This window comes from Miscanthus floridulus, chromosome 3, assembly GCF_019320115.1.
Source record: "Miscanthus floridulus cultivar M001 chromosome 3, ASM1932011v1, whole genome shotgun sequence".
NCBI classification, from domain to species: Eukaryota; Viridiplantae; Streptophyta; class Magnoliopsida; order Poales; family Poaceae; genus Miscanthus; species Miscanthus floridulus.
The window spans coordinates 103,068,376-103,211,329 of NC_089582.1; the positions used below are offsets into that span (position 1 = coordinate 103,068,376).

The following is a 142,954-nucleotide window of genomic DNA, read 5'->3' on the forward strand; positions in this document are numbered from 1 at the left end:
ATATATGTGTGTGTGTGTGTGTGTGTGTTTATGCAGCAATCACTGGATATTGATGGTCATCGATATGGCCAATAGTAGATTGAAAATCTTAGACTCGTTGAGAAAATCACAAACGGAGTATCAAGACATGATAGATACTATACAAGGGTAATTAATTTAGTTTCTCTATAACAACATATATATATATATATATATATATATATATAATGGCGCCGATCTCTCAACAATTATTAAAGGTTAAATTATTTTTTTATTTTATTGGGAGCAGGGTTTGGAAAAGGTTAATTGAGGAACAAAAAATGAAACATTGCAAAGAGCAACTGGATGTAATCGCACACAAAGTAAGTACTATAACTACACATTTATATTCAATTAACACCATATGATGATTTCAATTCACCCTAATTGATTTTTTTTCGTAAAAGTGGGTTCTAAGGCAGGAGCAGGGTAACAACTACTGCGGATACTATGTTTGCGAGTTCATCATGGCGTACTCAAAGAGAACTCCTGAAGAGCGTCTCAAAGTACGTATATAAATACTTTTTCCTTCATATTATTTCGATCGTATATTTACAATTTCTTTATTGCTCTCATTTGTATAAGTAATTACATGAGCAACACACACACACACACACACACATATATATATATATATATTAATACTTTTTCCTTTAACTTTTATTGAAGACTGAATGGTTGAGGAAAAGAGTCATACGACTTGACCAACTTAAAGCAATTCGAGAGACTATAGCAGGATTTCTCAATGACCAGGTCATCAACCCCAACGGCGAGTTCTACAATGACCCGAACGAAACGTGGAATCCAAATCTGGAGGAGTGAATTCCTAAGGACCTAAACAATTTATATATCAAACATTTGTAATATATATAGAGTATGGTGTACAAAGTAAGGACGCGTATATTCGTTTGTTATTTATGTACAAAGTTCGAACGAAAACTTACGCGTGCTAAGTACACATATATATTACTATTATATATTACTATTAGCAGCATATTCGAAAATATATTTTAATATCAAAACTAACTAATCATTAAATTAAAAAAGAAACCAAAAATAGAAACTAGAAAAAGGAAAAAAAAAAGAGGGACCTTTAGTCCCGGTTGGTAACACCAACCGGGACTAAAAGTCCTGCCGCGTGGCGTTGAACGCCAACCCTGAAGACCCCCCTTTAGTCCCGGTTGGTGTTTTCAACCGGGACTAAAGGTCCCCCTTTAGTCTCGGGCGCCAAGCCGGGACTAAAGGAGGGTACCTTTAGTCCCGGATTGGTGCTCCGGGTTGGGAAACCGGGACTAAAGGGGTTTCCCAACCAGGAGCAAAAACCCTTGCTGCACCAGTGTATGTCATGAAATTCTTCACCGGCACTGACCTAACTATTTCTCGTCATTTCAAAATAAGTATATTTCTAGCATTTAAAATTAGTCCCAAAATAAGTATACATATAGATATGGTATCTTTCGTTTTACTTTCTGTACTTCTAAAGTACGATCATCACATGCTGAAATAGGTTATTCGTAAATATGTAGTAATTTCTATGTAGCATTCACCTTTAAGGATTTTAAAGGTACACTTATTTCAAGACAGAGGGATACTCGTAAACCCTGATCGACCGTTCTCATGTCTTGTTCTGTAGCAAACAGTCCTAGCTAATCTGTAACACTGTATTAAACAATACTAACCAAGTAATCCACCCTGTAGGCGTTACTCTGAATGCGGCTAACTTTTGTGCTTGATAAATTACTCCGCAAATCACCTACGTGTTGGTCGATCGCGCTAGATCTTCTCCAGATAAGGCCAGAGGCATCCGGGCATCCCTTGGAAAGCTGGCCGCGGCAACGTGCGAGCACATGATCGTCGACGGACGGACTCGTTACCCCTACACGGCCGGCCGGGGAAGCGTACAAAGCGTACTACGCGAGGCCCGGCCACCTCCTCCCAGCAGGTATCACATGAGGCGTCGACGCGTCGTCCATCGGCATGCTGCCTCGTACGCCGGCCGCATGCGTGCCACCGGATCGGAGGAGACGCGACCAAGATCCATCGACCTGCCACCTGCGCTGCGCTGCGGCGTGCCAAAAGCCCCATCAGGCGAAAAGGTACAGCCATGCCCATGCGACGGAGCTGCCAAGCTACCAACCTAGGCATGCATGCCTGCAGATCATTGTCAAAAGCTGAGGTCGGTGTGTGGTGAACTGGTGATTGGTACGGGCTCCTTCCTTTCGGTGTTGATTATTCGAAGCTTTTTCTAGTTAACCGTCTCTGAAGCTTATTAAGTTATTATTACTATTAGCTTTATTATTTACTTCTTTCAAGCAGTTCTGGGAGCTAGCCGAGCTACAAGCTGCCTTTTTTTTGTAGTCTGACATCTTCTGTCGAGTGTCGATCTGTGTTGATGCCGGATTCCTAAAGGGAAACCTGCATACCTGGAGTGTGCAAAAGGTGACCACCGACTCTATACCAGCCGTTGAAATGTTTTATGCCTTTCGTTCCCATCATGATGATCGAGTTCGTGTGGCTTTGGAGGAAAGGAATATGCATTGCGTTCGGACAGTCGTGAAGCGACGCCGCCGGTCCGTACCTTACCTACAGCTGTGCCTATTACGCAGCGAAGGGGAATAAAGGATGAATGGCCATGCCCGGGCGTGAGCGGGATAAGCTAAATTAGTAACCATCCATACAATGCTGCCAGCTGCGAGTGATCCAGACGTTCGGCCTGTTCGCTGGTTGGTTTCTGGGCTGGTTTAGGTTGGCTGGTGTTGGTTTGTTGTGAGAGGAAAACACTGTTGGCTGGCTGGTTTGGGCTGGCTGAAACCAACAAGCGAACAGGCTGGTTGTTAGATGGGGGAAACTGAAATTCACCTTCGTTTGGTTCACCAATTGAGCTGCATCTGTTATGTATTGTTATTACTTGGGCCTTAGACCGACCCAAAGAGAAAACCTTAGCCCATGGATAGTGCCATCACGGGTCAGGTCCACAGGAAACGCGGCCACGCGGAGCACGCAAAGGGATTACTCGTGGCTTTCTGCTGCATCGCTGAACTGGATTCCCTTTATCCAGCATCCACCTCCATAATAATCTGACGAAACAGGCAAACGGCGAGCCTGACGAGCATCCAATCTGCAGGAGGCACAAACACGAAAGCGCCTAAAGATCTCTCCATCGCACATGTCGCTGTAGACCTGTAGGCACTGATGTGGCACACGAAGCGACGGCATGCGTTTCGGAAGAATTTAGAACATAGGCCTTATTTAGTCGGGTGAAATTTAGAAATTTGGCTACTGTAGCACTTTCGTTTTTATTTGACAATTAGTATTTAATTATGGACTAATTAGGGTCAAAACGTTCGTCTCGCGATTTCCAACCAAACTGTGCAATTAGTTTTTTTTTCGTCTACATTTAATGCTCCATACATGTATCGCAAGATTTGATGTGATGGCTACTGTAACACTTTTTTGGGAAAACTTTTTAGAACTAAACAAGGCCATACTCATTGATAGTTTGTAGTTACCGGCTCACTGCCTCAGATCAGTTCCTCTCTCTATCCTTGCTTTGAAAGCCAAACTAGTTTATTTTAATTAATATGCACTGGGTTGATCTTGTATCATTTTAGCTGTATATATCCTTCGTGGATATAGAGGCCGGATTAATAAAAATCCATTATCTACAAAATGTACTAGGTTGATCCATGACAAAATTAAAATAAGTAATTGTAAGTTGTTAAAGATAAGAAAAAAAAACTATGACAAAATAGGATAAAGATAAGAACATATCTATGATCATTGAAAAAAAACAAGTTAAATGCACCAGTCTATTAACTTACGTGGAGTTTCAGTTAGATCCATCAACTCCAAAAGTTATTTTTTGGATCATAAACTTTTTAAGTGGTTCACCACATATCCATACCACTTCTTTTAACCATTAGATTGAACTTCTGAGTCCATAAACTTTTTAAGTGATTCACCGCAAATCCTGAAAGGATCAAGATGCCTAAGAGGGGGGTTGAATTGGGCTAATTCTAAATTTTCTTGCAATAATTAAATCCTACGGTTAGCCCAATTAACCCCTTGTGCCTAGAAAAGTGTTTCTATTAATCTAACGCACAAATCTATTAATCTAACGCACAAAGGACTTGCAACCTATGTTCCAAACTTACTCTAGCATGGCAATTCTATGAATGTAAAAAACAAGTATTGAATTGCTCAAAGTAAATACTCAAAGTAAATGCTTAAAGTAATTAGAGAGAGAGGAACGCGGTGATGTTTTGCCGAGGTATCGGAGAGTCGCCACTCCCTACTAGTCCTCGTTGGAGCACCCGCGCAAGGGTGTAGCTCCCCCTTGATCCACGCAAGGATCAAGTGCTCTCTACGGGTTGATTCTTCGACACTCCGTCGCGGTGAATCACCCAAAACCGCTCACAACTTGAGTTGGGTCACCAACAAGCTCCGCCGGGTGATCACCAAGCTCTCAATCACCACCAAGCCGTCTAGGTGATGGCGATCACCAAGAGTAACAACCACGAACTCTCACCTGACCTCTCGAAGCCTAATGAAAATGGTGGATGCACACTTTGCTACTCTTGATTCGCTAATGAGGCTACTCTCTTGGATTCTCAAATCTCAATCACCTCACTAGGACCTTGCTCTTCTTGGCACTCACAAACGTATTTCTCAGCTGTTGAAATGAGCAAAAGTAACTCCACACACGAGTGGAGCTTCTATTTATAAGGCAGCCTGAAAAACGAACCGTTATGTGCTTCTGCGGAGTGACCGGACGCTCTGGTCATGTTGACCGGACGCTTCGGTCAGTTCAACCCGCACACCAGTGTTTAAGTGTTGACCGGACGCTAGCAGGGTCCGATCAACACTGACCGGACGCGTCTGGTCGCATGAAACCCTCACTGGATGCTTACTGTACTCGACCGGACGTTGAACCCTTAGGGTCCGGTTAGTACTGACCGGACGCGTCCGGTCGCAGATTTCCTTCTCTAGAACCTTACTGGAGTCGACCAAACGCTGCCTCTCAGCGTCCGGTCACTTGACCACTCCAGCGTCCGGTCACACCGAACGCAATCACCTTGGTCAAATGAACTGACCGGACCCTGCGGCTAGCGTCCGGTCGCACCGGAGCCAGTGTCCGGTTAGCATTTGGCCCTCCATTCACTTCCAACTCTCGAACATATGTGAATGAAGTTTGCTCCATTGGATCTTAGGCATATGTAGGAGCTACCTAGTGCTAGTTTTAACAAGTGTGCACCACAACTAACTTACTAGACTCATCTAGGTCAAGCTACCCGTCCATACCCCCCTTAATAGTATGGCCAAAGGAAAAATAAAGTCCTAAACTACTCTAAGTGTCTCTCTAACTCCAATCGACACTTAGAACTAGTCATCCTTAACCTTGTCGTCCATCCTTTGAAAACCGAAATGATTTCCATCGTAGGGGCATGACCACCTTGATTGCCTAATCTATCCCCATTACCATGACCTAACTTAATTGCCTCTGCAAAATACACGTTAGTCATAGTAATCTTGTATTGTCATTAATCACCGAAACCCAACTAGGGGCCTAGATGCTTTCAATCTCCCCCTTTTTGGTGATTGATGACAATACCACCTCGAGTATGTGAAAGAGTGAGGTTTTTGACATGCTTGGTGAAAGGATCAAGATGCCCGAGAGGGGGATGAATTGGGCTAATTCTAAATTCTCTTGCAATAATCAAATCCTACGGATAGCCCAATTAACCCCTTGTGCCTAAAAAAGTGTTTATATCAAACTAATGCACAACAACCTCGCAACCTATGTTCCAAACTTACTTTAGTAAGCAATTCTATGGATGTAAAACAAGTATTGAATTGCTCAACGTAAATACTCAAAGTAAGTGCTGAAAGTAAATAGAGAGAGAAAAGAACGCAGCGATATTTTGCCGAGGTACCGGAGAGTCGCCACTCCCCACTTGTCCTCATTGGAGCACCCGCGCAAGGGTGTAGCTCCCCCTTGATCCGCGCAAGGATCAAGTGCTCTCTACAGGTTGATTCTTCGACACTCCGTCATGGCGAATCACCCAAAGCCGCTCACAACTTGAGTTGGGTCACCCACAAGCTCCGCCGGGTGAACACCGAACTCCCGATCACCACCAAGCCATCTAGGTGATGGCGATCACCAAGAGTAACAAGCACGAACTCTCACTTGACCACGCGAAGCCTAATGAGAAGATGGATGCACACTTTGCTACTCTTGATTTGCTAGTGAGGCTACTCTCTTGGATTCTCAAATCACAAACACCTCACTAGGTCCTTGCTCTTCTTGGCACTCACAAACGTGTTTCTCAGCTGTTGGAATGAGTAAAAGTTGCTCCACTCATGAGTGGAGCTTCTATTTATAAGACAGCCTGAAAAATAAACTGTTATGAGCTTCTACGGGATGACCGGACGCTCCGATCGTTTTGACTGGACGCTCCGGTCAGTTCAACCCGCGAATAATTTTCAAGTGATGACCGGACGCTGTCAGGGTCCGGTCAGTACCGACCGGACGCGTCCGGTCGCTCTTGGATGCTTACTGTAAACGATCGGACGCTGGATACTCAAGGTCCGGTCACCACTGACCGGACGCGTTCGGTCACTCTTTTCTAAGTCTGGACCCTTACTGGAGTCGACCGGACGCTAGCCCTCAGCATCCGGTCACACGACCTTCCAGCGTCCGGTCACACCAGACTTGTTCTTCACGGTCAAATGAACTGACCAGACCCTGCGGCCAGCGTCCGGTCGCACCGGAGCCAGCGTCCGGTCAGTGTTTGACCCTCCATTCACTTCCAACTTTTGAACATATGTGAATGAAGTTTGCTCCAAAGGATCTTAGGCATTCATAGGAGCTACCTAGAGCTAGTTTTAACAAGTGTGCACTACACCTAACTCACTAGACTCAACTAGGTCAAGCTACCCATTCATACCCCCCTTAATAGTATGGCCAAAGGAAAAACAAAGTCCTAAACTACTCTAAGTGTCTCTCCAACTCCAATCGACACTTAGAACTAGTTATCCTTAACCTTGTCGTCCATCCTTTAAAAACCGAAACAATTTCTATCGTAGGGGCATGACAACCTTGATTGCCCAATCGATCTCCATTACCATGACCTAACTTAATTGCCTTTGCAAAACACACGTTAGTCATAGTAATCTTGTATTGACATTAATCACTGAAATCCAACTAGGGGCCTAGATGCTTTCAATCTCCCCCTTTTTGGTGATTGATGACAATACCACCTCGAATATGTTATGGAGTGAGGTTTTTAGACGGGCTTGATTCATATAAGCTTTTGTCAATAAGAACACAAGAGTTAAGCAAGCTTATATGATCCAAGCCATCACAATGTACTCAAAGGATATGAATTAAGCATGAGTACAAATAACAAAGCTCATTTGCTTTGAAGTATAAACGTGGAAGCAAAAAAAGCAAAAGAGCATTACACAAGTGATATGACATATAGATAAAGCAAAGTAGAAATCACACATGTCAAATATCACAATCACGTAGATAGCACTATCACATATATATAATAGTATGCATAAAAATAAACTCACGAATGCATAAGTAATAGTGTATCACACAAATAAAACTCCAAATGTATATAATAAGCTAATACTAGATAACTAGCTCCCCCTAAAACTCGCTCCCCCTAAGTCTACATACTCAAACCCTCTCCCCCTTTGGCATCAAACACCAAAACCTAAGGGTCAGACGGCGGGGCAGTAGCGGACGAGTCGGGCGCTGAAGTATGTGGAGCAAGATGGAACTGGGCGCCATCATCATCTGACCCTGAGCTCTGAACTGACTGACCCTCTAAGGCAGGAAGTGTCGCTGAAGCGGTCTGGGTCTAAGCTGGGGCTAGTGCTGCCTGTGAAGCTGCAATAGAGATTTCCTCCCAAACTCTTGTATGTTGTTGGTCCAAATAAATCCATGTGTAGGAGTTTTAGCACTCTTGTGGTTGACATGAAAGCTTTGGTTGGGTGAGTGTTTGCAACTTGCTTGCCGGCTTGACATGCACTACAAAGCTTGTCCTTCTCAAACTTTACATCCTTCAATCCTCTCACCAAATCATTCTTCATAAGCTTCTTGAGTGAGCTCATCCCAACATGAGCAAGTCTTCTATGCCATAGCCAGCCAAGTGTTGTTTTGGTGAATAGGCAAGTCTTCAAGTTTGCATCTTCAGAGGTAAAGTCAACTAGATATAAGTTGTTGTATCTAAATCCATTGAATATCACTTGATTGTCATCTACCTTAGATACAACCACCTCCTTCTCGGTGAACAAGCATTGGAAGCCAAGATCACACAATTGTCCAACGGATAGCAAGTTAAAACTCAATGAAGCAACATAGAGCACATTGGAGATGGAATGATCATTTGATATTGCCACTTTGCCCAATCCTTTGACCTTGCCCTTTGAATTATCTCCAAATGTTATTTTCTCTTGTCCATCTACCTCTTCATCTAGTGAGGTGAACATACGAGGATCACCGGTCATATGTTGAGTGCAACCACTATCAATAACCCAATGACTTCCACCGGTCTTGTAGTTCACCTACACACAAGAGATTCAAGCTTTAGGGATCCAAACTTGTTGAGGGCCCTTCACCTTCTCAACAAGTGACTTAGCCACCCAAATTTTCTTAGGCCTACTCTTGTTGGGGGGACCTAAGAACATGACTTTCATCTTTCCACTCGAATCTTTTCTAAGCATGTAGTGAGCATTGAAAGCAAAAGGTCTAGCATGCTTGGGCAAGGGTTGTGGTGGTGGAGTTTGACACTCATGAGCAAAGTGGCCTTCTTGTCCACACTCAAAACATCTCTTTGGCTTTGGCTTTGGCTTTGATTGTTGGTGTTGAGCTTGAGCCTTCTTCTTCTCTACACTTGCCATATATCCAATGCCACTTCTATCTATCTTCATGACGGTATTCATGAGTAGCTCACTTTGGAGATGCTTGCCTCTAGCAAACTTGCTCAATCCCACCTTGAGATGCTCTTTCTCCATTTTGAGCTTCTTGTTCTCTTCCTTGAGAATATCATTGTTCTTCTCTTCCTTGAGTTTCTTGTTTTCTTCTTTGAGCTTCTCATTCTCAAGGATCAACTCTTTGTCATGATCAAGAGTTTCTAGCACAATGGTGTTGTGACTTTTCATCTCTTCAAGATCTTTCATGAGCTTCTCATTGTCACTCTTGAGCTTGACATACTCATCATAGTCATTGCACTCAACCACTTGCTTGCCTTTGCTACTAGATCCATGCTCAATGCTTTCATCAATTAAATCATCACATGAGGTAGCTATATCAATCTTAACAACATGGTTAGTAGCATCATGTGGCTTATTTGGTAAGAATTCTTGTGCAATAATAAGGGTATCATAATTGATCTTTAGAGTTATATATTTATCTTTTAGCTTGTTGTGACTAGTGACAAGCTCATTGTGCACCCACTCAAGTTTATCATTTTTATCTTTAAGCTCTTTCTTAGAAGATTTGAGCTCCTTGAGTTTGGATGATAGAGAATCATTTGTTTCTTTGAGCTCATCATTAGCCTTTTCTAATGTATCACACTTAGCTAAGAGTGAATCATTTTTAGCATCAAGTTTTTCATTTGTAGCTCTACTCTTTCTAATGATCTTAGTATATTTTCTTAGTATTTTGACAAGATCATCATATGTAGGTGAGTCATCATCATCGCTATCGCTATCATTATCGCTAGCATGTTCATCATCACTACTATCATCACTCTTAGTTACCTTGCGTTCACCTTTGGCCATAAGGCATAGGTGTGTAGAGGATGATGGCGATGATGGCGGTGAAGATGTAAGATCAATTGCAATGGCGGCCACCTTTTCATCGTCACTATCATCATCAGATGATCCACTTGATGAATCAATGTCCGTGAGCCAATCACCGACAATATAGGCCTTGCCACTCTTCTTCTTCTTGTAGAACTCCCTCTTTTTGCCATCTCTCTTCTTGTAGGGCTTGTTCTCTTTCTTTTCATCTTCATCACTTGAATCATCTTTCTTGCCCTTGTTCTTGAACTTGTCTTTCTTGGGCTTTGTGCATTAATGAGCTAGGTGGCCAAGTTCGCCACAATTGTAGCAATCCATCTTAGAGATTGGCTTTCTTCTTGAGCTAGTGAAGAACTTCTTCTTCTTGCCATCAAACTTGATGCCACTCTTGTTTAGCCTTTTTAGCATCTTGGTGGTCTTCTTCACCATGAGGGCAAGGCTTTCTTCATCATCTTCATTACTTGAGCTCTCATACTCAAGTCTTGCTTTGCCCTTGTCTTGGCTAGCTTTGAATGCTAAGTCCTTCTCTTTCTTCTTTGTAGAGGATGAGCCATGTTGTGGTGTGATGTGCATGTACATCTCATGAGCATTGATCTTTCCCAAGATTTGTGTCGGTGTAGCGGTGGAAATATCACCTTGATGTAGCACGGTCAAAATGTGCCCATATTTGTCAATGGGGAGGACACTCAAGATTTTTCTCACAACGTCGGATGGTGACATTTGAGTAAGTCCAAGCCCATTGACTTCCTCTACAAGAACATTTAATCGAGAATACATCTCATTAGCACTTTCTTTGGGAAACATCTTAAAAGAATTTAGCTTTTTAATTACAAGATGATAGCATTCCTCACGCTCACTCTTGGTTCCCTCATGGAGCGCACAAACGTCCGACCATAGTGCATGGGCGTCTTTGTGGTTCCTTACATGATTGAGCACATCTTTGCAAAGGCCTCTAAAGATTGTGTTGCGAGCCTTTGCATTCCATTTTTCATAGTTCACTTCATCGCCTTGAAGTTGTGCGGCATTCTTAGGTGTTGGGAACCCTTGAGAGGCGGCTCTAAGTATTCCAACGTCTAGAGCTTCTAAGTATGCTTCCATGCGGATTTTCCAATATGGAAAATCATCTCCCTCAAAGATAGAAGGAGGTCCATCCCTGTGAGACATCTTGCTCTAAGCGATTAAGCTTAAAAACATGAGCACGAGGCTCTGATACTAATTGAAAGGATCAAGATGCCCAAGAGGGGGGTGAATTGGGCTAATTCTAAATTCTCTTGCAATAATCAAATCCTACGGATAGCCCAATTAACCCCTTGTGCCTAGAAAAGTGTTTATATCAAACTAATGCACAACAACCTCGCAACCTATGTTCCAAACTTACTTTAGCAAGCAATTCTATGGATGTAAAACAAGTATTGAATTGCTCAACGTAAATACTCAAAGTAAGTGCTCAAAGTAAATAGAGAGAGAAAGGAACGCGGCGATGTTTTGCCGAGGTATCGGAGAGTCACCACTCCCCACTAGTCCTCGTTGGAGCACCCGCGCAAGGGTGTAGCTCCCCCTTGATCCGCACAAGGATCAAGTGCTCTCTACGGGTTGATTCTTCGACACTCTGTCACGGCGAATCACCCAAAGCCGCTCACAACTTGAGTTGGGTCACCCACAAGCTCCGCCGGGTGAACACCGAACTCCCAATCACCACCAAGCCGTCTAGGTGATGGTGATCACCAAGAGTAACAAGCACGAACTCTCACTTGACCACGCGAAGCCTAATGAGAAGATGGATGCACACTTTGCTACTCTTGATTTGCTAGTGAGGCTACTCTCTTGGATTCTCAAATCACAAACACCTCACTAGGACCTTGCTCTTCTTGGCACTCACAAACATGTTTCTCAGCTGTTGGAATGAGCAAAAGTTGCTCCACTCACGAGTGGAGCTTCTATTTATAAGGCAGCCTGAAAAATGAACCGTTATGAGCTTCTGCGGGATGACCGGACGCTCCGATCGTTTTGACCGGACGCTCCGGTCAGTTCAACCCGCGAAAAATTTTCAAGTGATGACCAGACGCTGTCAGGGTCTGGTCAGTACCGACCGGACGCGTCCGATCGCTCTTGGATGCTTACTGTAAATGACCAGACGTTGGATACTTAGGGTCCGGTCACCACTGACCGGACGCATCCGGTCACTCTTTTCCAAGTCTGGACCCTTACTGGAGTCGACCGGACGCTAGCCCTCAGCGTCCGATCACACGACCTTCCAGCGTCCGGTCACACTAGACTTGTTCTTCACGGTCAAATGAACTGACCGGACCCTGTGGCCAGCGTCCGGTCGCACCGGAGCCAGCGTCCGGTCAGGGTTTGACCCTCCATTCACTTCCAACTTTTGAACATATGTGAATGAAGTTTGCTCCAAAGGATCTTAGGCATTCATAGGAGCTACCTAGAGCTAGTTTTAACAAGTGTGCACTACACCTAACTCACTAGACTCAACTAGGTCAAGCTACCCATTCATACCCCCCTTAATAGTATGGCCAAAGGAAAAACAAAGTCCTAAACTACTCTAAGTGTCTCTCCAACTCCAATCGACACTTAGAACTAGTTATCCTTAACCTTGTCGTCCATCCTTTAAAAACCGAAATGATTTCCATCGTAGGGGCATGACAACCTTGATTGCCCAATCGATCTCCATTACCATGACCTAACTTAATTGCCTCTACAAAACACACGTTAGTCATAGTAATCTTGTATTGACATTAATCACCGAAATCCAACTAGGGGCCTAGATGCTTTCACTTGGTTCATATAAGCTTTTGCCAATAAGAACAAAAGAGTTAGGCAAGCTTATATGACCCAAGCCAACACGATGTACTCAAAGGATATGAAATAAGCATGAGTACAAGTAATAAAGCTCATTTGCATCGGAGTATAAATGCGGAAGCAAAGGCAAATGAGCATAACACAAGTGATATGACATATAAAGGATTTCAAAGTAGAGAGCACACATGTCATATATCATAATCATGTAGATATCACTATCACATAGATATAATAGTAAACATGGATGCATAATGTATCACACACATAGAAACTCCAAATGTAATAGATAATAAGCTAACAATAGATAACTAGCTCCCCCTAAATGTCGCTCCCCCTGAGTCTACATACTTGAACCCTCTCCCCCTTTGGCGTCAAACACCAAAACCTAAGGGTCGGTCGGTGGGGCTACAGCGGACGAGCCGGGTGCTGAGGTACGCGGAGCAAGCTGAAACTGGGCACCATCATCATCTGACCCTGAGCTCTGTACTGACTGACCCTCTATGGCTGGAAGCATCTCTGAAGCGGTCTAGGTCTAAGCTGGGGCAGGTGTTGCCTATGATGCTGCTAGTATATTTGTCGTAGGATCAGAAGATGTGACAAAAGAAGGGAGCCTCTAAGTAGTCACGGCGATAGGAGCTGCTATAGAAGGACATGGGGCATACATATGTGGCAGTGTAGGCATCCCTGTCAACTTGCTGAAAGATGCTCCAAGACTCCTGGAGACTGACGTGTTAGGCACAAATAGCGAGGGTGACTGATCCGGTGTGAAGCCCGTATGATATGGTGTGAACTATGGGGCTACCACTGGCTAGGATAACCACTGGGACACCTGTACTATGGGGGAAGCAAACGGAGCTAGAGGTTGTCCTTGACTCTAAAGCCCACTGGGCTGTACAGCTGGAGTCGTCGTAGTGGTGGCAGTCTGAGCAAGCTAGGGTGAAGCCTATGACTGTGGAGCCCCAAGTGCTTTTACTACATGCTGCATAAATCCCATAAGCTGCTGCTACATGAGTAACTGCTACTGATGCATCTGCTACTGCTGCTGCTGGAGGACCTACTGCTGTCGCTGGAACTCGTCCTTACGAGCCTAAAACTATGCAAAGTTGGCAGCTATCTCCAGAGCCTATCGTGCCTGATCCTGCTGCATTCGCTCAAGAATAGCAATTAAGGCGGGGTCCGCCTATGGTGTAGGTGGAGCTGAGCTAGAACTACCAGCCTCTGCATCATGTCTGCGTGGAGGCATCTAAGGAATAGGCCGGTAGTCGTCATCCAAACTATCACTAGACTCGGTCCTCTCCTCCTAAGCCTCAAGCTGCTCCTCCTCAGTAGCGACTATACCTCTAATAATCTCATCCTACTGAGCTACGGACTCTGGTACATCTGGATGACGGCGAGGCTGAGTGGGAGACTGTGGTGTGCTATGCCTGATCCTCTGTGCCATGTTATAAGCTAGAAACTCTGTGGTGGCACCTTTGTACTCGGCAACCATCTCTGGGGTCCTAACCTACATAGCCTTGAGCATTAGGAAAGTGATCCAATGTGCATATGGAAGCTACCTATGACCCTTGAAGCCCTCAGCTATAGTGTCCTCCATCTCAGATAGAAGATCCCAAATATCGAACACTGTTTGCTGCATCAGGGCATTGAGGAGCCAAAGCTAGAGGCGAGTCAAGCCCTCTCTGTATCCCAACCTAGGAAGTAGTGTCCTCCTAATGATAGCCTCTAGCACTCTAGCTATAGGAGTAAGGTCACTGGGGTTCCTCCTTGACCCCTCACCAAAGGGCTCCTTGAAGCAATGGCGCACAAGATCTGTAGGGGGCACCAAACCTCCATGAGGACGCCTGGGAGGCTTTTGCTATCCATAACATACCTCATGTAACCTAACAGGCTGCTCCTGTAGCCTCAGTATCTCCCTAGCCCTCAAACTCATCACCCTGTAGTCTCTGCCTCTAAATGCAAAGTGTATGAAGTTATGCTGTGGGTCAACGTAGAGCGAAGCATAGAACTACCGAACCCAAGATGGTACATACAATCCTGTCTGACCAATCAGATCTGTCAGCCCTAGCAAATATGATAAGTAGGGGCGGATATGCTCTCCGGCTGCTGCCACAATAGCCTCAATACTGCAGACTCTCTAAGATCGGAAGACTGCCCCACTGTTCAGATATGCATTGTAGAAGTCTTCCTGGAGCGGTGTATAGAAACCCTCTACTGCTCTCTCATCCCTCCTCGGAGGAAACCACACCTCAAACTCTACAAACCTCAGCTATCGGACCTGCTTGGCCGTGGTGGCCCTCAAGTCAAGGTGGGTCACTAGAGGTGGACCTTGTGGTCTAGGCAGTGGACAAGATCCCCTCCATTGAGTCAGCGGCCTCAGTGAGACTAGAACACGGGAACAACCAGAGTGGCGTAGCAGTGGCTAGGGTGCCTACTCGGTCTCCTCAGCCTGCTGGCCCTCCTCACCCTCCTGAGGCTGCTATGACTGCTATCCCTCCTGTGTCTCCTGAGCTAGCTGAGGCTCTGCTAGTGGGGGCTGCTGCTATGACTCCCTCTGAGGCTGAGGATCCATAATGGGAAGACATCATCCTGCCATCATGATAGTCTCAGGTGGACTACCATGAAGACGCTCAACGCGCTCAAGTCTGCCCTACGCATCTGGTGCTAGATGATCAGCAATGACAACTCCACTGTGGGCACCTCCTCTCTCGGCACGCTCTGCGGCCTCAGCGACTGCTGCTGCTCTTGCTATGTCTGCATCAGGGTACTTGCGCTTCTTTGATACAACCTGCTTCGTAGCCTTGCCTTTAGTTCCTGCAGGCAAGTGAGGCGAAGGCCTCCGATCATCATCTCCTGGACCACCACCAATGTTCTTGGTGCGAGCCATCTGATCTGACAAGAGAAAAACTATTGCTGACAGGATCAACTATCCACTGACACTTTTGAGGCTTGGCCTTGATCTATACTCATGAGCTTGGCTCCAAGTTGACTATCAACTGTCACAGACACCTCAACGGCACTGACTCGCTGCATGATGGAATAGAAGGATATACAAGTAAATACAATATATCTAATAGATGCGAAATCCTATGAGAGCAAGCAATGTAGATGCGAAATAGAAACAACTGGCTTGCTACCTGATGAACCGACGATCCAAGAAGAGACGTCATGCGGGGAACCCATGAATCGGTACGGCGAATTTAGGGTTAAGCGAAGCACTGGATCGATAGTAGAGATGCGATTAGGGTTGCTGTGCTGAAGCTAGGCAATGCGAGGAACCAACAGTAGGGCCTTACCATCGCTAGATGGACGACGCTATAGAGGAGGCATGGTGGCGCGGTGGCTGTGCAGGTGAAGCGGGCGGCGCGTGGAGTTCCACGAGAGGCAGGGTGCGGTGATGTGCAAGAGCGGTGGCTGCGGTGGTGATGCTGAACGACGGCTAGGGCTTGGGACTTGGCGGTGGCAGAATAGGTCAGCATAGGTATGGCTCACGCGATTAAATAGGTCCCCCGACGCAACCGAGAAGGAAAGGAGAAAAGAGATTGAAAGCCGCACGAGATCTAATGACTGGACGCTCCGGTGGTAGCGACCGGATGCTACCACCCAGCGTCCGGTCAATTCCAGAGAGGTCCAATTCCTCTGGAATCACGACCGAACGCGTCCGGTGGTCCATGATCGGACGCAGCCAGAGTCCGGTTAGATGCCTTTAACGCCATGTTGATCGACCGGACGCTGGAACCCTTCCTGACCAGACGCCCAAATGCAGAGTCTGGTCACTTCTCTAGCTTCTGTTCACCTCCTGTGAACTGACCGGACGCTGGACTATAGAGTCTGGTGCAGCATCCGGTCACTCTTTTCCAGCAAATCTTCAAAGTTCCTTCGCGCTGCCTGTTCCCAATCAAGTCCCAACTTGAATATGATTCAAATAAACACCAATTAGGACTGATGTGAGTGACCTCTCTCAAGCCCTCATATTTTTCAAAATATTTTGTCTTAGGCTATAATTCTTTTTAAGAAAATAGGCAATAAGGGGGCAAATGGAACAAAACGACAAAACAACATCCATGCATATGCAATACTTTGTAAGTAAATCTAGTTGCTTGTCAAGTTTGATCCAAGGTTAAGCTTCTTCACACGCTTTTTCGGCGGTTATCTTAACCATGTTAGACAAGCCCTATATGCATTACCAAAAATTAAACATGTTATATATTACAATGAATGCAAGGGACAACACAAGCTCATCTTTTAGTGAAGTTACTAAAATCAAGTACATTGAGCTCATTCCGCAATCTACAAAATGTAGCCTCATCTAGCGGTTTAGTGAAGATATCCGCTAATTGATCTTTGGTTCTCACACCTTCTAGTGATATATTATTTTTAGCAACATGATCTCTTAGAAAGTGATGGCGGATATCTATGTGCTTGGTGTGAGAGTGTTGAACCAGATTGTTTGCAAGTTTTACCGCACTTTCATTGTCGCACAAAAGAGGTACTTTTTCTAGAACTACACCATAGTCTAGCAAAGTTTGTTTCATATAAAGTATTTGTGCACAACAAGCACCCACGGCAATGTATTCCGCTTCGGCGGTGGATAAAGCCACACTATTTTGCTTCTTGGAGGACCAAGACACAAGTGATCTACCAAGCAAATGGCACCCTCCGAATGTGCTTTTTCTATCAACTTTGCAACCGTCATAATCCGAGTCGGAATAGCCAACTAATTCAAATATAGCTCCTTTGGGATACCAAAGGCCAATGCTTGGTGTGTGCTTAAGATACCTAAGGATTTTTTTTACGGCAATTAAATGTGTTTCCTTAGGATTAGCTTGAAATCTAGCACACATACACACACTAAACATGATGTCGGGCCTAGATGTGGTTAAATATAACAAGCTACCAATCATGGAACGGTAGAGAGTATGATCAACCGAGTTACCTTCCTCATCTAGGTCGAGATGTCCATTGATAGGCAATGGTGTCTTCATTGGCTTACATTCATCCATCTTGAATCTCTTGAGAAGATCTTTTGTGTATTTCTCTTGAGAGATGAAGATGCCTTCTTTTATTTGCTTGACTTGAAAACCAAGAAATAATGTAAGCTCACCAATCATGGACATCTCGAACTCCTTTAACATCAATTCACCAAATTCTTTGCATGAGTTTTCATTTGATGATCCAAAGATGATATCATCAACATATACTTGACAAATGAAGATATACCCATCAAGCTTCTTGGTGAATAGTATAGAGTCGACCTTCCTAATGGTGAAGCCCTTCTCAATGAGGAAGTCCCAAAGGCGCTCATACCAAGCTCTTGGGGTTTGCTTAAGCCCATATAGTGCCTTGGACAACCTATAAACATGATTAGGATATCTAGGGTCTTCAAACCCGGGAGGTTGATCAATATAGACTAGTTCATTAATAAAGCCATTTAAAAATACACTTTTCACATCCATTTAATATAATTTCATGATGTGATGCATATGCAAGTAGGATACAAATGGCTTCTAATCTTGCAACCGGTGCAAAGGTCTCCCCAAAATCCAAACCTTCAACTTGGGAGAACCCCTTTGCAACTAGTCTTGCCTTGTTCCTCACAACAATACCTTGATCATCTTGCTTGTTGCGGAACACCCACTTTGTTCCAATGACTCTTGCACCTTTTGGTCGCTCTTCAAGAGTCCAAACTTCATTGCGAGTGAAGTTGTTTAACTCTTCATGCATGGCATTGATCCAATCCGGATCTTTAAGAGCTTCTTCTACCTTGGTAGGCTCATAGCAAGAGACAAAAGAGTGATGAGCAATAAATGAAACAAGTTTTTGAGATCAAGTCATTACACCCTTTGATGGACTCCCTATGATGAGATCTTGTGGATGATCTTGTAGGAGAGGTGTATTTCTTCTATTGACCACTTGAGGAGGTGGTTGTGGAGCATCAACATCTTGTGCTTGTACCACCATTTGCTCATGGGAGATATGAGTATCTTTATTTTCTACTCTCCCATCTTTTTCACCATCTTGTGGTACACTTGATGAAGAGGGTTAATCAATGACTTGTACATCATCTTCATTATCTTTTGGCTTGATGTCTCCCACCAGAATATTCTTCATAGCCTCCCTCAATGGTTCATCACCTACATCATCAAGATTCTCATATACTCCTTGGGAGCCGTTAGATTCATTAAATTCCACATCATATGTTTCTTCAACCAAGCCGGTGGCATGATTAAATACTCTATATGCTTTAGACTTTGATGAGTAACCAATGAGAAAACCAATATCACAATGTCTTTAGAACTTCCCTAGGTGTTGCCGCTTCTTGTAGATGTAGCATTTGCAACCAAACACCCTAAAGAAGGAGACGTCTGGCTTCTTCCCATTGAGCAACTCATAAGGTATCTTGCTAAGGAACTTTTAAAGGAATAGGCGGTTTGATGCATAGCATGCGGTGTTGATTGCTTCTGCCCATAGAGCTTCGGGGGTGTTGTACTCATCTAGCATTGTCCTTGCAAGAGTGATCAAAGTCTGGTTCTTCCTCTCAACTACACCATTTTGTTGAGGAGTGTAAGTTGCGGAAACTTCATGCTTGATCCTAACTTCATCACAATAAGCTTCAATGTTTGTGTTGTTAAATTCTTTTCCATTGTCACTTCTTATCTTCTTGAGCTTCACTTCAAATTCATTTTGAGCTCTCTTGGCAAACTTCTTGAAGCAAGATGCAACTTTGGATTTGTCATGAAGGAAGAATACCCATGTATACCTTGAATAGTCATCAACAATCATAAGACAATAGAGATTCCCTCCCAAACTCTTGTATGTTGTTGGTCCAAATAAATCCATGTGTATGAGTTCTAGCACTCTTGTGGTTGACATGAAAGCTTTTGTTGGATGGGTATTTGCAACTTGCTTGCCGGCTTGACATGCACTACAAAGCTTGTCATTTTCAAACTTCACATCCTTCAATCCTCTCACCAAGTCATTCTTCATAAGCTTCTTGAGTGAGCTCATCCCAACATGAGCAAGTCTTCTATGCCATTGCCACCCAAGTGTTGTTTTGGTGAATAGACAAGTCTTTAAGTTTGCATCTTTGGAGGTGAAGTCCACTAGGTATAAGTTGTATCTAAATCCATTGAATATCACTTGATTGTCATCTACCTTGGATACAACAACCTCCTTCTCGGTGAACAAGCATTGGAAGCCAAGATCACACAATTGTCCAACGGATAGCAAGTTGAAGCTCAATGAAGCAACATATAGCACATTGGAGATGGAATGATCATTTGATATTGCCACTTTGCCCAATCCTTTAACCTTGCCCTTTGAGTTATCTTCAAATGTTATTTTCTCTTGTTCATCTACCTCTTCATCTAGTGAGGTGAACATACGAGGATCACCGGTCATATGTTGAGTGCAACCACTATCAATAACCTAATAACTTCCACTGGTCTTGTAGTTCACCTACACACAAGAAATTCAAGCTTTAGGAACCCAAACTTGTTGAGGGCCCTTCACCTTCTCAACAAGTGACTTAGCCACCCAAATCTTCTTAGGCCTATTCTTGTTAGGGGGTCCTAAGAACATGACTTTCATCTTTCCACTAGAATCCTTTCTAAGCATGTAGTGAGCATTGAAGGCAAAGGGTCTAGCATGCTTGGGTAAGGGTTGTGGCGGTGGAGTTTGGCACTCATGAGCAAAGTGGCCTTCTTGTCCATACTCAAAACATCTCTTTGGCTTTGGCTTTGGCTTTGATTGTTGTTGTTGAGCTTGAGCCTTCTTCTTCTCTACACTTGCCACATATCCAATACCACTTCTATCTATCTTCATAACGGTGTTCATGAGTAGCTCACTTTGGAGATGCTTGCCTCTTGCAAACTTGCTCAATCCCATCTTGAGATGCTCTTTCTCCATCTTGAGCTTTTTGTTCTCTTCCTTGAGAATATCATTGTTCTTCTCTTCCTTGAGCTTTTTATTCTCTTCTTTGAGCTTCTCATTCTCAAGGATCAACTCTTCATCATGATCAAGATTTTCTAGCACAATGGTGTTGTGGCTTTTCATCTCTTCAAGATCTTTCATGAGCTTTTCATTTGCATTCTTGAGCTTGACATATTCATCATAGTCATTGCACTCAACCACTTTCTTGCCTTTGCCACTAGATCCTTGCTCAATGCTCTCATTAATTAAATCATCACATGATGTAGCTATATCAATCTTAACAACATGGTTAGTAGCATCATGTGGCTCATTTGGTAAATATTCTTGAGCAATAACAAGGGTATCATGATTGATCTTAAGAGTAGTGTATTCATCTTTTAGCTTGTTGTGGCTAGTGATGAGCTCATTGTGCACCCACTCAAGTTTATCATGTTTATATCTAAGCTCTTTCTTAGAAGATTTGAGCTCCTTGAGTTTGGATGATATAGCACCATTTGTTTCTTTAAGCTCAACATTAGCCTTTTCCAATGTATCACATTTTGCTAAAAGTGAATCATTTTTAGCATCAAGCTTTTCATTTTTAGCTCTACTCTTTCTAATGATCATAGTGTATTTTCTTAGTATTTTGACAAGATCATCATATGAGGGTGAATCATCATCATCACTATCGCTATCATCATCACTAGCTTGCTCATCATCACTACTATCATCATTATTAGTTACCTTGTGTTCACCCTTGGCCATAAGGCATAGGTGTGTAGAGGATGATGGCGATGGTGGCGGTGAGGATGAAAGATCAATAGCAATGGTGGCCACCTTCTCATTGTCACTATCATCATCAGATGATCCACTAGATGAATCAATGTCTGTGAGCCAATCACCGACGATGTAGACCTTTCCACTCTTCTTCTTCTTGTGGAAGTCCCTCTTTTTGCCATCTCTCTTCTTGTATGGCTTGTTCCTTTTCTTCTCATCTTCATCTTCATTGCTTGAGTCATCTTTCTTGCCCTTGCTCTTGTTCTTGAACTTGTCTTTCTTGGTCTTTGTGCATTGATGAGCTAGATGGCCAAGTTCTCCACAATTATAGCAATCCATCATGAAGATTGGCTTTCTTCTTGAGCTTGTGAAGAACTTCTTCTTCTTGCCATCGAACTTGATGCCACTCTTGTTGAGCTTCTTTAGCATCTTGGCGGTCTTCTTCACCATGAGAGCAAGGCTTTCATCATCAACTTCATCTTCACTTGAGCTTTCATACTCAAGTCTTGCCTTGCCCTTATCTTGGCTAGCTTTGAATGCTAAGTCCTTCTCTTTCTTCTTGGTAGAGGATGAGCCATCTTGTGGTGTGATGTGCATGTACATCTCATGAGCATTGATCTTTCCCAAGATTTGTGTCGGTGTAGCAGCAGAAAGATCACCTTGATGTAGCACGGTCACAATATGCCCATATTTATCAATGGGGAGGACACTCAAGATTTTTCTCACAATGTCGGATGGTGACATTTGAGTAAGTCCAAGCCCATTGACTTTCTCTATAAGAACATTCAAACGTGAATACATCTCATTAGCACTTTCTTTGGGAAATATCTCAAATGAATTTAGCTTTTTAATCATAAGATGATAGTGTTCGCTCACTCTTGGTTCCCTCATGGAGCGCACAAACGTTCGACCATAGTGCATGGGAATCTTTGTGGTTCCTTACGTGGTTGAACACATCTTTGCAAAGGCCTCTAAAGATGGTGTTTCGAGCCTTTGCATTCCACTTTTCATAATTAACCTCATCGCCTTGTAAGTTAGTAGCATCCCAAGGTTTTGGGAAGCCTTGTGAGGCAACTCTAAGTATACCAATGTCTAGAGCTTCTAAGTACGCCTCCAAGCGAATTTTCTAATATGGAAAGTCATCTCCCTCGAAGATAGGAGGAGGTCCATCCTCATGAGATATCTTGCTCTAAGCGATTAAGCTTAAAAACGTGAGCATAAGGCTCTGATACCAATTGAAAGGATCAAGATGCCCAAGAGGGGGGGTGTGAATTGGGTTAATTCTAAATTTTCTTGCAATAATTAAATCCTACGATTAGCCCAATTAACCCCTTGTGCTTAGAAAAGTGTTTCTATTAATCTAACGCACAAAGGACTTGCAACCTATGTTCCAAACTTACTCTAGCATGACAATTCTATGAATGTAAAAAACAAGTATTGAATTGCTCAAAGTAATTAGAGAGAGAGGAACGCGGTGATGTTTTGCCAAGGTATCGAAGAGTCACCACTCCCCACTAGTCCTCGTTGGAGCACCTGCGCAAGGGTGTAGCTCCCCCTTGATCCGTGCAAGGATCAAGTGCTCTCTACGGGTTGATTCTTTGACACTCCATCGCGGCGAATCACCCAAAACCGCTCACAACTTGAGTTGGGTCACCCACAAGCTCCGCTGGGTGATCACCATGCTCCCAATCACCACCAAGCCATCTAGGTGATAGCAATCACCAAGAGTAACAAGCACAAACTCTCACTTGACCTCTCAAAGCCTAATGAGAATGGTGGATGCACACTTTGCTACTCTTGATTCACTAATGAGGCTACTCTCTTGGATTCTCAAATCTCAATCACCTCACTAGGACCTTGCTCTTCTTGGCACTCACAAACATGTTTCTCAGTTGTTGGAATGAGCAAAAGTAACTCCACACATGAGTGGAGCTTCGATTTATAAGGCAGCCTAAAAAATGAACCGTTATGTGCCTCTACGGGGTGACTGGACGCTCCGATCATGTTGACTGGATGTCCGATCAGTTCAACCTACACACTAGTGTTTAAGTGTTGACCGGACGCTGGCAGGGTCCGATCACCACTGACTGGACACGTCTGATCGCATTAAACCCTCACTAGATGCTTACTGTACTCGACCGGACGCTGAACCCTCAAGGTCCGGTCAATACTGATCGGATGCGTCCGGTCACAGATTTCCTTCTCTAGAACCTTACTAGAGTTGATCGGATGCTACCTCTTAGCGTCTGGTCACTTGACCGCTCCAGCATCCGGTTGCACCAAACGCAATCACCTTGGTCAAATGAACTGACCGAACCCTGCGGCCAGCGTCCGGTCGCACCGGAGCCAGCGTCCGGTCAGCATTTGACCCTCCATTCACTTCCAACTCTCGAACATATGTGAATGAAGTTTGCTCTATTGGATCTTAGGCATATGTAGAAGCTACCTAGTGCTAGTTTTAATAAGTGTGCACCACACCTAACTCACTAGACTCATCTAGGTCAAGCTACCCGTCCATACCCCCCTTAATAGTATGGCCAAAGGAAAAACAAAGTCCCAAACTACTCTAAGTGTCTCTCCAACTCCAATTGACACTTAGAACTAGTCATCCTTAACTTGTCGTCCATCCTTTGAAAACCAAAATGATTTTCATCGTAGGGGCATGACCACCTCGATTGCCCAATCGATCCCCATTACCATGACCTAACTTAATTGCCTCTACAAAACACACGTTAGTCATAGTAATCTTATATTGTCATTAATCACTGAAACCCAACTAGGGGCCTAGATGCTTTCAAATCCATACCCCTTCGTTTGGCCCTTAGATCTAATGTGGCAAGTGGAGTTAGCATGGCATGAAATTTGTCAAGCTCATGCTCATGCCCCGACCATGTTGCCCACCTTTCCATTCCCTCAAACATGGCATCCATGCCTTTGCTCTATCTCTACTCCGGTGCTCACCACCATCATCACCGATCACCGAGCTTCTACTATCACTGTTGTTCCTCGCCTTATGTTGCACCTCTATCCAAATGAGCTCTATGGAGTCCATCAATGCCTCCTCTACCCTTTGCACTCGTCAGAGACACATCAACTGTGTGGAAGGTCCTAATAGGTCATACTACAGCTGCCATGGTCGAGCTTTGAGCTCGTGTGCGCCGATGTTCCCATCAATATGGTGTAGGCCATCACTGCTTCAACGAGTGCGCGGTTTGAGTCCTCTACAGTCTCCTCATCCTCGTGCACACACATTTTTGGAAAGTCTGTGCAGGACCAACCATTTTTGCCACTATCTTCTATCTTCTGCCCGTCGTCCCCGTCGGATGAGCACGCTCGTGGCTGACCCGCTGCTAGCCTCAACCGGACAGATTAAAACCGCCCTAATGTGTATGGGTGAGTAGTGAAGCTAGAGTTCCTATCCATTGTAACCGGCAAGTGCTCCATGTTCGAATTAGCCCCTCCCCACCATACCCATGCCTATGTAGATTTGGGAAAGAAAAAAGATGAGTGAGATAACTCATGGGAAGGGTATGGTCCCCACCGCTACGTCTCCATAGTGTGCCCCTACAACCCTATGCCTCGTGAGACCAGGCCTTCATCACTTGCTACCATCCCCTATGCTCATGTCGCTTGCTAGTGCTTGCTCTCACCACCTTGCACGCTCAGGGAATGAAGGAAGGAACGAGAAGGGAGGGAGGGAGGAGGGGATAATTGCAAATTTCATGTCATGAAGGTTGTTGACTTCACATGCCATGTTAGATCGAAGGGTCAAACAAAGAGGTATGGTCCCACAGTGAATCACACAAAAAGTTTATGGACTCTGAGTTGAATCTATGGACTAGAGGAAGAGGTATAGACGTATGGTGAATCACTTAAAAAAATTAAGGACATGAAAAACAACTTTTAGAGTTGATGGACCTAACTAAAACCTCTGCATAAGTTAATAGACCTTTAGTGCATTTAACTCAAAAAACAATATGCAGATAGTTTCAACAACATGCATGGAAATACAATGCTAAGGGACTATTATATATTACTCCCTTCATTCTAAATTGTAGGTTGTTTTAGCTGTATCTAGAAAAGCCAAAACCATTTATGATTTGTAACTGAGGGATGGAAAGTATACAAAATAATTTGTAAGTGAAGTTTACTACAAAATTGGGTAAAAAAATTATTTACATAAGTGTTGTGTTACAATATGAGCTACTGTGAGAGATATAAAAATTTAAATCATGGCCGTATTTTTTTATGCATGGCCTTTGAAAGTGCATTTGCCCCCTGTCGCGGGGTCCAAACCGCGGCAAGCATGTTGTTTGAGTCAATGTTAGAGTATGGGTCTATGGTGGCTTGGGTGGACTCAAGAACACAAGAATCATAGAGAGGACACAACGGTTTATCCTGGTTTGGGCCAATCGATGCCCTATGTCCAGCAGCTAATGATCCTTATACTCAAAAGCACCCAAAATTGGGGGGTTACAATAGGGTTGTAGAGAGATTTGGTAAGGGGTTAGCCCGGTGCTAATCCTAAGGTTGCCTCGCCGTCGGTGGAGCCTTCCCCTCATCGGAGAGGAGGAAGACAACGGGATACAATGGAGGAGCTCTCAGTGCCCCTCCGTGGGTTGCCTTGCTCTCTGTGCTGAATAGAGGCCCGGGAGTGGACTGGAATGATCTGTCTGTTCATCCTCTTTTCGCCCTAGGTGCGACCTTATCCCTTATATAATGAGATAGGTTAGGTACATGGTGGTTTGGGGGAACTAATCTATGGTCTATGTGCGCCAAAGTCCATGAGGGCCTTGCAGCGATGCGCTATGGACTGTGGTGGTGTGGTGGAGCCGAAGAAGCCTTGGGCATTGTTTGGCTGCTTTGTTCTGACACCCTACGTGTCAGACTACGTCAGTTTGGACCGGCCTCCCCAGGTGAACCGTCTGGAGTCTTCTTAGCGATGAAGGAGGTTGGTTCCAGGGGCTGACATGTAGGCCCAGAAGCCCCTGAGCCCCTAGAGGCCACTAGGAAGCTTTGTCTTCTTATGTCACACCCCGTGCGTGACCTTGTCAGGAAAGTGGCCAGCAATGCTATGCCTAAGGGGCAGCGGCGGGGAGCCCCCGATCCTTGGTAGCTTAGGGCTTGTCTTGTGCTCGGGCCTTGCCTGTCGTCATTGGTGGGGCAGGAACCAAGTGCCGGACTAGAGCATTAGTGTAGATTGGGTGCCTCAGGGCTCAGGCGAGCCCCGAGCCCTAGGCGGGGGTCGCGGCGAAGTTAGGCTTGATCAGGTTTTTCTAAGAGGGTGCACACGAGCGTACTCGATGAGTATAGCCTCTGAGCCCTCAGACGATCCTAAAGGGGTCGATCGGGGGGTCTTCTTCATTTGGGAACTATTGGACCCGAGGCATAACATACCCACATGTTAGGTTCTCGTCAGGAGCCCTTGAGTCCTTTGTGGGCTCACTTAGCATGATGGCGGCGAAGGGCTGAATTCAATCTTCTAGTGACCGAAGCCTCCTTGCCGGGGATGGCTTCCACTGACAAGGGTGTTGTGCCCTAATTGGGGCCTTCTTGTCCAATATGATGGGTGTTGCTTGGCTGTCGAGGCTGAGCGATGATGGTGCTAATCCCTTTGTGAGCCTATGTCGCACAGGTCTTCGACTTGAGCGAGGGCTCAGTGAACTTGTCTAGGAGTTATCATCCTTAGGCCTAGGACGCCCCCTTTTTGACTAGGGCTTGCCATGGGTCAGGTGATTGAGAGCATCTGGGATCTAGCTCGGGGCCAACCGATCATTCAGAGTGCCATGCCCTTCTAAGGGCTACGGTAGTAGGTCCTGATCTTCTCGAACCGGCCTTCTAGGGCTGACCTTCTACGGCCATGGATCGAGGTACGGGGAGCGTGCCAAGCCTTGAACAGGGGCCCTCATTGGGCCCACTACTCAGCAGCTCCCAGCCCAACTCCAAGGAGTTGGTTGGTTTTGGGGGATGCTCCACCCGAGTGCCCATCAATCAGGGGGTCGGGTTGCTCCATCTGGGGAGCTGGCATAGCCCTCGAGGCCGTTGTGGCCTTAAAGTCTTCAGGGGCTTCAGATGAGCCTTCAACTCAGGGCTATTATTCCCTCGATGGGCTAGGCTACCACGATAATAGCCTTGGTGGCCAAGATTGCTGCGCCCATGCTACTAGCGGGTAAGTCCATGAGAACCCCAAGTTTACGGTCGTTCCATGCCTTGGTCATGCCCTAGGGGGGAGATTGTCTGCTTCTCGGCCGAGCCACTCTTATATTTCCTGAGATCGTCTATTGGTACTTGGGGCTCACTGCCTCCCTCGATGGGTCACCATGAGTGGCTCGAGTCCAATACTTGGACATCGCTCGTCTAGACGATCGGGATGCTTCTGGGCGTCTCGACTATAGCCACGTGGGCTCATCTCCCGAGCATCCCTCACACTTTGGTTTTGTCCTAGGGTGACCTTGAAGCTCGGAGGAGCTGGCCTTGAACCTCGGGTGGCGCCCCCTTCTGGGGGGACGTCGCTTCCACCCTACGCTTGATAACTGTCTTAGAAAAGCATCGATTTGCTTTTGGCTACTCGCTCCAAGACCTTAAGAGAATTTGCCCTACTCTTTACACCAATCACATCCCTATAGATCCTGATTCTACACCTTCTAGGGAGCCACAACGTAGGCTTAACAATGCGATGAGAGAGGTTGTCAAGAAAGAGGTTTTAAAACTCCTACACACCGGGATCATCTATCTCGTTTCATACAGCGAGTAGGTAAGCCCTGTTTAGGTTGTGCCTAAAAAGGGAGGCATGACTATTGTTAAAAATAAAAACAATAAATTAATCCCCCAAAGAACCGTCACTAGATGGTGGATGTACATTAATTACCGAAAACTTAACAAGGCAACAAAGAAAGATCATTTTCCGTTGCCCTTCATTGATGAAATGTTGGAGCGACTGACAAATCACTCTTTCTTCTATTTCCTTGATGGGTATTCAGGTTATCACCAGATTTCGATCTATCTAGATGACCAAAGCAAAACCACCTTTACATGTCCATATGGAACTTATGCTTAACATAGAATGTCTTTTGGACTATGTAATGTTCCAGCTTCTTTTCAAAGATGCATGATGTCTATATTTTCTGATATGATTGAAGAAATCATGGAAGTTTTCATGGATGATTTTTCTATTTATGGAAAAACTTTTGATGATTGTCTTGAAAATTTAGACAAGATTTTGCAAAGATGTGAAGAAAAAGCACTTAGTCCTTAATTGGGAAAAATGCCATTTCATGGTAGAGAAGGCATAGTGCTTGGACACTTGGTGTCCGAACGAGGGATTGAGGTAATTGAACAATTACCTCCTCTCATAAATATCAGAGGGATCCATAGTTTTCTTGGTCATGTAGGTTTTTACCACCGGTTCATAAAAGATTTTTCACATATTGCTGGACCATTCATAAATCTTTTGACCAAGGATGTTCCTTTTGAATTTGATGATGCATGTTTAAAATCTTTTAAAATTCTTAAGAAAGCACTCATCTCTACACCAATCATTCAACCCCTGATTGCTCGCTACCTTTTGAAATTATGTGTGATGCTAGTGATTATGCTATGGGGGCAGTTTTGGGACAAACAAAAGATAAGAAGTATCATGCAATTGCTTATGCTAGCAAAACTCTGATAGGACCTCAACTTAATTATGCAACAACTGAAAAAGAAATCATGGCTTTTGTTTTTGCTATTGATAAGTTTAGATCTTACTTAGTAGGAGCTAAGGTGATTGTTTATACTGATCATACTGCTTTAAAATACCTGCTCACTAAGAAAGATGCTAAACCTAGACTAATATGATGGATTTTGCTACTCCAAGAATTTGACTTAGAAATAAAAGATAAAAAGGGAGTAGAAAATTCTGTTATTGATCACTTGTCTAGAATGCAGTTTGAAAATCCATAGGAACTGCCCATCAATGATTTGCTGCGAGATGACGTGCTCTTCAAGATCACAAAATTCGACCCTTGGTACGTGAATATTATTAATTTTATGGCTACAGGATATGTACCACAAAGGGAGAACAAAAGGAAACTCACCTACAAAAGTTGTTTCCACATATGGGATGAGCCATACCTCTTGAGAGTCTTCTCTGATGGCCTAGTTAGGAGATGTGTACCAGTCGAAGAAGGCATCAAAATCATTGAACGATGCCATCCATCACCATATGGAGGATATTATGGTGCATTCTGCACTCATTCGAAGATCTGGCAAAGTGGATTCTTTTGGCCAACCATGTATGAAGATATGAAGGACTTCATCCGGAGGTGTGGAGCATGTCAGAGGCATGAGAATATCAATTCAAGAGATGTCATGCCACTCACCAACAACCTCCAGATCGAGCTCTTTGATGTCTAGGGAATCGACTACATGGGACTGTTTCCAAAGTCAAAGAACTATGAATATATCTTGGTGTTTTTTACTATGTCTTTAAGTGGGTTCAAGCCATACCATGTAGAGCTGCTGATGCAAAGAACTCTAAGAAGATGTTTGAAGAGACAATATTTCCATGATTCAGAGTTCCAAGGATGGTGATTAGTGATGAAGGCACTCACTTCACTGACAAGAACTTTCACAAGTACTTGTTAAGACATGGGATCTGTCACAATGTCGCTACTCCATATCACCCTCTGACAAGTGGCCAAGAAGAAACATCGAACAAACAAATCAAGAATATTCTGCAGAAGATGGTCAACGAGATGGGGACTGCATGGAAGGATAGACTACCTAATGCACTATGGGCCTATAGAACGACCTTTAAAACACCACTTGGGATGTCACCATATCAACTCGTCTATAGGAAGAGTTGTCATCCACCTATTGAGCTTGAATTCAAGGCTCACTAGGCCATTAAGCGATGGAACATGGACTTTGAAGCTATAGGAACCAAGAGGAAGGTGCAACTCTCTGAGCTTGATGAATGGTGTGAAAAAGCATATCAGAACGCCAAGATATACAAGGAGAGAATAAAGAGATGGCATGATAAGAGGATCAAGAAGGAGTTCGCCCTGGGAGATAAGGAATTACTTTTTAATTCTAGGGTTAAATTATTCAGGCATGGAAAACTATAGAGCAAATGGGAAGGACCATTCAAAGTTATAAGCACCTCGTCGCATGGAGCGGTAACACCAAAATGACGAAGGTACGTTATTCAAGGTAAATGATCATCGTCTCAAGATCTTTCTAGAACCTAAAAAACCACCTGAGGATTTGGATGAGGTAGATTTTCTTATTTTTCCATAGATTTATACCACTGCCCTTCTCTTTATGTTTCGTAATGCGAGAATATCTTTTTCAGGATTAGTTAGGCATTAGAACCACCATGAAAAAACCCATGCAAGGAGATAATGTGTGGGGCTAGCTGACCCCACCTCTTGGCTAGCCAGCCCACCTGCCAGTCCCCTTGCCTTCGGTCAATTCTCTCATGGATTCTACAACCTTCCCCTCTGCTATCCCACAATTTGCCACCACATTCATTTCTCCTTCGTTACGAAACCCTAATGGATAAAGATCATGACCCCTACTGCAAGTTCCCCCCCTATATAAACGAGCCCCTACCTACCGCCATAGCCATTCCATCAAAGCCTTCCACCTCTAGCAGCACCGAAACTCTCCACCTCCCTAGTTCCAATGGTCGGTAGAGAGATCGTCTCCTATGGAGTTGAAGAACCTATACCACTCAACATCATTCCATCGCAAGAAGTAGCTCCTATTCCTTCTAGCCAGTCCTACTTCACTCAAGCCATTCGCCATCCGATGATCGCTCTATCACCGCCATGTCTACTTCTTCAAGACAAGCCATGCTAGCCAGAGGCACCGAAGATCAAGGTCTCGAAGGAGATCAACCTCCTTCCTCTAAGGGCGAATGAGATGCTAATTGGGGTGAAGACCAATAAGTTCAGAGATGTCACATGTGCAAAGTACAAGTCAGTCACGCCTTGCTTGAGCATAGATGGAGTTTGTGCTGCTCTTGAGCAAATCAGGGTCGTGCCGCCAAAGGAGAAGAAGAAGAGGGTGCCACCCTCTGTCCCAGAGAATGACGAGAAGCACCAATGGCCGACCATTGCCATGCTGCATGACAAGATCAAAACTCTCACTTATTATACTCACGCTCTGTAGTTTAAGTTAGATAAGGAGCACGTTTATCGCAAGAACCTACAATATGAGCTTGTGATCATAAGTCGCTATGTTGTCAACAAGGATAAATATGAGAGTTAAAGTTAGGTTGTGGATCATTAGGTCACAATTAGGTCAATGTTTAGGTCATTTGCTTAGCTCAGAAGTTAGAGTAATTAAAGTTTGTGTTTGTGTTTAGGGTTGATTGTGTAATAAAGTGCCCTATGATATTAATGGAATCTTGTTATTGCTATATGCACTCTATTTCTTTTGTATATGTGTTTGTCTCCACATGTTGTGCATGAAGGAAAATAGGAAACAAGTGCGGGGAAGCACACCGCGACAACAAAATGAGATACGATTGTGAAAATCATGAAATTCAGAAAGCAATAGACCAAATACCATGCTCGCCAAAGTTGGACCGAAATGGGTCCGAGAGTGGGCCACTTGGCCTCCTACATGGGCCGTCGAGTCTAGCCCAGCTCCACCATGTCTCATGCTTTGTTCATGATCAGGTTTGAGTCCAGTATGTTCTATTTTTGCTTATCTTGCTTTCTGTTTCAAACCAAATTGAAAATCCTTTAATAAACAACTTTAAAACCTGAGGAAAGATTATTTCAATCATGACTAAAGGATAAACTCACATAATGCTTTTCTTGGAAGTCTTGGAACTATTGGGAACTTATTATTAGGGACCCTATGTTACTTAAGTTGTTGTGGAATGAGATATAGTAGAATAATAAGAACTTGATTCTTGATGTCTTGTTATTGGAGAATTTTATTTGAAAAGTTAAAAGAATAGCTACACCTCTCCTTTGTGGTAAAGCAATGTCCTACCAAAGCCATACATGATATGATAGACTCGGACAACCTTCTACATATACTACTTGCCATTGTATTGAGTTTGGTCAAACCTTGTGACCCTTGTTGAGAAATTTATCATGCTCTCAAGATCAAGACCACATACACTCCACATATATTTGCTGCTCCTACATTGGGAGTACACAATAACATGTTTTCCATCCACCCAAAAATGTTCTACTCCTACACTGGGAATAGACACCAAAAATATTTGGATAAATGCTCTAAGTTCTTGTAAATATCTCTCTTGAAAAGTTTCAATTGTAGAAAAAAGAGGAATGGGCTATGCAAGAGTTATTCAAAAAAAGAAAAGAAAAAGAAAGTAGTGAAAAAATGGACAAGTGTCTGAGATAACTAAAACAATGGATGCTCAGATGCCCGCCATATAAAAAAGAAAAAAGATGAATAAGATAGTCCATGTTCTCTTGAAAGTTTTCCAAGTTTCAAATCAAGAGAGATATGTTTCAAGGAGCATAGTAGAATTAGGATAGACACCATATATATATATCCATGCACATGCACATCTTGATCTAAGAGTATGACTTTTTTCTCCTTGGATCCTTATTTTGACTTTACAATATATGCAATGCAAGTATGTTTTCATATTCATCCCTACCTGAGCTCCACATAAGCCTTTAGAAGTAGGTAAAAACAATGCAAGAACATCAATGCCTTGGTAAGGATCTAAAAATACTACATATATTGAGTGATTTGAGAGTACCACAAAAGGAGAAGGTAAGCTATGTTTTATTTTCAAAAATCTTAAAATGTTTATCCAATTGACTTGACTGAAGGAAGATGGTGATCTGTTTCAAGCTGTTCCATTCTTCAGCCACCCAAAGTTTCATGGTAGACACTTTGAATCCTGTAGTACATGTATGACTGGGAATGGTTTTATGTTGATGTCTTGTCCCAAGGTTATGTCTTAAGTAATCCATCCTTTTATTGAGGACGAGTAAAAGCCTAAGTGTGGGGGAGTTTATTGACGGTAGTTAACATTCATCACAAACCATCAATATACTTTGCATAAATGACTAAAATGAATCACCAACATGAACTTAGGGGTTTTAACTAACAAATTCCATGAGTTGGGTTAAGTTAGATGATCTGGACTTAGGGGTTTTAACTAATAAATTCCATGAGTAAAAGCCTAAGTTAGAACTGGAAGACCTTAGTGATCTCTTTTATACTCCTATTATCTAGCCTTGATTATGAAGTTGGGTTAAGTTAGATTTAGTTATTCTCACACATGTTTCCTTGAGTTCGATATAAAATTGGGTTACTCCTGGTGAAATGCTACATTGATATAATATCTGTGCGCTTGTGGATTATTCTATGTGCGTTAATATTTACCAACACCAAGTGATGGAGCTAAATGGCACTCTTGGGAGGAGATGACCACATGAGATGAAGTCCAAGGTGGTGGTGTAGACATGTGATGGTGATCAAGCTCCAGATTTGGAAAAGAAGAAAGAAAAAACAAAATAGGCTCAAGGCAAAGGTGATATCTATAGGGCCATTTTGTTTTGGTGATCAAGAAACTTAGAGAGTGTGATCACATTTAGGATAAATGGTCGTACTACTAAGAGAGAATCTCTTATCAGACAACTCAATCATCTAGTGCCACTAGGTGTTGGAAAACTTACATATGCATTTTAGGCCTAGTGCACAATCGGTGAGAAGTAAATAACCTTTAGAAAATGATTGTAAAAATGCTAACACACTTGCACATGATGGTGAAACACTTGTGTTGGCACATTTGCAAAGGAATCAAAGGAGGCAAAGAAGGGAATGAGGTGCTAACTCTGAGGGCACCATCACCCCCTATCCGGTGCACCGCCACCCCTAGGGCGGTGACCGGCTGGACAATGCCGAGAAGGAGGAGTTGGGATGGCACCGCCACTGTCTATCTGGTGGCACCACCACCCCTAGGGTGGTGCCCACCTAGCCTCGGTCTAGAGCTATAGTGTGGAAGTGGTCACCATAGCGATCGGTGTACAATGCCATGGTGAGGGCGGTGCACCATCAGGGCACGTCCAGTGCCACCACCCCTTTTATCCAGAGAGTGGGGGAATCGAGGCTGGTCACCACCTGGGCACTTCCATGCCTAGGGCGGTGCACCACCCTATTTTTTTAAAGAGCAAGGTTTTCATGAGGTTGGCCTAGGTGGTCACTGCCACCCCTAGGGTGATGCCACTGCCACCCGTCTGGTAGCCATTGGAATTTGACCATTGGGAGGGGCACCATCGTGTCCGGTGCCCTCGCAGAAAGCTGCTCTAAGAGGTAACGGCTCTATTTCGAGGTGAGGCTTACAAATAGCCCCATTGGCCGGCCATGTCCACTCTCTTAGAACCCCAAAGTGCTAAGATTTCATATTGTGAGCAAGCTAGCACACTCCACTCACTTACACACTTGATTTCATCATCTTGAGTGAGATTAGAGAGCCTCTAGCGCATTGCTTAGTGTTTTAGCATCTTGTGGCACTAGTTGGGCAATTTGGGCTTGTGGAGAACTTGTTACTCTTGGTGTTTGTTGATACCTAGATAGCCCGGTGATTGGTGGATCGTTGAGCAGAGGAACGTGATTGTCTCTGGCTCTGATCATTGTGATTGTGAGGGGTTCTTGTGCCTTCTGTTGGAGTGCCAAAGGCAACTCTAGTGGATTGTGCATGGCTTGTGGATCCTCATCTTATGTTGGTTGTGCGGCACCCAGTTGTGGGTTAGGCGTGTGATGCCTATTAGCGCATGAACCTACAAGTGAGTGAATCGCCACAACAGGGACTAGCTTGTTGGTAAGCAAGTGAACCTTGGAGGAAAACTCATTGTGTCATCATTGTCTCATTGATATTCTTTGGTATTCATTGATTGATCACTTGCTAGGACGGTATACCTCCTCTACCACTCTCTTGCTTTACTTTATGTATTTACCTTGTGTAGAGCTTGTGGTAGTTGTAGTTAGATGTGTAGCTTACCTTCTTAGTTGTAATTAGTTTGTAGCTAGTTCAACTAGTGTAGAGAGTAGTGACCTAGCCCTTGAGTGACCTAGTGATCATAGCAACTAGAATTGTTGGTAGGTGGCTTGCATTTTTAGTAGGCTAGCACAACATTCGCTTCACCACATAATTGTCTAACCACTTGGCTTAAGTGTTGTTGTAGAAATTTTTATAGGCTATTCACCCCCCTCTAGCCATTAGGACCTTTCAAAGCTCAAGTGACCTTTGTGGTTTCTTGAGAGAGGCAAAGAAGTGGAAGAGACTCTGACCTTTGTGATCACCTCAACAATGAGGACGTGGGGGCTCCTTTGTGGGGTTACCGAACCTCAGGATAAATCCTTGTGTCCCATGTGCTTGTTGTTGTTATGATTTGTGCTATCATATTTGTTTTTGTTGTTTCTCTTCTCTTTCAAAGCATCTCTTAGGGTTTCGCCTCGATCCACAAAGTGGAGACTCTTCGGCATCAAAGGAGCAACCCTAACGCTTCATCTTACCACTAGGAAGTGGGATTGTAAGTTATTGCTTTCACAAAGTTCATTTTAGCTTGGATTGGGTAGTTCCTGTAGGAGTCAGAACTCCTAGCTGTTTGTGTCGGAAATTTCGGCTACCGAAAGTTTTGGCCCAAATAGTCAGGACATCTGATAGCTGCTGACCAGCTACTTTGAGTTTGTGTAGAAATTTTTACATACATCTTGTCGGTGCAGAAAGTGACCAACAAGTAAATATTTGTAGTTTTGCCGTACGTTGTGATCGGAGGTGGCCTAGCACTCAATAACACAGGGTTTATACTGGTTCAGGCAACGTGTCCTATGACCAGTTTGACTTGGTCGGTGACTTTATTCCTAAGCCTAGGTGCTCGAAGTTTGTAGTGGGGTTATAAATGAGAAGGAAAAAGATGAGGGTATAAGAGGTCTGGTCAGAAGGGCCGAGAGTAACGGGAGCCCCGCTATGAGCTAAGTATTCAAGCGTGTGCTTATGGTTTGAACCTGGCGGTTCTGTGGTTGTGTACTAGTGAACTTGATCAGTCTAGAATGAATCTAAATCAACTTGAACGGTGGGAGAGGACGCATCCCCTATTATAGATGAAGGGTTGGCCTTACAAGTGAGAGGGAGAGAGTATGTATGCTTATAAGCCTTGTTGCCCACGTCGGCGGGTACAGGATGATGGCAGGCGCCCACAATATTGTTGAATGTCAGATGCATATGGGAGGTTGTGTTGTCTTCTTTGGGTATGGCATACGTCGGCGTCTGCCACATTGTTGATGCCTAGAGATATGCAAGGGGTTTTACCATGTTTACCTAGTATGGTAAATACCGGCACCCACAACACTGTTGACGCCCAGAGGCATGTGGGGGGAGCCTTACCATATAGGAGTTAATGGCACCCACAATACTATAGGGGGAAATGTCGGCACCTACAATACTGCTTGGGTTCTGTCATGCTAGGAGGGTCGCAGGGTATTGCCTAGTAGGTGCGCAAGGTACGGTCCCTGGTATTGTGGATCAACTTCTGTGCCCTGCTTTGCTTTCTCCGTTTGTTCCCTGGTCCTTACCAAGTGGGCATCCCCGGTCGATTAGTCCTAGTCGGCTCTGAATGCGCCAATTGGAGAAGAGCAGTGAGAAGGGGTTTTGGTGCATCCCCAATCGGAGACACGGGTTGGAGTCAGAAGTAGTGCTTTGGTCAGGCCTTTCGGTCGGAGAGGCCACCCAGAGGCGGGCTAGAGATCGAAGCGAGCGCTCTGGTCAGAGAGGTGGGCCAGAGTCAGAAACGAGCGTTGTTCCTCCTCAGTCAGACCTTTCGGTCGGTGATTGGATCGCCCTTCTGGTCTATTGTTTAGGTACTCAGGCCGACCCATGAGCTACGTGTTGTTTGCAACATTGCCTACTGGGCCGAGCCTCTATTGGGAAGCTGGTCCGTGAGGGACCCCGGGTTTATGAACCCGATAGGAGCCTCAAGCCCTTGGGCGATTCGAGTAGAATCGTCTGGGGGATTTTTGTCTTGACGACGGGTGCGCATGAGCACACCCGCAGGTGCAGCCACTGAGCCCCTAGGCGATTCAGGCAGAATCGTCTGGGGGGGTTTCGTGTTGCCAGCGGGGGAGGTTTTTGTTTTGTCAGCGGGTGCGCGTGACCGCACCATGAGTGTAGCCCCTGAACCCCCGGGTGATTTGAGCAAAATCGTCTAGGGGTTTTTTTCAGTGGGTGTGTGCGTGTGTTTTTTAGTCGATACAGAGTCATCAACCAAGGCATCGTTACGCAGCCAAGGCGTTTAGTTTTGGGATCGGGTGAGGTAGAGCTCATGGATCCTGGCATTGGTGCACGCCGTGGGATTGGGTGAGGCGATTAGTTTTAGGGATCGGACGAGATGGAGCTAGCAGGTCCTAGCGTCGATGCGCATCGTGGGATTGAATGAGTCAGAGTCATGGATCCCAGCCTCGATGTAGCCCGCGCAGCTAAGGCAGTTAGTTTAGGGATCGAACGAGATGGAGCTCGTAGGTACTAGCATCGGTGTGCACCATGGGATCAGGTGAGTTGGAGTCATGGATCCTGGCCAAGGTGCAGCCCATGTAGCTGAGGTAGTTAGTTTAGAGATCGGACGAGACAAAGCTCGCGGGTCCTGGCGTCGATGCGTGTCGTGGGATCGAGCGAGTCGGAGTCGTGGATCCTGGCCTCGGTGCAGCCCATGTAGCCGAGGTAGTTAGTTTAGGGATTGGACAAGATGGAGCTCATAGGTCCTGGCATCGGTGCATGCCATGGGATCGGGCAAGTCGGCGTCATGGATCCTGGCCTCGGTGCAGCCCATGCAGCTGAGGCAGTTAGTTAGTTAGTTTAGGGCTCGGCTGAGCCGGAGCTCGCAGATCCTGATGGGGCAAGTTTGGGGTCGTAGACCCAGGCGTTTTTGGTGTGCAGTCAAGGTGTAGCCAAGGGATGGGGTGAGTTTAGGGTCACAGACCCAAGTGTTTGGTGTGCAGTTGAAGCATAGCCAAGGGATGGGGCGAGTTTGGGGTCGTAGACCTAGGCGTTTTGGTGTCTTGAGCCCCCGAGCCCTATTGGGCCATGGTAGGGGTCAGTTTGACTTGTGTGCGTTACCTCGTCCTTGGTTTCTCATAACCAGAGGGGCTGAGCTTTATCGCTTGCCTCGATCACTCAGGCTCGAGTGACGTGCTCGGTGAGCTCGCTAACGGGTATGATCGAGTGGAATCCGGGTTCATCATTCATGATGGGGTCGACATAGCCCTCTTGTGACATTCCACTGCTCCTTTACCTACAACCTGGCTAATGTTTGGGTCATTCCAGAGACTGACCCGGGTGGCCTGTTGGCCTCCCCTCGATGGAGATTCTATGGGCTTGGTAGAGGTTTAGGATCGAACGAGAAGGTTGAGATGACCCTGTCTGCTTTGGGGCAGACTGGGTGAGGGTCGCATGAGGCTCATCTACATTTTCTCCCTGGCTTTGTTTGACGTGGGGTGGCCTCGAGCCCTTTGTGGGCTAGCCTTCGAACCCTAGTCAGTCGTTGCTCATGTCGAATGAGGTAACTGCCACTTCATGACACAACATGGAGCGTTGTGATGTATTTCGCTGCACGTGCGATGCTTTAGTTCTCGAGCCCCCAGGCGATTTAGGGCTCGAATCATTCGAGCGGCATAGCCATATGGAATGAATGCGTGTGTGAATGCATGTATGATTATATAAAGAAATAGCTAGGGTCGGTAGTGTTACCTTGATGACTCGAGTGATAGGTTTGTAGAGCTCCAGTCAGAAATGTCTGATCGATACCCGTGCTCATCATTCGTGATGGAGTCAGCATGGCCTACATGGGGCATCCCTTTGCTCTTTACCTGTCTCTCGATGTTTATCCTGAGCTATTCGATCGACTTAGAATGCCTGATGGTCTCTCCTAGCGGAGATCCCATTTTGGGTTTTTCCAAGTCCCACATGGGGATACGAAGAGCTGCCTATGTGTGGTGGCGCTTTGCTTCTTGCGCCCAGCATGCGGTAGTGGTGGGCCATACCCAAGCCATGTCCTGTCTGATCAGGTGTCGTTCCATTGGGCAGGGCGTGTCTCATTGGTTAGGGCATGTCCCATCATATCCCATCTGCATTAAATGGGAAAGGGAGAGGGTTTTCGCTCAGTTGTTTTGACTTTCCCGATCGGCGCACCTTCCCCAACTGTTGTGCCCTTTACCTTAAGTAGGAGAAGGGAGAAGGTTTTCGCCCCATTCCTTCACCTATTCCCCATCTGCTGCCTCATCTAATTTTCCTTCTTCCCGAGAGCATCTTTGAGAGCCACGGCAGTTCCTAGGAAAGAAAAGGGGAGAGCGAGGGAGAGGAGAAAACTCACAAATCCTTTTGCGAACCTAGAGTGAAATGTCGGACTGTAGGTCATCCACCGTAAGGGAGTCGGTGCTGGAGGCCTTCGCCATGAAGGGGTTTCTTCCATCAAAGGAGGTGGTGCACTGGAGGGCTCCTGGGAGGGAGGATGTTCCACAACCTCGGCCCAGCGAGGTGGTCTCCATCCTCGCCTTCTATGAGCGTGGATTAGGATACCCCATGCACTGGTTCCTACACGGACTCCTCAATGAGTGGGTTCTGGAGCTGCAACTCCACAATCCGATGGGGGTGCTGCATATCGCTGGCTTCGTCACCGTCTGCGAGGCCTTCCTCGGGATGGAGCCGCATGCAGACTTCTTCTGGTGGCTTTTCTCTAGGCGAACTTTGCTAGTGGGGAATCCACCCGAGGCTACACTGGTGGGGGGATTCGCCCTGTAGAGAAAACCGAGCGTGGGGGTCTCATATCCCGTGTACATCCCCAACGACTCCAACTAGGGGTGGCATGGGGAGTGGTTTTATATTAGGAACCCGGTGGAGGCACCATTCCCAGTGTTCACCGGCGGGAGGCCAGAGAGGCAGGATAGTTGGTCGTGGGGCCCTTCCCATCGGGAGAAGAATAAGGCGGAGATCATCGAGGTTGAGCTCTAGAAGCTTGTGCAGCTTGGCCTTAACGGGGCCCACACCCTCTACCGCCGTCGGGTTGCTCCATTGGTGGAGAGGGCGTGACCGATGTGGAGGTATGGTGGCTCGTTGGACCCTAATCGTGCGTCGCCGGAGGAGCTACCGGGCGATAAGGTCTAGAGTCGCCTCGATCGGGTGCTGTAGCTAAAGCCCAAAGAGAGGGTTGATGGAAAGCCCGGACCTCTCAACGCCTCGGTGGTGTCCAAACTAGTATGCTCCTCTCTCTTTACTTTATGTTCTTTTCCCCTTTGCTTTCCTGCTTTTTTTATTTTGAATTGCCTGTTTCATAGGGACTTGATGCTTACAAGTCCTGGCCACACCTTTCGAAGGGGCCAGAGGGCATGGCCTGGTAGGCTGCCTAGAAGGAGGCAGCGGATGCCAAGAAGAAGAAGAAAGCTAAGGTGGCTCGACAGAAGTATGAGATGGAGAATGAGGTCACCCGACACATGAAGACCAGGGAAAGAAGGAGCGACGTCGAGTCAGAGCTCGAGTCAAAGGATCCCATAGAGGTGGTTGACATGATTTCCTCCAAGGAGGAGGAAAGCCAGGAGGTTGTTGTCACCTCGGTGGAGCATCGCGACCCTACGCCAATGTCTGCTGGTGATGAGCGGGAGGTAGAGAGGCGTGCTGAGGTTCCCATGTCAAGGAAGTGTGCTGCGAGCATAGACGCCGTCGGTGAATAGGAGGTGAAGCGGACGCAGTCACCGTGCCCCTCGGTGGTGTCGCTGGTCTCATCCCCACCTATTACGGGTGCAGCCGAACATGCTAGGTGGTCAGAGGAGCGGGCTTGCACCCACATGTCGCCTAGACCACTGCCAGCGCGTGACTCACAACGGGAGGATGCCTCACCTGCTGCTCTGGTCGGCGTGTCCCGAGCCAAAGGTCATGGTGACCTGCAGGCCGAGCAGGAGCTGGTTGGGATGACTCTGCCCCCAGCTCAAGTGAGGGGGCGTAGGTCGTAGCCCGAGAGTGGTCCTCGCCTTGTGGGCCCATCGACGTCGGGTTTTGGTTTCAGAGTCGTGCCGCTTACCTCTCGGTATATTTTTCTTTATTTCTTTTTGATCTTGTTGTTGAGTCTTTTTTAGAGTATGACTGACCTATACTTTTTATCAGTGGCTGGATGGTGATGGGGTTGAGCATTGCTTCAACTCTTGTGTAGGAGGTTTGGAGGCCCACCCTGCAGCGTGCTGCGGTGAGCGGCAGGGGGAACAGGGTGGTGGCAGCAAGTCCTTCCCTTTCAGGGGTGGTGCTGCCCGGGTCACTTGCTAGTACAGCGGCAGCGATGGTGCTGGCGGCGATCCTAGTGGTGATGGTAGAGGCTTTGTCGGTGGTGTCCCTCATGGCCCCTTCTCTACCAGCTACGGCAAAAGAGGAGAGGCAGACCGAGCTCCCTGCCTCACCGGGCGGAGGGCCGCACGCCTCACCCTCGTGGTCGGAGCTGAAGGCGCTAGGGGAGATGCGGCCAAGATGGAGTCGGAACGCCTATCTGTGGCCTACGCAACTGAGGTGGTGGAGATCCCATCCAATGATGAAGCGGATGATGTGGTGGAGCTATCGATGCCATTGTGGGAGCTAGCGGTGGTTCGGTCAGAGGCTGGGCCCTCCAGCGGGCTACCAGAGGGTGACCTAGAGTGGCCCTGCCCTGAGGACCCATCAAAGGTGGGGTTCGTCCTTTGGGATTCCTAGGAGTGTTAGCTCTAGGACATCCTTGGGGGGGAAGGACTCGCCATGGAGTCCAATCTCGCCAAGCTGTCGGTGAAGCTTGAGGATGCCCAAGAGTGGGTTAAGTCCACCCAGCAGTTGGTCAAGGTCGACCTATAGCTTGCCATAGAGGTGAGTTTCCCGTGTTTGTCCTTGACCTCTTAGTCTCTTGTTGGTTTCCTTAGCATGCTTGCTTCTCGTTTTCATAGGGTCTGCAAGAGATATCGTCCCGCAAGTCTCGTTTCCTTTGGATGGAGCATGCCTAGATGGCTGAGCTTGAGCATCAGCTGGAGTCCGCCCATCACGAGTTCTAGGATCGGGCGGCCAAGGTGATCGTGGTACGGGTGGAGGAGTAGCATGTGGCGGAGTGGGCTACCACTGCCGAGCGGGGGCTTGAGGCGGCGAAGGCACGCCAGGCGGAGACCGAGGCAGGGATACGGAAATCTCTAGCAGACACCGAGGTGACGCTCCAAAAATCCCTGGAGACCCTTGAGTCAGAGCGGATTGCCCTGGAGTCAGAGTAGAATGCCCTAGAGTTGGCGTGAAAGGCCCTGGAGTCAGAGCGAAAGGCTCGGTCGGAGGCAGACCAGGAAGTGCTTGCACTCCGGGGCCACATGATGGGGACAGAGGAGGCAAATGCCTAGCTGTGCGAGCAGGTGGCCCAGCGGGCGGAGGGACTCTCCACCCTCGAGAACTTCCACCTTGGTACGTACCTTCTCTATCTTTCATCGTGTTGGTTTCTTCATTTGACTTGTTTTTGAGCTTATCGCCCTTCTTCTAGAGCTGGGTGGAAAGGTGAAGTCCCTGGAGACGGTCAAGGTGATGTTTGGCCAAAATGCGGAGGCACTGGCCAAGTCCCTTGAGGAGCGACGTGCCCTCGAGAAGGAACTCGACCAGATCCGCAATGTTGCCTAGCTTGTCATCTCGGAGGTCTTCGGGTTTGCGCCAAGTACTAGCGCACCCGCCATCCAGCTAGCGAAGGTCTTGGATGAGGTCTAGGCCCTCATCACACATGGGTTGTTCTACGGAGCGTCGAGGGTGTTGACTTCAGTGGCGACGTACCACCTGAACCTATACTTCACCACTATCTACAATGGGTATGCCGACGGCTTGAGCATAGAGGACATCCAATGGCTTAGGGAGAGCTTGCTGCCGCACGCAAGGTTGGTGGCAGAGCAAGTCTCTATGTAGTGGGTGATGGATGCCCGCTGTGAGGACATGGCCAGAAGCATGCATCGGGGGGGGCATCGCCCAGCCTGTGGATGGCACAGAGCCTAGGTCAGATGTGGACATCGCCCCACCTTCAACCGAGTCGAATGTCATCCTGTCGGGGAGTGAACAGCCCACGTCTTCACCGATCACACCGACACAGATGTCGCCGAGCCGCTCCAATAGCTTGTAAAGTATAAGTAGTTTAGTAGATGCAAAAAGTTTAAGTTCGTGGGGGAGCCCCCATGTAAACGTTCTTGTGTACTCAATGGCTACAATCGGTTTCATTTTTTTGTGATGGAGTCACTCCATTCGGGGAAGATTATCCCTTTCGTTCCTTAGTTTTACCTTAGCATAATTTTGTTTTTTATTCTTTCTTTTTTGTACATGCCCATTCGTCCCATAGGCTACAACCTTTGGAGCCCGGGCATGGCCCACGAGGCTTAGCCGCTCGTAACCGTAGGTAGAGGCGGGGTGCGATCGGTCGGAATATTTTAAAGCAAAGCTACATAAGGCAAATTAAAGGAATGAACTACCCTTTTGTTCGAGTAGGAAAGAGTTTCACCATATGATAGTAAACGAAAAGAGAGGTAGTAGTGTACCCCCGTGGAGCCCCTGAGCGACCTAGACCGAAAGTGTTTGGGTCAGGGCGCTTTTATAGGAGTAAATGTTAAGTAAACAATGGTAAGACTGAATTTTAGGGGAAGAAAACGACATAGCTGTTCCAAGTGTTTGGTGAGAATGTCGTCGTTGTCGTCCTTCAGTCGGTAGGCATTCGGTCAGATCACCTTGACATTCAGTCGTCCGAATCCTTGCCCGCAACGCCCTCTTTCTTGGCCACTACTTCTTTGCCTTTTTCTTCCTTCGGCCCACCGGCCTATCGCAGAAGGCGTTTGAGGAGCTCGCAGTCCTTATAGAGGTGTTTGATGGAGTAGGTGTGGTTGGTGCACAGGCTTTCCATGAGCTCATGGTGGGCCAGAAGGTCCTGCTGGGGCTGCTTGCCCATGTGATCAGCCGTGGCGACCAATGTGGAGTTAGCTGATCGGCGGCGATCTTTCTGTTCTTTTTCCCCCTCTGTGTGGAGGGGCCCTCGTCCTGATCCTAGTGCTTGTCCTTGCCTTTGCCTCGGCCTCTATTGGAGCGCTACGAGAGCGGCGCTCTCTAGATGCATCGAACAAAGCCCTGTGGTCCCAGGCCATCCGGGCTAGGACTCTGGGTGTCGATGACGTTGTGAGCATCTTGGTTCAGCCCGAGCCGCTCATGTATAGGTGGTCGGTGTGGAGCAGTCGCTAAGTCAAGATGAGGCGTAGATGCAGCCTCCTATGCCGCGCTCGGTGGCTGTGGCAGTGAGCGGGTGGAGCGATTCGTCTGGTGCATCCCCATTCCCCTGGTGGGGAGAGAGGCCGCGAGTCGGTGTTGCGATGCGGAGCTCTCCGCCTATTGAACAGCAGTGGTCTCCACTAGTGCCTGGAGGTTTAGGTGGATTGCCTGTTCCTAGGGGTCGTTCGGCTCGAGAAGGCTACGCAGAAGCATTGTCGCAGCAGCGATGGTCTGATTGGCCCGAGCGAACTGTGGCGGATCATTCCCCCTATACATGGTGTTGCACTGGACCCGACAGGCATGACCTCAGGCATCACTCACCAGTTTATGTGCATGGAGTGCAGTGTGGGGCGCCGAGCGCGCTGGTGCAGTTGGTGGCTAGTTCAGCCGCTGTTGTCGTAGCTCCTCGCCGTGCTCCCAAGTGAGCACGGGGGTCTCCGCACAAGGGTCCAGAGGGGTGTGAGTCTGTAAGGACTCCATTACCACCGATGGCTGTCTCGGAGCATCTGCCATAGCGCACTCCTAGGACAAAAGGTGGCTAGGTGCCACATCGTCGATGCTGGAGCCATCAGTCTCAATATCGTCATCCATGAGGTCGAGGAAACAAGTGGAAGCATAGCTCGCCATCCCCACGAATTCGGATGTGAGAGGGAGCGGCGCCGACATCCTTCGGAGCCCCTAGGCGTACGCGTCTGCGGGAGACACGAGGCCGTAGGGGAACCGGTCGCATGGCGATCGTAGCGGGGACAACAGGGTCCCTTCAGATAATCGGCGGAAGATAGAGAATAGCATTTATGATATGTACGTTACTTACAGCGGGATCTAAGCAGAGAGTTTGCTCAGAATGAAGCACAAATGCCTTGTCGTTGAAGTCGTCGTGCGTCCCAGAGCCGATGGAGGGTGCCCCTCCGACGGGCGCCGGAATAAGTGCCTCCTCGTGGAGGTGTAGTACGTCAAGCCGGTCGGCGACAAAGTCGAGGCTTCCAAAGAGGAAAGCCTAGGATGGCTTGGAGACGGGTGGAACCCACATCCCAACCAATGGGAGTGCAGGAAACTCCAGTGAGCCAAAGCGAGTCCTATCGCCTGAGCCCGCCATGGCGATGGTGGTGGAAAAGTGGGTCATCCGATGACCAAAAAGTGTTGAACGTACAACGTCTTCTCCACGGACGGCTCCAACTGTCGGTGCAGAAAGTGACCAATAAGTAAATATTTATAGTTTTGCTGTACGTTGTGATCGGAGATGGCCTAGCACTCAATGACACAGGATTTATACTAGTTCAGGCAACGTGCCTTACGTCCAGTTTGAGTCAGTCGGTGACTTTATTCCTGAGCCTAGGTGCTTGAAGTTTGCAGTGAGGTTACAAACAATAAGGAGAAAGATAGAGGGTACAAGAGGTCCAGTCGAACTCCGGTTGGAAGGGCCAAGAGTGACAGGAGCCCCGCTATGAGCTAAGTGTTCAAGCGTGTGCTTGTGGTTCGAACCTGATGGTTCTGTGGTTGTGTACTAGTGAACTTGATTGGTTTGGAATGAATATGAATCAACTTGAATGTTGGGAGAGAGTGCATCCCCTTTTATAGATGAAGTGGATGGCCTTACAAGTGAGAGAGAGAGAGAGTACGTATGCTTCTAAGCCTTGTTGCCCACGCCGGCGGGTATAGGATGATGACAGGCGCCCACAATACTGTTGAATGTCAGATGCACGTGGGAGGTTGTGTTGTCTTCTTCGGGTATGGCAGACATCGACGCCTGCCACACTGTTGATGCATGGAGGTATGCAAGGGGTTTTACCATATTCGCCTAGTACGGTAAATACTGACGTCCATAACACTGTTGACGCCCAGAGGCATATGGGGGAGCCTTACCGTATGGGAGTTAATGGCGCCCACAATACTGTAGGGAGAAATGTCGACGCCTATAATACTGCTTGGGTTCTGTCATGTCAGGAGGGTCGCAGGGTACTACATGGCAGGTGCGCAGGGTACGGTCCCTGGTATTACGGTTTGACTTGCGCGCCCTGCCTTGCTTTCTCCATTCGTTCCCTAGTTCTTACCGAGCGGGCGTCCCCGGTCGGTTAGTCCCAGTCGGCTCTGAATGCGCCAGTTGTAGAATAGCAGTGAGCAGGGGTTTTGGTGCATCCCCAGTCGGATACGTGGGTCGGAGTTGGAAGTAGTGCTTTGGCCAGGCCTTTCAGTCGGAGAGATCGTCCGGAGGCAGGCTGGAGACCGAAGTGAGAGCACCGGTCGGAGAGGTGGGCCGGAGTCGGAAACAGGCGTCGTTCCTCCTCGGTCAGACCTTCCGGTCGGTGATTAGATCATCCTTCTGGCCTATTGTTTAGGTACTAGGGCCGGCCCATGAGATGCGCGTTGTTTGTAACGTTGCCTGCTGGGCCAAGCCTCTGTTGGGAAGCTGGTCTGTGAGGGACTCCAGGTTTATGAATTCGACGCGTCTATTCACCTCATTTTTGCATTGTTTAGATCATTTCAGCATTTTTCTAAAATTGTTGGTAATCATGACCCTAAATTTGTATACATGACCTTTTCTAAAATTGTTAGTCTATGCAAGCAGCACGGATCTACTTTATCTGAGCTGATCTGGTCATCCTTGTCGCATCAACCATTATGGGCGTGATTGGTAGGCTAAATCGGGATGTTCCTGTACTGTTTTGATGTCTAACCTTATTCATGCGGCATGTTTGGTTGCCCTCCTCATACCTTTCGTCTATATCCTTTTATTCATCTGTCCTCCTCCATCTCGCATGACTTCGTCTTCTCAATTTCCACTTCCCTCTCCATACAGGATGGCTTGATTCAGGTATGGCGTAGGGACCTAAGTGTCATACACTGAAAACTCTCATCCATGCATACAACCAAACAAGATCTCATTTCATATTGGACCAACAACAAAGACAACAAAACACAACTGAGTGCACGGTTTAAGCATGCATCTCACCATCCTGGACCGGCTCTCTATCCCGGCTCCCCCTCATCAAAGCAACCAATCACGCCCTATATACGATATACATGATGGCCTCGTTCGGCTGGTGCTAAAAAAGCATACATGGCTGATTTTACTGTTCATAGTTTATTTCCTCTCATAAATTCTTTCAGATTTATCCAGATTCCTCCAAGCGAACGGGGCTCATGTTGCATAATAATATCTCTGCGACGCGAGTTTTTAATTAGCCTAAAGTTAGATCTACAATAATAAATGATTAAGTGTAAAACTCTTACAGATGTTGGAGCAGTTTGTATTACTCTCTTTGTTAAATTGTAAATCCTTCCTCTCTATATTTTTCTAAACATATATATTTCGTACATCATTGCAGCGCATCTTGACAAGATCCCATTCAGTCTTCTAGCTCTAGCCCCAATCATCATCAAGTAAAGCTTACCACGAACAAATATCTTAGAGATCGATGGACATGCATACCTAGTATTCCAGCATGAATGCATGATGATGATGATGATGAAGCCCCCGGGCGCCTCTAGAGATTTCGCCGTCCTCTATGCTGCATCTGCATGGGTGTACGGCGTACTTGCTGGTCGATCTCCTGACGCGTCCCTCGGCCCGCATCCAACGGCTCAGAGCCGCCGGCACATCGTCTCGACTCGATCTGTGTGTCATCATAAACCCGGTAGGGCACGGTACGTCCGTACGCACGTGGCATCGCTTTCTCTCGACACGAGGGCGCCCGGGTCGTCCAGTACGTGGCGTCCTGGAGTTGGCCTTCAGCACTGGATCTTATCTGCTCGAGGAAACTGGTTGTCGCGTGGGCCCGGCTCTGAGTGAGCCAGCCCGTGCCCGGCCAATCAAAAAAGTTCGTCTACTGGTGTCTCATTTCGTGAGACTTGCTATTCTGCCAAAATTTACGCTAATGTGGAAAGGAAAAATGTTTGCCTATTTCTTTGTTCTAATCACCTAGGAACAATGTATAGAGGTGGCTTGTATTTTTAACCGCCACTACAAAACCTAGAGAAGTCACCAGAGGTCAACTCCGATCCTAATAGTCGCAAGTCATAAGTCATTCTATTTTTTTTTGCATGAAATACACAAGCGTGTGGACGGCGGGATGCAAACATGCAACTTATGGCCTCATGTGTAGTTCCCTTAACCACTTCAACTCAAGTCGAGTGCTACAACTTTGGTTTTAGTCGTTTCTCCGTCCAGTGTTTGATAATTTTGAATTTTAAAATGTGAGAAGTTCAAATAGAATTGGTAAATGATTCCAGATGAGATTGTTAACTCGAAAGTTGTATATAGTTTTGAGATCTCCAACTTTTTTTGCCGTTTCTCTGGCTGTGCTCGTTTGAAAATTTTCAATAATGACTTAAAACTGAATTTTGGGATCATAGAGTATTTTAAATGAAAAAGTTATCAAATGCAATGTTTTAGATCTTTTTGAGATTTGCAACTTTGGTTTTGGTCATTTCTGAGGTCGTTTGAAAATTCAAATTTTTTATTTCAAAATATGAGAACTTCAAACAGGATTTGCGAGATCTATATGATTTCAAATGATAAAGTCATCAACTATAAAGTTGTTGATCTTTTCGAGATATATATCATTGATATAAAGTTTGTTTCCACGACTGTTTTAAAAAGTCATCAATTTTACCATGTTACACCTATATTAAAGACCGCTCTAGATCCAGACACCGCTACAAATCAATTTAGTATAGAGGTGGCTATAGATCTAGCCGCTCCTTTATAGAAGCATTTTTAGAGCAGCCGCCTCTAGAATAGATTTCTAGAGGTAGCTCATTTTGGTAAACAATTTTAGAGGTGATTTTAGATAGAACGCCTCTATCTAAAAATGGGGACGTTTCTAGAAAATCAATTATATAGTAGTGTAATTTCATTCTTTTGGAATAGCTCCGGGCTGTAGCTCTAGCCCCAACCGCAGCTTCGGCATAGGACTATAGGAGGCATAGAAGCCGTACCAAACTTCTTAGAAGCAAAAACCGTTTTTTATGCATGTAAATGGAGGTGGAGTCATTTTTTGTGTAGAAGCTAGAGCTACAATGTATGATTCTTCTCTTCGGCTTGGGCTCCTCCGAAAAAGCACCGGAGTCGTCGTGCCAAATAGTCACTTACAGCTTTTTGTCACCAATTCCAGCAATTCTAAGTCGAGCGGGTATGGTGTTAGCTTGGGCCAGCACAAGGTGTTCGGATGTTGGCTCCTAGAATTTGCATTTTTTTCCTTTATTTATTTGTACTGAAAGGTCGATCTAGAACACTGTCAATGTAGCTTCCAAAAAGTATAAATCTTGGGCTCAGACATTCGATTTTGAATTTGGAGGCCTGCGTTGACCTTCCAATTAAGTTGGAAGAGTGTTTTTTTCTCTCTCTTTTGTGTAAAAATTCAAACCCATGAATTCATGAGTTAGAATTTGAATCATTAATTTTCGATGATTATTACCTGTAGACATCACGGAAAGCCCGCTTAGGCTGTAACCAAGCCAGGCTCCTTGATCGGTTCGTGTCTCAACAACGACCATCCATGGCGCGCATGTACTGAAATGGGAAGAGAGGTAGAACACAGACAAGCTAAAACATGTGAACAGGTGATGATAGGGATCACACAATTCAAGGGAGCTCACATGGGCCCGCGCAGGGGAACAAAGTTTGGCTTGGTTGTTTCTGTTGCACACTTCGTGATCTATCTAACATGCACTTCATGATCTAACATGCAGAGTTAGGTGGTGGAGGAGCACACAAAAATATTTTTGATCGAGTTCAAACAAAAGCTAAGACGGTTCATTCTTTCAGAGCAAGAAAACCAAAGCAGTTTTCTACCTTACACATACTAATTAAAAAAACCCATAAGCGATCCTTATTCTTGTAAGAGTGTAGCATTCATGTCTCCAAACTCGCAAATTGCCCACTTCAGTTCTCAATCTCAGTTCGGGTCTATGTGGTCTGTGAGTTCCAAACACATCTAGACTCATGCCCATATGCTGACACGTGGGGCTCGCATATTCGCTTCATCTCTCTCCTCTCTCCTCCCCCCAAGTCGTGCAGCAGCGGTTTTTGGTCCGCCCCCGCCCCTCATGGCTGGCCACACCCCTATCCGTGCCGGCCCCTAGCTGAGTACCACCCTGGCTAGGTGAACCACTGGCCGAGCATGCCCCCTAGCCATCGCGTGCACCCCTGGTCCGAGCTATAGGGATCTCGATGTAGTGGTACACGAAGGAGCTGCCAGCCATGGGGATCTCGATGGCAAACTCGGTGTAGCAGAACACAGAGATCCTCCTAGTCAATATAGCTCATCGCTATTGCCGTGGCCTTGCCTACGTCCTCGTGGTACTCTAGCGAGGACATCTCCATGGAGTCGTGGCCGCACCACCCTGAGTCCTCAGCCACACCTCGCCAAGCCACCCGACCCTCGTCGAGCCTTAGCTCGTGCCCTACTCTACCTGCCATCACCATCGCCACTATATGCATCGTTGTCTCCCTTGCCTTCGTTGCACCCCTGACCCCGCTAGCCTCGGTCGTATCACCCCTAGTCCTCGGTTGTGGCCACGCCTCCCGCGAGATGTGATCTCGGGAGAGAGAGAGAAAATAGGAGAGAGAGAGAGAGAGTCACAAATCCTAACCTCCTCTTAGATTTTACCAAAAAAACGGCTTAATTGGTTTGGCCAAAGTCGGTGCGGAGTCACAAGAAAACCAACTTAAGCAGGCTTTGTTAGAGTTAACAAATGGTAAATGCCTATTATTTATGTTTAAAAAAGAAAGAGGGTAAAATGGTACCCAGAAAAATCCAATATGGGTGCTAGACCTCTGATTCAGTGAGCCGAGGCCGGCTTTTTAGAGTGTAAAAAAAAAGACACGTAGGAAAAGAATACTGATAATCCCAAATTATACATGCCCCCCAAATATGTCGCCTAAATCCTCTCTCCACCCCTCAATTTCCTCTATAAAACTGCACTCCTCCCTTGGTCCTCCAGGAAGAAAGGAACATAGAACAAGAAGGAGGAGAGACCTCGATCCGCACACTTCACGCCTGAAGGCCAGATCTAGCCTTCTTCTTCCTCTCGCCCAAGGACAACGATTGCCTAACATCAAACAAGAACCGAAGAAAACATAGCAAGAGCATCGCTCTCTAAGCGAAACAACGCGCACCACGCCGGCCACTTGCACGCACGTATAGCAGGACGCGCGCATCCGTGCATGGGGCTCCTGGACCAGCTGTGGGACGACACGGTGGCCGGGCCGCGCCCGGACTCCGGCCTCGGCAAGCTCCGCAAGTACGCCTCCTTCTCCCCCTCGTCGTCCGCGTCCGTGGCCGCGGCCGCGCCGTCGCCGACCGCAGAGGGTGCGGCGGCGGGCTCCTCCGCGCCGCCGCCCGCCGTGACGCGGAGCATCACCATGCTGCGGCCCGCGGCGCTGTCCGTTATCACGTCGCCCCGCAGCGAGTCCAGCTCCGCGCCGTCTTCGCCGTCGCCGGCAAGCGGCGCTCCGGACTCGCCCTTCGGCGCAGGTGACCACCGGCTCTCGCCGTCTTCTTCTTTTTCTTTTCAGTTGCTGCTGTGTGTGTGTGGTGTTTCGTTTGATCTAGCTGGAGAAAGGAATCTTTTGGTCAGTCAGTTGAATGCTTTGTTTTAGCGGAATTTTGATATCTCTAGCCAATTTAAGCTACTTTTGGATAGCTGAATGCTGTAGATCCGATCCGAAACCGAAACGAAGCGCCGCGTTTAACACCCGGCTGATGTTGTTGTGTCTCTGTACGTTGCCATCCTGATGCTGCAGCGACGACGCCCAGGGGGGAGGGCTGGAAGAAGCTGCGCCGGAAAGGCAGGATGGCCGACGGCGCCGACGCCCCCGGCACGCCGAGGAGCCCCACCGTCTACGACTGGTGAGTACTCCGTACCCCGCTTATTGTACGGTATAAATTGCCTTTATATACCACAGATATTTCTGAACGTACCGAACCGCACCGTACGTGCTACGATGCTATAGGAGTAGTACGTGAAAATGACTAGGACATGCAATGAATCTTGCTTGGATTTGGTATGATATCATCTGATCTGCGTGTCTCCGACTCCCACGGCAGGGTGGTGATCAGTTCGCTGGACCGCTGAAGCAGCCGGCCGGGCCCAACGGCCAACTGCCCAAGACGAGAACTCTGAACTCCCACAAGGAAACCATCAACAGCTAGCGAACCGGAGGACCGGAACAGAGGGGAGCTTCTGGTGACGGTTCTGTTATATTGTAGTACTCCGTATACGTTAACGGTGTAGTATGTCATCTTCTTGTGAATCTCCGTGAGTGAGGTGGGTGCTGCTGATTTTGTAACCTGTAAGCTACTACTCCGTACTACATGTCATCCAAGCCTCGAAGGGCAACACGAGCTTGGCATCAGCTCGTGCATGTCACCCTGTACATGTCGTCCAGACTGGCGAGATCGATGTAGCAGAGTCCTACAGTACCTGTAGTAATGCTGTTGCTGTATGAGTGACTACCACGCGGACTCCCCTGCTTTGTACTACGCAGTTTGTACAGGGTACTCCAGTATGGTTTTTGCTGCCGTGTACTAGTAATGTAAAATGTATAATCCTACGTGCGCAACAATAATGCGTGGTTGAGTGTTATGGATATATATTTCAACACGCTTTTGGCAACGTCTTGGCTTGTCTACCACAGAAATATCTTATCATCATGGGCGTCGCTTCATTGTAGTGCTTTCGGGTACCAATAATTCAGTCCGTCCATCGCACTCCTGACGTCAAAATCGGTGTGGAGTTTACACAGGCCACCGTGCTCTTTCGACTGCAAAAAAAAAGTCAAGAGGGTGAGCTTCATGATGACGTGTGACACATCTCTGATCCGTTCCGGCGACGACGACAAAGTTCGGTGCCCACATCGGCTCGCCGTGCCGTGTGCGCCGGGCGCAGGTGGTCCCGGCGGAGATGCTGTCGTCCTCTCTCATCAATCCAGCTCGCTCCCTGCCGGTACGGGACGGCACAGCGTGTCAGCGTCGCTGTTGCCTGTCCTTTTCGTGAGCTCCCTTTCCCGCGCCCAAGCTGCCTTTGCTTTTAGGCGAGGCTGCTGCGTCTGCGTGCCCGGATTTCTGGCCTTCGATGCAGCTTACTCAAGGGAGCTGTACAGTTTCTCCTAAAATTCTTGTCACATCGAATATTTGAAAACGTATTGCTACAGTAAATATATGCTAATGACAGATTAATTAGTTTTAAAAAATCGTCTCACGAATTAGCCTTCATCTATGTAATTGGTTTTACAATTAATCTATATTTAATGCTCCTTATTAATATCTAAACATTCAATGTGATATGAATTTTAGAAGATACTAAAGAACCAAACACCCCCTCGTAGTCTAGTGGCTCTGCTTTCTTTCTGCTTCCCATTTCCACGGTGAGCTAGTGGAGTGGCTTGAACGTGGCCATGTTCGTTTCACTGAAGAAATAGGCTCAAAAGTATTGTTCGCTGATTTGTTGTGAGAGAAAACATTATACCATAACTAATAAGGCAGACTGATAAATTCAAGCGAACTGGGTACCCTGGCCGTCACGGCATCATGCATGTTATATACGGCATCTCTAAATCGTGTAAGGACGCAATAGGTTGGTGGCCTCTGTAAATGAGGTAAAACATACGCCTTTTGATTTATTGGACAAGTTTTTCACTCATTGATCTTTATTATGACAGAAGAACATAAAGAGTACACCAGACATGAAATGGCGAAACATGTCATCACCATGCCATCAGTACTATGAAATGTTTTGGCTACATCAAATAAAAGCTGAATGGCCATAACAGAGCACTCTTTACGTTCAGCACTTGATCGCTTGATTAACTGGTTGCCAATTTATATGCAGAGCTCAATCTCTCTTCTATGTAGTCACCGCTTTTGATCGGTGCAAACCTGCAAAAAAGGAGGTGTCAAATTTCGATAAGCTAGCGGGGAAATATATAGACCAAACTTGTGTTAACATAACCAAAAGTGGACCTTGCTGGATATGCCTCGCTGCAACAGCTTTCCATGCATTTCACCACTAGATTTGGGCTTGGATCAACGAAGAAAGCAACCTGATATAATACAAAAAATATATTGTGTAAGGTGTATGTACTATCCGTCACCGTCTGGCAGTAACACTAAGCATGTATAATTTATTGGTTGAAGTGCTCCTCTTAAAGCAAAGAATCAGAGGACGTAAAGGCTAAAAGGATACTGAAACGCCTAGCAGAAATTATGAATTAAGTAAGTTCTTTGTTACTCACAGAGTATCTCTCTTTCCCAACAGGGACAACACGATGCAATGTAGATCTGCGAGTTGCAATAGAAACGCATTAGCAGATTTGACACATTGGCGAGACAATGGAATATACTTTGTCAATGGATTGTATAAGTAACCGAGCTATCATATACTACTCTACTAAGATACTCATCATATCAACTAGTACACGGTTGTATGCAAGATGCTGTCAATTATGAACCACAACAAAGTTTATCTAATAGATGGGTTGTGTTTTATATCATACAACTTTGAAGAGTTGCAGAAAACAATGTTTCAAGTTGCCAGTGCGGATAGAGTGGACTTCTGGGAGAACAAAAGTAATAAATGATGATACCTGAAAACACAATTAGTCCACCTCTCTAACAAATCGCCAATATTAACAATAAGGGACCTACAAGTAAAGCAGAATAAGATAATATCATATATACTGAGCCATGAGAAATATCTACAGGGTATACAAAACAGGATTAAACAAGTTAAAAAAGCACAGCAAGCTAGGATATATTAGAGGGTAATAATGATAGAAATGAAAGTACGTCTATGCGTAGATCAGTGGGTAATACTTAGTTTAATGGGATGACTTGGTGTCGGAGTAGGGGTAGAATCGTAGTGGTGGCACGGTCCAGTGACGGCGGTGAAGGCCGGTGGAGCTTCATGTCGCTCACAGCACGTCCTTCTAGACCGGACTAGGGCTAGGAATCACGGTGGGGCTGGCGGCTGCGGTGAACCTCGTGTCTCGAGCCCCAGCCCCCACCTCATATTTATATTGCTGCGCGACGGGGCCCATCAGCCACTTAGAACAGCTGAGCGCCCCCGATCAGGGCGTGGATCAAGGGCCCAATCCGGCCGTTGAGCCAAATTGGTGGAGATCATCCTAGCATTCTCCCCCTTGATCTCATCTTATAACTTAAACTTAACTTACTTTATCTTTTTCCCATTCCATCACAGATCAGTGCATAGAGCGTGCCTCATCGTCACAGTCAGTTGCCACTAGATTAAACAGCTATAATGTACCTCTCTGTTTTGAAACAGATTCTCAACTAGGCCCTTAGTATCCAGAAATCATATGCTTTCCCGTAAACCCATGTCGACTGTGTGTTCTCTGAATGCACTGGGTGGTTACCCTTTGGTAAGCGGATCCACAAGTACTTGCTCGGTACTTATATGCTCAATGCTTTCAAAATGATTCTAGATTTTCTCCTTTACAACATATAACTAAGTGTCAATGTGTTTGGCAGTACACTTGACATGTTATCTTAAGAGTTAACTTACTTTAAATGGTTATTGTTGTTGTCTACCATTGTTAAATCTGGGTATAGATTCCCTTAACCACCTTTTGCCTGTTCCTTAAGCCTAATGTCAAGCTATACTATAGTATGCATTACAGATGACACCGCAACTGTTTCTTTGGAGCTTTTCCATAATAATACTCCAACTACGAGTGTTAGCAACTACCGTGGATTTCACTACACATCTCGTCAAGACTTAACATTTGTACCCTCAACTATTTGAGAGTACCTGTTCTTTCTTACTCAGCATGAGGCCTATGATACTTTGCAAAATTGCAAGACATTCTCAACTCTATTCCAGTGATCTATATTTAGACTGGACTTCTATCAAAATATCCCGAGTACGTAAACTACGATAGGGTAAGTTCTTACTTGTACTTGTACACTCATCAAGCTTCCAACAGCTGAAGCATATGGAACTATGTTCATTTGATCGATCTCATATTGGTTCCTGGAATACTTAAAGTTTCCAAATCTATTACCCTTGACTATAGGAGCAGGTGTAAGTTTACCCGCATGCATACTTTATTTCTTTAGAATCTTTTCTAAGTATGCCTTTGCAATAGTCCTAATATCCCATTTTCTTCTATCTCGGTGAATTTCGATTCCTAGAACCAATGACGCTTCACCAAGAATATTCACATTAAAACTCAAGGACAAAACTTCTTCTACTCCAATGACAGATTAACATCACTACTAGTAAGTAGAATGTCATCTATTCATAGGATGTGGCAAATGAATTTTTCATTCTTGAACTTCGCATAAACGCTATTGTCCTCATTTTCTTTAAAACCCAACTTTCTTATCGTTTCATCAACTTCAAGTACTACTATCTAGAGACTTACTTTTAACCCATAAATGGATTTCTACAGGTGGCATCCCATATGTTATTTTCTTTCACGATAAAACCTTTTGGGTTATGCCATGTAAACGTTTTCATACAAATCCCCATTGAGGAATGTCGTCTTTACATCCATCTAATGTAACTCTAAATCGTAATGTGCCATGAACACCATTATGATTCTAAAAGAATACTTGCATAAGACTAGAGAGAAAACTCTCATCGCAATCTATTCATTCTCTTTACGTAAAGCCTTTTCTTACAAGCTATGCTTTATATCTTTCTACATTCCCTTTAGAGTCACGTTTTGTGTTGTAGACCCTTTTACAGCCTACTGTTTTGGCTCCATCAGTAATTTCTTCTAAGTCCCAAACATCATTAGTATTCATCGAATTCATTTCAACTTCCATAGCTTATTGCCATTTAAACGAGTAAACGCTTCTCATGGCTTCTTCAAATGAGGTGGGATCACCCTCCATTTGAATTTCTTTAATAACATAGACTTCATAGTCATCAAAAAAACTAGTTTACTAATTCTTTGAGACCTTCTGAGGCCTCATCTACTGGCACTTTCATATGGGGTTGTTTTTGCTCTTCATTGCCAAGAGGCAATTGATTCTACAGACTCCTGTATTATAAGATCCTTGTTTACATTATTCATCTTCTTCGAAGAGCTAACAACATGTGTTGTATTAGTCATACAACATCAACAGGTATTAAAAAACTTATTGCTTCTGAGTCACTAGAGAAGGCACGCAGTCTCTCTTCTCTTCAAGTCTTAGGTCTCTACATACCTCTATATACCATGCTCCCCTAGATCTTCCCATCTTTTCTAAAGATGGTGTATCTTCAAATATATTATTTTGGGTTTAATCTGTTAAAACCTCATATAGTGCTTTAAGCACCACCTTAACATCTTTGAGGCTGACTACGCTATCTTCTTGTCGGAACTTTAAAAGGTCCAGGAATTTAACTATTTCTCTGCTTAAGGGTATCATAGTTGTGACCGACGGTCACATTCATCAAAAACTTTATCTCACTCTTAATGAAGAGTACACATTCATCAACATCTTTATCTCACTCTTAATAAAGAGTAGTTTCTTAATTGATCTTAATTCTTACTCTTAATTCATCTCACAATTCTCTCCCTCGAAATATGGCATGAACTATACGGCCATAATTTTGAGAACTATTCAGAAAAACTGTGAACGAGAAGACACTTATGACTTACTTCATTCACATGTTTATGCCATGCAAATAAAGTTATTTCTTGATCCATATAGGAGTACACTTTCCTTATTTCACTTCAAGAACTCAATGAGGTCTTTCATTAGCAGTACTTTTGCAAGTCACGCTTGCATCTTTTCTTATCTTTTGGTTTGTATTGACCATGACGATGCATTTCTATTGTGCCACGGTCAATACTAGGATAGCATAAGAGCTACCCAAACTTTTCTCGCTATGCGGGATACAAAACATGTGAATCATCACAAAAACTGCTTCCACCATGCAGGATTGACTAGCATAAGTATTATGCCATAACTTCTCCCCATGCGGGATAAATCTATATACAAACACGCATGCTTAATCCAATATTGGTCAAATTAGACATGCATGTTACTTATTGCAACTCTTATCATAAAACATTCACTTATACTTTATTTTTTAATTAAATATTCCTATTGGTTCCAATTTAATCATAAAATTGGTAAACTAACAAAAAACAGTCCTGAACTGGCTTGACTCAAGCCTTTTCTTTCACATAGCCAAGCATTGTAGCCCATTAGCATGCAGCCGAGTGATCTCGTTGGTTAAAAATAAAACATACAAGATGCTTCTGCATCAATTCTACATCACCGTTGGATAGAAAATAGAATTAATGCATAAAACTCATAAATCAACTTGAAATACATATAACTACTCTTCAAAATTAAATTCTTCCGTTGGTTCGAATTTAATTAGAAGATAATCAACATCATTGCAGCAGAAACTTGATAACCAAATACATTCTATTAGTTCAAGAGCATTTCTTGGTATTTATCTACTCTCTGAAAAATTGACCATCTTGGTGTAAAATTTATCAGAGATTTAAACTTCAACCTTAAACTCATTATAATATTGTTATCATCAACGTTGGCTAGAAAATAACAATACTATAATTTAACATAAACAAAAATGGACTACTCCGCTAATTTAGATTTGCTTGTTGGTTCTAATTTAATTAGAGGCTAAACATAATCATAATTTACTAAATGTAACTGCTCTTCGAATCAGCAGAAACATGAGAAAGTTCTTTATCTACTTTTTAGAAGCATTTTACTTTATTCATCTACTCTATAAAAAAATTATCCCGTTGGTTCAAATTTTGATAGAGATTCAAAACTTGATAAAACTCATCAAAACTGCTTCTAAAAATAATAAAACAAAACTCTGCTTCTGAAAACATTACGTGGCCCAGCCCGCAGTAGTAGCGTGCGGCCCACTCGCACACGGGCGCAGCGCCTCCCCCATGCCCAGGCCACAATCTGGGCCTAGGCCAGGAATTCACTCGCCCACCTAGCCTGAATTTGGTCCGCTCACCCGAAGCCTTTGATCTTGATTGGACAGTCGAGCGACGATCTTAGCAGAATAAAAATCACCGCCACGTCGGTTCGCCCAAACCCTAGCATCATTTCCTTCTTCGCTTTTTGTGGCAGAATCGCCTGAAATAGCATGCTTCTAGAGGCGCTCGTCTTTCACTAGACGCTAAGCACCCCGAAAGTAAGCTACATCGGACGGTCCCATCGAGTACACCCCAAAGGAGAACTCGAATAATCTACATTTTTCATCCAGGATCTAATAATGAGAATGAGTTTATAATACTTAGTCCATTTCATACAACAAGAGTTTTCAAAAATACATTATTACAATACCAAGTTTAGAGTGCAGAATTTAAACAGCGGAATTGAAATAAACATCTAACGATAAGATACAAGGATCCGTCTGTGCCCACCAGAAGAATCCTCCACACAACAGCCACTCCTCAAGTTGCACCTGCAATAGGGATAAGTAAACCCTGAGTACACAATGTACTCGCAAGACCTACCCGACTAGTGGGAATAATTTCCCGACTCCAAAGGATATGATAAGCTTTATGGTTTGCTGAGTTTCCTTTTTGTTTGTGAAAAACATTACTAGTAGTGAATCCTTATGTATGTGTTTTATTAGCAGTCATGATTAGTTCATTAGCTAACCATTCTATGTAAGCACCTGTTCTACTTTCAAGCAAGAGTTGAGCAATCAGATCCATTTACTCTCTTTCATCTTCCAGTTCTTACTATGGTGCTAGATCATAGCCAAGCCATATCGTATCACACGATGATTCACTAACTAATGTATCCTAGCTAGGTACCCTCAAACATATGCTCCGCTTGTACCCCAGGCATAAGCAAGACCAACCCATCACTCTCCTATCAAGGGGTCAAGGTCTCCGTCCAAACTTCAATTCTAAGCCCCCACTCCTAAGTCCTGGACTCAGTGTGGTGCCTAGACTTCCACCATCCCCACCTCCAATCCGTCGGTCCAGAAAGAGCCAAAACCCATGACATGAGAGCAACGATCCTTTCCACTCACATAAGCAAGTATGTGCTCAGGATAATAAGTCTAGGACCTGACTAGAATCCACAACAATGGACAGTCCTTAACCGACACGGACAGGGAAAACGGTGTAATCAAGCTATGTCCCATTGGCCATGGGACACAACCTATTACACCCACCAATACCCATACCATATCTCTGTCCGGTATTTATTTCCTTTCACCATTTCATCATGAGAGTAATAATAATAACCACCTATTATGAGTAACGGCAGGTTACTCACGCTACCGATAGCCCAAGCATAGCAGCTACTCGACCTATGCTAGTAGGACTCATAGGTAGATTATCTATGCATGTAGTTTCAATATAAATCCTATAACATAAATGCATATCACACACACACACATATATATCCAGTGATCATTTAAAATAAGGGTTATGCACCGGGGCTTGCCTTGGGTAGGCGGATTGCCAGCTAGTTCAGCCAGTGGTGACTCTAGAACCTCCTCCTGCACAAGGACATCATCCTCGTACTCCTCAATCACCTCCTCGTACTCCTGCTCTTTGGCGGTGACGAACTCCACCAACTCGTCTTCTTAGAAGCAAAACCGTTTTTTATGCATGTAAATGGAGGTGGAGTCATTTTTGTGTAGAAGCTAGAGCTACAATGTATGATTCTTCTCTTCGGCTTGGGCTCCTCCGAAAAAGCACCGGATTCGTCGTGCCAAATAGTCACTTACAGCTTTTTGTCACCAATTCCAGCAATTCTAAGTCGAGCGGGTATGGTGTTAGCTTGGGCCAGCACAAGGTGTTCGGATGTTGGCTCCTAGAATTTGCATTTTTTTCCTTTATTTATTTGTACTGAAAGGTCGATCTAGAACACTGTCAATGTAGCTTCCAAAAAGTATAAATCTTGGGCTCAGACATTCGATTTTGAATTTGGAGGCCTGCGTTGACCTTCCAATTAAGTTGGAAGAGTGTTTTTTTCTCTCTCTTTTGTGTAAAAATTCAAACCCATGAATTCATGAGTTAGAATTTGAATCATTAATTTTCGATGATTATTACCTGTAGACATCACGGAAAGCCCGCTTAGGCTGTAACCAAGCCAGGCTCCTTGATCGGTTCGTGTCTCAACAACGACCATCCATGGCGCGCATGTACTGAAATGGGAAGAGAGGTAGAACACAGACAAGCTAAAACATGTGAACAGGTGATGATAGGGATCACACAATTCAAGGGAGCTCACATGGGCCCGCGCAGGGGACAAAGTTTGGCTTGGTTGTTTCTGTTGCACACTTCGTGATCTATCTACATGCACTTCATGATCTAACATGCAGAGTTAGGTGGTGGAGGAGCACACAAAAATATTTTGATCGAGTTCAAACAAAAGCTAAGACGGTTCATTCTTTCAGAGCAAGAAAACCAAAGCAGTTTTCTACCTTACACATACTAATTAAAAAACCCATAAGCGATCCTTATTCTTGTAAGAGTGTAGCATTCATGTCTCCAAACTCGCAATTGCCCACTTCAGTTCTCAATCTCAGTTCGGGTCTATGTGGTCTGTGAGTTCCAAACACATCTAGACTCATGCCCATATGCTGACACGTGGGGCTCGCATATTCGCTTCATCTCTCTCCTCTCTCCTCCCCCCAAGTCGTGCAGCAGCGGTTTTTGGTCCGCCCCCGCCCCTCATGGCTGGCCACACCCCTATCCGTGCCGGCCCCTAGCTGAGTACCACCCTGGCTAGGTGAACCACTGGCCGAGCATGCCCCCTAGCCATCGCGTGCACCCCTGGTCCGAGCTATAGGGATCTCGATGTAGTGGTACACGAAGGAGCTGCCAGCCATGGGGATCTCGATGGCAAACTCGGTGTAGCAGAACACAGAGATCCTCCTAGTCAATATAGCTCATCGCTATTGCCGTGGCCTTGCCTACGTCCTCGTGGTACTCTAGCGAGGACATCTCCATGGAGTCGTGGCCGCACCACCCTGAGTCCTCAGCCACACCTCGCCAAGCCACCCGACCCTCGTCGAGCCTTAGCTCGTGCCCTACTCTACCTGCCATCACCATCGCCACTATATGCATCGTTGTCTCCCTTGCCTTCGTTGCACCCCTGACCCCGCTAGCCTCGGTCGTATCACCCCTAGTCCTCGGTTGTGGCCACGCCTCCCGCGAGATGTGATCTCGGGAGAGAGAGAGAAAATAGGAGAGAGAGAGAGAGAGTCACAAATCCTAACCTCCTCTTAGATTTTACCAAAAAAACGGCTTAATTGGTTTGGCCAAAGTCGGTGCGGAGTCACAAGAAAACCAACTTAAGCAGGCTTTGTTAGAGTTAACAAATGGTAAATGCCTATTATTTATGTTTAAAAAGAAAGAGGGTAAAATGGTACCCAGAAAAATCCAATATGGGTGCTAGACCTCTGATTCAGTGAGCCGAGGCCGGCTTTTTAGAGTGTAAAAAAAAAGACACGTAGGAAAAGAATACTGATAATCCCAAATTATACATGCCCCCCAAATATGTCGCCTAAATCCTCTCTCCACCCCTCAATTTCCTCTATAAAACTGCACTCCTCCCTTGGTCCTCCAGGAAGAAAGGAACATAGAACAAGAAGGAGGAGAGACCTCGATCCGCACACTTCACGCCTGAAGGCCAGATCTAGCCTTCTTCTTCCTCTCGCCCAAGGACAACGATTGCCTAACATCAAACAAGAACCGAAGAAAACATAGCAAGAGCATCGCTCTCTAAGCGAAACAACGCGCACCACGCCGGCCACTTGCACGCACGTATAGCAGGACGCGCGCATCCGTGCATGGGGCTCCTGGACCAGCTGTGGGACGACACGGTGGCCGGGCCGCGCCCGGACTCCGGCCTCGGCAAGCTCCGCAAGTACGCCTCCTTCTCCCCCTCGTCGTCCGCGTCCGTGGCCGCGGCCGCGCCGTCGCCGACCGCAGAGGGTGCGGCGGCGGGCTCCTCCGCGCCGCCGCCCGCCGTGACGCGGAGCATCACCATGCTGCGGCCCGCGGCGCTGTCCGTTATCACGTCGCCCCGCAGCGAGTCCAGCTCCGCGCCGTCTTCGCCGTCGCCGGCAAGCGGCGCTCCGGACTCGCCCTTCGGCGCAGGTGACCACCGGCTCTCGCCGTCTTCTTCTTTTTCTTTTCAGTTGCTGCTGTGTGTGTGTGGTGTTTCGTTTGATCTAGCTGGAGAAAGGAATCTTTTGGTCAGTCAGTTGAATGCTTTGTTTTAGCGGAATTTTGATATCTCTAGCCAATTTAAGCTACTTTTGGATAGCTGAATGCTGTAGATCCGATCCGAAACCGAAACGAAGCGCCGCGTTTAACACCCGGCTGATGTTGTTGTGTCTCTGTACGTTGCCATCCTGATGCTGCAGCGACGACGCCCAGGGGGGAGGGCTGGAAGAAGCTGCGCCGGAAAGGCAGGATGGCCGACGGCGCCGACGCCCCCGGCACGCCGAGGAGCCCCACCGTCTACGACTGGTGAGTACTCCGTACCCCGCTTATTGTACGGTATAAATTGCCTTTATATACCACAGATATTTCTGAACGTACCGAACCGCACCGTACGTGCTACGATGCTATAGGAGTAGTACGTGAAAATGACTAGGACATGCAATGAATCTTGCTTGGATTTGGTATGATATCATCTGATCTGCGTGTCTCCGACTCCCACGGCAGGGTGGTGATCAGTTCGCTGGACCGCTGAAGCAGCCGGCCGGGCCCAACGGCCAACTGCCCAAGACGAGAACTCTGAACTCCCACAAGGAAACCATCAACAGCTAGCGAACCGGAGGACCGGAACAGAGGGGAGCTTCTGGTGACGGTTCTGTTATATTGTAGTACTCCGTATACGTTAACGGTGTAGTATGTCATCTTCTTGTGAATCTCCGTGAGTGAGGTGGGTGCTGCTGATTTTGTAACCTGTAAGCTACTACTCCGTACTACATGTCATCCAAGCCTCGAAGGGCAACACGAGCTTGGCATCAGCTCGTGCATGTCACCCTGTACATGTCGTCCAGACTGGCGAGATCGATGTAGCAGAGTCCTACAGTACCTGTAGTAATGCTGTTGCTGTATGAGTGACTACCACGCGGACTCCCCTGCTTTGTACTACGCAGTTTGTACAGGGTACTCCAGTATGGTTTTTGCTGCCGTGTACTAGTAATGTAAAATGTATAATCCTACGTGCGCAACAATAATGCGTGGTTGAGTGTTATGGATATATATTTCAACACGCTTTTGGCAACGTCTTGGCTTGTCTACCACAGAAATATCTTATCATCATGGGCGTCGCTTCATTGTAGTGCTTTCGGGTACCAATAATTCAGTCCGTCCATCGCACTCCTGACGTCAAAATCGGTGTGGAGTTTACACAGGCCACCGTGCTCTTTCGACTGCAAAAAAAAAGTCAAGAGGGTGAGCTTCATGATGACGTGTGACACATCTCTGATCCGTTCCGGCGACGACGACAAAGTTCGGTGCCCACATCGGCTCGCCGTGCCGTGTGCGCCGGGCGCAGGTGGTCCCGGCGGAGATGCTGTCGTCCTCTCTCATCAATCCAGCTCGCTCCCTGCCGGTACGGGACGGCACAGCGTGTCAGCGTCGCTGTTGCCTGTCCTTTTCGTGAGCTCCCTTTCCCGCGCCCAAGCTGCCTTTGCTTTTAGGCGAGGCTGCTGCGTCTGCGTGCCCGGATTTCTGGCCTTCGATGCAGCTTACTCAAGGGAGCTGTACAGTTTCTCCTAAAATTCTTGTCACATCGAATATTTGAAAACGTATTGCTACAGTAAATATATGCTAATGACAGATTAATTAGTTTTAAAAAATCGTCTCACGAATTAGCCTTCATCTATGTAATTGGTTTTACAATTAATCTATATTTAATGCTCCTTATTAATATCTAAACATTCAATGTGATATGAATTTTAGAAGATACTAAAGAACCAAACACCCCCTCGTAGTCTAGTGGCTCTGCTTTCTTTCTGCTTCCCATTTCCACGGTGAGCTAGTGGAGTGGCTTGAACGTGGCCATGTTCGTTTCACTGAAGAAATAGGCTCAAAAGTATTGTTCGCTGATTTGTTGTGAGAGAAAACATTATACCATAACTAATAAGGCAGACTGATAAATTCAAGCGAACTGGGTACCCTGGCCGTCACGGCATCATGCATGTTATATACGGCATCTCTAAATCGTGTAAGGACGCAATAGGTTGGTGGCCTCTGTAAATGAGGTAAAACATACGCCTTTTGATTTATTGGACAAGTTTTTCACTCATTGATCTTTATTATGACAGAAGAACATAAAGAGTACACCAGACATGAAATGGCGAAACATGTCATCACCATGCCATCAGTACTATGAAATGTTTTGGCTACATCAAATAAAAGCTGAATGGCCATAACAGAGCACTCTTTACGTTCAGCACTTGATCGCTTGATTAACTGGTTGCCAATTTATATGCAGAGCTCAATCTCTCTTCTATGTAGTCACCGCTTTTGATCGGTGCAAACCTGCAAAAAAGGAGGTGTCAAATTTCGATAAGCTAGCGGGGAAATATATAGACCAAACTTGTGTTAACATAACCAAAAGTGGACCTTGCTGGATATGCCTCGCTGCAACAGCTTTCCATGCATTTCACCACTAGATTTGGGCTTGGATCAACGAAGAAAGCAACCTGATATAATACAAAAAATATATTGTGTAAGGTGTATGTACTATCCGTCACCGTCTGGCAGTAACACTAAGCATGTATAATTTATTGGTTGAAGTGCTCCTCTTAAAGCAAAGAATCAGAGGACGTAAAGGCTAAAAGGATACTGAAACGCCTAGCAGAAATTATGAATTAAGTAAGTTCTTTGTTACTCACAGAGTATCTCTCTTTCCCAACAGGGACAACACGATGCAATGTAGATCTGCGAGTTGCAATAGAAACGCATTAGCAGATTTGACACATTGGCGAGACAATGGAATATACTTTGTCAATGGATTGTATAAGTAACCGAGCTATCATATACTACTCTACTAAGATACTCATCATATCAACTAGTACACGGTTGTATGCAAGATGCTGTCAATTATGAACCACAACAAAGTTTATCTAATAGATGGGTTGTGTTTTATATCATACAACTTTGAAGAGTTGCAGAAAACAATGTTTCAAGTTGCCAGTGCGGATAGAGTGGACTTCTGGGAGAACAAAAGTAATAAATGATGATACCTGAAAACACAATTAGTCCACCTCTCTAACAAATCGCCAATATTAACAATAAGGGACCTACAAGTAAAGCAGAATAAGATAATATCATATATACTGAGCCATGAGAAATATCTACAGGGTATACAAAACAGGATTAAACAAGTTAAAAAAGCACAGCAAGCTAGGATATATTAGAGGGTAATAATGATAGAAATGAAAGTACGTCTATGCGTAGATCAGTGGGTAATACTTAGTTTAATGGGATGACTTGGTGTCGGAGTAGGGGTAGAATCGTAGTGGTGGCACGGTCCAGTGACGGCGGTGAAGGCCGGTGGAGCTTCATGTCGCTCACAGCACGTCCTTCTAGACCGGACTAGGGCTAGGAATCACGGTGGGGCTGGCGGCTGCGGTGAACCTCGTGTCTCGAGCCCCAGCCCCCACCTCATATTTATATTGCTGCGCGACGGGGCCCATCAGCCACTTAGAACAGCTGAGCGCCCCCGATCAGGGCGTGGATCAAGGGCCCAATCCGGCCGTTGAGCCAAATTGGTGGAGATCATCCTAGCATTCTCCCCCTTGATCTCATCTTATAACTTAAACTTAACTTACTTTATCTTTTTCCCATTCCATCACAGATCAGTGCATAGAGCGTGCCTCATCGTCACAGTCAGTTGCCACTAGATTAAACAGCTATAATGTACCTCTCTGTTTTGAAACAGATTCTCAACTAGGCCCTTAGTATCCAGAAATCATATGCTTTCCCGTAAACCCATGTCGACTGTGTGTTCTCTGAATGCACTGGGTGGTTACCCTTTGGTAAGCGGATCCACAAGTACTTGCTCGGTACTTATATGCTCAATGCTTTCAAAATGATTCTAGATTTTCTCCTTTACAACATATAACTAAGTGTCAATGTGTTTGGCAGTACACTTGACATGTTATCTTAAGAGTTAACTTACTTTAAATGGTTATTGTTGTTGTCTACCATTGTTAAATCTGGGTATAGATTCCCTTAACCACCTTTTGCCTGTTCCTTAAGCCTAATGTCAAGCTATACTATAGTATGCATTACAGATGACACCGCAACTGTTTCTTTGGAGCTTTTCCATAATAATACTCCAACTACGAGTGTTAGCAACTACCGTGGATTTCACTACACATCTCGTCAAGACTTAACATTTGTACCCTCAACTATTTGAGAGTACCTGTTCTTTCTTACTCAGCATGAGGCCTATGATACTTTGCAAAATTGCAAGACATTCTCAACTCTATTCCAGTGATCTATATTTAGACTGGACTTCTATCAAAATATCCCGAGTACGTAAACTACGATAGGGTAAGTTCTTACTTGTACTTGTACACTCATCAAGCTTCCAACAGCTGAAGCATATGGAACTATGTTCATTTGATCGATCTCATATTGGTTCCTGGAATACTTAAAGTTTCCAAATCTATTACCCTTGACTATAGGAGCAGGTGTAAGTTTACCCGCATGCATACTTTATTTCTTTAGAATCTTTTCTAAGTATGCCTTTGCAATAGTCCTAATATCCCATTTTCTTCTATCTCGGTGAATTTCGATTCCTAGAACCAATGACGCTTCACCAAGAATATTCACATTAAAACTCAAGGACAAAACTTCTTCTACTCCAATGACAGATTAACATCACTACTAGTAAGTAGAATGTCATCTATTCATAGGATGTGGCAAATGAATTTTTCATTCTTGAACTTCGCATAAACGCTATTGTCCTCATTTTCTTTAAAACCCAACTTTCTTATCGTTTCATCAACTTCAAGTACTACTATCTAGAGACTTACTTTTAACCCATAAATGGATTTCTACAGGTGGCATCCCATATGTTATTTTCTTTCACGATAAAACCTTTTGGGTTATGCCATGTAAACGTTTTCATACAAATCCCCATTGAGGAATGTCGTCTTTACATCCATCTAATGTAACTCTAAATCGTAATGTGCCATGAACACCATTATGATTCTAAAAGAATACTTGCATAAGACTAGAGAGAAAACTCTCATCGCAATCTATTCATTCTCTTTACGTAAAGCCTTTTCTTACAAGCTATGCTTTATATCTTTCTACATTCCCTTTAGAGTCACGTTTTGTGTTGTAGACCCTTTTACAGCCTACTGTTTTGGCTCCATCAGTAATTTCTTCTAAGTCCCAAACATCATTAGTATTCATCGAATTCATTTCAACTTCCATAGCTTATTGCCATTTAAACGAGTAAACGCTTCTCATGGCTTCTTCAAATGAGGTGGGATCACCCTCCATTTGAATTTCTTTAATAACATAGACTTCATAGTCATCAAAAAAACTAGTTTACTAATTCTTTGAGACCTTCTGAGGCCTCATCTACTGGCACTTTCATATGGGGTTGTTTTTGCTCTTCATTGCCAAGAGGCAATTGATTCTACAGACTCCTGTATTATAAGATCCTTGTTTACATTATTCATCTTCTTCGAAGAGCTAACAACATGTGTTGTATTAGTCATACAACATCAACAGGTATTAAAAAACTTATTGCTTCTGAGTCACTAGAGAAGGCACGCAGTCTCTCTTCTCTTCAAGTCTTAGGTCTCTACATACCTCTATATACCATGCTCCCCTAGATCTTCCCATCTTTTCTAAAGATGGTGTATCTTCAAATATATTATTTTGGGTTTAATCTGTTAAAACCTCATATAGTGCTTTAAGCACCACCTTAACATCTTTGAGGCTGACTACGCTATCTTCTTGTCGGAACTTTAAAAGGTCCAGGAATTTAACTATTTCTCTGCTTAAGGGTATCATAGTTGTGACCGACGGTCACATTCATCAAAAACTTTATCTCACTCTTAATGAAGAGTACACATTCATCAACATCTTTATCTCACTCTTAATAAAGAGTAGTTTCTTAATTGATCTTAATTCTTACTCTTAATTCATCTCACAATTCTCTCCCTCGAAATATGGCATGAACTATACGGCCATAATTTTGAGAACTATTCAGAAAAACTGTGAACGAGAAGACACTTATGACTTACTTCATTCACATGTTTATGCCATGCAAATAAAGTTATTTCTTGATCCATATAGGAGTACACTTTCCTTATTTCACTTCAAGAACTCAATGAGGTCTTTCATTAGCAGTACTTTTGCAAGTCACGCTTGCATCTTTTCTTATCTTTTGGTTTGTATTGACCATGACGATGCATTTCTATTGTGCCACGGTCAATACTAGGATAGCATAAGAGCTACCCAAACTTTTCTCGCTATGCGGGATACAAAACATGTGAATCATCACAAAAACTGCTTCCACCATGCAGGATTGACTAGCATAAGTATTATGCCATAACTTCTCCCCATGCGGGATAAATCTATATACAAACACGCATGCTTAATCCAATATTGGTCAAATTAGACATGCATGTTACTTATTGCAACTCTTATCATAAAACATTCACTTATACTTTATTTTTTAATTAAATATTCCTATTGGTTCCAATTTAATCATAAAATTGGTAAACTAACAAAAAACAGTCCTGAACTGGCTTGACTCAAGCCTTTTCTTTCACATAGCCAAGCATTGTAGCCCATTAGCATGCAGCCGAGTGATCTCGTTGGTTAAAAATAAAACATACAAGATGCTTCTGCATCAATTCTACATCACCGTTGGATAGAAAATAGAATTAATGCATAAAACTCATAAATCAACTTGAAATACATATAACTACTCTTCAAAATTAAATTCTTCCGTTGGTTCGAATTTAATTAGAAGATAATCAACATCATTGCAGCAGAAACTTGATAACCAAATACATTCTATTAGTTCAAGAGCATTTCTTGGTATTTATCTACTCTCTGAAAAATTGACCATCTTGGTGTAAAATTTATCAGAGATTTAAACTTCAACCTTAAACTCATTATAATATTGTTATCATCAACGTTGGCTAGAAAATAACAATACTATAATTTAACATAAACAAAAATGGACTACTCCGCTAATTTAGATTTGCTTGTTGGTTCTAATTTAATTAGAGGCTAAACATAATCATAATTTACTAAATGTAACTGCTCTTCGAATCAGCAGAAACATGAGAAAGTTCTTTATCTACTTTTTAGAAGCATTTTACTTTATTCATCTACTCTATAAAAAAATTATCCCGTTGGTTCAAATTTTGATAGAGATTCAAAACTTGATAAAACTCATCAAAACTGCTTCTAAAAATAATAAAACAAAACTCTGCTTCTGAAAACATTACGTGGCCCAGCCCGCAGTAGTAGCGTGCGGCCCACTCGCACACGGGCGCAGCGCCTCCCCCATGCCCAGGCCACAATCTGGGCCTAGGCCAGGAATTCACTCGCCCACCTAGCCTGAATTTGGTCCGCTCACCCGAAGCCTTTGATCTTGATTGGACAGTCGAGCGACGATCTTAGCAGAATAAAAATCACCGCCACGTCGGTTCGCCCAAACCCTAGCATCATTTCCTTCTTCGCTTTTTGTGGCAGAATCGCCTGAAATAGCATGCTTCTAGAGGCGCTCGTCTTTCACTAGACGCTAAGCACCCCGAAAGTAAGCTACATCGGACGGTCCCATCGAGTACACCCCAAAGGAGAACTCGAATAATCTACATTTTTCATCCAGGATCTAATAATGAGAATGAGTTTATAATACTTAGTCCATTTCATACAACAAGAGTTTTCAAAAATACATTATTACAATACCAAGTTTAGAGTGCAGAATTTAAACAGCGGAATTGAAATAAACATCTAACGATAAGATACAAGGATCCGTCTGTGCCCACCAGAAGAATCCTCCACACAACAGCCACTCCTCAAGTTGCACCTGCAATAGGGATAAGTAAACCCTGAGTACACAATGTACTCGCAAGACCTACCCGACTAGTGGGAATAATTTCCCGACTCCAAAGGATATGATAAGCTTTATGGTTTGCTGAGTTTCCTTTTTGTTTGTGAAAAACATTACTAGTAGTGAATCCTTATGTATGTGTTTTATTAGCAGTCATGATTAGTTCATTAGCTAACCATTCTATGTAAGCACCTGTTCTACTTTCAAGCAAGAGTTGAGCAATCAGATCCATTTACTCTCTTTCATCTTCCAGTTCTTACTATGGTGCTAGATCATAGCCAAGCCATATCGTATCACACGATGATTCACTAACTAATGTATCCTAGCTAGGTACCCTCAAACATATGCTCCGCTTGTACCCCAGGCATAAGCAAGACCAACCCATCACTCTCCTATCAAGGGGTCAAGGTCTCCGTCCAAACTTCAATTCTAAGCCCCCACTCCTAAGTCCTGGACTCAGTGTGGTGCCTAGACTTCCACCATCCCCACCTCCAATCCGTCGGTCCAGAAAGAGCCAAAACCCATGACATGAGAGCAACGATCCTTTCCACTCACATAAGCAAGTATGTGCTCAGGATAATAAGTCTAGGACCTGACTAGAATCCACAACAATGGACAGTCCTTAACCGACACGGACAGGGAAAACGGTGTAATCAAGCTATGTCCCATTGGCCATGGGACACAACCTATTACACCCACCAATACCCATACCATATCTCTGTCCGGTATTTATTTCCTTTCACCATTTCATCATGAGAGTAATAATAATAACCACCTATTATGAGTAACGGCAGGTTACTCACGCTACCGATAGCCCAAGCATAGCAGCTACTCGACCTATGCTAGTAGGACTCATAGGTAGATTATCTATGCATGTAGTTTCAATATAAATCCTATAACATAAATGCATATCACACACACACACATATATATCCAGTGATCATTTAAAATAAGGGTTATGCACCGGGGCTTGCCTTGGGTAGGCGGATTGCCAGCTAGTTCAGCCAGTGGTGACTCTAGAACCTCCTCCTGCACAAGGACATCATCCTCGTACTCCTCAATCACCTCCTCGTACTCCTGCTCTTTGGCGGTGACGAACTCCACCAACTCGTTCTCTACATGCATGCAACAATGATGTAACACTTAGTATTTTGGCAACAACAACTCTTAAAATAAGAATACACATGCTAAGCTACTAAGCTAGCTCTAATGACTAAGATACTAAGCTAATCATTATCTCTACCAAATAGATTCCAAGCTCCCTACAAATTCTTAATTTTTATAAACCAATATCATGCCATTATTTATTTAGCCTTAATGGGTATCTAGCTACCATACTAAATAGTCTATTTTAGGGCTACAAAAATTATAGTGAGCACATAATAATACAATAAAGCTACTATAAAAATTTCAGGATTTTTGCTATCACCAATCTACCACAAAAATTCCTATTATAATTAACTTAATAATATTGAGCACTCTCAAATAATTTAATAACTCCTTGTATCAACCAGCACATATATGAACTAAATACACTAAGAGCCTCTTTGGCAGGGCTCCTGCAGGGGCTTCAGCTCTGACTCCTGCAGGAGCTGTGCCAAACGCTTGTTTTAGAAAGGGTATGGGGAGCCGGTCAAGAGCCGGAGTCATTTTTTACCTACGTAGGAGAAGCCTCAAAAATGAGCTTCGTGCGGCTCCTTGCTGTGGGTTCACGTCGTCTAGTGCGAAAAAGTCATTTTGTCAAACGTTTTCCAGAACGGCTTTAGCTCCTCCAGAGGAGCTGCTCCTTCAGAGGAGCCAGAGCCCTACCAAACAGGCCCTAACAGATAGAGCATAATTTTAGGAACCTAACAAAATTTGTTTCACAGTTTTTGGATATCTACATTGTTTTATATTAATTACCAAAGTTTGGCTCAGAATTAAAATGAAAAGCTATTTCTATTTTCCACAAAAAAGATAAACCAATTTCGGCCCAACGTGGCCCACACGGGGAGCGGCTTACGCACAGAGGTGGCTCGTGGCAGGGAGCCCGCATGTGCTGGCACTCTTGCAAAAACACCCTCATGTTATCAGACAATAGCGTGAACACTACACATACTATTTCTATAGACAACGACTTTGCAATGGAGCCCTCGTATCTTTTCACCTTCGCACCGAAGAGGTCCCCGAGATGCCCCACGCTCGCCGGCGCGGTGGGCGGTGGCACTAGGCAGTACGCTGGCCACCCAAGACCCTTGCAAACCTAGCTAGGAGACATATGCTCATCGATGGGCCAACGTGCGACGATGGGCGGTGGTTGCACGAACGAGGGTGAAGCAGAGCGGGCTCTCCCCAACGGTGACGACCTACAACGGTGGCAACCGTATTGTGGTGAGCCATAGCATACAACAAATAATAGAGGTGATGGGTAACCATCAGTGACGCACCATGATCCTACCCGTGGCGTTGTCCTAGCCGGAGACGCCCCGAGCAAGTCTAGCCACGTGCGCGCAGCGAGCTCAATGACAAACCGTAGCGACATGGCCGTGTCAGTGGCATGGAGGTGGCACTAGGGCTGCGACTAGCGTGTGTATGATGAAGAGGGGTTCTAGGTGGGGCTAGTGGTCCGGTCAATTCGACGTGAGATGGCGAGGTTGGAGCTGGCCATGATGAGGTGGGCTAGGCCTTAATGGCGTGGCGGCAGGAGCAAAGCTCCAAAATTAGAGCTCAACCTAGCCGTAATCAAAGTGGGGTGGGTGTGATCACGAGAGGACATAAAGGTAGAGACATGGGGCCGAGGAATTAATGATAGGTGCTCGCTCTCTGACTCACCGTGACCACGACCCGACGGCGGTGGAAAGCAGAGGAAGAAAGAGAAAGAGAGAGATGGGGCATGGCAGGTGGGCTCGGCTCGTCCTCGCCTTGGCGGGACATGAGCAGTGAGATCGGAAGACCCATGCGCTGGCGCTAGTCGACAGGTGCGCGTGCGCCTGATCGGTGTGGCCCGTGCGGCCACAGTGTCGTTAATGACAAGGCGACGGCGAGCCCGACCACGTGCGTGCGGCAGAGGAGACACACACTGGGCCAGCAACAGCATAGAGATGCAGCGGATAGGTGTGGACACGATAACGATGCGACGACAGCGGCAGCGTCGTGGCGCAAGGCGGGTCAGCAGCGCGGTGAAGCAGTAGTGGCAGACATGACAGCGAGGTGATAGCACCGACAGTGGCTTCGTCATGGCACGGCGGGGCCTATGGTAGCCGAGCCATAGCCAGGCTAGAGGCATCACACTTTATCACATGCATTATCACAAAAACATGATGCTCATGACATAGTTTAGCAAGTTGTTTAAGCGGTAACACCGAGGGTGTTATAGCTCTACCCCCTTAAACAAAATCTCGTCCTGAGATTTCTTGTGCCTAGTGTGGGACAAGAGATAAGAAATAAATTTTGATTTAAACAATTACCATGGTGAACTAGAAAGAAGGTGGGGATAATGCTTCAAGATATAACTTTCTTGCTCCCACGTTGCTTCATCCTCTGAGTGGTTTTGCCACCAAACTTTATAAAATTTCACCACATTGTTTCTAGTCACTCTTTCTTTTTTATCTAAGATCTTGACAGGATGCTCAATATAAGAAAGATCAGATTGGAGAGTGAGTCCTTTAATTTTCACCACTTCCTCAGGAACCTATAAACACTTCTTTAATTGGAAAACATGAAAGACATTATGTACTACTGACAAAATATCCAGTGGCTTTGTCATGGCGCAGTGGGGCCAGCAGCAACCGAGCCATAGCCACGTTTGGCTGCGCATAGTAGCTTGCGCACGTGTGACCAATGCGGTGACACTGAACACCCGAGAGCAGTGATCGTGGCCACGTGGCCAACCAGCCTGAGACATGTGACGCGCATGAATTATAAAGCGCTCAACACGACCAAACGGTTGCTCCAGGAGCCAAACCAGCTTCACCATGCTCAATATGGCATATGAGACTACCAAATCGAGCTATAACACTACACCCTTTAACCCAATCTCTCACAATAAATTGCTAAATATAGCAATGTCTAGCTGTTGGCAAACTTGAAAATTTCTAAGTTTTTGAGCTAGATTTGTTTTCAAGTTCTGTTTCTAGACTATTAGAAATACCAGGTAGTAACATTATTTTTTCTACAGCAAGTATTTTATTGTCATCTACAAAGTTTGCACTTCAAACTTTATTTAAGTGTCATATACATGTTCTATAGTATTTTTGTTCAATCAAAATTAGTTTCAAACCCTACTTGATATGCATGAACAATCTAATCAACTTTCGTTTAGCATTTTTATTGATCATTTTGAGTTACAGAAATTGATCTACACACTTTATCACATACATTATCACAAAAACAAGATGCTCATGACATAGTTAGGAAATTGTTTAAGCGGTAACACCGAGGGTGTTACACTTTCTCCCTCTTCTTTCCTCAGCACCGCGGTGGAGAAACAAGAGGCACAACAAAGTGGTGCCGCCGCTAGTCCCCTCGCCGGTGAGCTCGCTCGCTCGAGGCTGAGCACACCATTGTCGAGTGGTCTGGGCGACGGTGCCCTTGACTCCACGTAGCTCCACTCCCTGAACCCTAACCCTAGCTACTCTTCATCGCATACCACAGACGTTGCACCCGAGATCGACGCAGGAGGTAGCGGCGCCACTGTGGTGCCCTTCACTGGTGCACGCATGCGGCACCATCGAGCGGCACCACGGTGGTGCTCTTTGTGCCCCCACACGCGCTCTTCCCTAAACCCTAGATCCCTTTCTCCTTTGTCTGCCCTCAAAGCAGCAGACGCGGGAGAAGAAGGGCGGCGCCACTGCGAGTACCCTCACCAGAGCGTGCGCTCCCCAGTGGGTGAGCGTGCCGCTGTCGAGCGGTCCTGTGATGGTGCCCTCAGTCGGGGCTTGCACACATGGCGACGATTGTGGCTCGGTCGCTTCTTCCCACGCGTGGCGGTAGCGACGGCGGCGAGGAACCGGGTAGGTCCTCCCCTTTCTCCATCCATCCATCTAGGGTTAGGGTTAGGGTTCAATCTGATTCATCTCCTTCTTGATTTCTTTTCACTTTTCTACCCCGATCTAGATCTACCCACTAGCAACCATGGCTCTGATACCATTGATAGAACTAAAAGTACTTCTAGGCGTAGATAGTGGGTAATACTTAGCTTAATGGAATGACTTGGTGATGAACTTTGCCATGGCGCGGCACGACACGCCTCTAGTGTTGGAGTAGGGGTAGAATCATAGTGGTGGCGCGGTCCAGTGATGGCGGTGAAGGCCGGTGGAGCTTTCTGTCGCTCACAACATGCCCTTCTAGATAGGACTAGGGCTAGGAATCACGGTGGGGCTAGTGGCTGCAGAAAACCTCATGTCTCGAGTCCCAGCCCCTACCTCCTATTTATAGTGCTATGCGATGGGGGCTACCAGTCACTTAGAACAGCTTAGCGCCCTAGATCTAGGCGCGGATCAAGGGCCCAATCCGACCGTTGGGCCAAATTGGTGGAGATCAACCTAACAAATAAAGCACTTCAAATTTTTGTGAGTAAATATGTTGGAAGGCTACTGTATTATTGTATTTGGGATCTCTGTTCATAAACATCAGGAAATAAGTATTACCCATCAATGTGGTGAACATCTTCCGATATCTGAGGATATCTATCTTTTTCTTTGCATATCTACAAGGAACAAGTAAAAGATCTATGATGTTTTGACTGAACAAAAAAGATCCATAATTTACATGTGAGCATATAAAAAGAGTTATCGTGTTTCATCGTTCTAAGTGAATATATACATTTTTCTAATGATTACGTAAAAAGTATAGTACTATGTAAATTCATCAATTTGAACTTGTGAAAAAAAACCATGCAGGCAAGCTAGGTGTTCCATCCGTTGCTAAAAGGGTTAGCATTCCATAATCTGAGTGCGCTACTTCACCAACTATCGGCGTGTTCGCTGGTTGGTTTTTAGGCTGGATTGGGCTAGCCGGTGCTGGTTTGTTGTGAGAGAAAAACACTGTTGGCTGGTTAAAACCAACAAGCGAATGGGGTGAATGTCTTTGTTGTCTGGACCATTTACGTCACCTGAAATGCAATAATTAGGTTCTATTGCATATAAATTATAATAAAGCCAGAAAAAGAGATGAAATTTACCTGCATAGTGTAATAATCGAAGAAATACTGAAGGGGCTTCAAATGCACCGTTCTTGTGAAAGAATTCAGTGTCAAGGTCCAAACTCAAAGCAATTAGGGACAATATTATTTTGCCTGTAGCCCTGGAAAGGAAGAGCAATACAAAAGATAGAAACAAGAGTTCTATGAAACTACCATGAAAATGCAACCATGAAACTTTGAGGTTGGTATATAGTACCACAACTATCAAAGATATATTGTTTGTTGGATACTCCCTCTGTTCGGGAAAGCATGCAAGCCAACTCTAATATAAGCCTGTTCGCTTGCTCGTAAACGATCGTAAATTTCTAGCCGGGAACAGTGTTTTTCTCTCACACCAAACCAGCCAGCAGTAAATAATCCACGATACGATACGGCCTCCCGAACAGGCTGAGTTGTCCCATAAAGTATGCAAATGTAGCTATCTAGACCATGATATATGGTGGGTCCTATCTCAAAAAGGCTACAGATACAACAAAAAAAAAAAGGAGAAGTGGTTCTATCTGCTCTCGTTGATCGATGACGGAGAGAAATGAAGGATTAGAGGGGTAAATGAGTCCTTTGGTTTTCTACTAGTGTTGCCTTGGCATATATATCCGGATGGAGGGAGTAGTACAAAACAAACAGAACTTACAATGAATTTGCATGGTATGATTGCATAGTCTTTTTCCAGGAAGGGAAGAGTTCTACAAATAATTTAGCTAGATGAGGATTGAGCAATCGTTTATTCTTTTGAAAAAAAATAGTAGAATGGATATCCCATCAAACGATTAATGTTCGTCATATATAAATGTAGAATAATCTAGAATAACGGTAATGGGTTGCCAGAAGAACATCTATCCTTGGTAGTACATGACAAATAAATACCTTCAGAAGGTCACTGATTAATGTTATTCTCCAAATTTTTATCATCCATTGGGCCAATATAAAATGTCTCCTTGGAATCTCCTACATAAACTTATCACCTGTCACAATTGTGGATCTCAAACATATCAAAGAAATTTTAAGAAGTTGTGATACCTTATGAACTCTCAAAAGTGTGTGGGTTGCGGTGAGGATGTGGGGAATGGATTTCACACAAATGTTTGTTCTGATTGGAAGTCCCATCAATCGATGCTCCTATATGAGCTAGAAACTTAGGAAACATAAACATTTGAATTTTGTGTCTAATACCCACAAATTTATCATTTCACATTCTCTCTATGATGTGTTTATTTTCTAACACAATACACATATAGGTACTTTGTAATCTTTATCTGGTTGTGATAAACTTATCAATTACTCTATGTAACACCCTAAAATTTGCTTATCTTGAAATAGAGCTAAAATGATTTAATTTTGAATTTTTATGCTCATGAAAAAATGGGGAAATAATAAATTTTCATTAGATTAAAATTTATCTTAAGGTAGAAACATGTTTGTTGCATTCATGCCGGTCGCACCTTGTGTTTCTATGTGCAAAATGTGTTTTTTTTAAAATACGTTTAGGAGACGAATATCTATCTCTAGAAATTTTCTAGCTTCTTTCTGGAGTTTAATTTCTACATCCTTCACCTTAATATTTATGTTACAAGTTTCCAACAATCTTTTCATGAGCTCCAAATACTTTATTTGGATTCATCATGTTCCAAAGTATCTCTGGGAATTTTCCCAAATTTTTAGAGGTCTCGGAGTATTTTTCGTGGCTTAAATATCAATTCTGAACTTTTCTAGAATTATTTTATTCGTGAAATTAATTAATTCCAAAAATAAATAATATATCTCATTTTCCAACCAACTCTCAAAGCACATGTGCAATAATCCTAATAAATCTCAAAGGCCCATGCATTTATTTACTAATGGACTTTAATGATTATTTAGGTCCATTAGTAAATGTGGAGGGTGCAACATCAATTAGTACCATATTGCTAGTTGATGTAGATGTGGAAAGTTTTTCTTCCTATAAATATGTACCAACCCCTTGGGCAAAGCACATCAAAACTACCGTAAGGGGAGTCCCTAGTTTAGGAAATACCTCGTGTAGTAAATTAGATTTTTCTCCTCCTCTCGCCGTCGCTGCCACGCTGCCTGACACTTAGACCCACCGTCGACTGCAAGAAGGCCCTAGGTGAGTTCTCCATCTTCTCCTCTTATTCCCTATGCTCTCGGCTCGTCAAACCGTGGCCTCTAGAACCCAAACCAAGCGCTCTAGTGAGCTTCTCGCCGCCGGTAATGGAGCTCCGTCGCGCTGGTTTCCTTCTTCGACCGGTGACTCTCTCTCTCCCTCCTTTCTAATTTGGCCGTCTAGATTCAATCCAACGGTCCAAGATCGCCCGTACCCCTTCGACGGGTTTATTTGCTAAAGAGCCCCTACAGTTTCGTGTAATATAACACGCAGTCGATGGAGCACTTCCAGAATACGTTTTCTCTTTCAAAAAGCATAAAATCCCTCTGTTAGATTCAAAATACGTTTTCTTCTTTTGAAAACATAGTTTCTTCGGTTAGATTCAAAATACGTTTTCATTTATTTACAGTTTTGCCACTAGTCTTATTTAGGCCATAAAATCTTTGTTTTAACTCCGTTTGGATCCATTCAAGTTGCGTTAGATTCGTAATTGAGTAATCTACATGTTCATCCTATTGTTAAATATATTTTCAACTTTTGAAATTTAAGGTTAGATTTAATCTATTATTTTATTAAAGGAAATCTTGTTTAATTCATAACTTTTTTGTTATAGCTCTGATTAGAGTGCTTTTCACGTATGTGTTCATAGCGAGATATAGATTTATTTTATAAACTTTTTATCTTGATTTTATATTTGATGTACTGTTCTAATTTAGATCTATTGTTTGCTTTGTGTATGCTTGCATAGATGCTTGTGTGGTGCTTTATGATCATGTCTAGTCGGTGAGCTTTGCGTTGGTGATATAAAAGAAGTTGGTGATCCAGAAGAAGTCCTTTGGAGGTTACAATTCAATGGAAGAATGATTTGAGTTTAAGACAAGTATAGCATGGGATCTTTCTGGTTGTTCCATTCACCTTAATATCATTTTAATCATATGCATATGTCTACCTTGACAACCATAGTAATTTTTTAGATATTTGATATCCTGGATTCCTATGGATTATTGCATTGGGTAGTATGATGCTAGTGCTCAACTAAAGCCATGATCTTATAACTTGACTAATGGTATATGTAATAAACATTAAAAGATGCTTTTTAGCAACATAGAACAAAGGGGCTAGAGCATTGGGCTATTTTTATGGTGCTCTAGATTCCTCTTCCTAAGGACTTATCTGTAAGCGAACATCCGGGACTTATAGTACAGCTATGAGGGCTACATGGCTCGGGCTTTAGCTCAATATGAGGACCTTTTCTAGCTTGTTAGTGGTTACCTTTATGACGCAAGATAGGCTCTGACAGGTATGATCTTGGCCTACCAAGAGGGTGCACTTTGGTTTCTTGGTATTTTGTTAGTCACTCCTTGGAGGGGGGTTCATGCTTATTGATAGGGGAAAGACCTATTCTAGCTTGTTAGTGGTTACCTTTATGTGCAAGAGGGGCTTCGACAGGTATGATCTCGGCCTGCCAAGAGGGTGCACTTTAATTTCTTGGTATTTTGTTAGTCACTCCTTGGAGGGGGGTTCATGCTTATTAATCGGGAAACCTTAGTGGTCCTAACTTGTTTGATGAACTTTTGAAAGGCTTCGTAGTGAACCCTGCCGACCTTCCTTGGTAGTGGGTCAAGAGGTTGGCCGCTTCGGGCGAAAGGGTAAATCACGACTCACAGTGAAAGTGTACAACCTCTGTAGAGTGTAAAATTGGTATATCAGCCGTGCTCACGGTCACGAGCAGCCTTGGACCCTTACGGAATAGATGATGAACACTGATGATACTGATGATGAAGGTGCTCACTAATGATTACTGTTTATGCTATTTATTATTCATGTTTACCTGATCATGTGTTTATGTGGGCTTGTGGATAAACTTGTTGCCACCCTATTGCTAAAATCATGACTCATTAAAAGCTAATCGCAGTTAACCAGTGTTAGCCTTTTGAGCCTCATGAACCCCATGTTATATTTGTTGAGTACGACATGTACTTACGCTTGCTTTACTTTTTAAATCTTTAGAAAAATCCTAGATGGGTACTAGATTGCTAGTCTGGAGGAGTTAAGCTTGTGATCAACCAGTTAGATGTCCCTGTGGAATTGGAGTCTTCACTCGAAGATCAGAGTTGTCTTTCTGTTATTTGCTGTCTAAGGTTATATCCTTTATACTAAGTACGTTATATATTGAGTATTGTCTTTCGATATTACCCTTATTTGTAGCTATATGTGAGATTTAACTTTCTGGACTCACATATGGTGTGTATTTGGTTTTGTTCTTAAAACCAGGTGCTACACTTTATGTGTTTGTTCTAATCCGTATATCTATAGTTCTTCTTCCTCTGCATGACACCTCCATGTATTTTCAATGTGCATTTAGTTAAACTGTAGTTATGGTGGCTCTTGTTGTGGTGGTGTCTCATGACGTCATGAATCAAGAATTAGATTTTTAAATTTTGATCATGTTTGTAGCTACAAATCTTTTATCCTCAAGTTACATTGAAACTCTTGTACTTACTATATCTTTCATTAAAAAACTCTTGTTCAAGAGGATACTAATATTCAAACCTAATAATCATTGTTTACTCCAAAAAAATATCAAAGAGCAGAAGGTCATAGTTGACTTTTGTATGCTCTAACCTCGTTGAGTGCTAATCAAGATTTTGAATTTTCATATCAAATAATTAACCGTGTAGTATTATTTTTTATAGGGAATGGAGCAGTTACAGTTGTACTATCATTGAACATGTCATAATATTTCAGCTTAGATTTATGAATCATCTAAAAATAACAACTTATGCTCCCTCTGGTCCAGTTTATAAGTCATTTCGCATAGGTCAAGAGACAAACTTTATAATCTTTGACCAATAATTTGGCTAATACATTTTAACTATTGTAATACAAATTTGATCCTATTAGAAGATCATAAGTTTAATCATAAACAATATAATATACAAATAAATAAATGATCAAAGTGTAATTTAGAAGATCATGTCATGTCAGAAGATGCCTTATAAATTGGACCGGAGGAAGTATAAATTATTGGCCCCGTTCGCAGGTCTGAATCTTAGCTGAAACTGGTTGAAAAACACTGTTCTGGCTGAATTGTTGTGAGAGAAAAACACTGTTCCGGCTGAAAAAACAAGCCGAACAAACCGAATATGAGGTAAGCCGAACAGAGCCATTATCATGGATATTGATAAAAAAAAAATAATGTGTTAGTGCATTATATAAGAGTCATTAAGGAAACATTTTTCATGATTGCTAAAACATAAATATCTATTTATGGCTTATGCATTCATGTTTATTTTTAGTTAGTTTTTAATATTAATAGAAGTAGGTAATTTATAATTATTTAAACATCTTGTATAACTATAAATGTTGGTAATTTAGACATAGATTTGAGGAGATATTTATTTTCTTTTATAATGTGAGAATCAGTAACTTAGATGTCAATTTGTACGTAGACTATCTATCATAACAGCGGGGTGATAATATAGATGCAAACTTAGGGAATTAGTTTAGAGTTTGATAATTTCATAGGTGACATAATTAGTAATGTATATGCAAGTTTAACGGACTCCTTAGATAATCTATCATAAAGACAGGGTGGATAACTTAGATATAAAATTAGGAGGCTTTTACATGTATGCCATTAAGAAAGTTTGTAATTACACAGAAGCTATTAAAAAAGGTGACCACACACATGTGCCACTGCTCTAAACTTCTTTATCTTATATGCCATTCCGTCCATGTTCTACACTAACGTTGGGTAACGGAGGGGAAAAAAGACCAGCACGCCCTCAGCTTCACGTGTAGCGAACATGCCCTCAGCTTCAGCAACGTGATGGTGCTTTGGCGCCAATCTGTTGGGCCTTTTCGCTACTCACTGATGCAAGAGTTTTGTGCGCGCCGAGCTTGAGCAGGCTGCTGATTCAGGGCTGGCTTCCTACGTCGCCGGCCAAGTCGACCGCACCCTGAGCTGGAAAGACGTCAAGTGGCTGCAGACCATCACCACACGATGCCGATCCTCGTCAAGGGAGTGCTCACCGCTGAAGACAGTAAGCTCGCTCTCTGCTTGTTTCATCAGTGGACAAAATTAATGTTGTTGCATTACATCGCAGCGAGGCTTGCGGTGGCGAACGGCGCGGCGGGGATCATCGTGTCGAACCACGGCGCGCGGCAGCTGGACTACGTGCCGGCGACCATCAGCGCGCTGGAGGAGGTCGTGAAGGCCGCCCGGGGCCAGCTCCCCGTCTTCCTCGACGGCGGCGTCCGCCGAGGCACCGACGTCTTCAAGGCGCTCGCCCTCGGCGCCGCCGGCGTATTCATAAGCTAGCTGCTTGCACTGAACAGTGAACACGCAGACGTCTAACGTCTTCCTGCTGTCGGAGTTTGCTTGTTGACCGGTGGACGCATGCGCGCGGTTGGTTGTTGCAGGTCGGCAGGCCGGTGGTGTTCTCCCTGGCGGCGGCGGGCGAGGCCGGGGTGTCCAACGTCCTGCAGATGCTGCGGGACGAGTTCGAGCTCACCATGGCGCTCAGCGGCTGCACCTCCCTCGCCGACATCACCCGCAACCACGTCATCACCGAGTCGGACAGGCTCCGCGCCATGCCGAAGCTGAGGGCATGTTCGCTACACGTGAATCTTAGGGCATGCTGGTCTTTTTTCCCCTCCGTTACCCAATGTTAGCGTAGAACATGGACGAAATAGCATGTAAGGCAAATAAGTTTAGAGCAGTGGCACATGTGTGTGGTCACCTTTTTTAATGGCTTCTGTGTAATTACAAACTTTCTTAATGGCATACATGTAAAAGCCTTTAAAATTAGAAGTTGTTTTAATTGTTTTTCTATAGTAGTATTGGTGGATAATCTATATGTAGATTTATATGTTAATCCTATGTTATATTGTTTTTCATAACAGGGTTGTGTAATTTTTTACAAGGCCCTGTTTAGATGTTGTAGTGTTAGGAAGTTTTAGAACTAATATACGTACAAAATCATGATTTAGAAACAAGAGGTTCAGAGTGGAGTTTATAAAACTTCAAAAGACTACTACAATTTAACAATACTAAGGTTTTCAAGACCTTTAAGTTTGTTAATTAACTACATCCAAACCTTTCATGACACTTTAATTTAAATCAAATTGTTTGTCAAACCATGGTATTTTTCTAAAACTCTAAAAGTATTTTGCATCAAACAGGTCTAAGGGGTCATGTTGTTATTGGAGTGGTGATGGTGCTTATCATTCATGTGAACTCCGATCCTGACCTCGTGACTCGGGGGAGTCGTCGACCTTCTCGGAGTAGGGCCAGGTGTAGCCCCTGTATCTGCTGTTCTTCCCCAGCGCCATCTTCTCCTCCATTCCATGGTCTGCTCGAAGAACTCTTCCGGCTGTCGGCGAACACCCGCTCCAGCAGGGCGCGCTCGATCCCGTGGTTGATCACGTAGAAGAACCCGTACTCCACGCACGCCTGCTACACGCATTGCTTTTACACTGTGTTAGTATAGGCGTAGTAGCTGCGCTACGAAGCAGGAAACTCTTGCAAAGAAGCAAGGTATACGTATGAAAAGGAGCGGAGCTCGAATGCTCGATGGGACCTGGCGGGTGGACTTGGCGGCGGCGCGAGGGTCCGGGGACGCGAGGTCCACCACGGGGACGTCCAGGCGGCGGCCGGCGGCCATGGATCGATGACGATGATGTCCTGCTTAGCTTGCGCGGCCTCGATCGATCGAGGACGAGAGGAGGCTAGCGCGAGCGGCGCACTAGGCTGGCTCTCCTCTGTGCTGCTAATGCTCTACGAGGGTAGAGGCTTGGCTGCTGCTGGCTTCACCTAGCTCGATCCTGAGCCCTGAATTGCCTACCTACCCCCACCGATCGATTTTAATTATAGCACAAGTAGTAAGCGAAGCGTGACCGTTTCGCGTTTGCTCGAGGCACGTCACGAACGAGCTGATACCCAGAAGAAATACGCATGAGTACTCAAACTCTAAAAAATAATATGCAAGAGTACGATCCTAGTGGGTTATACAACAGGGCATGCGATCCACGCTGACAGCGAAACATGGATGGGGGGAGCATCATCGTCTTTGTGTGTCAGCACTCAACACTAGTCCTCGTCTGTTCCCGGACTCACGGATAGTCAAACTTATTCATTTATGCTGAAATTTAGCTTATGTTAAAATGTTGTGAGAAAAAAACATGGTTCCATAATTGAAAAGTAGCTCAAGCGAACGAACAAAGGGAGATCGAGCACGGCCAGGTGGTTTCTCAGTTCGGTCAGCTGTACAGGAGCACACACAGTCTGCTGTATGCTCGTGTTGCAACATTAAGATGAACTTGCAGGTACTTCAACAACACGATCGAGTATGCGAGTACCAAATCGAACGCCCGATTGCTGATCTCATTGCAGGAGCATCATTGTTGGTAATGGCAAGCTACTGGCAGTTAGTAATGAAGATTTGTGAGGTGCCTGCAAGGAGTTATAGAACATGGGGACGTAGCTCGCTCGCTTCGCATGCGAGAGAGGCGCACGGGGTTCGAATCCCCGCGTCTCCAGTTTCGCTGCGTGCGGTTGACATTCCTTTGATTTGATAGAAGTTTATCCTTTCTATCTATCGTTTTCTTTTGACATTCCTTTGATAGAAGTTTATCTTTTTTTTTTCTCTCATCTTACCAGACTCAATAACTCAGCTTCTCAGACTCATCGTTTTTTTTCCCCAAAAGTTGAAAGTATTCATTAAGATCATGAAAAACATTACAAGGATGGGGGAAAAAGTATCCTATAGAGATGGTACACGCATGAGCTTCACATAACATGATTTTTGTTGTTGTATATATATGAGCCTGTTCGGCTAAAGCGGCAACAGTGCTTTGTAAGAGGAGGATAAACCGTAGTCGCAGCTGCTGTAACAGCCAGCTGTAGCTACAGGCGATGAAGCCCTATGTTTCCTTCCACTGAGTTTTCCTTCGACATTTTCGTTGATGTGGGATGGGAGGAGCTTGAGCCGCAAGCACGAAGGAGGGTCAGAGTGCAACACGAGTACAACAACCATCGAGCTTGAGGCAGGCCCTGCTTGCTACGCCGTTATAATGGTACTCTCTCCGTCCCAAAATAGATGTCATTTTCACTTTTCGAGAAGTCAAACATATTTTTAACTTTGATCAAATATATAAAAATATTAATATTTATAATACATAATTAGTATCATTAGATAGATAGTTGAATATACTTTCATAATAAACTTATTTGGAGATATAAATATTGCATGCATTTTCTATAAACCTAGTCAAAGTTGAAAAAGTTTGACCTGCACGCATTCCATAACGACTTCTATTTTGGGATTAAGGGAGTACCAAACTAAATAATCCAAAGACTAACCCCACAGTTTTCAAGATCGATAAAGTCACTGTACATGTTTTGCAATTGACGAATTGCACATCTTCACCTTCTACGAGTTAGGCTTTCAAATTTTGTAGCAGAAACAAATAGGACATAAATTGGGTTAGCAAACTAGAGCCTAGAGAGCTTGTTAGTCCCTGTCACTGTGAATATTTAAAAGGAAAAAGTCTATTTTTGGCCCTCCAACTATGGCAGCAGTTTGGTTTTAGCCCTCTAACTTCAAAACCAGACAACCGCAGTCTATCAACTCTGTAAACCATATAGAAATGGCCCTCGCGTCGGCGCGACGGTGGTTTCCGCCCGATCAACCCACGACGACCGCAGTATTGGGCCTTTTTCCTTTTTCTCGCGGCCCACTTACTCGCACTGTCTCCTCTCACTCTCTTCCGTTCGTTCCCCAACCCCGAACCCTAACTCCCGACGACGGCGACGGCGACGGCGGAGGGTGCTGGTGCGGGTGCGGATCGACAGCTCCTAACATTCCTCGCGCGGGACCCGTTCCAATCGCCGACCTGCTGCTGTGGCGGCAGACGAACGCCTTGGCGGCGGGCGTTGTGGGCGCCACCATGGTCTGGTTCGTCTTCGAGCACGTGGGCTACAACTTCCCCTCCTATCCAACACCTTGCTCCTCCTCATCGCCATCCTCTTCTTCTGGGCCAAGTGCGCGTCGCTGCTCAACAGGTATGGTCATCGTTCTTAGGAATTCCTCGTTCATATTCTGCTTCGGCAACTCATAGCACTAAGTCATTGTGTATGATATGTTAACTTGATAGGATTTGGTTTGGTCTTCATTTTGCAATGCCTCTAATTGATATTTAGATTTTTGTGATTTTGCGTGATATTTTGTGATCAGCAATGTACAGTGTACTTCCATTGTTACTAGGCTACATGTTGTCCATTCAGAGTGGTAGTCTGAAAGAGTTTTTTGGTTCCTATTGCATGTAGTGTAGGACATTTTATGCGCCATGGACCCTCTGGATACTCTTCCTATTCGGTTTCATTATGGAGGAGAATTCTTGAGAAGAGGAAATAATGTGTATTACTTGGGAGGAGAAGTGAAGGTGTCATACATTGACCATGATAAAGTCTCTCTCCCTGAGGTTATGGGGCACCTTAAGGATCATTGCACTGTTGAAGAAGGAGCATTGTTGCACTGACTTGTTCCTAGAAGGCAGCTTTCTAATGGCCTACGTGTTCTGATGGATGATCAGACTTGCATTGAAATGGCAAACAACACTGAGGAAGGAGATGTAGCAGAGATATATGTTGAAGGACATGCAGTTGATGAAGAAGAGGAAGAGGATGATGAGGACAACAACTATGAAGGTGAGCAAGAAGAACATGATGACAGTGAGTTTGAAGGTGGATATGAGGAACTGACAGATCTAGATGAAGATGTCTTGGTTGCTCATAATAAGCATGAAAGTAGGGAAGATGTAGAGAAACAGATCAAATTTATAAGGGAGTGGTACAACCCTAGCAAGATGGACGAGGGGAAGCAGGTGGTTGATGACCAAGAGAGTCAGCTAGTTTCAAGTGTTTTGAATGACAAAGCGATTTTAGAGGACAGCAGTGACAGTGAGTTTTTGCCTGGAGATGACAATTCATCTGAGGAAGATGAAGAAGTTGTACAGATTTAAAAGAAGTTTAAGGAATTCAAGAAGAGCATGAAGAGTGGACAAGTAGCAAATCTGGATGATGTCATCTTGGATAGGGCAAATTTTGTGCCAACCATGTTTGAGCTTGATGATGATGCAAATGACACCCCATATGCTAATAGCAGTGCAGAGGATGAGTCAGAGGAGGAAGCAAGTGAGGGGCACTTAGAGACCAAGCACAGCTATTACCCAAGGTTCAACAAGAGTGCACCTAGTCCTAGGTTTGTGATTGGCATGAAGTTCACTAGGAAAAAACACTTCAAGAAAGCAGTTATCAGGCAAAGTTTGCTAGAGAGGAGGGTGATAAGGTTTAGGAGGAATGAGTCACACAGGATGTTAGCTCTATGTGATTGGGCCACATGTACCTGGAGATGTTTGTTGTCAACCAATTTAAGGACAGACAGCTGCCAGGTGGCTAGTCTAAATGATTTGCACACATGCCCCCCAAGGAGGGACAACAAGTTAGTAACTGCTAGTAGGATTGTAGAGAAGTATGAGAAGTTCATAATGGCCAACCCAACATGGAGTTTGGAAAGAATGAGAACCACAATTCAAGAGGAGATGTTTGCTATGGTAAGCATCTCAAAACTGAAAAGAGCAAAGGCAATTGTCATGTAGAAAGAACTAGATGCAACCAAAGGCCAGTACCAACTTCTGTACAGATATCAGCTTGAATTGTTGAGAAGTAATCCTGGCAGCACAGTCATTGTCAAAAAAGAACTTCAGTTGGAACCACCAGTATTCTAGAGAATGTATATTTGTCTGGATGCATGTAAAAAAGGATTCATGGCAGGGTGTAGAAAAGTGTTAGGTCTAGATGGTTGCTTCTTTAAGGGTGCAATGGATGGGGAGCTTCTATGTGCAATAGGAAGGGATGCCAACAGCCAGATGTATCCCATAGCATGGGCAATAGTAGAGAAGGAAAATAATGAATCATGGGACTAGTTTTGTGATATTTTGTTTAGAGATGTTGGAGTGGGAGATGGGGAGGGGTGGGTTATCATATCTGATCAACAGAAGGGTATCCTCAATGCAGTACAGAAATGGGCTCCCAGTGCTGAACATAGAAACTGTGCCAGGCATATATATGCCAACTGGAGAAAGAAATTCAAGAACAAGGACTGGCAAAAAAAATTCTGGCATTGTGCAAAGGCACCCTGTCCATCATTGTTCAATCTTGCAAGGGCTAGACTAGCAAAGTATACACCAGATGGTGCACAAGCCTTGATGAACACTGATCCAACTCATTGGAGTAGGGCCTAGTTTAAGATAGGATCACATTGTGATTCTGTTGACAACATGTGTGAAACATTTAACAAATGGATTGTGGAAGCTAGGTTCTTTCCTATTGTAACTATGCTGGAGATAATTAGAAGGAAGGTGATGGTGAGGATCCAACAGAATAGGTCTAAGTCACAAACATGGACAGGAACAGTGTGTCCCAACATCCTTAAAAAGCTAAATGCAAGTATCACCCTTTCAGGGGTATGGCATGCTATTAGCAATGGAACTGACAGATTTGAAGTCAATCATTAGGACAACAGGTTCACAGTTGATCTATAGGCTAGAGAGTGCTCTTGTAGGTATTGGCAGTTGTCTGGGTTGCCATGCTGTCATGCTATTTCAAGCATCTTTTACAACACAAATGTGCTAGATGATTACATTACATCTTGTTATCATATTACTGAGTTCAACAAGACTTACTCTCACTGCCTAAACCCATTGGAGGGTATGCAGAGTTGGCCAGAGTCTCATCTCCCACCCTTGAAGGCACCTAGATATGTGAGAATGCCAGGCAAACCTAAGAAAGAAAGGAAGAGGGAGCCACAAGAACAACCAAAGGCAAAGAGACTTTCTAAGGTACGGACAGTCATCAGATGCAGGAAATGTAAGGGAATAGGCCACAATAGGTCCACTTGTGACAAGAGACATGGGGTTCCATCTAGCAGTGAAACTCCAGGAGGCACAGGTCATGCTGCTCCAAAACCAAGTAATGTATTAGCTGATGCTTCTACACATGGCAGCTTTGTACCCCACTACTACCTCTAATGAAAGCAGTATTAGAGGAAGAGGGAAAAGAAGAGCATCTCAGCGTTTTAGATATTTGATATCCTGGATTCCTATGGATTATTGCATTGGGTAGTATGATGCTAGTGCTCAACTAAAGCCATGATCTTATAACTTGACTAATGGTATATGTAATAAACATTAAAAGATGCTTTTTAGCAACATAGAACAAAGGGGCTAGAGCATTGGGCTATTTTTATGGTGCTCTAGATTCCTCTTCCTAAGGACTTATCTGTAAGCGAACATCCGGGACTTATAGTACAGCTATGAGGGCTACATGGCTCGGGCTTTAGCTCAATATGAGGACCTTTTCTAGCTTGTTAGTGGTTACCTTTATGACGCAAGATAGGCTCTGACAGGTATGATCTTGGCCTACCAAGAGGGTGCACTTTGGTTTCTGGTATTTTGTTAGTCACTCCTTGGAGGGGGGGTTCATGCTTATTGATAGGGGAAAGACCTATTCTAGCTTGTTAGTGGTTACCTTTATGTGCAAGAGGGGCTTCGACAGGTATGATCTCGGCCTGCCAAGAGGGTGCACTTTAATTCTTGGTATTTTGTTAGTCACTCCTTGGAGGGGGGTTCATGCTTATTAATCGGGAACCTTAGTGGTCCTAACTTGTTTGATGAACTTTTGAAAGGCTTCGTAGTGAACCCTGCCGACCTTCCTTGGTAGTGGGTCAAGAGGTTGGCCGCTTCGGGCGAAAGGGTAAATCACGACTCACAGTGAAAGTGTACAACCTCTGTAGAGTGTAAAATTGGTATATCAGCCGTGCTCACGGTCACGAGCAGCCTTGGACCCTTACGGAATAGATGATGAACACTGATGATACTGATGATGAAGGTGCTCACTAATGATTACTGTTTATGCTATTTATTATTCATGTTTACCTGATCATGTGTTTATGTGGGCTTGTGGATAAACTTGTTGCCACCCTATTGCTAAAATCATGACTCATTAAAAGCTAATCGCAGTTAACCAGTGTTAGCCTTTTGAGCCTCATGAACCCCATGTTATATTTGTTGAGTACGACATGTACTTACGCTTGCTTTACTTTTTAAATCTTTAGAAAAATCCTAGATGGGTACTAGATTGCTAGTCTGGAGGAGTTAAGCTTGTGATCAACCAGTTAGATGTCCCTGTGGAATTGGAGTCTTCACTCGAAGATCAGAGTTGTCTTTCTGTTATTTGCTTGTCTAAGGTTATATCCTTTATACTAAGTACGTTATATATTGAGTATTGTCTTTCGATATTACCCTTATTTGTAGCTATATGTGAGATTTAACTTTCTGGACTCACATATGGTGTGTATTTGGTTTTGTTCTTAAAACCAGGTGCTACACTTTATGTGTTTGTTCTAATCCGTATATCTATAGTTCTTCTTCCTCTGCATGACACCTCCATGTATTTTCAATGTGCATTTAGTTTAAACTGTAGTTATGGTGGCTCTTGTTGTGGTGGTGTCTCATGACGTCATGAATCAAGAATTAGATTTTTAAATTTGATCATGTTTGTAGCTACAAATCTTTTATCCTCAAGTTACATTGAAACTCTTGTACTTACTATATCTTTCATTAAAAAACTCTTGTTCAAGAGGATACTAATATTCAAACCTAATAATCATTGTTTACTCCAAAAAAATATCAAAGAGCAGAAGGTCATAGTTGACTTTTGTATGCTCTAACCTCGTTGAGTGCTAATCAAGATTTTGAATTTTCATATCAAATAATTAACCGTGTAGTATTATTTTTTATAGGGAATGGAGCAGTTACAGTTGTACTATCATTGAACATGTCATAATATTTCAGCTTAGATTTATGAATCATCTAAAAATAACAACTTATGCTCCCTCTGGTCCAGTTATAAGTCATTTCGCATAGGTCAAGAGACAAACTTTATAATCTTTGACCAATAATTTGGCTAATACATTTTAACTATTGTAATACAAATTTGATCCTATTAGAAGATCATAAGTTTAATCATAAACAATATAATATACAAATAAATAAATGATCAAAGTGTAATTTAGAAGATCATGTCATGTCAGAAGATGCCTTATAAATTGGACCGGAGGAAGTATAAATTATTGGCCCCGTTCGCAGGTCTGAATCTTAGCTGAAACTGGTTGAAAAACACTGTTCTGGCTGAATTGTTGTGAGAGAAAAACACTGTTCCGGCTGAAAAAACAAGCCGAACAAACCGAATATGAGGTAAGCCGAACAGAGCCATTATCATGGATATTGATAAAAAAAAAATAATGTGTTAGTGCATTATATAAGAGTCATTAAGGAAACATTTTTCATGATTGCTAAAACATAAATATCTATTTATGGCTTATGCATTCATGTTTATTTTTAGTTAGTTTTTAATATTAATAGAAGTAGGTAATTTATAATTATTTAAACATCTTGTATAACTATAAATGTTGGTAATTTAGACATAGATTTGAGGAGATATTTATTTTCTTTTATAATGTGAGAATCAGTAACTTAGATGTCAATTTGTACGTAGACTATCTATCATAACAGCGGGGTGATAATATAGATGCAAACTTAGGGAATTAGTTTAGAGTTTGATAATTTCATAGGTGACATAATTAGTAATGTATATGCAAGTTTAACGGACTCCTTAGATAATCTATCATAAAGACAGGGTGGATAACTTAGATATAAAATTAGGAGGCTTTTACATGTATGCCATTAAGAAAGTTTGTAATTACACAGAAGCTATTAAAAAAGGTGACCACACACATGTGCCACTGCTCTAAACTTCTTTATCTTATATGCCATTCCGTCCATGTTCTACACTAACGTTGGGTAACGGAGGGGAAAAAAGACCAGCACGCCCTCAGCTTCACGTGTAGCGAACATGCCCTCAGCTTCAGCAACGTGATGGTGCTTTGGCGCCAATCTGTTGGGCCTTTTCGCTACTCACTGATGCAAGAGTTTTGTGCGCGCCGAGCTTGAGCAGGCTGCTGATTCAGGGCTGGCTTCCTACGTCGCCGGCCAAGTCGACCGCACCCTGAGCTGGAAAGACGTCAAGTGGCTGCAGACCATCACCACACGATGCCGATCCTCGTCAAGGGAGTGCTCACCGCTGAAGACAGTAAGCTCGCTCTCTGCTTGTTTCATCAGTGGACAAAATTAATGTTGTTGCATTACATCGCAGCGAGGCTTGCGGTGGCGAACGGCGCGGCGGGGATCATCGTGTCGAACCACGGCGCGCGGCAGCTGGACTACGTGCCGGCGACCATCAGCGCGCTGGAGGAGGTCGTGAAGGCCGCCCGGGGCCAGCTCCCCGTCTTCCTCGACGGCGGCGTCCGCCGAGGCACCGACGTCTTCAAGGCGCTCGCCCTCGGCGCCGCCGGCGTATTCATAAGCTAGCTGCTTGCACTGAACAGTGAACACGCAGACGTCTAACGTCTTCCTGCTGTCGGAGTTTGCTTGTTGACCGGTGGACGCATGCGCGCGGTTGGTTGTTGCAGGTCGGCAGGCCGGTGGTGTTCTCCCTGGCGGCGGCGGGCGAGGCCGGGGTGTCCAACGTCCTGCAGATGCTGCGGGACGAGTTCGAGCTCACCATGGCGCTCAGCGGCTGCACCTCCCTCGCCGACATCACCCGCAACCACGTCATCACCGAGTCGGACAGGCTCCGCGCCATGCCGAAGCTGAGGGCATGTTCGCTACACGTGAATCTTAGGGCATGCTGGTCTTTTTCCCCTCCGTTACCCAATGTTAGCGTAGAACATGGACGAAATAGCATGTAAGGCAAATAAGTTTAGAGCAGTGGCACATGTGTGTGGTCACCTTTTTTAATGGCTTCTGTGTAATTACAAACTTTCTTAATGGCATACATGTAAAAGCCTTTAAAATTAGAAGTTGTTTTAATTGTTTTTCTATAGTAGTATTGGTGGATAATCTATATGTAGATTTATATGTTAATCCTATGTTATATTGTTTTTCATAACAGGGTTGTGTAATTTTTTACAAGGCCCTGTTTAGATGTTGTAGTGTTAGGAAGTTTTAGAACTAATATACGTACAAAATCATGATTTAGAAACAAGAGGTTCAGAGTGGAGTTTATAAAACTTCAAAAGACTACTACAATTTAACAATACTAAGGTTTTCAAGACCTTTAAGTTTGTTAATTAACTACATCCAAACCTTTCATGACACTTTAATTTAAATCAAATTGTTTGTCAAACCATGGTATTTTTCTAAAACTCTAAAAGTATTTTGCATCAAACAGGTCTAAGGGGTCATGTTGTTATTGGAGTGGTGATGGTGCTTATCATTCATGTGAACTCCGATCCTGACCTCGTGACTCGGGGGAGTCGTCGACCTTCTCGGAGTAGGGCCAGGTGTAGCCCCTGTATCTGCTGTTCTTCCCCAGCGCCATCTTCTCCTCCATTCCATGGTCTGCTCGAAGAACTCTTCCGGCTGTCGGCGAACACCCGCTCCAGCAGGGCGCGCTCGATCCCGTGGTTGATCACGTAGAAGAACCCGTACTCCACGCACGCCTGCTACACGCATTGCTTTTACACTGTGTTAGTATAGGCGTAGTAGCTGCGCTACGAAGCAGGAAACTCTTGCAAAGAAGCAAGGTATACGTATGAAAAGGAGCGGAGCTCGAATGCTCGATGGGACCTGGCGGGTGGACTTGGCGGCGGCGCGAGGGTCCGGGGACGCGAGGTCCACCACGGGGACGTCCAGGCGGCGGCCGGCGGCCATGGATCGATGACGATGATGTCCTGCTTAGCTTGCGCGGCCTCGATCGATCGAGGACGAGAGGAGGCTAGCGCGAGCGGCGCACTAGGCTGGCTCTCCTCTGTGCTGCTAATGCTCTACGAGGGTAGAGGCTTGGCTGCTGCTGGCTTCACCTAGCTCGATCCTGAGCCCTGAATTGCCTACCTACCCCCACCGATCGATTTTAATTATAGCACAAGTAGTAAGCGAAGCGTGACCGTTTCGCGTTTGCTCGAGGCACGTCACGAACGAGCTGATACCCAGAAGAAATACGCATGAGTACTCAAACTCTAAAAAATAATATGCAAGAGTACGATCCTAGTGGGTTATACAACAGGGCATGCGATCCACGCTGACAGCGAAACATGGATGGGGGGAGCATCATCGTCTTTGTGTGTCAGCACTCAACACTAGTCCTCGTCTGTTCCCGGACTCACGGATAGTCAAACTTATTCATTTATGCTGAAATTTAGCTTATGTTAAAATGTTGTGAGAAAAAAACATGGTTCCATAATTGAAAAGTAGCTCAAGCGAACGAACAAAGGGAGATCGAGCACGGCCAGGTGGTTTCTCAGTTCGGTCAGCTGTACAGGAGCACACACAGTCTGCTGTATGCTCGTGTTGCAACATTAAGATGAACTTGCAGGTACTTCAACAACACGATCGAGTATGCGAGTACCAAATCGAACGCCCGATTGCTGATCTCATTGCAGGAGCATCATTGTTGGTAATGGCAAGCTACTGGCAGTTAGTAATGAAGATTTGTGAGGTGCCTGCAAGGAGTTATAGAACATGGGGACGTAGCTCGCTCGCTTCGCATGCGAGAGAGGCGCACGGGGTTCGAATCCCCGCGTCTCCAGTTTCGCTGCGTGCGGTTGACATTCCTTTGATTTGATAGAAGTTTATCCTTTCTATCTATCGTTTTCTTTTGACATTCCTTTGATAGAAGTTTATCTTTTTTTTTTCTCTCATCTTACCAGACTCAATAACTCAGCTTCTCAGACTCATCGTTTTTTTTCCCCAAAAGTTGAAAGTATTCATTAAGATCATGAAAAACATTACAAGGATGGGGGAAAAAGTATCCTATAGAGATGGTACACGCATGAGCTTCACATAACATGATTTTTGTTGTTGTATATATATGAGCCTGTTCGGCTAAAGCGGCAACAGTGCTTTGTAAGAGGAGGATAAACCGTAGTCGCAGCTGCTGTAACAGCCAGCTGTAGCTACAGGCGATGAAGCCCTATGTTTCCTTCCACTGAGTTTTCCTTCGACATTTTCGTTGATGTGGGATGGGAGGAGCTTGAGCCGCAAGCACGAAGGAGGGTCAGAGTGCAACACGAGTACAACAACCATCGAGCTTGAGGCAGGCCCTGCTTGCTACGCCGTTATAATGGTACTCTCTCCGTCCCAAAATAGATGTCATTTTCACTTTTCGAGAAGTCAAACATATTTTTAACTTTGATCAAATATATAAAAATATTAATATTTATAATACATAATTAGTATCATTAGATAGATAGTTGAATATACTTTCATAATAAACTTATTTGGAGATATAAATATTGCATGCATTTTCTATAAACCTAGTCAAAGTTGAAAAAGTTTGACCTGCACGCATTCCATAACGACTTCTATTTTGGGATTAAGGGAGTACCAAACTAAATAATCCAAAGACTAACCCCACAGTTTTCAAGATCGATAAAGTCACTGTACATGTTTTGCAATTGACGAATTGCACATCTTCACCTTCTACGAGTTAGGCTTTCAAATTTTGTAGCAGAAACAAATAGGACATAAATTGGGTTAGCAAACTAGAGCCTAGAGAGCTTGTTAGTCCCTGTCACTGTGAATATTTAAAAGGAAAAAGTCTATTTTTGGCCCTCCAACTATGGCAGCAGTTTGGTTTTAGCCCTCTAACTTCAAAACCAGACAACCGCAGTCTATCAACTCTGTAAACCATATAGAAATGGCCCTCGCGTCGGCGCGACGGTGGTTTCCGCCCGATCAACCCACGACGACCGCAGTATTGGGCCTTTTTCCTTTTTCTCGCGGCCCACTTACTCGCACTGTCTCCTCTCACTCTCTTCCGTTCGTTCCCCAACCCCGAACCCTAACTCCCGACGACGGCGACGGCGACGGCGGAGGGTGCTGGTGCGGGTGCGGATCGACAGCTCCTAACATTCCTCGCGCGGGACCCGTTCCAATCGCCGACCTGCTGCTGTGGCGGCAGACGAACGCCTTGGCGGCGGGCGTTGTGGGCGCCACCATGGTCTGGTTCGTCTTCGAGCACGTGGGCTACAACTTCCCCTCCTATCCAACACCTTGCTCCTCCTCATCGCCATCCTCTTCTTCTGGGCCAAGTGCGCGTCGCTGCTCAACAGGTATGGTCATCGTTCTTAGGAATTCCTCGTTCATATTCTGCTTCGGCAACTCATAGCACTAAGTCATTGTGTATGATATGTTAACTTGATAGGATTTGGTTTGGTCTTCATTTTGCAATGCCTCTAATTGATATTTAGATTTTTGTGATTTTGCGTGATATTTTGTGATCAGCAATGTACAGTGTACTTCCATTGTTACTAGGCTACATGTTGTCCATTCAGAGTGGTAGTCTGAAAGAGTTTTTTGGTTCCTATTGCATGTAGTGTAGGACATTTTATGCGCCATGGACCCTCTGGATACTCTTCCTATTCGGTTTCATTATGGAGGAGAATTCTTGAGAAGAGGAAATAATGTGTATTACTTGGGAGGAGAAGTGAAGGTGTCATACATTGACCATGATAAAGTCTCTCTCCCTGAGGTTATGGGGCACCTTAAGGATCATTGCACTGTTGAAGAAGGAGCATTGTTGCACTGACTTGTTCCTAGAAGGCAGCTTTCTAATGGCCTACGTGTTCTGATGGATGATCAGACTTGCATTGAAATGGCAAACAACACTGAGGAAGGAGATGTAGCAGAGATATATGTTGAAGGACATGCAGTTGATGAAGAAGAGGAAGAGGATGATGAGGACAACAACTATGAAGGTGAGCAAGAAGAACATGATGACAGTGAGTTTGAAGGTGGATATGAGGAACTGACAGATCTAGATGAAGATGTCTTGGTTGCTCATAATAAGCATGAAAGTAGGGAAGATGTAGAGAAACAGATCAAATTTATAAGGGAGTGGTACAACCCTAGCAAGATGGACGAGGGGAAGCAGGTGGTTGATGACCAAGAGAGTCAGCTAGTTTCAAGTGTTTTGAATGACAAAGCGATTTTAGAGGACAGCAGTGACAGTGAGTTTTTGCCTGGAGATGACAATTCATCTGAGGAAGATGAAGAAGTTGTACAGATTTAAAAGAAGTTTAAGGAATTCAAGAAGAGCATGAAGAGTGGACAAGTAGCAAATCTGGATGATGTCATCTTGGATAGGGCAAATTTTGTGCCAACCATGTTTGAGCTTGATGATGATGCAAATGACACCCCATATGCTAATAGCAGTGCAGAGGATGAGTCAGAGGAGGAAGCAAGTGAGGGGCACTTAGAGACCAAGCACAGCTATTACCCAAGGTTCAACAAGAGTGCACCTAGTCCTAGGTTTGTGATTGGCATGAAGTTCACTAGGAAAAAACACTTCAAGAAAGCAGTTATCAGGCAAAGTTTGCTAGAGAGGAGGGTGATAAGGTTTAGGAGGAATGAGTCACACAGGATGTTAGCTCTATGTGATTGGGCCACATGTACCTGGAGATGTTTGTTGTCAACCAATTTAAGGACAGACAGCTGCCAGGTGGCTAGTCTAAATGATTTGCACACATGCCCCCCAAGGAGGGACAACAAGTTAGTAACTGCTAGTAGGATTGTAGAGAAGTATGAGAAGTTCATAATGGCCAACCCAACATGGAGTTTGGAAAGAATGAGAACCACAATTCAAGAGGAGATGTTTGCTATGGTAAGCATCTCAAAACTGAAAAGAGCAAAGGCAATTGTCATGTAGAAAGAACTAGATGCAACCAAAGGCCAGTACCAACTTCTGTACAGATATCAGCTTGAATTGTTGAGAAGTAATCCTGGCAGCACAGTCATTGTCAAAAAAGAACTTCAGTTGGAACCACCAGTATTCTAGAGAATGTATATTTGTCTGGATGCATGTAAAAAAGGATTCATGGCAGGGTGTAGAAAAGTGTTAGGTCTAGATGGTTGCTTCTTTAAGGGTGCAATGGATGGGGAGCTTCTATGTGCAATAGGAAGGGATGCCAACAGCCAGATGTATCCCATAGCATGGGCAATAGTAGAGAAGGAAAATAATGAATCATGGGACTAGTTTTGTGATATTTTGTTTAGAGATGTTGGAGTGGGAGATGGGGAGGGGTGGGTTATCATATCTGATCAACAGAAGGGTATCCTCAATGCAGTACAGAAATGGGCTCCCAGTGCTGAACATAGAAACTGTGCCAGGCATATATATGCCAACTGGAGAAAGAAATTCAAGAACAAGGACTGGCAAAAAAAATTCTGGCATTGTGCAAAGGCACCCTGTCCATCATTGTTCAATCTTGCAAGGGCTAGACTAGCAAAGTATACACCAGATGGTGCACAAGCCTTGATGAACACTGATCCAACTCATTGGAGTAGGGCCTAGTTTAAGATAGGATCACATTGTGATTCTGTTGACAACATGTGTGAAACATTTAACAAATGGATTGTGGAAGCTAGGTTCTTTCCTATTGTAACTATGCTGGAGATAATTAGAAGGAAGGTGATGGTGAGGATCCAACAGAATAGGTCTAAGTCACAAACATGGACAGGAACAGTGTGTCCCAACATCCTTAAAAAGCTAAATGCAAGTATCACCCTTTCAGGGGTATGGCATGCTATTAGCAATGGAACTGACAGATTTGAAGTCAATCATTAGGACAACAGGTTCACAGTTGATCTATAGGCTAGAGAGTGCTCTTGTAGGTATTGGCAGTTGTCTGGGTTGCCATGCTGTCATGCTATTTCAAGCATCTTTTACAACACAAATGTGCTAGATGATTACATTACATCTTGTTATCATATTACTGAGTTCAACAAGACTTACTCTCACTGCCTAAACCCATTGGAGGGTATGCAGAGTTGGCCAGAGTCTCATCTCCCACCCTTGAAGGCACCTAGATATGTGAGAATGCCAGGCAAACCTAAGAAAGAAAGGAAGAGGGAGCCACAAGAACAACCAAAGGCAAAGAGACTTTCTAAGGTACGGACAGTCATCAGATGCAGGAAATGTAAGGGAATAGGCCACAATAGGTCCACTTGTGACAAGAGACATGGGGTTCCATCTAGCAGTGAAACTCCAGGAGGCACAGGTCATGCTGCTCCAAAACCAAGTAATGTATTAGCTGATGCTTCTACACATGGCAGCTTTGTACCCACTACTACCTCTAATGAAAGCAGTAGAGGAAGAGGGAAAAGAAGAGCATCTCAGCGAAGCCAAGTAACTGTATGTGCTACTGCTTATATTTTGCCTCACATTGCTTATATTTTGCCTCCAATTGCTTATATTTTAACTCACATGCAGAAAAAAATCAAGTGCACTGCAACAGCTAGAGTGCAAATACCTAGGCAAGCTACCATGCATTTACAAGCCAATGTTCCATTATCACAGGTAAGTTCTTCTGTCAACTTGAGTTTTAATGGTGGAAAAGCATGTGTTACAGTCACTGCTAAGGAACCTCCAAGGAAGAAGCAAGCAGTGAAAAAGCGCACACAACCAAGCCAACTGCTGCTTCTCAAAGACCATGCTGATCCCTAAGAGCATGTATTGCCATATTTGTGATATTACCTTGTAATGTAATGCTAGACTTTTAAGGCATTTGTAATGTAATGTTCAGTCGTTTCTATCACTCCTTGGTTGAACTTGTAATGTAATGCCATACTTTTAAGGCTATAAGTGCTCGAAGTTGTGCTGGTGTGCAAATTATAATGCCAGACTTTAATGTCTTGTAATGTAATGCTAGACTTTTAAGTTCTCGAAGCTGTGCAAATACATGGTTATTAAGTCCTGAGTCCTGACAGCTTTTCAAGTTTAGAGCCTGGTTCCTGTCCTGATAGGGCACAACGTTGGCTCCATTTTGCTGGTAGTAGCTATTGAATGCATACGAAGCATGGGAAGCTAAAGTGTCTGGCTGGTAGCAAGGTTGGCTTGTTTGAATGGCAGAGCAATCTACGATGTCTAGACGACATGCCCAGTTGAGGGCATTTTGTAGATCTATTTCTGATGCATTAGTTGAAGCAATACACTAGGTACAATTTGCACTTGTAATGTTTGCTCCAGTCATAACATCCACATTGCCTCGGCCTATCCAATCAAGGCTGTAGATAGAGCTCTTATCAGGAAAGAACAGTCCCTAGTTCCTCTCCGACTCAATGCCAGGTTTCCTATTCTCATTGAACAATGAAAATATGTAGACATCAATTTCTTCCCCTGGTTTCGCCGGTGTGCCACTATCATTAACAACATGACGTATCAAATTGGTATTGTAAGTTTGAGCATTGTCTGGAGTGGCTCCAGTCTCCTTAGCTGCCCCTTTGTTTGGCCAAGCTGACAAAGAATCTCACTTATGCCGTCAGACACCAGATCATGGGATAGTGGGTGCTAGCCTCCTAACTATAGCCTATAGGTAAAGAAGTTGTTATTGCCTATGGATCACAGAATCACAGAACCCAAGTAAAGGCAAAATAAAAGAAAAGGGTATTTCTCCATCAGAGAGCAAGTCATCCTGGATGACAGCCAATTTGAGTTCCTCAGTTCACATGAAAAGCAATAAGACTTCATGTCACTAGATACCTGAAAGCCTTATCTTGGAATTCATAATCGATTCAAAGATAGCAAAATACATCTTCAATTCAATACATCTTCCATACTTCTACACCACAAACTAACAAGCATCCAACTACTACCATTCACAACTAAAAAAGCAACAAACATCTACTTCCTCAAAAGTACAGCAAGCACTACAATCACACAGGCCGCCAATACAAACTTCAACAAACCTAGTTCTTTCTCTACCATCCTGCATTTCAACTGAACATCATCTGTTCTAGCTGTTTGCACCGTTGGTGCCACAACATCTGTGCCTGCAAACCCTGCTTCCACCATGGCTCTTTCTTGCTACCTTGATGGTTCTGCATCAACTAATGCCAGATCTATGTGGCCATTTCCCTATTTGTTAGCCGTCCTCATTTCTCGCACTTGGTCACAGAGCTCAATAAGAACGGGTACAAGGTGCTTCGGGGTTGGTGGATCAATCTAGTGATAAAATTGGCATGGCCGCATATTGCTCTGCAACCGTGATTACAACCAAAACCAAGACAACTTCAATCATCACATCCAACAAAGAACCAAGGACAAGAACCAAACCCTAAACAAGTCATTGATCGAACTCACCTGAGATCCGAAGCAATTATAGAACATGTGGCCCGGATTATCATTGGTCCACGACGTCCACTTTGCCGCCTTCGCTCCGCAATCGCAAAGCACGGGCGGCCAATAATCAAGAGGGCCTCAGCGACACAGCAAGGGGGACGACCGAAAGCCACCACGATCGGACCTTCCTCCTCCCCTCTAGCTACTCGCGCTGCTCGAGCTCGCCATGCTGTCGCCGTCATCGGGAGTTAGGGTTCAGGGTTGGGGAAGGAACAGAAAAGAGTGAGCAAGTCGACGACTGGAGCTATCGATCCGCACCCGCACCAGCACCCTCCGCCGTCGCCGTCGCCTTCGCTGCCGTCGGGAGTTAGGGTTCGGGGTTGGGGAACGAACGGAAGAGAGTAAGAGGAGACAGTGCGAGTAAGTGGGCTGCGAGAAAAAGGAAAAAGGCCCAATACCGCGGTCGTCGCAGGTTGACCGGGCGAAAACCGCCGTCGCGTCGGCGCGAAGGCCATTTCTATCTGGTTTAGAGAGTTGATAGACTACGGTTGTCTGGTTTTAGAGTTGGAAGGCTAAAACCAAACTGCTGTCATAGTTGGAGGGCCAAAAACAAACTTTTTCCTATTTAAAATGTCATTTATGAGGACTAAACATGAGGTACTTATAAAACTAATTACATAAATCATGATTAATTTACAAGACGAATTTATTAAGCCTAATTAATTCATAATTAGCATATGTTTACTGTAGCATCCCATTTGTTAAGCATGGATTACTTAGGCTTAATAGATTCGTCTTGTGAATTAGTCATGATTTATGTAATTAATTTTGTAATTAGTCTATATTAATACTCCTGATTAGTGTCCAGCCCATCACGTTGGCCAAACGTTGACGAGACGCGAGTCTTTTGGCCTAGGCTCCGTGGCACTCGCCTTCCTTCTCCAAGCCCGGCTTGTGAGAACTGGGCTATCGAGCGCCCTCGAAAAGTCAAAAGGACCAGCCCATCACGACCCATTATCACCTTCGCATCGTCCCGTGCTCGGGTGGAACTCCCAAATCCAACGCAGCCACGGACCGCCGGCGCCGCTAATAAATCCACCCCAAAGGCCCAAACTACCGGGTGAAAGGCTGCTGGGCCCCCCCGTGGGCCAAAACAACTGGGCAGATCCAGCCCAGCAGCTCCCCTCCACAGCAGACGATCGACAGAAGCCCGACGCTCTCCCCTTCCCCGCTCGGTTAGGTCGCGACTCGCGACTGCGGACTCCCCGCCGTCCGCGCGATTCCCGACGCTGGCCGTCGCCGTCGCCGCCTCCTGCAAGCCGCGGCCGTGTCTCCAGCCGACCAGCCGCGGCCAGGTGCCCAGGTCTCCAGGAGAGAGGGTCACGACCTCGCGGGCTCACGGCCGCCCCGCTGGCGCCGACGCCTGGCCGCCCCTTGCCCCCTTCTGCCGCTAAGAGTCAGAGTTCAAGTTTCAAGGTGATGAGAACAGAGTACAGAACAGTACCATATCTAGTTGTTCAATTGCAATGTTCAAATATTCAGTGAATGTCAATGTATTTCCTAATGTCAATCAAATACAGAACATTACCACCGCGTCTCCTTGTGTCTGCCTCCGTGGATCCAAATGTTGTCGAGGCTCTCCCGCGCCGGCGCCGGCCTCCAGGCCTTGAGCCGGGCGAGACCAGTTCCGTGATCCATCTCTCGGTTCAGTCCTCCACGCAGCGTCCCTGTTTTCCATTGCTGCTGTGTTTCGCGTTTGGTCCTAAGGGTATCAAGTTCTAATTAGCCTATATGTGCGAATAGGCTCGGTTTGGGTTGGGACTTATGTTTTAAGCAACTATGGTGAATTGCAGGCCAGCCATAGTTCTGGTTGTTGTTTGTCTGTCACACGGTCTGTACTAGAGTGCCGGGTGACGCATTGTCTGTCTCACTGCTTCTTCTGATTTTTTTCTGGTTGATAACTTGGTAAGCCATGTGCCCAATATTAGCCTAACTGACTGACAATTTTCAGTCAAATACCCTTTTGAGGTAATTCATATTAATTAGCTATTTCATGAAGAGCATCTTTCATTTTGTGTTTGGCCGTTTGGGTCCTGCATCTTTATTTTGAAAGAGATGCAGTTAGTTCATGTATCTTTGATCCCGTGAGAGGCTCTTTACAGTTGTAAAGGATGCGTGCTCGCGACCTCAGGTCTGGGCTTACCACGCACTCTCCTGGCTAAGCTCATCACGACTTACTATTTGGATTCTATGCAAGTAAAATACACTTCTATTCCTTTTTTCCTAAAAAAAGAGAAATTGTAACCAGCGGTTAAAGTTACTTTTAAAAGAATGCTCTCTTTCACATTGGCCCACGTTTTGGACTGGTCTGCTCAACAGCCTTTTGTGACTACATTTCCTCCACATGATCTACCTAAATTCTTCTGACCATAAATACCAGGGCAAGGTTCAATTACTTCAAGGAGCAACGAAGTGGGGGCCATTAGCTCTTATATGATCCGTGCGGTTAGTTGTTTCCCTTTTCTGTAGTTCTTGATCTCCTTTTCATGTCATAGAATTTGTACTTCCTGTTGCATTATGAAATTTACTTCTCTTCAAAGTTTTCTTAAATGTCTTTTCTAGTGCCTTTGGATTTATGGAAATTGTGTGCATTTGTTGCCAAGATATACAAGATAAGCGGTAGAGTCTTACCGTCTGTGACCGGTAAGCGGTAGAGTCTTACCGCCTGTGACCGGAAGGTCCCGGGTTCGAGTCGCGATCTCCTCGCATTGCACAGGCGAGGGTAAGGCTTGCCACTGACACCCTTCCTCAGACCCCGCACAGAGCGGGAGCTCTCTGCACTAGGTACGCCCTTATATACAAGATATGTTCCATTGCAACTGCAGTTTGTGCTAACTAGATCTCCAAACTCCTTAACTCGTTGCTTCATTTTTTTCCCTCAAACACTCGTTGCTTATTTTTTTCCCTCGAACACTCGTTGCTTCATTCAAAATATTAGATATACCTTGGCATATTTTAGTATATATGAAGCTGTAGCTGCTTACTCCAAATAGTATTGTTCACCGGAATAACAAATGAAATACTTTCTTTCAGGGGAGGAATCTCTTCTGTTCTGCCACCAATGCTACAGCTACAGGCAGTGACAGTAACAACAAACCGAAAGCTAAGTGAGTTTTTATTTCTTCACATTTCTTGCTTGGCCAGTTAGCTGCTGCTATTGGATGTAGTTCTTGCTTACAAAACCACTATCCTTTGTTCTGTATATCAGCTTGTCTCTAAAAGAAACATTAATTATCCACTGATGTTTTCTAGATCTACACCTGACCTTTACAATTTAATGCCTATCCATTAGGACCATTACAATTGTATTTCAGGTGATGATCGAGCGGATGAAAGTAACCATTATGAATCTAGGGTATCAAAACGAACCATGCAATTACTTTTGCACCTATGTTGGCTAGCAATTATCAATCTCTTTGATATTACTTGCAATGGTGCGATTCATGAATCAGGGTCTAAGGAAACCTTGGAACATTCACACCTGACTGATGATTTTGCCCATCAGATTTCTTCCATCAAATGCCCAACCAGATGGTTTGTTTTTGCTTCTGTTTTGAAGTAGTTTGAGACACTGTTTTTAGTCTAAAATGGCAATGAGGTGGACTCCCTTAAACCTCTTCCTTTTTCATCCATTTGTAGTGCTTTTTGCACTTGAGATTTCCATTTCTTAAATGGGTAGAGACACTGATTAGAGGACCAACTACGTACAGGACCAAGAAATTATACAATGATCAGGACATGACTTAGAAGGGTAGCTCAATAAATGTATTATATAGAGTTTTGACGGGATAAAAGGTATGCATGAGTAGACAAATAGCCAAGTGACCTAGCTGCAATTCTAATTTTAAATTCATTGTAAAAAGATTTGGGAACTGCATGATTAAACATTTCTCCACCTATAAGCCATCAGCCTACTTGAATAACTCTTTTGAAAGTTGCCTACTTCATATGCTGCCAGTTGACATGTCAGCTTGTTGGAGCTCTATCCTAGTGATGTTAAAATCTGCTTCCAGACTTAAAGTTTGGTTGCCATTTGTATGCTATGAAGTTATGCTTACAGCAGCCAGCCTATTTCGGTGCCTACATTTCCCAAAGCTTTTTCTAAGGCAACCTTCCAGAGTGTCCATTAAGTAGTGTTTTATGGACTTGTGTGTCCAAAACATTTTTTCCCATGTCAACATGCACCAGACTCGTCTCTGGTGAATCCAAGTGGCTAAGTAAGGAGGGGAGATCGAGTAGAGAGCCTACGTATAGGGGAAGGCCACTGGAGAGATGAAGCAGGCATGGTAACCCATTTTGCTAGTCAGAGCTGCGAGAAGATGGCCGCTGCCGGTGATCTATGGCAGCAAGGAGGTTGCGTTGGGGAAGAAGAATAGGGAGTGGGGGTAAGGAGAGGAGGTGGCAGCGGCTGTGTGCGTGAGCCGGGAGCAGAGGAGGGATTAGGGTATGTTAGAGCATGTACGATGCACGATGCTTATGGAGGTGCTTAAAGAGAAACATTAAGCATTTGCACAAGCGACGTGACTTAGAATGGAAGCACCTGTTATTATAGGTTCTTAGGTAGGTTGTTAAACATTAGACTCTATTTAAGCTCTCTTTTTTTTCTACGACGAACAGGGTGCTTGTCCCCTTAACCCACCTCACCCTTCACACAACTCTCTTCCCTTCTCAGCTCAGTAGGGAGTGTTACATCCGTCACAAGGAAGAAAAAAGCTTGACTTGAGCGAGATGAGTTCGATCCTCCACGGCTGGCGGAAGGCGGCTCGCTGCCGTGGCGTCGTGCAGAGCGAGGGGAGCGAATGGAGGTCAGCTCAGTGTGGAGGGCTGGGCATCTGCCAGCCAGCCGCCCTCCTGAATTGTCACACTTGCTTCTGTTCTTGTCTCCTACTCCGTGTCTCTCATCAAGCACAGCCTTGGAGACCTAGCTGTGCATGCACGGTGGCATTGGCCTTTGTGTCCTTGCCAAGGAAAAGATTGCCTAGCCAGAATCTACGTTTTTTGAGGAAGGATTTGACTTTATCAGCAGTGCATAGCTTGACTGTTTTTTCAGAAACAATTGATCAGCTGTGCATAGTCACAAGGAAACTAAGGTAACAAACCAGGCGTGATTTTCTGTCGGAACCATGGGAATTGAGGGCACCCATGGAGGCATCATGGAAAAAAAGTAGGCACAACACACACACGAGCATGGACGCAAAAGTTAGCAGCTTTGGGTCCCTCTAAGCACCATTCCCATCTTTTCTTTTAACGGTTCTTTCCATAAGCATTCCCATTGTACTTGTCCTTAATGTCTCTTGTTACTTGTTAGGCTGGATGGGCTAGCAGGCCAGCACATGGAAGCCGATCTTGTCTTTTTCTCTATTATTTTTCCCTTTCCTCTATTTTAATTATCTCGTGCTGATGTATATTAACTATTCAGTGAGGTTTGTTATGCTGTTCAGCAGCAGCTTGTTTTATGCCGAAAGACTTAAAAATGACTTTGTAAAAGTTAAAAGTAAGAGAATCTCCAAAAGTTCCTTAAAAAGTATTTGATAAACAATGATTAAGCCAATTGAACAAAATGAATAGGGGGCTCTATTTTTACCTTTGTCCAATAGCTTCTAATAGTTAGCTTCCGAAAACTGGGCGAGGAGGGAAAACCGGGTGGGAGGGGGGGGGGGGGGGGGGGGGGGGGGGTATAGAAAGCAAGGAATGCATGCACATATTTGTGAGTTGAGGGGGTGATTACTAAGTGCTAATCTTTAGGCAGTTCAAATGCATCAATGATGGAGGACTTTTTTTCCCTTCTTACAGAAAAAACCAAATTAGGGCGTTATTAACTTATTATATATGTATTAGACAAATCCCTGAATCCTATTTTCTAGAGTTTGTCAAGTCAGACACCTGTGCCTGAGTCTGGCTCCACCACCTGCACTCGTGTCCATGTGTAGTCAATCTTCACTGAAGAGCGTTGTCAATGTGGTGTGGGCAATCTTCGTTGAACATTGAAAGTCACTCCATGTAGGTGTGGTTTGTGAATATACTTCATCCTTGCGAGAATACCAACCAAGTAGCCCTATGCCTGTGTGTAACTGTGTATTTCATAAAATATAGAATTTATCCCTCTTGATCCTATGATTCACATTGCTTCTTAATTTATTCTTGCGAGAATACCTTGTGAATATACTTCATCCTTGCGAGAATACCAACCAAGTATGAACAACGAAGTACGTTACATGTTCCATTGACTAATTAGGAATATAAATTCAAAGGTCAAGACTTGTTACTGTCTTCTCTTGTATTTTTTATGTGTTCCATCTAATGAATCACAGTGTTGAGGTATAAGATTAATACTTCATCGTAATTTTACTTCTTTATTGACGACTAGTCTCTACCTTGCAGAATATCTGTGACTTTTGTCTGTAAGGATGGGGAGGAAAAGCTTGTTGAAGTTCCTATTGGAATGTCAATGCTAGAGGCTGCTCATGAGAATGACAGAGAGCTTGAAGGTCCTTCACCTTGCTGCTTCAAAAGCTTTATGCCTTTATTCATTTTGTTTTTTATTTCTAGTGCCTATTAATATCATTTGAACTGTTAGCAAAAGGAGGCCTTTTGTGTTGAACTTTGCTTTAGATACCTTAGTATGCTGCCTTGTCTCCTTTGGTTCATCTATTAACATTTTCCTTAAATTTTGTAAGCATGTTTCTTGTTCGTTTTACTGACAAAAAGAAAAGTAAATGCATAGTTGTTTGTGAATTCATCTCATCTGAAATGCCTGTTGTTTTGTTATGTTTACCAGGAGCATGTGAGGGCTCTCTTGCATGTTCGACATGTCATGTGATTGTAATGGTATGTCAATCTATGCACAAAGGCTTTAGTCAATTGAGACAGCTATAAGTTTAGTTTGATATGAAAAGCTCTATTCAGGATGTAAACTTCTACAACAAATTGGAGGATCCTGTGGAAGAAGAAAATGATATGTTGCACCTTGCTTTTGGGCTTACCCCAACGTATGTGTATTTTCTTTCTAAATCCTACATAACTTATTGTTTCCGTTGAACTAACTATATCTCGTTTCAGATCTCGCCTTGCTTGCCAATTAGTTGCAAGCCCTGAGCTTGATGGCATACGATTGAAACTGCCAGCAGCAACCGTACATTTTAAAGTTGATGGGTATGTTTCAAAATCACACTGAGAGCAATAACAGCACGAAAGTCAAATTTTGGAATTTGGATGCCCGCTCAATTTAACACAGCATGAGATTGAGATGTATATGTTTGGATACACTCATATTATCACATATTCAATTCCAAGTTTCCACGTTAATCTTGTTTCCTTCTCTGATTTTGGTGAGATGGAAAATTTTGACTTGCTTTGTCAAGCTATAGTTGTAAAATTCATTGGTTATTTACTATTTCAAATAACAGAATTCTACATGCTTGAAAACATCCCCTTTTGTTGACTGAGAGTTATTCTGTTATGCAATGGCAAAACCACACTGGGAGGCAGCTAGGTTTACAAAGTGTGCATAGCTAATTGTGTTCAGTTGCTTTCGAAAAAGTATGTGATTTCAGCCTGTCACCCAGTTGAAATCCTGGAAAGAGCTATGACTTTTTCATTCTAGTATTGAATTCCTAAAGCACTTTCTGTTGAATATATCCAACTAAAGATAAGTGCAATGTCTCATTGAGCAGTGTGCTGACTGGTATTATCATAGAAACATGACCCACAATTTTAAGTCATGAAACTTTTCTTTGGTTTGCATTAAGCAGCCTGGAGATGAAGGGTCGGTTTGGTAGAGCTCCTCTTGCTTTAGATTAGATTCTCTGTGGAAGTTGATTCTGTGACTATAATTCTCTAGGATAAATTCTATATGCATGCAGTGACTTTATGTGTGGACTGAATCAGCAGAAGCTACTTTTTTCAGCTCCTAGTTCATTTCAGACGCAGAATCACTTCTAAGTAAAAAACTGTTTGGTAGAGCCCCCCTGGATTTAGCTTGGAACCTGAGTAATGTGCAAGTGATGACAAGTTTTACTAACTAATCTTGTTATTTAGTATACTTTCCTACGAATGCTAAGACTGGTGCTTTGTTTCACTGCATTGCTCTTTCTGCAAATTCGTCCTTTGTATTCGTTTATGTCAAAGTCCTTTTCGTTTTATATATGTGGGGCATAGGTTCCTTGGAATATCTTTTACTACTACTATGTGTATCATAGAGGTCATGTGAAAAATTGTTTCCAGAATAGACACGCCTTTATGCGAGGAAAGCGAACTAGAGACTGACACCTCCTTCGGTTTCTATTTGTGATCGTTGTTGAACCAAAGATCACATCAGAATAAACAAATATAATATCCATGTTCAGTTCTCTAGTACTTGAGAATCTTGGCAGACACATTTGGAAGCCCTACTGCCCTAGCGACCAGGTTTGCTCTCTGTCTGTTGTTTTCGCTCGGGAAAATATCAGATCGAGTTGGCTCTTCTGTAAGCGATACTATTTTTCCTTCTATGGTGTTGTCACTTGAGGTATCGCCTGCCAGCTGAAGTCTCCCTCTTGTTGCTAAACTAGTGCATCACGCGCCTCCGCGCGCGCTGGTGATTAAACAGATATCAAACTGTGCAGGTAACGACGCTTACGTAGACCACAGTGCAAGCATAGCAATTAACGGTAAATGTAACGCAGAGGTAGCAAATCTACTTATATTACATTGATGGATGCCATTAAGATGGCAATGTTTTGAGGTGGAAGCATAGGGTAGTGTTTTAGAGATATTACAGGAGTGCATGCCATATGTCTAGAGACAGAGTTTATAGTTTGGCACGCAGTGTGCTACAGCAAAGTTAGAAGCAGGTAGGAGGCGTAGTTCCATAAGATTAGACAGTTGGATCCTAGACTATACAAGAAAGCTGATGATGAACTGCATAAGCGGACAGATTATGCATACAAAAGATAGTCTTGTGTGGCGGTATAGCAACCTAGGCACCAAAGGTTCGAACTGGCGTTGTAAACACCAATGTACAGAGTGCTGAAGATGAGCTGGGCTGTAGGCACTGCGGCGGCCACGCAAAAGGCGATGCACGAAGGGATGTCGCAAACTGCACAAAAAAAACAAATAGGCTGAGCTGATGACAAGAGCGGCGAATGTGTCTTTCTAAAACTATGGCAGCAGTTATTTAGAAACCTGTTTCAGTTTTTGCGACTATCTGAAGAGGATCTGCGTCCAGCAGACTTGGCATGAGGCTTAGCATCCTGAGGTCGTGGCCTGCAAGAAGAGCATAGTTATGATTGCTGAGAAGTTGCATAGAAGGACTATATCCTCATGTTCTAATTGATCAGTTTACTGCTGAATACCTTTTTTCTCGGCTATCTAGGGGGTCCTTAGAATGTTGCTTCTCTGTATCCTTATCATGTCCGGTCATCTGGACGTCGATGGTGAGTTGGCGAGAGCTCTGATGAGCAGATTGAGCGAATGTTGTTTGATCCTATAGGAAAAGGACGTCATCGACAGAGGCTGCTGAGCATAGCTAACAGGAAGTTTGTATTCACATTTATCATGTGTGAGAATGCAACTCTAGCATTAGCATCTGTGGTGTAAACCTGATTGGGGAAAAAAGAAATGACTTGTGAATACAAAGATGACAAACCTCCTTATGAGTAGACTGGTCGTCAAACAGTTTCCTCTTTGCACCTTTGCTTTCAACATGTGTCGATGACTTTGCGGGGCTGAGGAACATAGCAAGCATATACGATTGTATCAGACCAATATGTCAGTATGACCGTGGATGAGCTAGCAAACTCTACATACATAAGTTCTGATATGAGACACATACTCAGCAACACCACATGAAGCAGGGGTATGGACAGGCTGAAGTTCCGTTGAGAGCTGCAAAGGTAAGAAATTTAGCAAATATCAGTGTCCATGAACGGTAAATCCAGATTCGAACAGTAAACTGATGGAGGAAACGAAATCAGGCCCGACAATGTCACTAACTGGTTTTGTTGGAGTAGGAGATTCGACAGGTGGCGCATCTATCATCAAGAAAGATGGCTTGGGTGTACTGGGCGCAGCGGTTGTAGTTGGCATGATCATCAAGGTTTTTGGCGGAGGAGGAATCTTGCTGGTTCCTTCAATTGCTAGCGATCTTGGAGTCGACAGACGTTTTTGGAAATCTTCCATAATATACTTGACCTGGTATTCCCTTGTGTTCTTTGAATAGTAAGATTCGCTCGTTAGGCCTACAGCAAATGTATACTTGTTTCCGACAATAGCTGTTAGTCTAGGAGGTGTGGCACTTATTCTATTAGGAAGGTGAAAGAGAGACTCGCAGGTTTTCTTAACGATCTGTTGAGCAATACCGTCAAAGCAGAAGAACTGACCCTCTGCAGTGTTGTCTGTAGCAGTGAAGGCCAATTTGTACCTGTGAAACGTGGAATGAAAATGACTGGTTAAGAGTGCAATTCAACCTTAGGAATAAACAACGGTGTAGTGTTTATGAAGAGGTAAGAAAGCAGGGTTACCTTGGCATAAAATCTGAGGATTTGCAACCACCGCACCAAGGCGCACCGCCGACTTGATCAGAACTGGATTTTTTGCATCCTCGGCAGCCTAGATACCACCACGAATCGTCATCTAGCACATCCGTAATTATGACTGTGTAGTGAAAGCCTGATTGCTGTGGAAAGAAACAGGACAAAAGTATATACACTGTAACATGCATCGGTTAGGATTAGTAACGCAATGGTTAATGGTTTATAGGACATACAGGGAACTCATAGGGATCAACTGCATTTAACTCATCAAGTGACTTGTGCTCTATGACAATTTGTTCGTCCTCTTGGAGCTACGTTGGTGATGAACTTGGCAAATCTATTGGGAAGTGCTGATCCTGAAACCTATAATTTCAGGAAACTGTCAATAGTAAAGTTGCCGTACAATATATAATGAAGGATGCAAGTTACCATGTACAAGCATGACACTTGCCTGTTATAATATGGCTGGGCCTCTGGTATGGGAGGATTTAAATACCAGTGGCAGGCGTTGTTTTCAGTCACATGTGATACTCCTATAATTTTTTATGTCTCAGCTATGGGTGCAGGCACGATAAATTCGATGGTAAATAAATTGGAGATGGTAAGAAAATGTACTCTGGAACTCTTTGGGGACGCAACCTACAAATAAACAGACAATTGCCGTTGGTTTGCTGTCACTGTAGATAGATTCAAGGCTGGATGTCGTGCTTCGCAATCCCCATAACGTGACCCTAAGCTCGTTGTCTCTGGAAATCGATGAACACAAAACAAAGAACATGCAGTCAAGGGTGTGAAAGTTAAAGGCGAACGTGCAATACAATCGCAGAGTACTTACTCTAAGTCTTGAATAATTATGTCTCGGGTCAGAGTCGATGTTGCCTATCCTAGTAAACGCGTTGGGACTGCTGGATGCACTTTGATGATAACACCAATAACATCTGTGCATAGCATATAGAATATTAGGAACAGCGACATTTAGGCTAGAGTGTATGATCCACGAAGGAGCTTACCAATAAAATTCGGGTGCTCTCTTACATGCTGATTTATTTCATTGAAAGGGACTATTGTATAAACAAACTGTGGGAAGATATCTGAGGGGATATCTTCAAGTACCACTCTAGTGTAGCAAGTGAATTCGATCATGCTATTTCCACGAACAGGCATGTAGGAATACTTAGCGTTTTTAATCCTGAACCTGCTAATGGTGTACACCTTGCCAGCCTCTATGAGAGGGCTTTTGTCTTGCACCTCATCTCTTGGAATTTCAGCGTACATAACACCTCCCTGCAATATTTTTGTACAAGAACAGGCATATTACATGGAGAAAAAGGAAATGTAGGTACATAAAGCTCTGAAGTAAGGCTATAAGCAGCTACACTGTATTGAAAATGTAGACATAGATAGGAAATGTTATAGACCCATACCTCTTTATCAGCGAGATTGAGGTCAACATGCAGGATAGGGCCATTCTCATTCCTACCAGTGAAATTCCACTTTCTGATAACTTGAACACAAACAGAAGCCTGGATGTCTCTTGGCTTTAGATTTGCTAAGAGTGTGGGGGTAGGTGTACGAGCCATATCATGTACATGTAAAAACAGGAGGAAGATGAATCTCTGACATGGCAAAACTGGGGCACTATGGTGAACATATTAAGTTAATAAGGCACAAATAAATGTGTAAGGAAGGACAGTAATTATGTATGTACAACAATGAAGCCTACCATGCATAGGTAGCAAACCAGATAAACGGAGAGGAAGACATGTTAATACACATAAACACTGAACCGGAATATCAACATCTAATACAATCAACAAATACTCGAAACGATCTGTCATGTACTTTGCCCGGCATATGGGACACAAGCAAGTATTTCTTTGTACACAATATTCTTGGTTTCATCTGTACAATTTCTGTTTTCATCCTCTATCAGAATTTTGAGCACCTTTTTCGAACTTACACGTGAAAGAGCCACATAGAGCTGCCCATGTGTGAAAACCGGCTTTTTAAGATAGATGCCAACATAAGAAAGCGTCTGGCCTTGGCTCTTGTTAATGGTCATAGCATAACATACTTTAATTGGGAACTGGCGTCTATGGAGAACAAATGGCCATTTTGTATTTTTTAGTGTTAGAGAAATCCGAGGGACGAGGACGGTTTGACCAGCGTGGGTACCCGTCATAATGCGTGCCTCAATAACTATGTTTCCAAGAGTAGCGATAATCAGTCGTGTACCATTGCAAAGGCCATCAGATTGGCTTAAATTCCGTAGTAACATTATAGGGACACCCACTTTAAGAATGAGTCGGTGCTGAGGGAAATTATTTCCATTGAGAGAGTTTAGGAATTCAACAGGATACAATAGATCATATGCATCATGAGTGCCTAGAGGCTTTCCTATTTTGTCACAGCTCAAATATTCCTTTTCCTGACAGGGGAGGAGAGAAACAACATGCGTGTTAAGTGTTTCGGCCAAATCATTGGTAGGTGTTAAGATGGCTCGGTCCCTAAGGTAGGAGGAATTAGAGTAGTTGTTCTACAAATCTGGATAGATTGCATGAACTATGCAGCTGATGTTATCCTCTTTAGGCATCAGAAGCAAATCATGAGGTATTTTGATCCATGCAGGTTCAGTCTCCCCTTCTTTTGCAAAAGAATTTACTCTACCATCTCCAACATCTAAAATCCAATCGCTAAAATCAGACAACTCTTGACGAGCCTGTGAATCCAAGCCCCAAGAAGACAATCTCATATTCTTAGTAAGGGTAAGGACAGTAACAGACAACCACAATGGAGAATTGACAATAGCAGCGTTGATAACCTGTGCTGGAGTCCCACCCTCAATGATAGGCAGTATCTGCCTTAAATCACCACCAAGAACAACAACCTTGCCTCCAAATGGTAGGTGGGCTGCTTCAGAACAGTTTTGAGACTGGATATCCCAAAATGTTCTGTCGAGAGCCTCAAAAGCTGCTCTATGAGTCATAAGGGCCTCATCCCAAATTACTAATGATGTTATCTGAATCAACTTAGCTAACATAGTACCTCTCTTTATGTCACAGATAGAGGTTTCATCTAGATCACAAGGTATCTTGAACCGGGAGTGGGCTGTGCGACCACCAGGCAGTAACAGTGCTGCGACCCATGAAGATGCAATGGTAAGAACAATCTTCTTCTATGATCTCAGATGTGTGACAATACAATTCCAAAGGAAGGTTTTGCCAGTACCACTGTAGCCCGAGACGAAGAAGAATCCAGGTTCTTCATTTGTAACCGTATGGACTATAGAATTGAAGGCAACAGTTTGCTCATCATTGAGTGATGATAGTAAGTTTGACTGATAAGATGAACAAAGAACGTCATATGCTAACTCTTCTTCAACCAAATGGTTTGTGGAAGAAGAGCCAGAAGCACTTGTTCTATGTGGAAGATTGAAATTGTGTATACTGTTACCACTTTTAGCAAATAAAGCAGTTAGATCATCAAGCAAGCGATTCCTAATGTCACTGTCTGGCATTTGGTAGTTTTGGTTACCAATCATGTCTCTGAACTGGTATTGAATGTCATCAGCTAGGAGCCTCCAAACCTTCTAAAAAAAGGCACACTCATCTCCAACCTCACAAAAGAGGAGCATGGTAACAAAAAGTTTTCTTAATTGTCTAGAGGTTGCCCAAGCAGCAGCTTCATCGAAGGCACTGTACCACTCCTGGTCATCACCAAGAAGACCACGGGCCCTGCATGCACTCCTGAAAGTAGGATGGCAGATACCCTGGAAGGATCGAAGCTCTTCATAACTTGTGGCTCCTCTTACCACCAACAATAGCATTCTTAGGAAGTACCGGTCACCAGCCGAAGGATGAACATAATGGATACGGCCTATTTTACCGATGTTGTGACACCGCCGTTCCCATGTCCTAGAGGTCTCTTCCCATCTCCACTTAGAAGGAAAGTCACAATAAGTTAACTCCCTGCTTCGAGAATGGGTTTGATTAGCAACAAACCATTGAGTGAGCATTGTCCTGCGTAGGAATTCCTATGAGAGGACGCGGGACATATTGGCTTTCGCACGATATGTAATAAAATTTTCATTGGGTAGATGAACAGGCAACCTTTCTACAGATGGATAGTGTCTATGGATATCATAACCAAAGACTCTCCAACATGCATCTTGCTCACATATATACCGACAATCTAAATATTCCTTAACCTCATTAATAGTTTGACTCTCTTGATCATAGGGGGGGTTTACATCGTCTCTAACTTTTTGGAGGTAGACCCTGCTACAATCCGGTCCTTTAGTCACATATTTGAAGAGGTACTTAATAAAGATGCTCTTGTTACACCACTCTACATTAATGTGATCCTGGTACCTCTTGAGCAAGGACAAATTATATGGCACAACCCATGAATTATCCAGTCTCTTGCGTCCTTTGTTAACAAACAGACTATTCGCGCGTCTTCTGTACACTGCAAATCCATTTTCATTGACTAAAGTTTCATCTTGGTAAGGCTTTGGAAATCTTTTGGAACACCTGGTGTTTTTCATGCAAGGACAACTCATATTGTACCTTCCACAAGGACCGTGTACCATTTGTTCTGCCACAAGAGCATATCCCAGTGGATCTTCCTTTGGATCAGGTATCTCAGCGCTAACAAAAGAATCTACATACGTTGAAGTTGGCTATGAAGTGTCGGTAGACACCCAAAGAATGATGTGGGCATGTGTCAGACCATGTTTTTGGAACTCAACTATATGGAGAACTGCAGCATACATTAAAGCGTGCGAATGTGAGATAGCGACATAGATCGCACAGAACACAATGCACATGTGAAGACATGTCATGAATAAGAAAGAACAGGCTATAACAGCTAGCGCAAAGGACTGATAGGATGGATTTAGAAATGAGCAAACATATGTCAATGGTAATGTGGAAGAAGATAGGTAAATCTGTGATGGTTGCAGAAATAATATAAAAGATGAGCAAGGACACAGGAGGAAAGAATAGGCCTGATATTAATACCTGCACTACATGGACCAAAGGCTTTTCCACTCTTAATATCATGCAATAGGTCTTCAAGCTTCTTATTAAAAACTCTAACAATGATGTCAGCTCTATCACTAGGCTTCTGTCCTGGTTCAATGATACCCTCAGCTATTTTAGGCCACTTGGCGTTGCATGTGAATGTCACAAAGAAGTCAGGCGGACCATGAACCCTGCATATTGCAATGGCATCATGATAGTTCTGGATCATGTACCTCCGGCCTCCCGTGAATGAGGATGGCAAAACAGTCATTTTCCCCATCTAGGTAGCGTCCACACAGCCACGGTCTACAGCATCGGATATACCCTAAATGTTCTCAACTTTAATATCACTCTGATTATCCAGAATGTACCATAATCTGCTTTCATCTATAGCTGCTCTAGCATCAACCTTGGTTTGACTAGATAGAAGACCGTAACAAAGATATGGATTTGGCTGATTCCGTCTATAATGGAAATTGTAACATAAGTAATCCCGCATGGTAACCTTACTGCGAGCATTTTTCCTAGCTGGCATGGCACCATTATACAGAACGCCAATCTGGAATCCACGCTCACCATAGGGGAATAACAAAGGATATTGTAACGCCATATAGGCAGGATGCAAAGAAGATATCTGTTGTAGTTCTCCAGAGTGTGTTTGAATGACTATATCATGCTAGAAAGTGTCAAGAGAAAAGTCCCCGACAACAAGCATAGCAAGCTGATCAGTAGTTGGAAGACTATACTGAACGGGATCTCCTTCCTTAGCTCCTATAATCCTCACAATGAAATCTTTGGGCTGTCCATCCTGAAGTCTATCCCGTGCCATCCTAAATTTCTTAGCAAAAGGATTATGCTGGTCAAGCATATCTATGAGGCTCCGAGTAATGTCAGGATCTAAAGTGTCATCAGATATATCAGCAGGTGCTAAAGCCTGCATTCTGTTAGTGACCTCGTTAGCGGTGTCATAAATATAGAGCTGCAAAAATTTTGGAGGGCTTCCATCTAGTGGCAAGAGAGACCCAATCCGATGGTGCACCTGTCCACTTATTTTGAAAATTGGAGGGCCACGGCCATCGTTAAGCGAACGATCAATGTTAGCCCCCATAGACGTGAAGGCAAAAAGGCAATTGTATTGCCTAATATTCTTCATGAATTTGTTGGAATGAGGACCTCCACCAAACGTCGTTAGCGCACCCAAAGGATTAGGGCGAGGCTGGAAAGGCGGGATGACAACTTTCCCACTCCGACAACAGTTGTTATAAACAATATTGTCATCACGGCGCGAAGACTCAGATTTGGCCCTCCCGCCGTACCAGAACACAGCATCACAATGACGGCACTGATAATTCGGGGGGCCATAATAGGACCTATCTCGATAAGAGGCTATAAGAGAGAAAGGTTTTCTAGAAACGGTCGTTCGGAGCCGATGAGTAGGATCAGTGAGCCGTGGAGGGAATGAAACAATGATAGGAAAGCACAAATCATGTTGGTTCAGGAACGTCTAAAATGTACCTTTGAGCGCATTAACGTACTCATCATCGAAATGGCCACACTGAAGAGACGGTGTATAATTCTTTGAACGACCTGTGAGGCGGCTCGATTAAAGGAGAGATACACGGAGTGTTAACAAGAGTGTAGTTTATGGAGATACAAAAAGAGAAAAAGAAAACGCGGAAGCTGCGTGGTCTATTTGGTTCATATGGAACCGGCAATATACCTGTCCAGGCAAGCCGGTGTTGATCTAATAGCCTTTTTTGCCTATGACGGGACCGGTGAAGCATGTAAAACACGGGCACCTAAGAGAAGAGAAGCAGAACACAGATAGCACTATGATCAGAGAAGAGGATCGAGAATAAGGAACGAGCACATCAAGAAAGACACAGACAAACAACATACATTTTCTTGTGCGGCCGATCACAGAACGTGCGGGGCGTGAGGATGCTGAGGAAGGTAAACAGAATCGACGCACAGAAGGATCAAGTTCATGAATAAGGCAAGCACCCCAAGCATGATGAGATAATCAAAGGAAAATTTCAGTAAACGAGCAACCCATACAGTATAAGAGGAAGCTAATATTTGGATACAGAAGCTCGAAGGAGAAAATTTACACACATGATTGTTCGTTGTCAGCAGAGAGTTGCGGCCCAGTGGACATGGATGTATAGGAGCTCAGAGTATAGCAACTAGGAAGGAGAAAAAGGTATGCGCTGACAGAGTGCGTAAGAGAATAGAAATGGTAAAGAACGCAAATAATCCATAAATACAGGGACCGTCACACGAAGGCACGGGAAGAACTTGTATACAAGCGGCTAAAAAGCCAGGACGGCAAGAAAAGGAGGCAAGGACAACAGGTATAAACAAAGGTAAGGAAAATAATATGCTGAAGTAGTGTGCGAAGACAGCTGAAAAGAATGGAACAACAAATGATACATATATCTTATTATGACTGAAAGCGAAAGTACAGTTATTGAACACACTGTCCATAGGCACCAATTGCACGTATAACAACTCACAGATGCAGGCTTGTGCAACAGACGCCGAACATCCGAAAATACCTAAGAACTGACAACGCTAGATAAATGTCTATGTGACACAAGGATATTAGGCAACCTAACAGTTTACCTCTAAGACACATAGCATGCTGAGCTACTTTAGCCTAGGAAATCAATCACTCGAAACTGTAATCTAGAATAACAAATCCATCTATGGATTATAGATAGCATACGGGCTGCGAAGCGGGATGATCATAGGTAGCAGTCGGATCCAGGTGCTGGACTGACTAGAAGAAAAACCTTCTTGTAACACTGCCTCCAGCATACTATGTATATGTAAAAACAAGGAGGATGAAAAAAGAAAGGAAAAAGTAAGCTGTCAGGCACAATGCCACATAAAATATGTGTATCTATATATATAGATATGTAACAATACGTAACCATATATATGTATGTACGCATACAACTATATATATCGGTAACGATGTAGGAATCCACAAGCACAGAGGAGAATCGTACATATATAGGAGAGGTGTTGGCAAACAGTGCAGGAGGGAAAACAGGTATCATGCAGGATGGGTACGAAACCAAAATAACATAGTTGGAACTGGCGTGGACATACCAGGTAGAGCAGACACGCAGCAGACGAATGTAGCAAACACGTTAATAGACGTAGGAGGGCAGTATCGTTGGCATAGGGTGAGGAGAACAAGATCAGGTACCGAAGGAAACCACATGTACGTGTAGGCAATACACGAACAGAAGAAATAGCAACCTGTAAATCCTCTGGAACTGTGGTGCTGCACCTAAGAACAACAAGAGGTGACCGGATCAGCAGCGGTGGGACAACCTGACACAAAGGAAATAATGTATAAAGGTTGTAAAGACAATAGCCAACAATCATGTACCTAATAGAACGATACGCATCAGCTATGACCATTCGAGAAACAAAAATAACAAACAGTGGTGGCAAAGTAGAGCGCACCAACGATAAGGCATAGGCACCGAGCTCGATTAGACACACAACACAGACACATATAGAAACAGAGCAGAAGAAGAATAAATACAAATATCATAAAAGACCAAGTCTTCATCACAACATATGATTATTGCTGATTTGAAATGAGAAGCAGAATAACACCAAAAAGTGATAACTATAACTGTCTATTCTCACAATGCACTATTTAGAGGGGGGAATTTAATTTTCAGCATCATCGGCAGTGAAATCTTGTCAACATAACAGGCAAAAGAGCAACGGCACACAGATATGGTCGGATTTGACCACTAAAAAATGATAACTATAACTGTCTACTCGCACATGCCACTATTCAGAGGGAAAAAAATCTTATTTTTAGCATCATCGGCACCGAAACATGGTCAACATAATAGGCAAAACAACAATGGCACACAAATATCCTCGGATTTACCGGATGCACCTGACCACATCATCACACAAGAGGACAAAGTTTGGACAACGTTGTTTTTTCTAGATAGCAGTGAAGCGCACGAAACAAGATTGGATTGTTGGCGGGGAAAAATAGGTCATCACTGCATATGCCAAACTGGCTCAGTTCACTAAGACAACAAAAAAGGATCATCTATGTATGTAATGGTTAGCGTCACCCTATACGCCAAATGGCTCAGCTGAATAAAGGCGGAATACAAATATCATAAAAGACCAAGTCTTCATGACAACATATGGCTATGGCTGAGCTCAAATGAGAGTCAGAAGCCCAAAAAAAATTGATAACTATAACTGTCTATTCTCACATGCCATTATTCAGAGGGGGAAAAATGTCAGCACTACCGTCATTGAAATATGGCCAACATAATATGCAAAATAGCAATGGCATACAAATTTGCTCGGATTTGACCATACAAAAGTGATAACTCTAACTGTCTATTCTCACATGCCATTATTCAAAGGGGAAACAAATTATTTTCAGCATTATCAGCATCAAAATATGTTCAACATAATAGGCAAAACATCAATGGCATACAAATATGCTCGGCTTTACCGGACGCACCTCACTGCATCAACACACGCAGGATATCTGGTAAGGCTAGAGCAAGCACAAGGACGAAGGAGTACGATGCAAGCCGCACAATGCACCTATAACACATAAACCAATATGAAAAGACCTGAAAATCAAAGGATACCACAGGAAAAAAACACACATGTACGTGGAGACCTGTTCGGACAACATACGAGCAAAATAACGGGCACAACCAGTTGACACACACCCTAAGCTCATAGAAAACAACCGGCGAAGCAGGTAACACTACGAACAGGGTCAGGAAAGCATGTAAGCAAAATCTAAGCACTCTGGCTGGGTTCGGACACTGAAACGAAGGATGCTGAAGCTCTAAATTTTTCTTAAGAAGCACACAAACGTGAGGATATTGTCCGTAATAAGCAGACAAATGTAAGGACACAGCAAACATGGCATTTGAACCCGCAAACAAAGCAGACTAGATTACCGGCAGTAAGAGGAAGCTAAGTTCCGTCAATAGCGCATCTGCAACAAGCACCTACATAGTAGATCCGGAGCGGCGACACAATGGCAGGGCAGAAACCTGGAAACAAAGTCAAGTATTAGTACACACAGTAGAGGGGAAATTAGGTCCGAGAACAAAATGAAGCGAAACAGGAATCAAGAAATCGACGCGAGAGAAGGTGAAAAGGTCTGTGGAGAGCACACCGGCATGAACTGTAGGTCCCCAACCATACCCAAAGAGCACAGGCGGAGAAGAAAACAAACGCCGCGGGAAGCAGGGTAAAGGAAGCAGGAGCAACCAGGGCCATGGCGCCGGCATGAGGAACAGGGCAAAGGGGGGCGAACCGGTGGGCGTCAACCGCAGGCGCAACGATTAGGCGGACACCACAGGGACGAAACATGGTGACGAAGCACGGCCGGCCGATTCGGCCAAGACGGCCAGGGCGTAGGTGGCAAGAACAGGGCGGGTTTCCCACTGTAGCGTGGAACCCTAGCCGTAAACAGCAGATGAAGACGGCGTCCAAGAATGAGGGCAAGGAAGCGCGGGGGGCCTATTGCGGGCATAGGAGCATGGGGCAGGGCGAACACCGGGCGAGCAAATCGCAAAGGCAACGAAGCGAGCAGGCCAGGAGGAGGCGGAACAAACGGGGACGACATAAACCAAATCGACAGGCAAAATCAAGGAGGAGAAAAGGAGAGGGAGCAAACCCAGTCAACTGGCGGAGCACGGGACGGTACCCACGGAGGCGTCAACGACGGCGACGGCGGAGAGGACGGAGCGGGCGAGGACGACAGAGACGAGGAAAGCGAACAAGCCGGGTGGGGCGATCTGGACGGGCAGTAGGCACTACGAGAAGGCAGGCGAACGGGAGCGGAGATGGGCGCACAGTGGGTCGGAGGGGAACGAAGATCTAACGGACCAAACTAAGTGTGCTATTGTGGCCAGGCTGAGAGGCGGCTAAAGTTCCCTGCTTTGATAATAAGAGGTGCTAAATTACTGGTGTCATGTTTTGCATCTCTTTGGCTGCTTTTCGACTTTCTAAATTATGTCCTATGGTCAGCGTTTGTGACATTGACATCCCAAGATATTGCCATTCATGCGAATATCGGTCATGGTGGCATGAGCATTACTGTCGCTGACAGCATCCCTGATTGTGGATGTGGACAGTTGGACCTGCTTGATTTTTGTGTATGCACGAGTTTGATTCCAATGGTGCCTTGTTTTGTCCTAGTGCTGTTTATTGGTACAGCTGACGTGACAAGCAGCTGTTCTGGAGCTGGTTATGTCGACCTCATCTAGAAGCAATTCTTTCTAAAGTTTTTTAGCTTCAATTATCAGAAGGTTTATACAAATTTTGTCCATGTGCACGCACCCTCTGTTTTTGGTTCGCCGATTGTTTGTTATTTTTAAGATTGAATATGTTGAACTGTCTATGCAATTTATGCGCTCGTGCAACTCTGGTCCGGGGCCGAAGTGATCATGCTGCTTGCTGCGCCCTCGTGAGTCGTGACCGTTAATCCAGGTATTGGTACAAGAACATATTTTAGCTCTTGCCGACTCTGTTCAATCGTTTCATACCTGTAGATTTGCTGTTGCCAAATGAAGTTGGCAACTTGGCAAGGGACAGGAGAACTAACGTCTGCATACTTTCCCGTAGACCGTAACGTCAGTTCACTTTCACCATAATGCGATCTGAGAAATGCCATTAGGAGCCGTCGCGTCGTTGCGTTTAGGTGAACAGTTACTGTCAGTTTCATTTTGATCTGCCAATTACGGTGGCCGGCAAGAGAGATGCTGGCACAGTGCCAGTGACATGGCAAGAGGTTAAGGGGCAGCCGGGCAGGTGTCATGAAGTTCTTCACACAAACAAATGCACCGAAGACTTTCAACTTGTTCGGCTGGGATTATTCCCTCGTAAACGATCGTAAATTTTTAGCTAGAACAATATTTTTCTCAAACATCAAACCAGCCAGCAGTACTTCTTCACGATCCAGCAACGAACAAGCCCAGCCAAATGAACAGGCTGTTATTTCTTCCTACGTGTCTATCGTATGGTACCATTAACACGTGTTTGGTTACATCTTGTTGCACGCTTGCATCCCTGATCCCTCTCCAGTTCTCTGACCGACAGCCCTGTTTAGGATGATGGTCCTTGGGACAGTCACAATCTGAGAATGTCTGACGAAGCACCTATTAGCGTACTACTACTGCACGGTGCACTGCACGACTGTTCACTCAGCAGCAACAGCTGAAGCATTGCCTGGTGCTGTGGTGCAGTAGCAGCACACGTCATGGCAAAAGTCCTGGGGGTTTCCATCCAGTGTATCTGTCTGACGGTCCAGATCAATTGCGCTATCAGATGGAGTAGGTAAAATAGGCGCAAGACAAGGAAGCTTCGAGTGAAATGACACATGGCTTATGATTTATTAATGATGGCGGCATCTGTGCGCGGTTATTCTCGAGACCTTGACCATGTTTTTATCATTGCAAATTAGCAATGCATTTGCATTTTTAGAATCTTATTAATGCGTCGATCCCTTTGGAACCACGCGAAAACTAGCTAGAGGTCGCCATGTCTGTCGTCGCGGTCCATAGCCGTCGGCCTTGGAAGTCCTGCGTATTGACATTTTTGCTGGGTATTTAAAGTATCTTTTGCAATCGATTACCTACCCCCATGAGTCATCCATCAGGTCCGTCTGTGAAAGCAAACTGTTTTGCAATATCCTTTTTTTCCATTGAGCATGTCTAGTTGCTTCCACTAGAAATTCATGGAAAACTGGAGAAGGACAGCAAATGCTACTGGGGTTGAACTGAGGCCGCTGGATCGCAACGTCAGCTAGCCGTGGTAGGTAAACGTTCAACTCATCGCGGCATAGTTTATATCGTCTCAACGCTGTTGCCGCCCGATCTTCCTCCACCTGACGCCGATTGATACTCCAAGTTGTGTGATTCCATCGTACCATCATACCATACCACCTTGACTGTCATTGTAATTAATAATGCGTCCTTGATGATGCTGATGGATTAGTAGTCCCTGAGACTGTTTCTGCGACGGTTTGCCCACCCGGTTGCAAAGCGTAGCACGTCTCGATGCCATGGATCATCAGTCACCATTGCCGTCTGGATTTACTTACCTGCTTGACAACACGCCACAAGTGAGCATAGATCATCGATTAACCTATGACACTTAGGTCTAGTTGAGGATAGAAATTCATCGTAGCTTACACATCACTCGCTTGGATTTTGCTCTGGAATTCCTACAAGATCATTATCTGGACAATGGGCCTAGTTGAACCTAGTTTATCATTTGAATGATTGAGTAATTAACCGCTCAACAACTACCTTGTCATTTTACGGCCATGGCATATATTGGACTCTTTTGACTGCTGTGTTGTCTTAGTTTTCTAGATGCGTGCCACGAAAACAGGGGAGAGATGATATATTTAAATAAATAAAGGTGGGAACAGGTTATTATGAAAATGGAAAAAGGAAAAGTATTTTCAGAAATGTTTTTTTGAAGAGGAAAAAATGATGCTTATATATCAAAAAGAAATAAAAAGGAAACTACCTCTTGCTGCGCTACCAAGTTCCCGGCAAGCGTAGAAACGAGAAAGCAAATATGTGCTCATCTTTTCTCTTGCTCAATAAAGTTAACAAATAAGAAAATCGAAAAGAAAGAAAGGAAGAAAAAAGGGTATCACACCCAAGACGGCACTGGTGTTAGGGAAAATTGAATCAAAAGATGTTATCACTGACCGCAATGCATGCAGGAAAAGGGATGAGTATGCAAATGTTCTTTAATTCATATTCAAAGACGTTTGGTGTTAACTCACTCACAGCAAGTGTATATATAGATTGGGAATGTTTAGGTTTATATGTTATTGATATCTACTTACATGCATGAGTGGAAGAAAGCTATATTTATCCTGTCTTTGTGTCTACATATACCATGCATGTCTCACAAAGAAATGGAACGCCTGCATCCTATCTGGACTGTGGAATTTTTCCATGTCAACACAAGGAGAAACCCGAAATATACAAGTGCATATGAGAGTTGTTTGGTTCTTTGCTAGCTCTCCAAATGGTAGTTCTACTCTCCAAATTTATCTTCCCTGTGTGACTCTGAAATAGAAGTTTGCACAGTTTTAGTTAAAGAATAATTCTGTGTATCCTTTTTTATGTGCTTATTTTTGTAGGGTATTAATTTCAGCCTTTTCAGGTCACTGTATTCAGATAATTATTAATCGATGCTTCAGTTTAGTCATTGTCAGTTGATAATACTCCTAAGTACTAACTCAATTTACTAGTTGATTCATAGTTTTAACTAGCATTATGGTGTGTGTTAACTTGAGGTGGCTTATTTACATGTCAACATAGATTGGAACATATATAAAAGAGGAAGAAGATAACAATGGAGAGCCTCAAAATAAACCTTTAAGTATATAGGTTATCTGCCATATCTTATATTATTTAGTTTTTGTTACTTGCATTGCATCGTATCGGTTTTATTTTCCCAAAACAGCTTAAAACTGATGTCCAAGTCCACAGTTTTTAACAAGACAATTTGGGTACTATAAGTCTGTAGCATTGTACTGGGTTGCTCATCTTCTATTTGATTTATTGATTTATTAATATATACACTTGTTTTTCCTACTCCAAGTGGGAGGAAGTTGCAGTTGGAAGAAGCTGACAATATATATAATCAGTATATATCAACCAACCTTGTTGACGGAAATCTCGAATCATAGGCCGGGGTTGTCTAGCTTAGGTTACTAGCTACGTATACTGCTGGAACTGGAGGTTATTAAAAGCTAGCAAAGTTGAAATTGTTGGCGTTTAAGTTTCAGCTAAATGTCTCGTACTATATATATTAACTAAATAATTACATTGCCGGCTCCACCAAAAAATAATTACAAGTATATTGAAAAGGAATACACCAAGGCCCTGTTTAGTTCCACTCCAAAATACCAAATTTTCCAAGATTCTCCGTCACATCGAATCTTTAGACGCATGCATGAAGCATTAAATATAAATAAAAAATAAAACTAATTATACACTTAGACGAAATTCACGAGACGAATCTTTTAAGCCTAATTAGACTATGATCGGACACTAATTGCCAAATAACAACGAAAGTGCTACAGTGGCATTTCGCCAAAAAATTTGCCAACTAAACGGTACCCAGGTGTAGTGTACGACAAGACCCATCGATCTATTACTCTTCAGATTGGCCTGCAACTAAATTAATCAAACCACTGTCCTTGTTTACCCTTAAACCAGCAGGCCATCGTCAGCGGTGTGTGTGTGTGGATACAAATGCCAACCAACTTCCTCGCAAGAAAAGTCATAGAATGCCTTAAGTTCAGTAGGCTACTATTCTCCGCTTTAATCCTGCTAAGGAACCATTGGATTCTCCGGACTAATCTTTAGATGCTTATAAGAATCTACGATACGCGAACTCTTTTTTTTTTCATTTGGAAATAAACGGATCTACACATTCTTTCTTTCTTTCTTTCTTTCTTTTTTTCAAAGCACTTAGAATCGTTTCGATTTACAAAATAACAAACTCCAACATGTGAGTGAGGTAGTCCAAATATTCCAAATGTACAGTCCCTTTCAAACTGATGCTCAGAGCGTTTGTCATCCTTATCTGATTTTGTAAGTGAGCCCTACGCCCCTACCTCTACACGTATGCTTTCATTATACAAATGTGTACTTACCTCCATCTTTTTTTTAGAGAGAGAGAGAGAGAGAATTTAAATTGAGTACGCAAACACTCCACAGAAACCACGCTACGTCTCCTATGCACGCTACAAATTAACTGAAAGCATATAAGGCCTCACGCCTGTGCACACTTTACCTTTGAAAATGCACATGCGCTCGTGTTTGTACTCATAAATTAGTAGTACTAGACACTAGGCACAAGCACTGAGTCTAATATAAGAAGAACCCTAGTAAAGCTGGCTGTACGCCCACAGCACTGCGACCCTTGCTGTCACCGTAGCATTCGGCTATAGGCACTCTGAACCAAAGAGATCAGCAACTGGGCGCACGGCTGCAGCCAAAGGCCTCGCTCGGTTGGAGTTGACAACAATTCCCAGCCGAATTTCCTTCACTAATTTAAATAGTGTGGAATTGTTCCGGCCGTGATCAGCCCGGAACCGAGATAACCGAACGGGCCCTAAGCAAATTCAAAGCACAGAAGAATATGGCTATGCCGAAACAAAGACAGCGCGCAGGCATCACTGTAGTGCATTGGCTTTCTCCATATTCGCGCCCAACCATTGGATCCCCCGTCACAGTCCATCCGGTTCTTCAGCAGCAGCTAGCTTCTAGAAGCCTGCCATCAATTGATGCCCATCCTCAATTTGCAGTGGGCTGGGGCCATGCGTGCATCATGGTCACACGTTTATATATCTCTGTGTTGTTAGTTGCCTGCCGCATCAGTCAGTCACTCAGTCTGATTAATTTTATAACGGCACTGATTAGTTGATCATCAAGTACTGGTCAGCTGTGTATTTGGTTTATTTGGAGCTATGCCATTATTATATATATTAGCGTCTACTGAAGTGACACGTGCGGCTTCAGAATAATTTGGGCGGCTTCTTCGAACATTGTCGCCTTGTCGGTCGTCCCCGGCCGGACGGTTAATCTTAATCTGCGTCTGGAGAAGAGAAATGGGTACAGACCTATCGATGGTCGTCGACTCAACTGCTCGCATGCATGCGGCCGGGCTCTATTCTATCCATTCTGATGACACCTGACAGGATCTCAGATCAGGGACACCAGCCGGCCTGTCGATCACAGGGCAAGAGTGAAACCATGCATGCACATCAGTGCAGTGAATAGTGATGAGCACAGGCTGATCAAGGCTTACTCCTAGGTCCTATACGATAGGCACGTCTCAGACAAGATCCGCACTAATTGGTCTTCAAAGATATCCCCCTACGACGACCGATCTGGCAAATCAACAAACTGTCCGTGTGGCTAGGTCGTGGCACGGCTACAGTGTGTTTGTTTCGTCGTAAACGATTATGAATTATTTACTGTTGACTGATTTGGTATAAGAGAAAAATACTATTTTAACTTATAATCTATAATGAGCAAGCAAACAGGCTGGTAGCCGAGTTAACCGGAAGCTAGCGCGTGATCTCTCTCGTAGTACGTTTCACCCTGTACGCGCGCAACGGACCATGTGCTATCCATTTGCTTTGGCCGTCGCTATCGGATTTGTTGGAAACCAGCAGCTGTGCTTTGTAGACTTGTACTGCAGTACTTGTCCATCGTTTGCATTTAGAGTCCTAGCACCATCCATACTCTCTCTACATTGCACTCTCGATCTCCCCAAAACAAATTAATTAGCCAAAGTATATGCATACTTAATTCTAGCTAGAATGTAAGCCACTAGAGCATGGTGTTTATTCAGACCTAAGCTAGCCTTGATAACCATTGCGTATTATCAAAAGATTCCCAAATCTGAACTCGAGGGTACATTTCCATCAAGTTGCTCATTGGTTACTAGCACTACTTATTAAAACAAAATTAAACTAAGAAGTGAAAGACATTGCGGTGGAACTGTGGAAGTAGTGGAAGACCCCAAGCCCCCCCCCCCCCCCCCCCCCCCCCCCCCCCCCCCCCACACACACACACACCCCACCCACCATAATGCGTGTATCACCAACTAGCTATGCACATTTTTCTGCAGGCAAAAGATCGAGCTAGCCACTACAACAAAGAAGCTAGACTTTGACCTCAAGGTAAAACTGGGATACCATACCCATACCGCTGCTATGCTATTGAGCTCGTGTTTAGTTGGTGAAAAGTTGGAAATTTGGCTACTATAGCATTTTCGTTTTTATTTGGCAATCAGTGTTTAATCATGGACTAATTAGGCTCAAAACATTCGTCTCGCAATTTCTAACCAAACTATGCAATTATTTTTTTCGTCTATATTTAATACTCTATGCACGTATCGTAGAATTCGATGTGATGAGTACTGCAGCACTTTTTGAGAAAACTTTTCGCGACGAGCCTTGCAAGATTTTGGGCCACGCATAATCGTCTGCCTGGTCTCCGACGTGCTGCTCACGGTATTTGACGTCAACAGCCGTGGTAGTAGTGCAGTAGTGCTCTATCACTTTTCACCTGCTATTTCCTTTTTCTAGACTCTTGCATGCAGTCTTCTAGTCAGTACATTTTTTCTTGAATCATTAATTAGTGACCTTAAACTAGTACTGCATCTACTCTATAATAACTAACTAAAGCATAACTATCATGTCTAGCTTGATTATTAGCTCCCAAAAGTTGTGTGATTTGTATACACTTATGAGGCGGCCAGATTCTCCTTGTATGAGACTCATAAGGTTGGGCCGGGAACACCAAAAAGTGCAATGGAAATCTGGATTTTAACTTGCATTGCAGGGGAGGAGAACCTCAGCATGGAATGGAGTAACAGTCTAACAGGAATTTAATAGTAGTACCAGTATCCCTCCCATCAGAAGCTTCTAGAAGGATCTCTGGGATGAGATCTTTAACAACGCGTGACCCAACTAATTGATTGCTCACAAAGCTGGACCGCAATCGCTAAGCCTAATTTAGTCAATCTCTGTACCCCCGAACACATCTAGGAAATGATGGTCACTTTGCCCTCTTTGTTTTTTCTTTACATTATCTTTTAGAATGGTGAAAACGAGAGGCATGACAGCCGTGTTTCGCACGGTGCATTTAGTGGCGGACCGATGGTCACCCGTACTGGGTAAACAGGCTTTCCAAAAAAAATTTCTAAAAAGTGCTACAGTATCTATTATATTGAATTTTATGATACGTGCATGGAGCATTAAATATAGACGAAAAAAACTAATTACACAGTTTAATCGGAAATCGCGAGACGAACGTTTTAAGCCTAATTAGTCTATAATTAAATATTAATTGTCAAATAAAAACGAAAGTACTATAGTAACCAAATTCCTAAATTTTATCCGACTAAACAAAGCCTTAGCGTCAATTCTTATTTCAAAAGGTGGGTAACAACGAACGGTCTTCCCTCTCCTTCGCTTTTGGGCAGTAAAAAATGAAGCTTTTACCTAGTACCTCCGTCACTGTCACCATCGCCGGAACGAACTGAGCGTCTGCGCCGGTCACTTCGGTGGTAGGTTCGCGGCCACGCTGATTCGCCCTCGAGTCACTACTGCTCATCATTTTTTTAATATTGTGTTCTTGCCCCTACTTTAATGTCTAATTGTGATTTTATTCTCGTTTTTGTCATCGTTGTGATTTTACCTCTGCTTTGTAACTAGTAAGGCTCAGTTTACCCTTACTTTTAACTCTGTTAGTTGTATTTGGAATAAAAAATAAATAAAAAACAACAAACCCCTTTACAGTAACACGCAGGGACGACAATACCCTTATCCTCTCGCGAACGGCACGGCGCGCGATCGGCCCCCTCCTCTCCTGAGCGCGCGCGGCCCTCTCCTCTCCGAGCGCGTGGCGCGCGATGCGCAGGTAGGGCGGCGCCCCTCCCTATCCCCTCGTGCCGGGCAACTTGGCGGCCCTCCTCTCTCGACGGCGCGCCCCCTCCCCTCCCCTCCCCTCTCGGCGGCGCGGTCTCTCCCTCCCGACGGCGCTCACCACCGCTCCCTCTCTAGGCTACCAAATCCGGTGAGGAGGCCAGCCGCCGCACCCGGATCCGGCCAGTAGGAGGCCGCCCGTGCATGGATCTGAGAGTTGGCGGTATGTCTCTCACCCTCTCTCTCTTCTCTCAGTACATCTCTCACCCTCTCTCTCTCACAGGTTGTCAGATCCGGTTGCGGTGTCCACGTCGGCCGCTCCCCCAACCTCCTAGCAACTGGTGGCGGCGGGCGTGGATCCAGCAACCCGCAGTGGTGGCGGACGTAGATCCGACGAGTAGCAATGGAGGCAGCGCTGTGGAGGTCCTCCAGGAGGCGGCAAGCATCTCCAATCGACGACGAGCATCTAGGCGGTGGCGGATCGAGCACTCCTGGCTGCGGCGGCGCGCGGAGCAGGGCTTGCTCCCCCAGCGGCGGTGGTATAGATCCAGCGGCGGCGGCGGATCCGGCGACGCGAGGCCCAGATCCAAGCCCGGTTGGGCTGCGGGCCTAGGTCCAATTTAAAAAAAACAGGGGTAAAATCACAACTTATTCAGATAAGTGGGGCAATTTCGCATAGGCAAACTTGTCTTTACAGAACCTATTTGACACCGTTACCTGCTGTTCACGGAATAGGGGTAAACTTAAGCTTCGTTTTCAAGAAACAGGGGTAAAATCACAACGACGACAAAAGCAGGGGTAAAATCACAGCGGGACGTCGAAGTAGGGGCAAGAACGCAATAGCCCCTTTTTGTTTTGTATAACAACAACTTACCATTTTTCTGAAGGACGACGAAGTCACTATCGAGGTGCTTACTAATAACAAACCAACATTTTCATGAAAAGATTGATATTGATTTCTTACCTATATCTCCTACAACTAAAAAGAACAAAACGTGGATATTTTTTTGTGCGATATTTATTTTGGTTCGTCCGTCTGCCCACACCTACGATACCCGCCTGCTTTGAAGGAAACAAATCGATCACCTGAGGCCACATGCATGGAAGGAAACAATAATCATGCATCGAAATCATACTGCTCTAGAAGGAAGGTATGTTGATGTTCTTCAAAGGATCCCCGTCTGCTTTGAAGGAAACAAATCGATCACCTAAGGCCACATGCATGGAAGGAAACAATAATCATACATCGAAATTATGCTGCTCTAGAAGGGAGGTACGTTGATGTTCTTCAAAGGACCCCGCCTGCTTTGAAGGAAACAAATCAATCATTTGAGGCCACATGCATGGAAGGAAACAATAATCATGCATTGACCCATGCGATATTTGTTTTGGTTCGTCCATCTGCCCACCCCGACCCCTGCGATACCACGGCTAATAAAAAAAGAAAAATCCCCCCTCATCTCTCTCATGACCCGATGCCCTCTGGCGCTATATTTAGCTTTTATCAGAACTAGAACAAGAACTCCATGTTGCACTTCAAAGCTTAGTGGTTCAGAATATACACGTGAACTTCTTGAGGGCCATCCACATCGTTCTTATCATAATTTACGTATGGAGCCATGGATTTTCAAAGCACTTGCAGATTACCTTAGTTCAAGAGGGCTTTTAAAGAGTACAAGAGGGGTTACTGTAGAAGAACAACTAGCAATGTTCATGTACATGCTTGCGCAAAATGCAAGTTTTACTGCATTGTGTGATAGGTTTCAGCACAGTGGAGAGACAATACATAGATATATCGCAGCAGCCTTTGATGCAATCTCTTCATTGGCTTTTGATTTTGTGAAGCCCCCATCATCTGGGACCCATTGGAAAATATCGACCAATCCACATTTTGCACCTTACTTTCAGGTACATATAACAAATATATGTATTGTTTCAAAATTCTTACCTTTTTCTTATATATATATACTAATTACAAATAGCACCTCTTCTCTCCCTTGCAGAACTGCTTCGAAGCGATAGATGGGACTCATGTTCCAATCACAATCAGTGCAAGTAAAGTAGCACCGTATTGAAATAGAAAAGGAACTCTTTCTCAAAATGTGAGGCTTGCATGTGACTTTGACCTAAACTTCGTTTATGTTTTCACTGGCTGGGAAGGTTCAGCATCAAACATTGGGGTTCTATGTTCTGCCATTAGGTCTGGCCTGTCCCACTGCGCCACTGGCACCTGCGGTGACTCCCAGGACAGGCGCGGCAAGGTGTAGGGGCGATGGCGTGGCCACCCCATAGCGGCACCGGCGACGGCGGTGCCCCCTCAGATCCGGTCGATAGGCAGGAGGGGCCTCGAGCGAGATGAGAGGCGAGCGGATCGAGCAGGATGAGGAGCGAGCAGATCGACAAGGTACACCCTTTTCTCCTCCCTAGCTCGACAAGGTGAGGCTAGGCCATCAAGCTCCGTGGCCCCCGGCGACAGCCTGGCCAAACCCGCGTGCTCGGCAGCCCCTAGCGGCGGTGCGGCCCCTGATCTAGCTACTTCAACCTTCCCCTCTCCATCGGCATCACAGGGACGGCTCCCCCTTTCGTGGCTCTAGTCGGGCAAGCAGCAACTATAGCTCTGGCATGCTCAGCCCACATAACAGCCCATCACGCCTAGTGCTTCTCTTCTCGTTTGACCCGTGCAAGCTTCTCCTGCTCTATCAGATTCCTTGTGATTCAATGATTTTTTGTAGCATGCTGATACCCCGCTTGAATGTTGTAGTAGTGCTTCTCTTCTTGAATGTTGAATGTTACAATTTCAATGGTGATGTGAAGTTGCAACCTCCAAGAGCGACCAAGGATAAGGAGAAATACCATCGGTGACTACTGTACATCGGCCGCATAGGTGACGATTGCTATGGGGCATATCTTTTGTATTTTCTTGGACAAAGATTAAGGTCTGGCATCGGCAACTTCTCTAATGTGATTGAAGTCTATTAGTGTCTAGATTGCTATCTAGCGGATGCACAAATCATTTGATATTGTATAGTAAACTAAGAACTAGCTGCTTAGGAAAAACCTTAAAGAGTTCATGACAATTCTGATAGTTCTGTTGATCTATTTATCCTTTCAATCTTTACCACATAGATTCTTCTTTCTCTAAAACATACTTGATTACTCGTAAATTCATGGTTAATGCATTAAGTTTTGGATTGTTATAGGTATGGGCAAGGTTGTCGCTCGGCCCTTACCAAGTCGGTGAGCCTACAACGCCACGCACTCCGTGACGATGTTAATTTCATGAATTTTGCTTTTTGGATTAAATGTCACTTTAACATTTTCACAGTATTGTTATTTTATCATGCCATCCTTGTGTTTTTAGTATAAAAGTTTTACTGTCCTGTAGCAATGCACGGGCATGCTACCTAGTCTACTATTAAGTGTGTGAATTATACCCCCGGTCCCAAACAAATTCATTCAACTCTAAAGTCCAACCTCCTAAATCTAAAAAAACTTTATACTAAAAATATTAATATTTGTGATACTAAATGAGTATCATTTTCTTCGCCATGAAGCATATTTTTTTATAATATACTTATTTGGTGCCATCAATGTTGATACACTTCTCTACATACTTGGTCAAATTTAGGATGATTTATTTGACTTATGACAAACTAAAATGACATTCCCTAAGACACATGGTAGTAGTAAATAAAATGGCATTGCCAATGTTCGCCTAACTAAAAAGATGTTGATGTTTTCTTGCTCATCTAGACCTAATGCCCAATCACAGAACAACACAAGTACCGCTCCCTCGTATCGCCAGTTTCCAACCATCCTCCTACAAACATATTGTCTTTGCTACCGTAGCCATCCAATTCCAACCATCATCATTACCCAAGAGCATCACCTATGTTGTGGTCTCCACCACCAACGGTCTTAGTGTCCCTGTCACCCTATTATTGAGCTAGCCTGCTTCTCTAGCTTCTATCTAAGCTCGAGGAACTTGAACTCCTAACTTGAAAGTGAGCTCTGAGGCAATGTTGCTAGTGTGTTCTAGCCATTTCAGTTGAGCTATGAAAGTAGTGTCACGAATATGCGTTCTAGATCCGTGAACTGAAAAAGACCTTTTTCCCAAAACATATTAGGTGTGTTAGAAAACATCCTAGACTACAAACAAGATTATTGTGACATTTTTGTTGAAGTACAATAAGTGAAATGCCAATCTTTACCAATCAACTTAAGTTTTTTTGGTTTGGACTGATCATTGCACGCAACTTAATATGGTATCAGGGCTAAAGCTCTTGAGTTTGATTCTTGACTGTTTGTAAGGAACATGGGCTCGATGTCATACTCTATAGTGATTTTGGTGATTATAATGGCAACCCAATTAATAGGACTAGCATGTGTGCTAAAATGTGTTAGACATGTTCACATTGGTGTTAGGGATGCAAGGAAACAAGTGGTGTGAAGATTAGAGAAGAACAAGAAAGAAATGAAGAAAAAGAAGAAGAAAATGAATTACACATACCTATCTTTAGAAATGAAGTGCGCCAAACAATCATTCTTGGAGTCTAGTGGTCATAGTGATAGAAGCATTGCGCAAATGAAATGGTCAGATGGTTTGGTGGCAAGGAAAAGAAGAGCATTAGACAGTATGTTAGAAAGTGCATGTAGGCCCTAAGTGGGTTTTGGTGGATTAAATGACAACACGATTAAGGAACTAACAATATCCATGAGATTTGCAGGTATTTTGTCCTAGGTTGATTGTTATATGTTGGACACATGATGTATGTTGTTGATGTTATAAATGAGAAATGAGTCAAAGGATTGATTATTGAAATGCATAAATGACAAACTTGGTTTGTATGTTGCAAGAGATATATGGGTTGATGAATATCAATTCATCTCTATTATGAAGCTTAGTCATGACATGCAAGATGATTCTTTGTGATTGATGAATTGGCAAGCAAGTGTGTTGAAAACATTAGTGAGACATCAAGGGTTTGCATATGGATTAGTCTCACTTACAAAGCTTGCTGCAAGAAATCAAAGATAATGAGATGGCTTTAAATTTATGTTAATTGTTGGTTCAAATCACTATGTGGCTTTGGATGGCTTAAAAGGTGAAGATAGCAAGGAAAGGGCTTCGAAGGACCAAGTGAGGGTGAAGTGCAAGCGATGACTTGGGCGCAAAGGACCAAGGGTGTGGTGAAGAAGAGAGTAGTTGCATTGAGTCTTGCACGATTAGAGCTATGGAAAGTCATAGAGTGAAGAGGATAAAATCATTGTTGAATCAATAGATGGAAGTTACTTGAAGGCTATGGTTGAAATTCAAATATGTGAATTGGTTTAAGTCATATACTCAAGGTTGACATGCTCAAAGCATGAAGTGATGAAGACCCTCAAGCATGCATGATAAATGTAGCAAGCAATGGTCTGAAGAAGGCTCAAGAAGAAGTTTAAAGGTTGCTATCTTTAATTCTTGTATAGGTATGCTACACAATTAAGAGGGGTGCATCACTAAGTTTGAGACAAGTGAAAGTGCTCAAGTTAACCCATGTGAGAAAAGCTACAGAGTGTGAGGGAGCTAGGGCTAGTGTGGTGCTTCTGTAGAAAAACCGACTAGGGCAGGTTGTGGCAGAATCACCCAATTTAACTTAATCCCAAGCATACTTATCAGCCATTTAACACTAAGTACCCGAGAGACCAAGTGAAATCCAGTAGTCCGTCGAGCACACCCAAAGGAAGAACTCAAACAATCCACATTTGCATACAAAATTCATAAAAATGAGGACATAAGACTTCAAAACAACAAAACCATTTCTTACCATTACAAGGTTGCATCATCAAAGTTATTACAACAAGTTTAATATAATAGCGGAAAGGTAATAGTTACAGTTTATATGCATCAGGATACATGTTACATGTTTTTATCTATTTTCAAATTTGCAGCAGAAACAAACATATGGTCAGAGTTGTAGTAGAAATAAACATTTATTCAAAGACATGATTAAGCATTTAAACATGGTAAACGATTATTATACAAGACTTGAGTGGAAGTGTTAAACTTTCCTGAAAGCATCTAGGCCCCTAGTTGGGTTTCGGTGATTAATGACAATATGTGATTACTATAACTAACATGTGTTTTGCAGAGGCAATTAAGTTAGATCATGGTAATGGAGATTGATTGGGCTATCATTGTGGTCATGCCCCTACGATGGAAATCATTTCGGTTTTCAAAGGATGGACGACAAGGTTAAGGATGGACTAGTTCTAAGTGTCGATTGGAGTGGAAGAGACACTTAGAGTAGTTTATGACTTTGTTTTTCCTTTGGCCGTACTATTAAGGGGGGGTATGAACGGATAGCTTGACCTAGGTGAGTCTAGTGAGTTAGGTGTGGTGCACACTTGCTAAATCTAGCACTAGGTAGCTCCTAAAAAGCCCTTAGATCCATTGGAGCAAACTTCATTCACATATGATCGAGAGTTGGAAGTAAATGGAGGGTCAAATACTGACCGGACGCTAACTCTAGGATGACCGAACGCTAGCGCAGAATCTAGTCAGTTCATTTGATCAAGGTGAAATCGTCTGGTGCGATCAGACGCTGAGAGGTGAAGTGACCGAACACTGAGTCTTAGTGTCCGGTCGACTCCAGTAAGGTTCTAGAGAGGGAAAATCACGATCAGACGCATCCAGTCATAACTTTAACACTAGAGTTTGGGGAGAACTGACCGGATCATCAGATCAACATGACTAAAGCATCCGGTCACCCCGTAGAGGCACATAACGGTTCATTTTTCAGCCATGGTTATAAATACTTCCTCCATTTGTGTGTGGATGTACTTTTGCTCATTCCAACAGCTGAGAAACACCTTTAAGAGTGCCAAGAAGAGCAAGGTCCTAGTGAGGTGATTGAGATTTAAGAATCCCAAAAGGAGCCCTCATTAGTGAAAGTAAGAGTAGCAAAGTGTGCATCCACCCTTCTCATTAGGCTTGTCATGGTCAAGTGAGAGTTCGTGCTTGTTACTCTTGGTGATCACCATCACCTAGACGGCTTGGTGGTGATTGGGAGCTTGGTGATCATTTGGTGGAGCTTGAGGATGACACAACTCAAGTTGTGAGCGGTTGTGGGTGATTTACCGCAATGGAGTGTTAAAGAATTAACCCATAGAGAGCACTTAATCCTTGTGCGGATCAAGGGGAAGCTACACCCTTGCGTGGGTGCTCCAACGAGGACTAGTGGGGAGTGGCGACTCTCCGATACCTCGGCAAAAATCATCGCATTCCTCCTTCTCTCTTTACTTTGAGCATTTACTTTGAGCAATTCAATTCTTGCCATTTACATTTATATAATTGCCATGCTAGAGTAGGATTGGAACATAGGTTGCTAAACTTTTATGTGGTAGATCAATAGAAACACTTTCTAGGCACAAGGGGTTAATTGGGCTAACTATAGGACTTAATTATTGCAAAGAAATTTAGAATTAGCCCAATTCACCCCCTCTTGGGCATCTTGATCCTTTTAATTGGTATGAAAGCCCTGTGCTCACGTATTTAGGCTTAACTGCTTAGAGAAAGATGTCTCACGGGGATGGACCACCTCTTATCTTTGAGGGGAATGATTTTCTATATTGGAAAATTCACATGGAGGCGTATCTAGAAGCTCTAGATGTTGGAATACTTAGAGCCGCCTCACAAGGCTTTCCAAAACCTCGGGATGCTACACACCTACAAGGCGATGAGGTGAATTACGAAAAATAGAATGCAAAGGCTCGAAACACCATCTTTAGAGGCCTTTGCAAAGATGTGTTCAACCAGGTGAGGAACCACAAAGATGCACATGCACTATGGTCGGACGTTTGTGCGCTCCATAAGGGAACAAAGAGTGAGCGTGAGGAACGCTATCATCTTGTCATGAAAAAGCTTAACTCTTTTGAGATGTTTCCTAAAGAATGTGCTAATGAAATGTACTCACGCTTGAATGTTCTTGTAGAGGAAGTCAATGGGCTTAAACTCACTCAAATGCAACTATCCGATGTTATAAGAAAGATCTTGAGTGTCCTCTCCATTGACAAATATGGGCATATTGTGACCGTGCTTCATCAAGGTGATCTTTCCACCGCTACACCGACACAAATCTTAGAAAAGATCAATGCTCATGAGATGTACATGCACATCACACCACAAGATGGCTCATCCTCCACTAAGAAGAAAGAAAAGGACTTAGCATTCAAAGCTAGCCAAGAGAAGGGCAAAGTAAGGCTTGAGTATGAGAGCTCAAGTGATGATGAAGTTGATGATGCAAGCCTTGCTCTCATGGTGAAAAGAACCGCCAAGATGCTAAAGAAGCTCAACAAGAGTGGCATCAAGTTTGATGGCAAGAAGAAGAAGTTCTTCACAAGCTCTAGATGGAAGCCAATCTCGGAGATGGATTGCTATAATTATGGAAAACTTGGTCATCTAGCACACCAATGCACCAAGCCCAAGAAAGACAAGTTCAAGAACAAGTACAAGGGCAAGAAAGATGACTCAAGTAATGAAGAAGAAGATGAGAAGAAGAAAAACAAGCCATACAAGAAGAGAGATGGCAAGAAGAAAGACTTCCACAAGAAGAAGAAAAGTGGAAAGGCATACATCGTCGGTGATTGACTCACGGACATTGATTCATCTAGTGGCTCATCCGATGATGATAGTGACAACGAAAAGGTGGCCACAATTGTTATTGACTCTTCATCATCTTCACCGCCACCACCACCATCATCCTCTACACACCTATGCCTTATGGCCAAGGGTGAACGCAAGGTATCAAATGATGATGATAGTAGTGATGATGAACATGCTAGTAATGATGATAGCGATAGTGATGATGATGAATATGAATCACCTTCTTATGATGATCTTGCTAGATTGCTAAAATAATACACTAAGATCATTATAAAGACTAGAGCTAAGAATAAAAAGCTAGAAGCTAAGAATGTTTCACTTTTAGCAAAAATATGATATGGCAGAAAAGGCTAGTGTTGAGCTTAGAGAAGCAAATGATGCTATATCATCCAAACTCAAGGAGCTTAAATCTTCTAAGAAAGAGCTTAAAAATAAATATGATAAACTTGAGAGGATACACAATGAGCTCATCACTAGCCACAACAAGCTAAAAGAATAATATACTACTCTTAAGATTAATCATGATAATCTTGTCATTGCTCAAGAATTTCTATCCAATGAGCCACATGATGCTACTAACAATGTTGTTAAGATTGATATAGCTACATCATGTGATGATTTGATCATTGAGAGCATTGAGCAAAGTTCTAGTAGCAAGGGCAAACAAGTGGTTGAGGCTAACGATTATGATGAGTTTGTCAAGCTCAAGAATGACAATGAAAAGCTCAAGAAAGATCTTAAAGAGATCAAAAGCCACAACACTATTGTGTTAAAAACTCTTGATCATGATAGTGATTTGACTCTTGAGAATGAGAAGCTCAAAGAAGAAAACAAGAAGCTCAAGTAAGAGAAAAATAATGATGCTCTCAAGGAAGAAAACAAGAAGCTCAAGTTGGAGAAAGAGCATCTCAAGATTGGATTGATGAAGTTCACAAGAGGCAAGCATCTTCAAAGTGAGCTACTAATGAACACTGTCATGAAGATGGATAGAAGTGGCATTGGATATTTGGCAAACCAAGAGAAGAAGGCTCAAGCTCAACAACAACACAAGTCAAAACCAATG

General features: G+C 44.1%; 7 protein-coding genes and 2 pseudogenes across 12 annotated transcripts; 5 read left to right on the forward strand and 4 right to left on the reverse strand.

Moving 5' to 3' along the window:
- The first annotated feature begins 51,617 nt into the window (after positions 1–51,617).
- On the forward strand, positions 51,618–53,200 carry LOC136546294 (dormancy-associated protein homolog 3-like). 2 transcript variants are annotated; one of them, XR_010781322.1, is made up of 3 exons: positions 51,618–52,059; positions 52,229–52,434; positions 52,633–53,200. XR_010781322.1 is itself a non-coding variant. In XM_066538269.1 (3 exons), the coding sequence occupies exons 1-3, from the start codon at positions 51,750–51,752 to the stop codon at positions 52,658–52,660; spliced, it is 444 nt and encodes a 147-aa protein (XP_066394366.1). In that variant the 5' UTR covers positions 51,618–51,749; the 3' UTR covers positions 52,661–53,200. The 2 variants fall into 2 exon arrangements, 1 of the variants encoding a protein (XP_066394366.1); XM_066538269.1 differs by having other exon boundaries at positions 52,329–52,434.
- Positions 53,201–63,111: 9,911 nt separating this feature from the next.
- Positions 63,112–64,803, forward strand: LOC136546295 (dormancy-associated protein homolog 3-like). Of its 2 annotated transcripts, none has more exons than XR_010781323.1 (3): positions 63,112–63,662; positions 63,832–64,037; positions 64,236–64,803. XR_010781323.1 is itself a non-coding variant. In XM_066538270.1 (3 exons), the coding sequence occupies exons 1-3, from the start codon at positions 63,353–63,355 to the stop codon at positions 64,261–64,263; spliced, it is 444 nt and encodes a 147-aa protein (XP_066394367.1). In that variant the 5' UTR covers positions 63,114–63,352; the 3' UTR covers positions 64,264–64,803. The 2 variants fall into 2 exon arrangements, 1 of the variants encoding a protein (XP_066394367.1); XM_066538270.1 differs by having other exon boundaries at positions 63,114–63,662; positions 63,932–64,037.
- A 7,812-nt stretch (positions 64,804–72,615) lies between these two features.
- LOC136546296 (probable flavonol synthase 4) lies at positions 72,616–85,743 on the reverse strand. Of its 2 annotated transcripts, XM_066538271.1 has the most exons (5): positions 85,493–85,743; positions 85,163–85,365; positions 77,786–77,907; positions 77,253–77,311; positions 72,616–72,740 (listed from the first exon to the last, which is right to left on the reverse strand). In XM_066538271.1, exons 1-4 carry the CDS (start codon positions 85,574–85,576, stop codon positions 77,292–77,294), a joined length of 429 nt encoding a protein of 142 aa, XP_066394368.1. In that variant the 5' UTR covers positions 85,577–85,743; the 3' UTR covers positions 72,616–72,740; positions 77,253–77,291. The 2 variants fall into 2 exon arrangements, with proteins under 2 accessions (XP_066394368.1, XP_066394369.1); XM_066538272.1 differs by lacking the exons at positions 72,616–72,740; positions 77,253–77,311; positions 77,786–77,907 and adding an exon at positions 82,732–83,025.
- LOC136542906 (glycolate oxidase 1-like) lies at positions 83,054–84,599 on the forward strand (annotated as a pseudogene).
- Positions 85,744–92,900: 7,157 nt separating the features above from the next.
- Positions 92,901–95,911, reverse strand: LOC136546297 (probable flavonol synthase 4). Its single transcript, XM_066538273.1, has 3 exons — positions 95,661–95,911; positions 95,331–95,533; positions 92,901–93,194 (listed from the first exon to the last, which is right to left on the reverse strand). Exons 1-3 carry the CDS (start codon positions 95,742–95,744, stop codon positions 93,101–93,103), a joined length of 381 nt encoding a protein of 126 aa, XP_066394370.1. The 5' UTR covers positions 95,745–95,911; the 3' UTR covers positions 92,901–93,100.
- On the forward strand, positions 93,223–94,780 carry LOC136542907 (glycolate oxidase 1-like; annotated as a pseudogene).
- An 8,444-nt stretch (positions 95,912–104,355) lies between the features above and the next one.
- Positions 104,356–110,650, forward strand: LOC136541981 (adrenodoxin-like protein 2, mitochondrial). 3 transcript variants are annotated; one of them, XM_066534197.1, is made up of 7 exons: positions 104,487–104,625; positions 105,590–105,654; positions 106,243–106,316; positions 109,591–109,697; positions 109,988–110,037; positions 110,116–110,198; positions 110,269–110,649. In XM_066534197.1, the coding sequence occupies exons 2-7, from the start codon at positions 105,643–105,645 to the stop codon at positions 110,381–110,383; spliced, it is 441 nt and encodes a 146-aa protein (XP_066390294.1). In that variant the 5' UTR covers positions 104,487–104,625; positions 105,590–105,642; the 3' UTR covers positions 110,384–110,649. The 3 variants fall into 3 exon arrangements, with proteins under 3 accessions (XP_066390296.1, XP_066390294.1, XP_066390295.1); XM_066534198.1 differs by lacking the exon at positions 104,487–104,625 and adding an exon at positions 104,750–104,833 and having other exon boundaries at positions 110,269–110,650; XM_066534199.1 differs by lacking the exon at positions 105,590–105,654 and having other exon boundaries at positions 104,356–104,625; positions 110,269–110,648.
- A 1,380-nt stretch (positions 110,651–112,030) lies between these two features.
- On the reverse strand, positions 112,031–115,263 carry LOC136546298 (uncharacterized). The gene is made up of 13 exons (XM_066538274.1): positions 115,145–115,263; positions 114,731–115,004; positions 114,556–114,658; positions 114,336–114,466; positions 114,172–114,253; positions 113,954–114,083; positions 113,709–113,863; positions 113,182–113,608; positions 113,021–113,073; positions 112,835–112,913; positions 112,542–112,672; positions 112,372–112,452; positions 112,031–112,285 (listed from the first exon to the last, which is right to left on the reverse strand). Exons 7-12 carry the CDS (start codon positions 113,714–113,716, stop codon positions 112,377–112,379), a joined length of 774 nt encoding a protein of 257 aa, XP_066394371.1. The 5' UTR covers positions 113,717–113,863; positions 113,954–114,083; positions 114,172–114,253; positions 114,336–114,466; positions 114,556–114,658; positions 114,731–115,004; positions 115,145–115,263; the 3' UTR covers positions 112,031–112,285; positions 112,372–112,376.
- A 993-nt stretch (positions 115,264–116,256) lies between these two features.
- On the reverse strand, positions 116,257–119,024 carry LOC136544139 (uncharacterized). Its single transcript, XM_066536401.1, has 2 exons — positions 118,742–119,024; positions 116,257–116,855 (listed from the first exon to the last, which is right to left on the reverse strand). Exons 1-2 carry the CDS (start codon positions 119,022–119,024, stop codon positions 116,257–116,259), a joined length of 882 nt encoding a protein of 293 aa, XP_066392498.1.
- Between the last annotated feature and the right edge of the window lie 23,930 nt (positions 119,025–142,954).

Excerpts from the sequence above, each read along its gene's own strand:
- LOC136546294 (XM_066538269.1), top strand. The coding sequence starts at position 51,750 with ATGGGGCTCCTGGACCAGCTGTGGGACGACACGGTGGCCGGGCCGCGC. Across the intron at positions 52,060-52,328 it reads GGACTCGCCCTTCGGCGCAG|CGACGACGCCCAGGGGGGAG; the intron begins GTGACCACCGGC and ends CTGATGCTGCAG. Across the intron at positions 52,435-52,632 it reads AGCCCCACCGTCTACGACTG|GGTGGTGATCAGTTCGCTGG; the intron begins GTGAGTACTCCG and ends CTCCCACGGCAG.
- LOC136546295 (XM_066538270.1), top strand. The coding sequence starts at position 63,353 with ATGGGGCTCCTGGACCAGCTGTGGGACGACACGGTGGCCGGGCCGCGC. Across the intron at positions 63,663-63,931 it reads GGACTCGCCCTTCGGCGCAG|CGACGACGCCCAGGGGGGAG; the intron begins GTGACCACCGGC and ends CTGATGCTGCAG. Across the intron at positions 64,038-64,235 it reads AGCCCCACCGTCTACGACTG|GGTGGTGATCAGTTCGCTGG; the intron begins GTGAGTACTCCG and ends CTCCCACGGCAG.
- LOC136546296 (XM_066538271.1), bottom strand. The coding sequence starts at position 85,576 with ATGGCCGCCGGCCGCCGCCTGGACGTCCCCGTGGTGGACCTCGCGTCC. Across the intron at positions 77,908-85,162 it reads CGACTCCCCCGAGTCACGAG|GGCTACAGGCAAAATAATAT; the intron begins GTCAGGATCGGA and ends CTTCCTTTCCAG. Across the intron at positions 77,312-77,785 it reads TCGATTATTACACTATGCAG|ATATGCAAAGAAAAAGATAG; the intron begins GTAAATTTCATC and ends TGTTCCTTGTAG.
- LOC136546297 (XM_066538273.1), bottom strand. The coding sequence starts at position 95,744 with ATGGCCGCCGGCCGCCGCCTGGACGTCCCCGTGGTGGACCTCGCGTCC. Across the intron at positions 95,534-95,660 it reads CCGCCAAGTCCACCCGCCAG|GCGTGCGTGGAGTACGGGTT; the intron begins GTCCCATCGAGC and ends TGCGTGTAGCAG. Across the intron at positions 93,195-95,330 it reads CGACTCCCCCGAGTCACGAG|CCGGAACAGTGTTTTTCTCT; the intron begins GTCAGGATCGGA and ends TTGTTTTTTCAG.
- LOC136541981 (XM_066534197.1), top strand. Across the intron at positions 106,317-109,590 it reads AACAACAAACCGAAAGCTAA|AATATCTGTGACTTTTGTCT; the intron begins GTGAGTTTTTAT and ends TCTACCTTGCAG. Across the intron at positions 109,698-109,987 it reads GAATGACAGAGAGCTTGAAG|GAGCATGTGAGGGCTCTCTT; the intron begins GTCCTTCACCTT and ends TATGTTTACCAG.
- LOC136546298 (XM_066538274.1), bottom strand. Across the intron at positions 113,074-113,181 it reads CTCCTACTCCAACAAAACCA|CTCTCAACGGAACTTCAGCC; the intron begins GTTAGTGACATT and ends TTACCTTTGCAG. Across the intron at positions 112,453-112,541 it reads CTAGATAGCCGAGAAAAAAG|GCCACGACCTCAGGATGCTA; the intron begins GTATTCAGCAGT and ends CTCTTCTTGCAG.
- LOC136544139 (XM_066536401.1), bottom strand. The coding sequence starts at position 119,024 with ATGGGGAAAATGACTGTTTTGCCATCCTCATTCACGGGAGGCCGGAGG. Across the intron at positions 116,856-118,741 it reads CTTTGGTCCATGTAGTGCAG|CACTGTTACTGCCTGGTGGT; the intron begins GTATTAATATCA and ends CATGGGTCGCAG.